The 121,896-nt window shown below is 39.6% G+C and overlaps 1 protein-coding gene across 4 annotated transcripts; it reads right to left on the reverse strand.

The window, feature by feature from the left end:
- Positions 1 to 53,862: 53,862 nt before the first annotated feature.
- Positions 53,863 to 109,634, reverse strand: LOC136874910 (uncharacterized). 4 transcript variants are annotated; one of them, XM_067148617.2, is made up of 5 exons: positions 109,559 to 109,634; positions 109,015 to 109,148; positions 97,621 to 97,869; positions 73,781 to 74,006; positions 53,863 to 54,221 (listed from the first exon to the last, which is right to left on the reverse strand). In XM_067148617.2, exons 2-5 carry the CDS (start codon positions 109,146 to 109,148, stop codon positions 54,045 to 54,047), a joined length of 786 nt encoding a protein of 261 aa, XP_067004718.2. In that variant the 5' UTR covers positions 109,559 to 109,634; the 3' UTR covers positions 53,863 to 54,044. The 4 variants fall into 4 exon arrangements, with proteins under 4 accessions (XP_067004718.2, XP_067004715.2, XP_067004716.2 ...); XM_067148614.2 differs by having other exon boundaries at positions 109,503 to 109,586; XM_067148615.2 differs by having other exon boundaries at positions 109,459 to 109,575.
- Positions 109,635 to 121,896: the final 12,262 nt, after the last annotated feature.

Below are 121,896 nucleotides of genomic sequence, written 5' to 3' on the forward strand. Positions count from 1 at the left end.
GATACAAACACAAACATAAAACACTCTACTTATCTACAGACGAAAAAAAAAGCCGCTGCACCAGTGACCGGAGCGAGACGTGTGCACTGCACAACAGCCGAACACCGAATTTTTTAAACAAACCAATATAAACAAATCACAAATGTGAGTTACCACGGTGCAGGGCTGCCAACATTATTTAAATTGTACATGGTCGTAAAATCAGGGAGTAAAGAATACTCTACTCCCTGCGTAAAGTAGAAAATCAGAGCCATCTACAGTTAAAACATGAAGATAAGGTTGGCAACACTGTATCTATCTGTCAAGCGGCGGTCGAGAGAAAAGGGGGCGTGTCCGATTTTGAATGACTTCGCCCATATTCACTACATTTAGACCAACACGATGATCATGATTAATGCACGCTCTTCGTAAAGTGGTACTATGGAACACACACATCAGTAAATGCATTCACTGAAGTTAGAAATACACATTTTACATGAATAAAAACAAAACACTTTAAGAACACTACTCACAAGCTCAATTATTGTGGAGCGATGACAGCTTTCTCCGCTAGTGTTTTTATCCTCACTGCTGACATAACTCGTGTTGTTCATCTGCTTTCAGCACTTATTTAACACATTGGAAAATGTAGACAATAAAGAGCAATCTATTGCACCATTATTGTCACGCTCACAAAGACGGCGTTAAACCAGAAATGTTGATTGTCATCTCTTCCTAAAGCAGCTCAGGAAAGAGAGAACAGAAATTCTTTATAATTTTCACAATCCAGGTAGTCTTCGTACACCACTGTTCTGCAGACACACACAAAACAATGTGATGGCACCACTCTCTTCCTAAAGCAGCTCAGGAGTGAGAGAACAGAAATTCTTTATAATTTTCACAATCCAGGTAGTCTTCGTATATCACTGTTCTGCAGACATACACAAAACAATGTGATGGCACCACTAACCCACCTCTCAGAAGTACTTCAAAATAGGGATCATCTGTTTCATTACGGTGCAGGAGACCTAAACATGTGTCACAGCTTATCCTTCTGGATATTGTCCTTAGTGTGTACCCAGAAAAGTAGCCTACAGCAAATTACTGACATCTCAAAATGCCCACCAAAAAAAAAAAAAAAAAAAAAAAATCACATGATAAAAGTGAGTCTAACTTCTTTATTACTTCCATATTGAGCCCAATAACATCTGTTTTGATAGAATTAGACATTTCTAATTGCCTAGAGTCAAACGTCACTTTTCCATACCATCACCACCACCACCGCAACCGTACAAAACCCTTAATCCTAATTTTCATCTCACTTTGTAGGACTTGAAGTGCAGTAACATTGTAGTTACAACCAATAAGCTATAAGTACTGACTAATCCTTCTTTCTAAGTTATCACTTTGAAACTTCCTTCACAGTAAATAATTTGCTTACACAGTTCCAAACGAAACTTTTTGATTAGGGCCTAACTCTTAAGCCTTTTAGTGCAAATAATAATAATAATAATAATAATAATAATAATAATAATAATAATAATAATAATAATAATAATAATAATAATGTTATTTGCTTTACGTCCCACTAACTACTTCTACGGATTTTTGAGACGCCGAGATGCCAGAATTTAGTTCGTCAGGAGTTCTTTTCCATGCCAGCAAATCTACCGACACAAGGCTGACGTATTTGAGGACCTTCAAATACTACCGGACTGAGTCAGGATCGAACCTGCCAAGTTGGGGTCAGAAGGCCAGCGCCTCAACCGTCTGAGCCACTCAGCCCGGCCATTTTAGTGCAAAGTTCGAATTGTTCCCCTAAAAAATGAGGCAAGACAAAGAGTGTGCTTTCAATGCTTACCTCACGATACTCTATGAGAATGTGAAGCATTTTAGTAGATTTATTTGTACAAATGTAACACTAACACGACAAGAAGAGGTTCCTATATAGTTTAATAAATATGAATTTAGTTGAGGCTACTTTGATATTTTACCATCTGCTAAATATGTCATTTCTTTTACCAACACCTGACAACTTAACATATACAGTGACATTCATATCTTGGAGAATTTTGAGTAAATGGGTTACATTTGGCATATTATACATCCATCTTCTTGTTTGCCCTACTATATTTTTCCAGCATCTTCTCTTTTAACACTTTTCGATGACAAATATTTTGGCATATTTGAGAAAATAGTTGGACATGCATCAGGGAGAAGCTCATTATATTCATTAGGTTAAGGTGGTTGTAGAGTTACGTTGACTTTGCTATCACAAATTTTATCCCCTGTTGAAAAACTTTCGTGTGTGACATGCATACGACAGAATCCTTCCCAGGTTCCCAATTATCCTGTTTAAAATTGCAAATACATTTTTGTTTTAATTCCTCGTCTGAAAGAAAACTAAACGAGGTAACAAAACCTTTTTTAATGCTATAGTTGTTACGATACATGGTAACACAACATTTTCTGAGCACCTGCCAATACACGAAACATTTTATTAATAACCCAAATTCAGCCCGCACCTTCACAAATAATAACGTCATTGATTTAAGGTCCCACTAACTATTTTTACGGTTTGGGGGGACTCCAAGATGCCGGAATTTTATCCCGGAGGAGTTCTTTAACGTGCCAGTAAATCTACCGACACGACGCTGACGTATTTGAGCACCTTCAAACACCACCGGACTGAGCTGGGCTTAGAAAGCCAGCTCTACTGTAAAGTCCAAGCTACTCAGCCCTGCTTAGCCTTCACACTATGTCGATAATAGGCTCTACGTATGCTTATTCTATCACTTATCTTGTTATATATACTCGAACCTATCCGTGAAAAATTAAACGAAACACGAAACAAAGTTCACTAGACATAAACATTCACGAATAGATCCCGCGCTTTCACCTTGGCCTCCACTGGACGTTGCCAAACTTACATGACTCCGGTTTGTAAATGTAGTCGGCTATGTAGAAAATGTATATAGTTCCTTCATCTTTTCTTCTTGGGGGAGGGGGGAGTGTTGGATTCTATATCACCCAGTCACTATGTCTGTGTATTAAAAACACCTGTCTTGAAAATGTAAGTCTTTTTATACCATCTATTTACAATGTGAGATATGTAGAACATCCAATAGTGCCGAATAATAGAAGTACCGCATACGCAGTTATAGTTCTTGAACTTAGTCACACGTACATAACCGAACACAGTTCACAGTGGAAATGAGAAGCATAGTATAAAGATCCGAAAATATGAACAACTTATCATTACAACTGTAACCTTGAGTCATTAATAAACTTATTTATACGCTTGGCTACGCTGTACCCATCTGTCAAGTGGAGACCGAGAGGAAAGGAGGCGTGTCCTACGTTGAATGACTTCATCCATATTCACTACATTTAGACCAACGCGGTGATTATCATACACTGACTGACAGAGCAAATGCAACACCAAGAAGGAGTGGTCAGAACTTTATGCCAATTGCAGGGTAGACTGACATCACTGAGGTATGCTCATGATGTGAAATGCGCCGCTGTGCTGCGCACGTAGCGAACGATAAATGGGACACGGCGTTGGCGAATAGCCCACTTCGTACCGTGATTTCTCAGCCGACAGTCATTGTAGAACGTGTTGTCGTGTGCCACAGGACACGTGTATAGCAAAGAATGCCAGGCCGCCGTCAACGGAGGCATTTCCAGCAGACAGACGACTTTACGAGGGGTATGGTGATCGGGCTGAGAAGGGCAGGTTGGTCGCTTCGTCAAATCGCAGCCGATACCCATAGGGATGTGTCCACGGTGCAGCGCCTGTGGCGAAGATGGTTGGCGCAGGGACATGTGGCACGTGCGAGGGGTCCAGGCGCAGCCCGAGTGACGTCAGCACGCGAGGATCGGCGCATCCGCCGCCAAGCGGTGGCAGCCCCGCACGCCACGTCAACCGCCATTCTTATTAAAATCTCCGTTAACAATACTACCTGTAATACTCTTACATTTTTGAATTCTAAATTCAATACACTTCTCTGCCAAAGTAGTACTTAGTGTTTATCACCTATATCAAAAATTATTTTGAATATTTGGTCCTTTCGTACTAAAATATTCACTTATTATAAAGATAGAAACCGACCTGGCTTACGCCGGTCTGAACTCAGATTATGTAAGGATTCAAAAGTCGAACAGACTTATTAATTAAACTTCTACACCTAATCATATTCCTTAATCCAACATCGAGGTCGCAATCTTTCTTGTCGATATGAACTCTCAAAAAAAATTACGCTGTTATCCCTAAGGTAACTTTATCTTATAATCGCTAATAACGGATCAAATATTCATAAATCAATGTTTGTAAAACAAAGAGTTATCCTTATCTTTGTGTCACCCCAACAAAATACGGTAAAATATATATTAATAATACCACCAAACAAAATATGTACAATTCCATATAAAGATCTGGCTGTTCCAATATCGACCAGAACAATTTCCCGTCGATTGGTTGAAGGAGGCCTGCACTCCCGGCGTCCGCTCAGAAGACTACCATTGACTCCACAGCATAGACGTGCACGCCTGGCATGGTGCCGGGCTAGAGCGACTTGGATGAGGGAATGGCGGAACGTCGTGTTCTCCGATGAGTCACGCTTCTGTTCTGTCAGTGATAGTCACCGCAGACGAGTGTGGCGTCGGCGTGGAGAAAGGTCAAATCCGGCAGTAACTGTGGAGCGCCCTACCGCTAGACAACGCGGCATCATGGTTTGGGGCGCTATTGCGTATGATTCCACGTCACCTCTAGTGCGTATTCAAGGCACGTTAAATGCCCACCGCTACGTGCAGCATGTGCTGCGGCCGGTGGCACTCCCGTACCTTCAGGGGCTGCCCAATGCTCTGTTTCAGCAGGATAATGCCCGCCCACACACTGCTCGCATCTCCCAACAGGCTCTACGAGGTGTACAGATGCTTCCGTGGCCAGCGTACTCTCCGGATCTCTCACCAATCGAACACGTGTGGGATCTCATTGGACGCCGTTTGCAAACTCTGCCCCAGCCTCGTACGGACGACCAACTGTGGCAAATGGTTGACAGAGAATGGAGAACCATCCCTCAGGACACCATCCGCACTCTTATTGACTCTGTACCTCGACGTGTTTCTGCGTGCATCGCCGCTCGCGGTGGTCCTACATCCTACTGAGTCGATGCCGTGCGCATTGTGTAACCTGCATATCGGTTTGAAATAAACATCAATTATTCTTCCGTGCCGACTCTGTTTTTTCCCCAACTTTCATCCCTTTCGAACCACTCCTCCTTGGCGTTGCATTTGCTCTGTCAGTCAGTGTATATGCAATTCGTAAAATGATACTAAGAAACATACACATAAGTGTGTATTCACTGAACTTAGAAATATACATTTTACATGAATAAAAACGAAACAATTCAAGAACAGTACCCACAAGCTCAATTATTATGGAGCGTTGACACCTTAATCTGCTTAATGTTTTTATACTCACTGCTGACATAGCTCTTGCTCTTAATCTGCTTTCTATAATTATTTAACACCACATATGAAAATGTAGATAATAAACAATTTATCAGACCATTATAGTCACACCCACAATGACCACGTTCAAATCAGAACTGTTGATTTTCATCTCTTTTAAATCAGCTCTGGATAGATACAAGAGGACATCTTTATGATTTTCACTATCCAGGTAATTTTCCTTGCAGTCTTCAAATGCCAACAAGGTAAATATTCCTATCACTGATACGCAAATACACAAAATACAATCCGAAGGCACAAATAACCTACCTTTCTGAAGTTCTTCAAAATAGGAGTAACCTGTTTCATTACTCTGCAGGAGACCTTCTTCTTCTACCCAGTACAGGGCTTGGTTTGGACTCTTTCGATTATCACCCAGTCACTATAACTTTGTTAATAAATACACTCCTGCATATATCATGAGTTGTATTTTGATGAACCCGTGGGGGTTTTCTTGCCTGTTCCCCTATCGGGCGAGTCCCAGATGGCGGATAGGGGGGCCCTCCGGACTTGTCTGGAGGTTCTGAGGGAAATAAAATACCCCCTCGCGGAGCAAAATCAGGTATTGCCAGAAAACGTCTTGAGGCAGTGTGATTGTTACTAAGCCAAGCCAAGGCTTGGAAGTGGAAACTGCGCCCACACATTCTAGAGAGACATCCATGTTACCACCGCATGGGTGATACGGTGGTTCAAGTGAAGTGAGTGCTGGTGATTGAGGTGAAAGGTCATTGCGGTCTGCTAGAACCAACACATAACTTTGCCCTACGTAGCCTGAAAGAGCCGCGGGTTGGGAACGGGGCGAACCCAACCTAGTGGGAACCCATGACAGTAAACTCAGTCATGGGAATGCCAAGTGGGAACCATGTGAGTAGGTCTACTGAAGATGGAACAAACCTGGTCGGGTTCGGGCCAGGGGCGGACTGCTGGATGGACGGCTGAGGGGCGTGGCAACTGCTACGGAGAGCCTGAGTTGTGGGAGGACAATGTCTGGCGGAATGCCTCATCACGGATAGTGAGAACGCCGCTCAGGACACTAGAAGGGGCAAAAACCCACGTCATATGGAACCATGGACATTCAAAATCAACCACCTAAACAAATACCAATGGAAGCTCCAGAAGAACAGGTCCAGCGACAGGTCCAAAAGGAGAATATGGAAACAGAAGTCCCAGTAGGGCAGGCTGAATCCAAATCTGAAGAAGCAACAGGAAAGCAGACTTCTGGACAAAAGGAAACAGGAGAAAAACCTGAAGATATCGACATCGAAACTAAATAGGATGAATATAGATAGACCACCTCGCACAACTGCCTACTACAAGGAAAAGAAGAAGGCGAGGAAAGAAGGCAAGATAGCGGCTGGGACTTGGGTGGAGAAGAAGCAAGGGGGAAAGCACGCCATCAAGTTCGGCTACAAAACCATCCTCCAAGAAACAGAAGGAAGAAAAGTCATGTCCTTTTCGGAAAGACTATCGTCAGTGAAGGTCGCAATAATACCTAAGACCTTTCCAGATGGAAAACTCAACGAGGAAAACGTGACTGAATTGTCACCTGCTCTGATAGCACAAATGAAACCGCTGTCAGACGGATGTCTGCCAGGCTTCCATGAGACACCAAGGCTGGAAAGTGGAGCTATGGTACTGATTTGTGCAAATCCAGATACGAAAAATTGGCTGGAACTGACAGTATCAAATTGTAACCCATGGAAAGGGGAGACCCTAGACGTGGCGGACGCAAGAAAGGTGCTGAACACGACCTAGGTCAACACCAAATTCCCACCTCCTTTTGACAGGATGAAAGTGGAAGATGTTCTTGTCAGAATCAATCAGCACGATACCAAACTTCTAACGCAAGAGTGGAGATTGCTGAATGCCACTTCAATCGACAAGACAGGAAGGACAGTCGTTTTAGCCCTTGGTGAAAGAGACTTTGAAGACCTCACAAAGAGAAGCCTTAAGGCTAAGCTCGGACTTGGGCAGATCAAGTTTCAGGTCATCAGGAGAAAAACGAAACCTAATGTTGATAAAGATGGTGCTGAAGGTCCTTCAGGCCAATCTTAAGCATAAAAAAGGATTTGTGGCCCATTTCTCCAGGAAGTGCAAGTCCGAGGCTATTGACGTAGCCCTTATTCAAGAGCCTTGGGTAGTCAAGCGCAGAGTAGCAGGACTGGCGGAATCTGCAGGTAAGCTGATGTACGATACAACAACGGAAATACCTAGAAAAAGGTCTTCTTGTGAACAGGAAACTAAAATGTCTTAAGTTGCAGGAACACTATTCACGGGACTTAACCGTGGCAAAGATTAAACTTGGAAATTGGGAGGGACCCAGAGAAATAACCATACGCTCTGCATACCACCCATATGACTCAACTAATCTGCCCCCATCAGAAGAAGTTGAGAACCTAATTTACAATGAAAAGAGGAAAGGTGAACACCTAGTCCTTGGAACAGATGCAAATTCAAACCATACGGCATGGGGCAGCACGAACTGCAATGCAAGAGGGGAGTCTTAACTGAAATTTGTTATTGGAACTGATTTGACGGTACTAAACCTAGGAAACAAGCCTATATTTATAAATAAAAATCGTAGGGAGGTAATAGACATTATCCTAAGCACTACGCATATTGCAAACTTTATTAAAGACTGGAAGGTGCTGGAGGAACCATCATTGGAAGACCACCAGCACATCAAATTTGCAATAGATGCGAGACTATGTGGGATTGAGATGTACAGAGACCCAAAAAGAACTAACTGGGAAAAACACAGAGTTCTAGAGAAGGCTGTATAAAAATTCCAACTAACGTGAAAGGACAGAAAGAATTGGATGAGGCAGTGGAACTCATTCCATTACAACTGTTCTATTAAAGAAAAGAAAAACACCAAGAAAATAGCCTAGCCAAAATGAAAAAAGTAGTAGGTATGTTGTATAGAATTCCATCTAGGAATGGTATGTGAGACATATATCACAGGGGCGGTGCGTGGTATTGTTGCAGTGTTGCACAACTTCCAATAATTTTACACTTCATTTATCGTCTTTTCTTCTATTGTTTTAGTTTAATGAACCTAACATATATTCGAAAACATGTTAAATCAACCATCTTTGGTTGTTCGCTGTATTAATGTTTCGTAACGGACCACCAAATGCTGCTGGCTTCGAATCAAACTCAGTGAGGTGGGGAGGGGGGTTCTTTTCTACGGCAAATCCAAAGCGGACAGCGTGGCGCAATGTACCTCAACAGGGAGGAGCCTAAGCCTGTATAACGTCAGGTAGCATGCTTGCCACTATCGGTCTGAGGGAGTTGCACGAGACTAGCAAATCCCCTGTCGAGAAACACTTCCAAATATCCCCGTTAGATAGCGCCACTCTGCGGAGATTACTTCATTCCTACTATCTCTCCTCTCGCAAAGCTAATTTCTTTTACATTGTTTAAATTTACAATTTTTGCTTTAAGTTACACCGACGCAGATAAACCTTACAGCGACGATGGGATGGAAAAGGGCTGGGAGTTGGAAGGAAGCGACCGCGGCTTAATTAAGCCACAGCCACCGCTTTTGCCTGGTGTCAAAATGGGAAACTGCGTAAAACCATCTTCAGGGCTTCCGAAAGTGGTGTTCGAACCCACTGTCCCCCGAATGCAAGCTCAGAGCTACGAGACGCTATACGCGCGACCAACCTGCTGGGTAATTTCTTTTCCACGCCATACCAGGCCACCCACAATATTACCAACATCTTGCTTCAATGAAAAACAGGAGGGCAAATTTTCAATTCAAGTTATGCAAAAGTAACTGTGCGAGGCTAAGTAGCTCAGACGATTGAGGCGCTGGTCTTCTGACCCCACAGTGGCAGGTTCGATCATGGCTCAGTCCGGTGGTATTTGAAGGTGGTACGTCAGCCTCGTGTTGGTAGATTTACTGGCATGTAAAATAACTCCTGCGGGACTAAATTCCAGCTACTCGGCGCCTCCGAAAACCGTTAAAAAGTCGTTAATGGGACGAAAAGCCAAAAGCATTATTATTGAGAGTAACTGTAGTTATAGTGTATATTTAGTCTCTTGTTTCCTGGGTTGAAATTGCCAGATACATTTCAGTTTTTGTAAAGTAAAATAAACTCGTGTCCTCATCCCGAGCTAGAGCAGCTATTTCCAGGCACACCCCCAATGGAGATGAGCTGCATGTACCATTTCAACCACACCCCAGCACTCCTACCATTCTTAAATTTCTAGCAGTACCGGGAATCGAACCAGGGCCCCAGAGGATGGCATCTAATAGCACTAGCCGTTACGGAGACGGACTCAGTTTTAATAGGAATGTAGTTCATTACTTAACGATAATAGAGTCTCTTGTTATTTCTGTAAGCTATAAACATGTGGCACTGAAAATTTTGGTGCAACACCCAGCTTCAGATACCACCAGCCGTCACTGGTATGTCATAGGAAACTCACTGAATATAACCTAGAGATACGGAAAGCAAAACAAAAATCTTCGAGACTGTTCTGTGAGAAAGTGGAATCACACACTGAAACAGCAAGGTTCCAGAAGGTTCTGAAAGCAACCCATATAAATCAATTGGGGACACTGGAGAAACCAGATGGGTCATTTACTCAGGTGGGGAGGAACACGCTGGATATACTAATGGCGTGTCACTTTCCTGAGGCTTAGGAGATGACAGAATAAGAAACGGTTGGAACAGAGACCGGAGCTCGAAGAGCAGACTGGAACTGTACCAACAGAATAAAAAAACATAACCATGTAAACTGGGCAATCGACACGTTTCATCCTATAAAGGCTCCGGGGCCACATGAGATACTTCCAATAATCCTACAGAAAGGACGGGGGACACTCGTCAATGCCCTGATGGACCTTTTCAGAGCGAGTCTAGATTTAGGGTACGTGCCGAAAGCATGGTCTGAAGCTAAAGCAGTATTCATACCTAAACATGGAAGGGTAAACTATGACCAAGCCAAAGCATACCGACCATTACGTTTAACCTATTTTATGCTGAAAGCATTGGAGAAAATTCTGGATAAATATATCAGAAGAATGGTGCAACTGAACTCGACGTCACATGCAAATCAGTTTGCATATAGACCTGGCAGAACCACTGAAGTAGCACTCCACCAGTTGGTTTGTAAACTAGAGGAAAGCCTAGAATAGAAAGAAATCGCATTGGCGGCATTTCTACATATAGAAGGAGCCTTCAGCAATACAACCTATGACTCTATCAACAAAGCATTGGAAAAGAGCAAGGTGAGTAAAACCGTCGTTAAATGGATTAAATCCATGTTAGACGGAAGGAAGATAAAAACAACCCTGTTTGAAGAAACGCTGACGGTTAGGACCACCCAAGGCTGTGCTCAGGGACGACTTCTTTCGCCTCTGCTGTGGAACCTCATGGTGAACAAAATCATAGCTATGCTCAACAAACAGGATTTCTATACCCAAGGATACGCAGATGACCTAGTGGTTGTGGTATGAGGTGAGATGATGGGTGTTATCCAGGACCTCATGCAAAGATACATACAGTACTGCCCCCATTATTGCCTGTCTAAGCCCAGCCAGTGAGCGAGAGATCCCGAGGTGGACCGTTCGTTCATGGCTTCCGTTTTCTAGAGGCATTTAAGTGTAAAGGGGTTGATGACCAAGCAGAAATAAATGAAAGTTTAAAACAAAATTCTTACATTTATTAACATAAGCATTTCACAACAAAAAATATCCTTGCTGGATTTTGTTTTACAATGAACTTTCATAATATTTTATTCTTCAGTAGTATTTGAGAACCACATGTATTTCTCGTCCTCCAGCCTTACTGTTCTGGAATGAAAATTAACAAAGAGAAATTAGGCCTTTACTACCTTTAAAATTAAAATATTTAGCTGAAAGATTTCAAAGTCTTCAACAAATGTTTTTACAACATTATTAGGCAGCTGTCTCGCTTATAGTTCCACAATAAAAGTTGCTAAAGGTTCCATGAATTTACAGTAATCACAACACGTGATCAAAGCTGAATTCTGATAAATCTCAAAATTAAAAGTGTATAATATCTGTCAATTACACCTGTAGAAGCTTTAGTAAAAATCAAAATTAATTTCAAAATTTAATAATTAATTAATGATTATCATTATTATTTTTATTAGTAATAATCTCTAATCTTGTTTGTGTAACATGTTCCTTTGTCATCACACGATCGTGTTTTCTGACTAGTGTATCTCACTGCATTATCCACATGGCAATTATAATTCACATTTGAAAATAATTATTCTTCAATTAATTACTATGACTCATTATTACTAGAATTCAAGTTAATTATGCCGTTTGTGAACACTTAATTCTGACATTTGCATAGCATTCAAATTTCCATATTAATTTAAAATGTTTCGAAATTTGAATATAAATGTATTAGAAATTTTCTTATCCACGTGTGAGCTAATTAAAATATTAATTTACAAATCGTTTGCCTTTGCGGAAAAATAACGAGATGATCTTTCTCTTAAATCATAATAATCAGCAAAATAAAATCCTATTCTAGCCTTCCTCGACATAAAACTAATTAAATTTTCCTTAAGGTACGCGAAAATAAATTCTCAAGGTGGCACACAACGTTGAGCATAATCTGTGTCGCCATAGATGCACGACCAGATTAAATCAAATTGAACAATAAAAAGACATGGAAAATATTCATATTTACACACACACACACACACACACACACACACACACACACACACACACACATCACATTCATGCAAGGTAACACGTATTTTTGTATACATTATTTACAGCGAATCCTGCCCTTATAAGTTTATTCTTTTATTTTAAGCATGGTCACGTCAACATTCTGTAGAGGATAAATTCATGTACGGAAAATACTCTTTCTTCAATAGTGGCTAGTGATCGAAATTAGGGATATCACTTGGGTTGAAAAATTCCTCGCACAACGATGGAAATTCATCTAAATATCTGAGCTATAATGGAAGATTCCAATAAAATTCCATAATCACCTCCATCACGAGGGTTACAAGTCGCAAATATCGCGTTCGTGAGCCTCAATCGCATTATTATTATTCCCTGTCCGTGAAATACATACACAACACGTGCTCCACTTACAATGAATTCCATTGTGCTTTCAAAGACACAAGAACAAGTCAATCATCACAAATAAATTCTCCAATTATTCAATTACTGTACATAATTAACATCCCGCAGGATTGCCGTATTCCAGGCACTTCATGAACAGAGCACATTAAATCTCACATATAAGGAATCTAAGATAAGTTATAGCTCACTGCCGCTTAATTCCATTTTTTACCCGATCTTTATTTGATTTTATTATTACTCAAGTGATTATTATATCTATCAATCCTCATGAAATATCGTAAAATTAGATGACACAATACTAAAGAATACAAGTAATCTTAAAATGACACTAGGTTCGATCCTATCTCACAAATTGTACACGTAAATTCAAATCGGATTAATTTCAACGTCACAGGCAAATAAATAAAGTTTATCGCGTGGTCAGTGATTTTTACATATATCTAACTTACATGCATGGGAACTCACTCAAAGACAGACTACACATCTACTCTAACAGGTTCCAAATTTCAGTCACACACATGAAACTCGACTACCATGACACCTCAAGAAATGGGAAAATGAAATGCTTCTATCTACAATAAAACTAATAGATCTACGATTTAAAGAAGAAAGACCTTCTAGCTTTACAAAGATGAGAAAGAAATAAACTTTTAAATGGTACTCAAGTTTTAGATGAGGTTCGATCCCAGATTGTAGTCAGTTATTCCAGCATTTCCCCGGTCAGTCACCTTCTCTTGACCAGATACGCCTCACATACTTAGAAAGTCGTAGAGACACGGCAGTAGACGTCCCACGATGAAGTTAAGATGTGCGTTGTCGAAGAATTATTCATCTTGATGTGCACTGCGATATTCGGGATGACTTCTGTCGCTTTCCAGACGTGTAAGCTGTAACTGAGACGACAAATATTAAGATATGCACACACACACGCAGAATTACTGAATGTTCTCCTGGATAATTACACTTAACTTGGATTTTCTAGGTTGGAACTTACTCCGTAAGAGTTAGTAAATAATTTCCACTGAATTCAGCAGAACGGATGTCTGCCCGTACGGCATAGTTCTCTCCCACGTGGTCACGATGAACACCAGATTAACGTAGATCAGCGTCGAGTAGAGTAGCGCAGGGTAGAGTAGAGTAGAGAGTGATTTACTTAGAACATGGCTTTTTATATCCTTGGCTTGGAGGCGTGTACTTTTCGAAGACGATGATTGGTTCCCGGGGTCTCTTATAATTGGCTCTGACTGTTCGAGAAGCTCGCTGGCAGTCAGGCCGTTCGCGCGTGGCAGGTTAGCACACGGGCTCGTCACGTGGTTTACCTTGCCCTGATCGAACTTGGATCAATACATCGCCCCTCTGAATGAAGAAAAAACTGGTTCGGAGCTCACTGACTGCTTCCCAAATGACAAATACAGCTCCCAGCGGACAATAAAACTTTTAATATTAACTTCTTGTAAATATTCTCAAGAACGGTAGGGGTAGACCAAGGTATGAATATGACAAGCAGATTAGAACAGATGTAGGATGCAATAGTTACGTAGAAATGAAAAGTTTAGCACAGGATAGGGTGGCATGGAGGGCTGCATCAAACCAGTCTATGGACTGATGACTCAAACACAACACGTGCGTTACATAGGACACTTCGCTGAGATCGTTGTGAATAATATTCATACAATAGCGTCAGCTTGGGGATGAGTGGAGGCTGGGCCAAGGCGAAATGCTAGGATAGATACTTATAAGCGAGAGGTTGTCTACGTATCCATAAAGGATATTCGCCTGCTTCAATCAGTAAAGTATTGGTAGGGGTGATTTTGAGTGCGCCGATAATTACACGTAATGCTTGGAACTGAATAATATTTGAGTGTGCGAGCGTTGTGGAGGGTGGCATATCGATGAAGAACGCACAATAATCCATTATAGATCTGACGATGGCACGATAAAGGGTAATAGCTATTTTGGGATCAGCACCCCAGTTTCGACGTGTAACCGTGCGTAATATTTTGATAGAGCTATCAGTTTTTTGTCAAATCATAGCTGCATGTAGTTTCCACGTCAATTTATGATCCCGTATAATACCAAGATAGAAATGTTGTGAAACGAAAGGTACTGAAAATCCTTCGAAAGTTAGGGGAGAGCTATTTAGGGCACGTTTATGCGTAAAAAGCATAATGGCACATTTAGTGATAGCAAGTGTGAAACCATGACCTTATAACCAGCCTATGACTTCATTCATCACTTGGACCATGATCCTCCTACTTTCAACTATATTTTCATGGGAGACATATAATACAAAAGCATCGGCATAAGCTAATACTCTTGCTCTTGTGTTAACTATTCGCTCTAAGTCACTCATAAAAAGTGCAAAAAGAACGCCGCTTAGTATATCCCCCTTCGGCAAACCCTGCAAACATTGGCGACCTTGAATAGGGGATCTGGATGTTTTAATGAGAAGTGTACGATATGTATATAACTTTTCCAATAATGTGATAAAAGTGTTCGGGAATCCTTTCGAGGCCAGGTGCGTCCAGAAGACGCTCAAGGGTACAGAATCATATGCACCTTTAATATCAAGGAGAAACGTAATTGCACCATGCTTTGTATGCCATGCTAGTAGAAGATCAATTATTAAAATGCTTATAGGCTCTTGCGTGCTTCTACACTTACGGACGGCATATTGAGTTTTTGGAAGCCTGTTATAGAATTCTAATATCCACATCAATCGCTTTAAGAGAATTTCCAAGAAGTTCTGATGCATGAACTTAATACAAAGCAGCGATAGTGTGCTCAGTCGATCGGGGCTTTTCCTGGCTTGAGAATAGGTACTAAATGGAAGATATTCTATTGTGCCGGTATACGTGAAGTGAAAATGCCATTAAAAAGAAAGCAGGACGTGGTGGGTGGAAGTAGGTAGCAATTTCAGCATAGAATATGTAATACTATCAGGCCCTGGAGAAGTACTATTAGTGGAGGCTAATACAGATTGTAATACAGTAAACTGGATTGGGTTTAATAATGTGATGTATTGAGCAGATGGGTTACTGGGGCAATTAAAAGGGCGGGGAACTCTATAGTCCGGTGTAAGGGAGGTAATAAAGGAGAGAAGAATGTCTTGAGGTATAACCGAGCGAGTGTCATTATGTGCAATACGAGTAAGTGTGAGGATAGTGTCCCAGAGACTGGACGCGGATATATGTTGATCTAGCGATGATATGAATAATCGCCAGGCAAGTCGTCTTTTTTCATTAAAAATTTGGTTGATGCGCGGGTTATGTATTTTTAACTCTTAAATAATGTTGTAATATGATAGCCTTTCTATACCGTTGAAATAAGAGTTTCCTCTGAAGTATCATGTTATGACATTCACCATCCCGACAATGTATATACTGAAATGGACGCGAAGATTTAGGAGTAGTTAATTTATATGGATGAAACGTATTGATATAATTATGGAGGATAAGGATGAGGTCTGAATATGCTAGTATATGGTGCCGTCTATTGCTAAGGTGGTCATGGACAACTGTGCAGTACATTTGTCAAACTTACGAAAAGACCTCACATTACTAATGTGTTGGGTGGTATTGTAAGTCAAGCGAGAGGTACATGTACCGTATGGGAAGTATATGAGATAGTGGTCGCTGGAGTGAGTGTCGGCAAGTGTCTACCATGTCGTATTTGGGGTCATATGGGACCTACAAAAAGTTATATCAACTGCACTTGGTGGCACTCCCGGTGGAGATAGTCTCGCTGGCGAAACATCATTTAGAATAATAAAATCATATAATTGAGACTCAAGAAGTAGATGTGTTCATTTTGCCGTGTCCCGCTCACTTCTCCAAAAAGTATGGTGGTGATTTACATCTCCCAATATAATGGCAAACTCTAACGTATCAAACTGACCGTAAAACCTTTACCATTGAGAGGCTGCAATATACACATCTGGTGGACAGTATATTAATCAGATACATTTTTTGTAAATAATTCCAAGGACAAACGTGTTAGGAATGTGATACATAAAATAGAAAAGTTGGCATGGAATTTGATTATGAATGAAGATCGCTACCCCTATACTACCATTATTATCTTGGCGTTCGAGATTGAATCCCGCAATATGAAAACTGATGGCAGAAAAGAACTATGTTTCTTGTATGACAATTATATTAGCAAATTTTTTTATTGTAATTCATATAGACTCCTTGCGTTCCACTGTAAAACGCGTATCATAAAGTGTTAACATATGTGAAATCCTCTCTTGTAGTTGATAAATCACGGGGAAAATTGGGATTCTGCTTCCTAATTTTGAAACAGTAGAAAAAGATTTATTTTTCCTGTCGTAGATGAGTCCTTTGCAATTATAAATGCTGATCTGGCTGCAGGGTCGGTAACAAAGACACGTATTCGGTAGAGTAGAAGCAGCAGAAATAGAAGGTAGAGCGGCGGGCGTGGTGGAGGCCGAACAATTTTTCTTCCAGAGGGGATGTTCTCATGCCGTAGGCGCGCCATATAACCCTCTTTATCAAAGCATGGTGCTGGTATGGGTCTTGAGGTTTTCGTGACTACTTGTGTGAACTTCCTTTTCCGCGTATCCCGTTATAACTGGAAGTACAGCAGATGGAGTATCTTGAGGGAGGGGTGGGAATTCCTGTGGATTTTGTTGTGGGTAATAAACTGGTAGGGCGACTTTTGCTTTAGCCTCAGTAAATGAAATGTGTTCTACACTCATCACTTCTTCGACCTCTTGCTGGTATCTTTCTGCTCCGGACATATCGAAGAACCTGTCAAATGGTTACACTTACAATACGCATATTTGTGATATTGTTCCATGCACTGATCAGTGGTGTGCCCAAGGGTACACTTGCCGCATCGAAAGGCTTGTGCTCTACATTGTTTTAAGGTATGACCATATCGTAAACATTTTACGACATATAATGGGAGAAAAATAAAAGGCTCAACATGTCAATATATATGGAAGAGACACACGTGCTGTGGCAAATGTTGAGTGCGAAATATGACTTTAATAGAACCTGTCGGAACATACTCTTTGCCATCGTTAGTAACTACTTTCCGTTTAAGCCTTTGGAGTTATTTAACTGGAACCGTTGATGTGAGGTGTGTGTAAATGTCCTCTTCAGTTAAGTTTTTATCGACATCGCGAATAAAGCCCACACGTGAGATGATGGATGAAGGAATATATACATTGTGTTTTAGTGTGGCAAGGATAGGATTACTTAAGAAACTCTTAGCCTGCTCGGCATTATTAAATACAACTTGTAATCTATTTCTCCCCTTACGTGCGATTGATTTCACATAGATGTCTCTGTCATAGAAACGACGTCCCAACGCCATAGGATATAACTTACCAAGATTCTTGTTTCCGGCCGATTCTGTAAAGACTACGCATGGTCCCCGATGGGAATGGGAATAATATTGCTTTTCCACTTGGACTTGAGATATGTTACTATCATTACTATTTCACTGTAGCGATGTCGTATCATTCGTAGATTTTTGAGAGGTGGAATTTCCAGAAGGTTCCACATTCATAGGTACTTCATCTTCCCCACTACCTGGTATACAATCCCCTGTAATTTGACCACCTCCTCCAGTGGAGGCGGCGATCCTATACAAGGCTTACTACTAGATAATGAACAAAATATAACCCACAAGTGGACACGAACAAGTAAAATACTGATCACACGCAGCACACGAACTGAAACCACTTGCTCGATTAACTGCTGACACCGAACTCGAGCAGTAGACCTATACATGTGTCACAGTTTATCCTTCTGGATATTCATATCCAGAATTATTATGAATGTTATGAAAGTGAATCCGACTTGTTTAGGCCCATTAATTCCGTACTGGGCCTAATATCACTATTCTTGACGGAATCAGACATTTCTAATTGGTTACAGCCAAACCGCACTTTTCCATACCACAACCATTTTCTAGGATTGAAGTGTAGTAACAGTGTAGTTACAACTACTAAGCTATCGGTACTGAACAAACCTTCTTTCAAAATTATCACTTTGAAACTTCCCTACGGTAAATAATTTGCTCTCACAGTTTCAAGCGAACATGTTTGGGTCATTCTTACTTACTTACTTACTTAATCTGGTCCTCTTGTACCATGAGGTGTCGAGAAAACGAGAGATCTCCATCTACTCCTATCTCCGATAATGGCAACGGCCTCTCGTACAGAGAGTCCCCTCACCTGCAGTGCTTCTCTAATCCCCTCCTCCCATGTCTTCCGTGGTCTTCCGCGATCCTTCCTTCCTTCCTTCCTTCCTTCCTTCCTTCCTTCCTTCCTTCCTTCCACTTTCACCTCCCTCATTAACCTTGGCAAGCGTCTGTCGACATTCGATGGACATGGCCAAACCTTCTCAATTGATATTCTTGGATGGTTTTCTCCAGTGGCTTCATATTCAATACTTTCCGGATGGCTGTACTCCTGATCCTGTCTCTCCTCGTATTGTCCTCTTTTTTCCGGAGGTACCTCATCTCTGCCGCCTGTATTCTGCTCTTGGTTCTTTCTGTTAGCGCCCAGGATTCGCAGCCATAGGTCAATGTGGGTACAAAGGTGGATTTGTAAACGGATAATTCTGTGCCCTTTAAGATCTCCTTCTTGTTGAGGAAGTTTGTTCGGATGGTGTGAAACAAGCGCCCTGCTGTTCCTATTCTTTCTGTTATTTCCTCCTCCATCTTCCCGTCCGAGCTGATGATTGAGCCAAGATATTTTAACTTGGTGACTTGCTCTAATGTTTACTATCGACCATGATACAGTGTCCCTCCTCATTCCTGCTGATAACCTTAGTCTTTGTCTTGTCCACATTCACCTCCATACCTTTTTTATTAAGCTCTACCACCCATACATTGATATTGTGTTGTAGGTTTTGTTCACTGGAGGCAACAACAATCAGGTCATCAGCAAATGCCAGGTCACAAAATCGTCCTGCCGCATGAGGTAATTTCAGACCGTCAATTTCTTGATTCTCTCATGACACAGCTTCATAATTTGATCGAGGTACACGATGAAAAGAAGAGGGCTAAGACTGCAGCTCTGCTGGATTACTTATCTCGTAGTGAACTCCACTGATCTCACATTTCCTGTCCGCACGTAATTCCGACAGTTCTTATACAGACTCGTGATAGAACTGCAAAGTGTCTTGCTAACTCCATACTCCTTTAGGACTTTTCAGAGTTTGGACCTCGGGACTCTGTCATATGCCTGTTTCAGGTCAATAAAGGCAGCATGAAGGGTCTTGCTCTTCTCCAGTAGCTTTTCATTGGCCATTCTAACAGTAAATATGAGATCTTGCGTGCTTCTATTTGGGTGGAAGCCACACTGGGCTTATTCAAGTTTAGCCTCTACCTCCTTTCTCAATCCAGTCTCCAGGATCTTTGAGAAGACCTTCCCAGGCACTGATAACAAGGATATGCCATGAAGATTACTGCACTCTCGATTGTCTCCTTTCTTAAAGATGGGGATTATGACTGCTACCTCCCAATCCCTAGGTACCTTTTTTGTTCTCCAGGCCTCCACCATAATCTTGAATAGAAAGTCTTCTGCTTTCTTTCCCAAGTTCTTAATCATTTCTGGGGCGATTCCATCATGCATTTGGGCCTTCCCATTCTTGAGTTGTTTAATAGCCAACTGCATTTCATTTATCCGTAAGTCCTCTCCTTCTTCTTGTTCCCCTTCTCTCCCCGTCTCCTCTTTCCTCACTTGACCATGGACTGTCTTCATTCTCATTTCCATTTAGTAAATCATTAAATATTCTTTCCATATCTCCATTATTTCTTTATCGTCTGTTAAGATCTTCCCTTCCTTATCTTTTATAAACTTTAGTGGGCATTGCTTCTCCTTTCTCATGTTTTTCAGTGCTCTATAGAACAGCTTCTGGTTCTCTTTATAATTTTTCTCCATTCTTTGTTCGAATTCTTCCCAAGACTGTCTTTTCGCTATTTTCACTAGGTCTTTAACCTTTCTTCTTTATTCCTTATACATCTCATGGTCCTCAACATCCTTTTTCTTAAGTATTTCTCCCATATTTCCTTTTTCTTTCTTACTTCTTCCTTGATGTCATCATTCCACCAGCTTGTTCGTTTCTTGTACTCCCCAACCTTTGTTGTTCCACATACTTTACTTGCCACTTCCAATAGTATTTTCTTGAACATGTTCCACTTTCCCTCCAAGTCCATTTCCTTGATCCTCTCCTCTATCCTCTGATACTCATCCTCCACTTCCTGTGTGAACTGCTCCTGTACCTCCTTGATCTCTCTTAACTTGTACACCTTAATCTTTTCTTGCTTCTTGTTCTTAGGTTGTTTCCTCTTTACCTTTGCTGTTGTTTCCATTGTTGTTATCAAGAGAAAATGGTTACTTCCTATTTCGTAGCCACGGTATACTCGACAATCTGTCACCTTCTGAAGGTGATCTCTCTTCACTAACACATGATCTATGAAGGAGCGCTCATCTTGGCTGGGTTCCTCCCTCGTGTACATATGCATTATCTTACGTGGGAACATTGTGTTCACTGCGACGAGATTATTGGCAGCGCAGAAATCAACAATCCTCTCACCATTGTTTTTAACCACGTGTTCACCATGCCGGCTAACAGTTCCGCCAGTTCCCTCTGGCTGGTTTCCACTCGAGTGTTATCCACCACATTCTGGAGCTCTTCATGGAACTTATCCTTCTCTTCCTTTCTACATTGTCGTTCACTCCGTAAATCACAATAAACGTCATCGGCTCTATCTCAGGATCTAATCGTATGCTGACCGTTAGAATCCTATCCGTGTGGAATTTCCATTCTTGAATCTTGTTTCTGAAGTTCTTGTGGATCAGTAGTGCTACTCCTGATTTGGCCCTTAGTCTGATGCTAACTCCACTATAAATGAGTACATGATTGTTCACCATTGTATCCACCTCTTGACCTTTATTTTTGTCTCTGTCGGTGCTAACACTACAAGTCTTGCTCTCTCGAATTCTGCCACTAGTTCATTCTCCTTTCCAGCTAATCCTCGTATATCCCATATTCCAAATCTCATAATCCCTTTTCCTCGCCATGTTGCCATCGGGTTCAGCAGTCCGATGTATCTCTCGTTTTGACTTTTCATGGAAGTTATTTCGGGCATGTGAGATATGGGCCCACAGTGCCTATCTTTTGCCCTCTGGCCCTGCCATGCTGCGATTTCAGGACTGATGGTACTCTCATTCCCTACTCCCTGAGATAAAGATTTTCCTTCAGGACCTACAGGTGAAGGTCTCTCATTTAGTCTGGCCCCTCACCCTCGACCTTACCGGCAAGGGTTACTCTGCCAGGAGCCGAAGCTCCCGGCATCGCTCTTGGACTCACTGAGGCACGAAAGCCTCCCCACCACGTCAAGGTACCAGACCATGGGGGAGGTGAGTCACTCTTCTTCCTTTTAATGTAAATTTCGAACTGTTCCCTTAAAAATATAAGGTAGGACAAAGAGTCTGTGCTTTCACTGCTTACCTCACGAATTTCTATGAGCTTGTCAAGCATTTTTAATATATCCTTTGTACACATTTAACACTAACACTATGAAAAGTGACTCCTGTATATATGATTTAATAAATATTCATTTAGTTGAGACCACTTGGATATTTTACCATCAGCTAAACATATAATTTCTTTTACCGACACCTGATATCGATTAACATATAAAGAGACATTCATGTGTGTGTATGTTTAGTCATCATCCCGAAGGCTGGTTGGATCCTCAACAGCTCCGCCATCAGCTGTCATAGATGGCCTAGGAATCACTGAAGAGGTGTACTAGGGAAATGAGGCGTGAAGTAGTTTCCCGTTGCTTTTCTCACTGAGCCAGAAGTTGCCATTACAATCAGTCTGCAAAGCCCACTGAACTGCATGCCAAACCGACCCTATGAGCAACAGTTTCACACCATTCATAACAGGGACTAGCTGCAAAATGAATGGCATTACTAGCATCACTCAGTCACTTTCATAGTGTCAAAGCGAAGTATAAGACAGAGACCTGGGAAGGATTCAGTCTTGTTCATAATGCATTTCACAGTCGAAAATTTTTCAACGGGAGATACAATTTGTACCATCCATCAACCCGGTATTTTAAGCATTGGAAGTAACAATATAATAAAAATAAAATAATGTATTTCATGCAATTTACGTCAAAAGACGTGAGTTAATAAATATAATGCTTTAATTTGCTTTTTAAATAAAGAGTTTAGAAACATCTAACGGTTGATTACTAAACGCGGGCACATGCTAGTTATAGATAGAAGACTACAACCGCTAAATACCCGCATAACCATGTGCAGAGATTTGTACCGTACCCTTTACTTTTATCAGACCCTGTAATAATTAAGAGGGGAATTCCTTAGGGCAATATTATTGGACATTTATGTTTTCTTTTATATATATATAAATGATATGAGTAATGAAGTGGAATCAGAGGTAAGGCTTTTTGCAGATGATGTTATTATGTGTAGAGTAATAAATAAGTGACAAGTTTGTGAGCAACTGCAACGTGACCTCGATAATGTTGTGAGATGGACAGCAGGCAACGGTATGTTGATAAACGGGGTTAAAAGTCAGCTTGTGAGTTTCACAAATAATAAAAGTCCTCTCTGTTAATTACTCGAGACCGATCCTGCTGTAGTGCAAGCTGTGCGACGCAGCAGTAACTACGACTGTAAACTTGATAGTATATCATTGGCAGTTATTGCGTGAAATAACGTTCTCATATGAAAACGTGTAAGCCAATACATTTTGTCTAAAGCCTGGAAACGTACTGCATGTTAAACTATGAACCTCTTAATATCATTAACGAAAGTTAAAACCGAATGTCAGTATCTTGAACTGTTCATGGCTTATTTGAGGTGGGCATCTTAGCTGAATAACCCTGCATAATTTGTCAATTTGTGAATAACTGTAGATAGGATGTACACCTACTTGGATACTAGAGGCGTGCATTATTCGAACCTGAGACGGGGAAGATCTGCTTTGCTAGATATGCAACCCCCATTACATATAAGTGGAATGTGTAATCTAAAATGTCCAACTTTGCTCCAATTCTTTCAGCAGGGGTGATGGGCAACGCTCTCGTGACCGATTCTAGTGTGCTTCGAGCTGTGCGACGTCCCAGTAACTACGAGTGTAGGCTTGATAGTTATCATCAGCAGTTCTCATATGGAAACGTGTGTGACGATAAATTTTGTCAAAAGCCTAGGAAAGCACTGCATGTTGAACTATCATCATCGGTTTGCCCTTCCAGCGAGCCGGGTAATGTGTTTGAAAACGTCTTCCAAAGTTGCTTATTCAAAAATATTTTGTTGTCCATGACAGATTCCCTAACAGAGCTCCTTTATACCATTAACGAAAGTGAAGACAGAATGTCAGTATCTTAAACTGTTCACGAGTTATGTCAGATGGACTTCTTAGCTGAATAACTCGTATAATTTGTTAATAACTGTTATAAGAATGTAAAACTACCTGAATGCCTTACAATCGTTGTCGGCAGGGTAGCTTCTTGTGATTCAGACCGGGCCGGAGGTGTTCTGTGACTATTCCTCTTCATTTACATTATGTTTTTAAGTGTCGGATCATCCCAGAGGTATTTCTGCCGACGTATTTCACTTCTTTTGAATAAGCAACAGAGCGGGCTGTACTATGTGACATCTCTTCAAAATAACCGACATCCACGACTTACGTTGCATTTCGGACATCGTCTTCAAGTTGTTGCGTACAACTAGACACAATTTCACATTGCACCGTCATATATCGAAGTGCCGGTACGTAATTATGGCGCGAATACTCTATAACATTGTAAGGAATTACTTCCTTCGTCACCAAAATATCGGTGAATACAAGCAATGGTCATCTGTTATTGAATGTGGGGTCTGATAACGATGTACACCTACCTGTCGAAAGAATTGGAGCAAACTGAAGCATTTTAGATTACACATTCCACTCATGCGTAATGGTGGTTGCATATGCAGCAAGGCACATCTTGCCTCATCTCGAGTTCGAATAATGCACGCCTCTAGCATGCAGGTACATGTACCTACAGTAGTCGTCAGGTTCTTAAACCACTCATTCGTGTGCCTACCAGTGCATACAATGCCAGAATGCGCATCCTTTATAATTATGTTATACTGCGTCAAAACAGATCTCGGTAAAAATGAACGCCCTAGTCACTTGTTGATACGTATTTACGAAATGGAGAAGGTCGTGGTTGGCTATTCGCATACTCGGCACAAACAACCTTCAGCTCCGACTACCTGTAGGCGTACGACACGCTGTTCGCCGTACAATGCGGGAACAACGCTCTCGAGATCTCTCGAAATTTCTCGCGAGAAATAGTACCTGCGCTAGTCTCGAGAAATCTCGAGACCTCGTCTCAGACTGCCCATCACTAATATATACCCTTACTGTCATATTTCAATGAAAACACCCACTTAGACCTAATTACCTTGATATTATCTAGTCTTTTTACAATTTCCCAAACATCCTTCTTTCTCATTCCATTGATTTCCTCTTTCATGGCTTCCATCCTGTTATCAGACTCTTGGCTTGACATAGCCTCCTCAATTGTTCTAGGTTCCACTACACTCCCATGTCTAACTTCCATCCCTGCCTTACAATCTGCACAAGTCTTTCCTTTCCTCTGTCTTATTGATCTTCTCAGATTATTCCCTGGCTCTTGTATTGCTATAGACTCAACCTCTAGTTGTTCCTCCCTGGTCGTAGTCTCAACACCCGATGTTTCCACTCCGCCCTCCCCTGTGTCTATTCCAGTCCCTAATTTTATGTCTGGATCTTAAATGCACAATATGCCAAAGTATGTTTCACCATCCTCTGCCTTTGGTTCATTTATCTTTTCTATAATATCGATTCCAGGGCCTTTCACCTTAAAGGGGAGCATCTGCTCCTCAAATACCACACTTCTTCTCACTATTATTTTTTCCTTTCAAGACGCCATAATCTTTATCCTTCTTTAGTACGTGCCTCGTACCCTATCATAACGCATGACTCTGCCCTGGGATCTAACTTCCTGCTGTCTACTCTCACAGCCCACGCCTGGCATCCAAATACTTTCAATCTACCTATTTCTTCCTCATCCAACTTCCTACTGAACCACAGTTCATACGGTATCTGAAAATTTATTGTTGAGGATGGGCACCTATTTCTTAAAATTCCTTTGGTAACCCAAAATGGATCAATAGACATCTGACAGTATCAAACATTGTTCTATTCTGCCTCTCTGCTAATCCATTTTGTTGTGGAGTGTACGGTACAGACCTCCTATGAGTACTCTGTACTATTGTCCGATTGTACTACCATAATTCTTACACCATGTAACATTTCTGCCTTCGCCTGATACCTATGAAACACCTCCAACACTTCATCCTTATTTTCTCTCTCTCTCTCTCTCTCTCTCTCACACACACACACACACACACACACACACACACACACACACACACACAATATATATATATATATATATATATATATATATATATATATATATATATATATATATATATATATCTGGATTATTCATCAATTATAGTCACAACATATTGAGCTTTCCCAAGCGATGGCGGACTAATTTTTCCGACTACATCAGTGTGCACAACAAAAGTGGTTTTTCTCCATTACACTCACAAGACTTAGGTATTCCCTTGTTACTTAGTTTCCTCCAAAATGCATACAGAACAAGTATTAATATCATTACTTCTTTTCAACTCTAGCATGCCTACATCTCTCAGGCCACAACTTAACCTGCCCAACACATTTAAATGCTACAGTACATTATTATTGCATTCTTGATCTATCATTTGGTCACAATCACTCACAGCTACAATATAATTTCTTCCCTCTACAAAGGGCACTAGGAAAGTTTTGCAATGTGAGTGCACGATTTAGACTTTTTCAAAATAATTTCCACCACACTCAATACACTACTCCATACGTCGAAACCAGTCACTGAACCAATGCTGCCACTTTTCTTTGGTTGCATTTTCACACTCTTGATCCCATGATGCAAGAAGCTCCTTGTCGGATGCAAAACGCCACCCTTTCAGCATAATCTTCACTTCTGGGAAGAGTGCGAAGTCACATGGGGCAAGATCAGGACTGTATGGAGGGTGATCAAGCACAGTCAACCCTGATCTGGCAAGAAAATCTATTGTTACATTAGCACGATATGTTGGAGCATTGTTGTTGATGCAAGAGCCAAGTGTTGAGCCGTGACCTTCGACGGAGCCGCAAGAGAGCCTGAGGCAGACAAGTCTCACTGTACCACTACGCAGTAATTGTCCTTTGTGTTTCTAGCACAACCCGAGTCAGGATGTCCCATTTAGTGAAGAATACTGCAATCATCCTTTTCTTCACTGACCTTGACTTTCGCAGTCACAGGAGTACCGTCATCTTCAAACAGCCACACCTTGTTCTGGGATTTTGTTGGGACATCGTAATAATAAAGCCAAGTTTCGTCACCTGTAATGATGCTATTGAAGTTATGCAAAGTCCTATTTTCAAACTGTTTTAGCATTTTTCGGCACCATTTCACTCGACATGCCCTTTGTTCCTCTGAAAGTGAATGGGGCATCAAAAGGGAACAAACCTTTCTAACATGGAGATGGTCGTGTAGAATTGAATGAATAGCTGGTGCAGGGATATGGAGGGTCTCTTCTACCTGCTGATATGTCAAGCGCCTCTCTTGCTGCAACATTTTCCTCACAGCTTAAATGTTTTCCTCAGTCACTGATTCAGACGGTCACCCAGAACGAGGATCGTCTTCAACCCCAAAATTTCCCCTCTGGAACTCTTTGTACCAGCGGAAAATTGTTGTGCGATGTGAACAGTCTTTCCCCAGCACAGAACTCATTTCCTCCAGGCACTGGTCAACAGTTAATCCACGAGAAAAATTGTAGCGGATAATACCGCGATATTCACCTTTAGCAACTTGTGAAAGTTTGAATTTATAATTCTACCTTTACAATACTGTAATTGTCTTTATTAAAAAGACTACATTAGATTATACTCGTGAAACATGTTTCGTCCTTTAAATAAGGCGAGGACACGTTAAAATAAGTAAATAAAAGTCTTTATATCCTGTGACGCGGTGTGATGGCGTCTTTATGAATCAAATCCTAGCCAAATTAACTTATTTACATAATTCTTTCTGTAACGTGTTCCTTGGTTCAATACCCTCAGGCGTTTTTTATTTTTTGAAAAATGTTCACACCGAATGTACCTATAAGGGCTTAAGTGAAACTCTGCATTTACTCACATTAGCACTCATATGGTGGAGTGTGTCAGGTGGAGGAAGAATGTTACAGAATCAGCATTTTGCTTAGGATACTGATGATGATGATGCTTGTTGTTTAAAGGGGCCTAACATCGAAGGTCATCGGCCTCGCTTAGGATACTATTCTACTGGCAAACAGTAAAGATGAACTTACTAAATTTTTGCAGCGGGTAGAAAATGAAAGACTTCAGCTTGGATTGGAACTAAATTGCAGCAAAATGAAAGTGATGGTTGTTGACAGAGGAAAGTAGCTCCAATTTAGTGTCATCTAGTAGGCCTAGATGTTGTTAATGAATCTCTTTATCTTGGATATTTGCTGATGCAATACTGGCAGCTGTGAGAGAGGAGATGATAGTAATAATAATAATAATAATAATAATAATAATAATAATAATAATAATAATAATAATAATAATAATAATAATAATAATAATAATAATGTGTTAGACCCCTTTAAACAACAAGCAAGCTTAGCCTTTTTTATCAGTGGATGTATCAATATTATCCATTCGTTTGGTCTCCGATTTTTGAGTGGAATCAGGAGAAATTTCTACCAAATAACTAATTCAGCCATGTCTTATAAGCATCCTATCTTGCCAACCAGTACATGGCTGATAAATTCTAGGAAGCAATTTTGCATCGCCATCACTCTCTTTTATGTTATTTTGAAATTTCAGTTAGTGTGAGCGAAATCTTCTACAAAATACTGATACATACACTTCTTGAAGAAATGGAAAGATTAGTTAACTGAATACAACGTTTATCACTTTGGATGGAGAGATGTTTCCAGATGCCTGAGCATACTTGGCTGAAATGGCAGCAAGTCACCAAAGTGTTTTGTGATAAGAAAATACCTGACCTCCTGATAGGGAAAGTATACAAGTCCATGGTTTGCTCGGTGGCCCTGTACAGCTCAGAATGCTGGCCAGCAACAAAGCACGAGCAGACCCATGTAATGGAGATGAAAGATGTTGTGTTGGTCGATGAATGTTACAAAGCTAGACTGCATCAAGAATTATGTTGTAAGAACACTAATCAGAATGACATTCATTGCAAATAAAATGTGGGAAGTGCAGCTTAGGTGGTACAGGAACATCACTAGAAGTGATGACAGCTCCATGACAAACTGCCCTTTGATATGATCCAGGAGGTATCACACACATCGTCACCCAAAGAAACAGTGGCTTGATAGAATAAAAGACAATATGGAAGTGGCTGGCCTCAGACTTGATGGTGTCTCTGATAGAAGGAAGTGGTGAACTGTAACCAGAGACAAGCAGATCATACATGTGAGAGAGAGAGAGTGGTGGTGATATTGTTTTAAGAGGAAGTACAAATATGCAACCATATAACACTAATCAGAGAGAAAAATTGAAGGGATCCAACACTTCATAGATGAAGATATCGACCAAAGAAAGACAAAGGCCATGACGGGCGTGAAAATGAAAAGCTCCCTAGCCCTTGAAAGCTTTACTAGCGTTGGGGTCAAAAGAATAAAAGTTGACCAACGGAAGTTGTTTAAGATAGATGAAAGTGACGAGCTTGGCACAAGTGGAGACATATTCCAGCAATTTCAGTTGTATGGAAGATGGCCAGCACTTAAACAGAGTCTGGATCTTAGTACTTGGAAGCAGGCAGCAGGTCAGCCTCATTATCATTTCCCTAGAATACTCGACTGTGAGATGGGTGCTTGCACCTCCAACTGTACCATATAAGAAAAAAGAGGGCATCTAGACTAGACAAAAGAGTGACTAAATGGGTACCTAAGTTCTAGAAAATAGAACTCAGAGAATTATGGTAGGTGAAGCATTATCTGATCCTGTAATAAGAGGGGAGTTCCTCAAGGCAATATTATTGGATACTTATGTTTCAATAATAATGTTATTTGCTTTACATCCCACTAACTAGATTTTACAGTTTTCAGAGACACTGAAATATCAGAATTTAAACCCGCAGGAGTGCCAGTAAATCTACCGACACGAGCCTGACTTATTTGAGCACCTTCAGATACCACCAGACTGAGCCAGGACTGAACCTGCCAAGTTGGGGTCAGAAAGCCAGTGCCTCAACCGTCTAAGTCACTCAGCCCAGCATATTTACGTTTCCTTATATAAATAAATGATATGAGAAAAGAACTGGAATCATACAGACGACTAGTTGCAGATGATGTCATACTGTATACAGAGTGTATCCATGATGATGTTACAAACTTTCAGGGATGATGGAGGACGGCAAATGGATCAATTTGAGACAAGGAACCGTAGTCGGGAATCATTAGATTCGAAAGTTATTAATAATCCAAGTTGTTTGATGGAGTAGGCCTGTTTCTTCTTCCTTCCAACCTAAATGCAGCAGTGTACATAGTGGTGCTCAGAGATGTACTACCCACATTTCTGGAACACATCCCACTTGGCCTTCGTCAACGGATGTGGTTCCAAAATGATTGATCCCCACCTCAATTTGGACTGAGGGTTCATGAACACCTGGATCATATGTTCCCTGCAAAGTGGATAGGAAGGAGGAGGTCCTGTTTTGTGGCCTGCTAGTTCACCTGATCTCAACCCACTTGATTTCTTCTTGTGGGGCCATGTGAAAAGCCTGTCGACACTGAAGAGGATCTCTTGGAGAGAATTCTCGCTGCCTGAGATGCTGTTCAAACAACACCGGGGATATTCGAATGGGTACAACAGAACTATGTGCGATGATGGCATGCCTGCATCGACGCAGAGACACGCCATTTTGAACATTTGTTGTAAATGGAGCAGCTTGTGAAACTTGTGCAGGTAAACGACTTAAATGAGTAGAATTTTGCTTAACTTTTGACTATCATTTCCAGAGTATGGTTCCTTAACTCAAATTGATCCATTTGCAGTCCTCCATCAGCCCTGAAAGTTTGTTACATCATCACAGGTACACCCTGTAAAGTAATAAATAAATTACAGAATTGTGAGCGACTGCAAAAGGACTAAGGATGTGAAGGAGAGGGCATATAAGACACTGGTAAGACCCTTAATTAGAGTATGGTTCCATTGTATGGGACCCTCACCTGGATTACTTCATTCAGAAACCAGAAAAAGTCCAAAGAAAACCAGCAACAATTTGTACTGGATGATTTCCACAAAAAAAGTAGTGTTATGAAAATGATGCAAACTTTGGGTTGGGAAGACTTGAGAGTGAGGAGACGAGCTGTTTGACTAAGTGTTACATTCCAAGCTGTCAGGGGAGAGAGAAAGCGAGCGTGGAATGACATTATTAGATAAAGAAGGTTGAGTGTTTTTTAAAGATAGGAAAGATCACAGTATGAAGATAAATTGGAATTTAAGAGGGCAAATTGGGGCAAATATTCATTTATAGAAAGAAAAGTTTGGGACTGGAATACTTTTACCATTTGAGATGTTTGATAAATTTTCAATTTCTTTGAAATTATTTAAGAAAAGATCTGGTAAACAACTGATAGGGAACCTGCCACCTTGAGCGACTGCTCTAAACGCAGGTGGGAATTCTTCTCACTCAAAAATCTTGAGAATGGAAGCCAAACTCTTGGGAATCTCATAACATACTCTAAAATGAAAGTGAACAGCAGTGCACTATCTATGCATATGTGACAATTATTATGGGTTTTAAATATTCCTTTGAAACACAGGACTCGAGCTGTTTCAAAGGATTACAGTTTCAATTAATCTAATAAAGCACATGCACAACATCTTTTTTAGAATTTCTTGCCATGAGAGTACTGTATATTGTATATTCTCTTCTGTGTTTACATTAACCAACTGCTAATTTAAAAAAGTTCACTCACTGTAGCACGGCACTTGAACACATGGAAGTGAATTTAAATAATAATGTTACTGTTTTTACGTCCTACTAATTAGTTTGATGGTTTTTCAGAGACTCTGAGGTGCCAGGACTTTGTCCTGCAGGAGTTTTTTCGCGTGCCAGTAAATCTACTGACACATATGAGCAACTTCAAATACCACCGGACTGAACCAAGGTCTAACCTGCCAAGTTGGAGTCAGAATGTCTGAACCACTCAGCCTCGCAAAGTGAATTTAACATCAGAAATGAGATTAATTAATTTTGTGTGGCTACTTCTAGCCAGGTGCAGCCCTTGTAAGGTAGACCCTCCGATGAGGTTGGACGACATCTGCCTTGTGCATATAAGAATAAATTGACAAGAGGGTCCACCCTTTCAATACATCAAGTAAATGACTAATTTCAGCCACTTCGTGGCCATCTTAAGCCAAATAAAAATTAAACAAATCAGGTGATAACTAAAACATATCCAAAGACAATGTTGTAGGAATACATTAAAATATATATAACAAAAATTAAGGTTATGATCTTCTTGTCGCAATATGATATATTTAAGTTGACTTAAGACCTCCAGCAAAGAAGTAAATCTGGAAATGATATCCAGAATTAGGAACAAATAAATATATAGAAAAGAAATTAAAGGAGAAAAATTATTTGAGACTCACCTCTAATGTCAGATGTAGAACAAGCACTGACTTGCTGGAGAAAGCAGGTAGGCCATGTAAACAAAGGAGTGGATAGGGAACCAGCACTGACTTGCTGTAGGAAGCAGGCAATGTGAACAAAGGAGTAGATAGGGAGAGGAGGGGAGGGGGTAAACAAAGCAGGGGAAGTGGGGACGGGAGGAGAGGAGGGGTGTCTAAGGTGGGGCTGAAGGATGACTAAAGAAAGACTGCGACTGAGAGGGGAATTTAAAGAGATTATACTCATAAAAGAAAGAATTATTTTTATCTGAGGCATGATTACTGAAGATAGGAATTAAGAGGTCAAATAAAATGTTTGATCTCTGAAATTTCATTTAGATTGAAGTTAGGATTGAAAACTGCTCGAGATGGATAAAACAATTTTCCACAACATTGAGGAGAGGGCCTTTTTGTATAACTTTAAGAATTTTCATATGTTGGTTGATATTACTGAACTTATGGTTAGTATCACCCATGTGCTGTCCCAGGGCCGAAAATCTGTTATCACCGGCATCAGGCATCCTGGCTGAAATCTATCTGGATCATTTGGAACACACCAAAATTAATAATAACAACATCTTTAGTAACATTATTTTTTGGACAAGGTATGTGGATGACACTCTTGTGATCATGAACGAAAGTGAAACTGATGCCATCACCATTCTATCCAATCTTAATCACATTGACTCGCATATAAAGTTTACACTAGAATCAAGAGATAGATTTTTAAAACTCATTTAGATCTAATGATCATCAGACAACCTGATTCATTGAGCTATAAGATTTTTGGAAAACCACTGCAAACTGCTAACACAATCCATCAAGATTCCATACTCCCACATGCCCATAAATGTGCAGCATGCCATAGTAATCATGCTTCAGATAAAACAAATTCTTTCTTTTATAATCTCTTTAAATTCCCCTCTCAGCAGCAGTCTTTCTTTTGTCATCCTTCAGTCCCACCTTATAAACCCCTCCTCTCCTCCCCCTCTCCCCACCTCTTCCTATCTACTCCTATGTTCCCATTGCCTGCTTCCTACAGCAAGTCAGTGCTGGTTCCCTATCCATTCCTTTGTTTACATGGCCTACCTGCTTTCTCCAGCAAGTCAGTGCTTGTTCTACATCTGACAGAGGTGAGTCTCAAATAATTTTTCTCCTTTAATTTCTTTTCTATGTATGTTATGACCATACACGAATTACATTTATAATTAAGCATGAACACATTGCTTACAAAAATAATTGTATTGAAATTGTCTTATGATACATACGATTAATCAACCTCAACAGATGGGGAGACTAAGAATAAAACAGTCTCTCATATAAATGCTGTGGTCAACATGCGTGCATTCTACTGGAATATAACAGTCTCCCACACTTATTTTGAAGAAGAGCATTTGGTAATCATTTAAGTAACATAGTCCTTAAGGTATTGCGGTGGATGGCATTTCCTATCTGGTCGGCAGGTTAGGTTTGGAGGTTCTTTTTCTTCTGCCTCAAGTCTTCAGTTTCGCACGTCTTGTTTTGCCTCAAGTCCTTGATATCTCCCACGGATTGGTTCATTCATCTGGTCAGTGAAGATGAAAGGTTGTTTATATTCAGGATGTTCTTCTTGTTGACTTGGGGCTAGTTTCTGATCAGTGAATGTTCCCGTTTTCTTTGGAACCTCCGTCCTAAGTATTTGGTCAATTTGTCTTTTGAGGCATTAACCATCGTCTAGCGGAATCTGATAATGTAAATGACCAAAGTTTTCAATGACTCCTCCATACTTCCATGACATTTTATTCCCTTCACAGAATTTCACTTGGACTCAGTCTCCCACACTTAGACTGCGATATCCAGAGTCTCCTCTTGATTTCTTTCCTGTTTGATTGGTCGAATAATGTCTAGTTTGATCCATAATGGTCTGTTCAGGTACAATTCAGCTGGTGATTTTCCACAATCTAGAGGGGTGGCAAGATATTTCAGACGGATCTCTTGCACTTTTCTGGATATAGACAATCGCTCATTCGACATAGCTTTTAGTCAATGTTTTAGCGTTTGGACGTTCCGTTCTGCCATTCCGTTAGTTGCTGGATGTCCAGGAGCTGTGAATTTTTGGAATATACTGTGTTCCCTACAGGAGGATTTGAATAGATCACTTATAAACATTGTAGCGTTATCAGAGACTATTGCTATTGGGAATCCATGCAATGAAAAACATTCTCTCAGTAGCTTAATTGTCTTAGCAGAAGTCAGAGCTTCTCGAATTACTTTGATTTCTGCCCACCTGGATTTTGCATCAACAATTAGAAGTAGAAACCTTGAAATGGACCTGCACAATCCAAGTGGACGCGGCTCCAGTTTTCTGTAGGGTCGTCCCAATGGTGAATCGGTGCCTTCGCTGGAGAGGATCGAATGTCAGCGCATGCCTGACAAGATTTTAGCATTTTCTCAATGTTCTTATTGATATTCTTCCAGTAGCAATACCACCTTGCTAACTGTTTCATTTCTGTAATCCCTATGTGTGTGCTATGTAATCCCTTCAAGACTAATGGCTGGAGCTTTGAAGGAATGATGACTCTTTGACCCTTGAATAAGATTCCATCATCTAGTGTGAATTCTTTGTCTATGGATTCGGATGACATGACCTCTGCTTTGAATTTTGATAACAATTCGTTTTCTGTTGAAATTTGAATACTCTCAGAATTTAATTCCGTGGTTGCTATTTCAGCTGTAGTTGAATAACAGAGTTTATGAACTTCTTCACTGAACACTATATCTTTTGAAATGCGTGACCGATTGATCGCTGCTGCTGACAAGCAGTCGATGTTGGTATGTTCTGAACCTTTCTTATACTCAACTTCATAGTCAAACCCCGAAAGGAATGATGCATATCTTAACAATCTAGCAGAAGTCATAGCTGATAATCTTGAATTCTGACTAAAGACTCTGGTAAGTGTCTGTTATCAACTTAAACTTATGTCCAAATACATACATATAAAAATGGTTGACAGCGAACATAATTGCTAGAGCCTCATGATCCAGCTGGTTGTAGTTACGCTCGGCTGAAGACAAATGCGATAGGCTTTTCTACATCATCAACAATGTGTGACAGGACTCCAGCAATACCTGTTGGACTGGCGTTACAAGCTAGAACCAGTGGTAGATCTGCATTATAAGGTGTCAGTACTCGATCACTTGCAATCTCCTCCTTTAATCTGGCAAATGCTGATTCACATGAATTAGTCCAATGAAACTTTTTATTCTTGCGAAGAAGCAGCCTCAAAGAGTAGGTCATAGTTGAAGTATTTGGAATGAATCTCGAATAATATGTTATCATTCCAAGAAATCTTCGAACATCGTCTGTATTGACCGGACGAGCATTTCAAGTATTGCTTTAACTTCTGCTGGTGACGTCATGCATTTGTTATATTCAATAACATGGCCCAGATATTTGATGCTGGTTTCAAAGAAAGTACACTTCCTTTGATTTAGATGTAAGTAGAACTGTGAACTTGTGAAGCCAGGCAAATAAGTTTTGTTGACATTTTGTTTTTGTAGAGCCATGGATAATAATGTCATCAAAATATGAAGGAGTTTCTGATAGTCCAGATAAAACTTTGTCTACGATTCTATTAAATTCAGACGGAGCTATTTTTATCCCAAAGGAAAGATGATGTATGCGATATGTACCTCGATGTGTTGATATGGTTTGGATCTTGCTGCTCTCTTCATCAATCTGGAGACGAAGATATCCTTTATATATGTCTAGGCGGCAAAAGTACCTTGAGTTTCTGAAGCTATTTAGGATGTCATCCACTTTCCGAATTGGGTAGTTTGCTGCTAGTGTTTTATCATTAACTCCAATTTTGTAATCAATGCAAAGTCTAACTCCACCATCAGACTTTGGAATCACCACTAGTGACAAACCCCAATTACTGTAATCGATTTTTGAGATTATCCCACCTGCTTCTAAATTGTCTAATTCTTTTTTCTACTTTCTCCCTAAGGTATATGGAACGTCGCATTCTTTATGAAATTCTGACTTGGAAACCTTACGGAGCTGAAGAGACACCTTAAAACTTGGCACGCACCCTATCTTTTTTTCGAAAATTTCTGGAAATCTCTTGATTATCTCAGTAATGTTACTGTCTGACTGGATATTGATATGACTAGTATTTGATTCCACTTCACAGTCAATTTCTTGAAGATTAATACCAAGGTGATGGATCCATACATGCCCCAGAAGTGGCTCGAAATCGTTTGGTACTATATATAACTCTTCAGATGAAGTTCTATTCTGATAAGGAACAGTAACGTTAACCTTGCCATAAGGTAAATACACATTCTCAGTATAAGAACGAAATGAAACTTCTGATTTCTGGAGTTGTACACATATATCAAGAACTTTGAAACTAGAACATGATAGCAAGGTAAAACCCACCCTAGAATCTACTTCAAATTTCTGGGGTATTCGTTCTATAAGAACTGTACCTTAAAATTTCTTTGCATGTGGATAATGGTGATATTGAAAAATGTCTATTATATGGCTAACGCCAAATGTTTGAGTAATATCTTCTTCCTGAAGAAAATGAGAGTCAATTTTGGAATTCCTTCTTGTTGCTAACAAAGTATGTATGCTCACTTTCTTAATATGGCAGAATTTTCCACATGAACCTGCATTTCAGATTGTTAAAATCAGTCCTACAGTCCTTCCCTAGATGATTGTTTTTACCACAACGTAAACACACATTTTGAATTCCCAATTGCTTGTAGTCAATTTTTGATCTGGACTTGTTTGCTGGTGTTGTTGGGCATTGATCATTGTGAGATGTGTCCTGCCTTAATTTGTGATTGAATTTTTTGAACGGAATCATTATAAGTACACTTGTATACAGCTGACGGTGAAAGTTCCTTGCAGTCTAACTTACATGCTTCAAGAGCGATAGATTTTGTTACAATTTCGTTAAATTCTTGAACATTTGCCTGGAGTAATTGTTCACAAATTGAACTGTCATAAATTACCCAGATGAATTGTGCTCTTAGAAATACATCAGCAATGCTTACCTTACGTTCACATGCAAAATTTAAGTCGCAGTAAATTGTAGCACGCCTTAATGCAGCTACATAGTCAGCATTAGGTTGGTTTTCAAGCTGGTAAGTGGATAGAATCCTATGTTGGGCTACAAGAACATTCTTCTTAGGGCAAAGGTGTTTTTCTAGGGTTTCAATTAAATTATCATAATCAATATCATTAGGTGTTTTTGGTGCCACTAGTGCAGATAATATGTTATAACTCGCAGATCCAATTGAATTAAGTAGCATCTGAGCAGCATATTTCTTGTTGGTGAACATATTTTTCAATTGTAGATAGTTTTCATAACACTGCCGGTAATTTTGAAAGTTCTCTGCTTGCGGGTTGAAACATTCGAAGGGTGGAATTAGAAATGTATTCAAATTAATAATAGGTTGAACTGATGCTTGACTTTGCAGTTGATCTACGAGTGCCTGTTGATTGGCATTCATTGCCGCCAAAAATTGCCTGAATTGGTCTGCATCCATGTAGGAATGTTTTGAGTTATGTCTCACATAAAATTAATTGATTGGTAGGAATATGACATGTACGTAGTCGAGGTTATATACGTAACACGACAGTTGTATTTCAGTTCAGTCACTAATCGCAGAACACGTTTTTATTCACACACAATATTATCATTTCCCTTTGATGTTGTAAAGTTTTTCTCGTCGCCAATTGTTATGACCATACACGAATTACATTTATAATTAAGCATGAACACATTGCTTACAAAAATAATTGTACTGAAACTGTCTCATGATACATCTGAATAATAAACCTCAACAGATGGGGAGACTAAGAATAAAACAGTCTCTATATAAATGCTGTGGTCGATATGCGCGCATTCTACTGGGATATAACAATATATTTATTCATTTCTAATTCTAGCTATCATTTTCAGATTTATTTCTTTGCCTGAGGTCCTAAGTCAACTTAAAGACATCATATTGTGACAAGAAGATCATAACCTTAATTTTTGTAATTATATATATTATAACCTTCCAATGTATGTCAGGATGAGATTGGTGAACACATTGGAAGTTTATGTCGAGAAATAATGTCAATGAAATCTTATGTCCGATTATCACACCTCCAGATGAATTAGAGGGTAGTTGATTTGTCTAATTACGTGAACGGCATCGCTGAATTGAAGATATCAGCGGATTGATAACAAGCTCTAAACCCCGTGGTATCTCGGAAATGTTGAGACAGTTAAACATCGTGAAACATAGGGCAGGATTAAATGAATAATACGTATTCCTTAAGTAAAGTTTCCGAAATGCATGAACGGCAGAATATCTATGACAGAATGTTACTGAGGGCCATGAAATGTGTAAATAATTAAATTCATATGAGAGGGCCATACCTTGTACATCTAGTCTCGCACGATACAACGATCGAGATGAAGAAAAGAAACTATCGATTACTAACCTAAATACGAGGCGGCAATTATTAAATAAGTTCCTTTGCTAGTACAGCTGATTTGTACGAGATCGTCTTGCATTATGTGTCAAATGTTTCCAATTGTCAGGAACATATGGGAGCTAGAAGCTGAGAAGAATTCTGAAAAGCAAACCGTCTGCAATTATTATGTTGTGGTAGAATCTGTTTTGTCTCTGAAGAAGTTGACACACTCTCAATCTGCATCTCAGAAAGATCGGAAGCAAGAATCCATAGGGAAAAGATCGTATTGAAAGGAAATATTAGAGAGATATTGGCATATTATAAACAGATAATATTGTAAAACAAGATATCTTGTTATTGAATGAAAAAGGCAAGTGTATCATTTGAACTGTAAAAAAAAAATTGTATTAAGGTGTATAACATTGTTCTAATTGATATCTCTGAGTTTCAGGTAATATGGAACCGTCAGTATTTGATTATTCAGATGAAATGAGAGCACGAGTCAACATGAACAACTAAAGTAGAGGGACCTCAAAGGATCTGACCAGAAATGTGAAGGACAATACTTGATAATGTTATTGAGTGAGAGCTGAACTCGGAAGGTGACACCGTCGTGGAGCAACAACCCAGGATGAGTACTTGAATATCTTATATATTCCGCCACGTAATTGCTTATTGTAGTTGTAGAGTAGTATTTATTTTAATGTCGATTTGACATGTATAATTTTAACTTGAAAGCGACCGTTATTTGTTGGACATTGCGTTGTAATATTTATGATCGTTACGTCTAATGTGGTGAGCCAGACTACGTTGTGATAATATGCGATGGTTGTGAAAGATTTCTTTAATGTTTGTTAGCAAGGTTTTACGGAAAGATTTTTCGACATGGATGTTATTGGTATCGTAATGGTGTTATGGTATTGAACGTTAATTTAACTTGTAGCTCAGAATACCTCGGAGGAGCTCGGTATTTTGCGACGTGCGATTCTGTGATCTTCAAAATGTTATGTGCTTGTGTGGAAATGCAGCGTTTTGATAATAGAAGTGTGATACTATTGTGGTGATATGGTGTTAATGCGGCAACGTATTTAGTAATTTTACGTAATTGCCTGAATAGATTGTTCTTTAGTATTGTGAATTCGCTGTGCATGACGAGTTGTGCGATGTAATAGGGTGTTAGTTACGGTAGGATCTTTGAAAGTATTTACGTGGATAGAGAGATGTGATGATTATAGACGTGTCATTAGGATTGCGAATTTTATAATGATGTTATGTGAAGGTCCTGATGATAGTATTGATGGTAGGAAATATGTTGGTCATGCGTGAATTTTGATGTTGTCGTGATGAATAATTTATTTAGGTGCGAGGCCGTATTTTAGAATAATGTTATAGGATGTTGCACTCACGAACACTAGTAGTTGGTCGTCACATTTATCCTATTTAAATACAAGATTGACCAGAGCGCACGATATTAAAGGGATGTTTAGGATCTTCGCAAGATAATCGATAACGTAAAGATATTGAGGTCATGTCGTAAAGGAAATATGATCTTCTATGGTAAGTAAATCATTTCTTTGCTAGTTGGATTTTGTAGATCATTTGAGTTGACGCCTAGTGCTAATGTAGTATTCCAGGTCAAACATCGCAGTGGTATCCGGAGGCGCAGAATCAACGTAGTTAGACAAGGGTATTGTAGACGTTGCAATGTCTTTTGATGTCTTTTATCTAGATGCAGTCACCGATGAATGTACGGGAGGATCGAGTCTGTCTTTTAAATGCATGATTTTGATGGATGTCATATTATGTTACGATCCTGTGTCTTCCAAACATTTCTATTGCATTTATGGTGATTCTTATGAAGTTAGAATAACGGTATTTTTCAAGTTGCTAGATAGACAGATACCGACATATAATGCGGTGATTTTTAAAAGAGAAATGACGGAATATTATGAGATATTTGGGTAGAAAATAGCATTCTGAAGTGGAAGATTCTTTAATTCCCAGTGATTTATTTTGAAAATGCGAGATTGATAACTGATCTTTCACTGTAAGCCTTCAGCAGAGGGACACTTTGTCTCTTTTGTTTTTCGATTTTACAATGTTATAACTTATTTGTAACAAGAGCCTGAAGTTAGGTGTTTATTTTCAAGTTAACATAATATTTCCTTCTTATATTCGTTTGTGTTGCCGATAATTTGCTATTAATGTAATTGATACTTCTGAAGTTATTAAAAATCATTAAACGGAGAATCCTTCCATAAATAAAACATTTTACGGAGTTCTCATTTAAAGTAGCGTAGGAACACTAGATTAGTTATTTAATTTAAGATATGATTTAATGATGGTCAATGTATCTTAACGAATATGCCAATATTCTCGATCTCTTAATACTCTATTGCGGGATATTCACGTAATTTAGGCAGAAATGATGATTACATTCTACGTTAAAAGCCACGATGATAACAGTCCACTTAATTAACCTGTGACCCAACTCGTCGGACTTGCACGTCCCTTGAGTGGAGCCTTCATGGATCTCCGACTGCATTGCTTCGCCGCGGCCTAACCCAACACTGAGATACAGAATTAAGATTTACAAAATGGTCACAGGGATTGCCGTCAGGGCACATATGGTTATTATAATTTTACTTGGCGCCCAACGTGGGGCCAGAGTTGAATTATTTTTATTACCGAATGACTAGAGTCGAATTACTTATCGCTTGGCAGTGGACTTGAGCTGTATACATCATCGTTTAATGCTTATCAGTGGAATTCATGACGAAGAGAACAGAGTAGAGATTATATCATTAAAGAAAGGAAAACTCGTGATGACATTGGTAATCAGAGAACATTGAACCTACAACGTTGTTGGTGAAGGATGTTTGAAATATTTATTTAACCGTGTATTTTATGAGTAATATTGGAAGGATTTGGCCGTTAATCAGTACTACGATTTTACTTAGTTTTATTTTATGACATTATGGAAGGATTTTCCGTAAAGTTTCAGCTCTTGTTAATCGGGATAATGAGTCATTTAACTTTGATAGCGCGATAGGTTGTTCCGTGTCACTTATGGTTGGATGTCCGTCATATTTCGGGTCAGATCCGGAGAGACCCATACGTTCATTTATTGAATCTAATTCGTGAGGTGCTAGGCAGGTATAGGTGTTGTGGAAACACTGGATAAGGACTATAGAGAGATTGAGGGTGATATATTCTTGATAAGGAACGATATAGGAAATTACGATGGCGTCTCTTGCTCAAGTAAAACTGTTATTGGAGGAGCTCGCTGGAAAAATGAATAAAATGCAGGAATCGCAAGAGAGTACAGAAAAGAGAATTCAAGAGGCACAAGAAAATACAGAAAAGAAAATTCAGGAGGCACAGGAAAGTACTGAGAAAAGGATTCAGGAGGTACGTGAGTCGCAAGAGAATACTGAGAAAAAGATTCAGGAGGCACAAGAAAGTACCGAGAAGAGGATTCAGGAAGTACGAGAATCGCAAGAAAATACCGAGAAGAAAATCCAGGAATCACAGGATACTACTAGAGCAGAAATTCACGAATCCCACGAGAAAATGCAAGGAACTTTTGACAGAATCACCGATATGGTGCAAGAAAATATGAAGGTGATGCAAGAAGAGATTGTATCGTTAGGATCGAAAGTCGCTGAGGTACAAGGAGAAGTATTAAATTTAAAAGAAGAAGTGAATGCGGCGATGAATGAGAATAAGAGGAATTTTCAAGAAAAATTCGAAGAATTGAAAGATGATTTTAAGTCAAGCATCCAAGAGTTGCGAGTTCAAGTCGACCATGACCTTAAAGAGCTCAAAGAAGAAGTAGACGTGATGCAGGAGAAGATGAAAGAGTCTGATAATAGTTGGGATGGAAAGCTTAAGAAGGTAACGGATGAAGTCAGTATCACCAATGAGAATATACGGAAAGAGATAACCCAAGCAAGAGAACAGATCAATGACAGATTCAATTTGATAACGGAAGAATCCGAAGAGAATAAAGCTTTGATGAATCAGCAAATAAAAGGATTAAAAGACGACTTAAATGCTATTCAAAAGGACGTACAGAACCTGAGGATTGAAAACGAAACAAATAGGAATTTGGTATCATCGTTGAACGACCGACAGACGATAATTGAGGATGGAAGGAAGACTGAAGTAAACAGTCAATTTGAGATACCTCAGCTTTGCGTTGATATTAATGACAACGGGACAATTCATACAGGAAATGGAACCCAAATTGTTAACATTATACGCACTTATGAAGATAGGCCTAAGAAATTTAACGGAAATATAGGATCCAGTATGACTCCTCGTGGTTTCCTAAGAGAGATAGAGGAATATTTTAGGGAAACAAAGGTAACTACGGAGCGTCAGTTAAAGACAGTGGAGAAACACCTAGAGGGTGCACCACTCATTTGGTTTAAGGCTTTTCGCTACGTTTTTGAAGATTATGCAGGCTTTAAACAAGCTTTCTTGGATAAATTCTGGGGGATCGACGTTCAGCAAGGAATCAGACTCGATCTATACTCAAAGAAATATTCTTTAACAGGACCGAGTAGGTTTGCCGAATACTTCACGATGCAATTTCATCGACTGAAGGAGCTTGATTCTCCACCTACAGAGACAGAAATGGTACGAGCAATAGTCAAACAGTTCCCTGCGGATATACAGAGATTATTGACGGCGGCAAACATTCAATCAGCCGTGCAAGCGGAGTCGATACTTCGGCAAATTGACAGCACGACAACACATACTAATAGCCGCATAGTAAGACACGTCGATCCGACGGTAAATGTTGTAACACCAGCAGGAGATGAAGGTGTAGAAAGAAACCAGGGATACAATAGTCACGGTCAAGGAGATAGACCTAGGACGAATGAAGGCTACAGAAGAGTGGAACATAGGGATGAGAAGAGTGACAAGACGCGCCAGAAGTGGACACCGTTTCGGAACGAAGAGCGGAGATATCCTAGGTATTACAGAAATACAAGGTGGAGTCGGAACAGAGATAAATGGCCGTACCGCAGAAATAGGTATCGGGAAAATTCAAGACAGTCAGATACTCGACAGGACGAGGAGATAAACAAGGAAAGAGAGAGATATCTTAGCGAATTAAGAAAGCAGCAGGAATGCAAGCAATGGGAACGAGCGATATTGAATCAAGATATGAACGCTGATTGCGTGGGCGCGACTAGTCTGTTGTATCAGCAAGAGCAAAGAAAGGAAAGCGCTGATAAAACGTTAAATCCCGCAGCCACACCATTTGACAAGAATAATCAAGGCAATGATGGGGTGAAAAAAAAAACTTCGTTTTGGAATCAGTAACAAATAATAGAATTAGTAAGTTAAATCCAAATTATAGGCAACACGAATGGGTCATAGCAGGAATCGAATCGTGGGAATTTGAACCCGAGGAATTGTTGCACGAAGACGGTCGACCAGAAGGAACGAAATTAAAGAGAGGACTACCCGTTATTTACGTCACAATATTGGGTATTCGAGTATTGTCATTATTGGATACTGGAGCAAGTATAAGTATCATCTCCAAATTATTATTCTCAGAGTTACAAGACAAAGCACACCTGCCTGTAATTCCGATTGCCAACATGAAAATCAAGGGCATAATTCCAGACAAGGTCACGAAATGCAAGATTCAAACTTATTTGCCAATAGAGATTGGAGGAAATTTAATGGAACATCCATTTGTAGTCATGGATAAAATCCAATATAACTTAATTATTGGATCCGATTTTATCAGGGAAAACAACATAGTAATTGATTTAAAGAGAGAAGAAATAAGGATCAGATGTGACGGTGAAAGAGGACAGGACATTACAGCTAGAATAGAAAACAAAGAAACGAGTGAGCTACAGAAAACCATGAACATTTCAATAAATGAAGCTGCACATGTTGCCGAGAAGATAATGGAAAGATATGACACAGAAGATGCTGTATGTGGACAGACAATCGACAGTGGAATAGGAGGAAATCCTGAACAGCAAGGGATAATTGAGAATCTGCTGAAAAGGTATAGCAATGCTTTTAAGAGCCAGCCTGGAGCAATAAAGAACTTTGAGTACAAGTTATTAGTGAAAGATTGGAGGCCGTTTAAGATTAAACCGTACCCTATACCAGATAAATTCATGCCCGAGGCTAGGAAGGTAATACAGGAGATGATTGATAATGGCATAATATCTAAAGCACATACACCATTCGTTAGCCCTCTGGTAGTGGTAAGAAAAAGCAATGGATCGATTCGCGTGTGCATTGATGCGAGACAGGTCAACTCCAAATTAATTCCTGAGTACGATAAAGCCCCAGTAATAAAGGAGATAATAAGAGGATTTCGGAACAAGAGATTTTTCACGATATTAGATTTGACTTCCTCATACTTCCACATAGTCTTGGAGAGTAAATCCAAACTATTTACTGGTTTCATGTTTGATAATCAAACGTATATCTTTGAAAGACTCCCATTCGGCATTTCTAATTCTGCGGCTGCGTTGGTACGAGCTTTAGACAGGAACTTGAAACCGGAAGTAAAAGAATTTATAACCATTTATGTTGATGACATCGTACTGGCGACAGTAACTTTCGAGGAGCATGTAGTCAAGTTGGAACAGCTGCTAAGAAATTTAGATGAGGCTGGATTCAAAATCAATCGGTCCAAGTCAAAGTTCTGCCAATCTGAAATCTTGTTTGTTGGACATGTAATTGATGGAACTGGAATAAGACCAAACCCGGTTAAGATACAGGCCATATGTAACTTTCCGAAGCCCAGAAGGATTAAGCATATCCGACAATTCTTGGGAATGACGAGATTTTTCGCTAGCCACTGTCCAAGGTATACCGAGATATTAGCTCCCCTGCAAGATTTACTGAAGACCAATAATCGTTGGCGATGGAATGAGAGTCATGATCGAGCTTTTGTTAACGCGAAGGAATTACTAGCTAACAGTATAAAACTTGGATATCCGGACTTCGATCGTGAGTTTATTATTCAATCTGATGCCTCAGCAGTTGGAGTTGGAGCTGTACTGTATCAGGAGAGCAATGGGGAGAATAATATAAACTATTTGGCCTTCGTTAGTAGAAAATTAAGAAACCATGAGCTTAAGTATACGACCACTGAGCTTGAGATGTTGGCCATTGTTTACGCATTACAGCAGTGGAGGAAAATCGTGTATGGGTATCCGGTAGTCATTAGGACGGACCATAAGGCGCTAACGTTTGTGTTAAAAACCACATTATCCAGCGAGAGAGTATCACGATGGGCACTTTATGCGCAGCAATTTAATTTAAGAATTGAGTTTTGCCCAGGTAAAAGTAATGTATTGGCAGACAGTCTAAGCCGAAATCCAACAGAAGAGCCTCTGGAGGTCAATGTGATCGAAGTAACTCAAGAGGATGAAGAATGTTTGGAAAGCCTAAAACGATTGCCGGAGTTGCAACTAGAGGATTCATCTCTGAAAGAGATTATTGAGTATTGTCTAAGAAGGTCAGCTAATGATGAATCCGAAGATCAAATAAATGATTATGTGCTGATGAATAACATCTTGTATAAGTACATAGACAAAGATCGGAAGAAATTAAGGGTGGTGGTGCCACGCAAATTAAGATGTAAACTCATATGGTGCATCCATAGAATGATTGGTCATGGTGGACTAGATAAATTAGCGGCTACAATAGGAGAGACTTTCACATGGACTGGGTTCCGGAGAACCATAGGGAGAATAGTAAAAACCTGTGATATATGCCAGAGGGTGAAATACAACTCCGTATTATTGTATCAACCACCGATAGCTGTAATACCAGACCGACCAAGGGAAGTATATGCCATGGATTTGTATGGGAGTTTACCCGTAGGTAAACGTGGAAACCGTTTTGTATTGGTAGTCCTCGATGTGATGTCAAAATATGTGTCACTTCAGCCCATTAGGAAGGCCAACTCTAAGTCCATAATTAGAAGCTTAGAAAGAGTAACGATACCAAAGATGGGTAAACCAAAATGCATAATAACGGACCATGGAACACAGTTTACGTCAAACGAATTTGCAGAAGCTTTAAGGAAAATGAACATTCAACACCGGTTTAGTTCCATAAGGCACCCTGAATCCAATGCAGCTGAGAGGGTCATGAAGGAAATTGCGAAGTATTGTAGGATTTTCTGCCATGAACGTCATTGGACATGGACTTCTTGTTTACCGACAATAGCCGATTGTATAAATTTTACATGGCACGAGTCTATCGGCAATATTCCAAGCATTCTTCACATGAACGAGCAACCAAGACGTCCCTGGAACGAGATCATTGCTAGACCAGTCGAAGAAAGTCCTAGCGTCGAAGAGAACATAAAGCAAGCTCAGGCGTGTATGAAAAGGCAGGCCGAAAAACGTCTAAAGAAGTTAAGGCATAAGAGATTTCGAGAACCTTTGGAGGTTGGAACCTATGTTCTTGTAAGAAAACCAGCCGTGTCTTGTCCTACGGAAAAATTCTATTCCAAGTTTGCACATTTGTACATCGGGCCGTTCAAGGTTATTGAAGCGTTGGGCAATAACGCATATAAAATACAGAGTTTGGAGTCCAACAACATTGCTATTTTCAATGCTTCAAGTCTTAAACAGTACAGTTTCCCGATCGTTGATGAAGAGGAAGTCAATATCATCGTGGAAGACGAAGGAAACGGAGATGCTTGGGATGTTTATTCGCTGACCGACGGATCAGATGATGAATGTTGAAGTCCAGACAAGATTGGAAGGCAGGATATAGTATAACAGTATCTCAAGACCAGAGTTATTTTCGTTCATCTCAGACCTGATACAAGAAGATTTCATTGAAGAAGTGAATTATGATTAGATCTGGCATGAACATGAAATTTCTCCTTTCATACGAAATTTCATTTTCGAGTAGAGGAGGAATATAACCTTCCAATGTATGTCAGGATGAGATTGGTGAACACATTGGAAGTTTATGTCGAGAAATAATGTCAATGAAATCTTATGTCCGATTATCACACCTCCAGATGAATTAGAGGGTAGTTGATTTGTCTAATTACGTGAACGGCATCGCTGAATTGAAGATATCAGCGGATTGATAACAAGCTCTAAACCCCGTGGTATCTCGGAAATGTTGAGACAGTTAAACATCGTGAAACATAGGGCAGGATTAAATGAATAATACGTATTCCTTAAGTAAAGTTTCCGAAATGCATGAACGGCAGAATATCTATGACAGAATGTTACTGAGGGCCATGAAATGTGTAAATAATTAAATTCATATGAGAGGGCCATACCTTGTACATCTAGTCTCGCACGATACAACGATCGAGATGAAGAAAAGAAACTATCGATTACTAACCTAAATACGAGGCGGCAATTATTAAATAAGTTCCTTTGCTAGTACAGCTGATTTGTACGAGATCGTCTTGCATTATGTGTCAAATGTTTCCAATTGTCAGGAACATATGGGAGCTAGAAGCTGAGAAGAATTCTGAAAAGCAAACCGTCTGCAATTATTATGTTGTGGTAGAATCTGTTTTGTCTCTGAAGAAGTTGACACACTCTCAATCTGCATCTCAGAAAGATCGGAAGCAAGAATCCATAGGGAAAAGATCGTATTGAAAGGAAATATTAGAGAGATATTGGCATATTATAAACAGATAATATTGTAAAACAAGATATCTTGTTATTGAATGAAAAAGGCAAGTGTATCATTTGAACTGTAAAAAAAAATTGTATTAAGGTGTATAACATTGTTCTAATTGATATCTCTGAGTTTCAGGTAATATGGAACCGTCAGTATTTGATTATTCAGATGAAATGAGAGCACGAGTCAACATGAACAACTAAAGTAGAGGGACCTCAAAGGATCTGACCAGAAATGTGAAGGACAATACTTGATAATGTTATTGAGTGAGAGCTGAACTCGGAAGGTGACACCGTCGTGGAGCAACAACCCAGGATGAGTACTTGAATATCTTATATATTCCGCCACGTAATTGCTTATTGTAGTTGTAGAGTAGTATTTATTTTAATGTCGATTTGACATGTATAATTTTAACTTGAAAGCGACCGTTATTTGTTGGACATTGCGTTGTAATATTTATGATCGTTACGTCTAATGTGGTGAGCCAGACTACGTTGTGATAATATGCGATGGTTGTGAAAGATTTCTTTAATGTTTGTTAGCAAGGTTTTACGGAAAGATTTTTCGACATGGATGTTATTGGTATCGTAATGGTGTTATGGTATTGAACGTTAATTTAACTTGTAGCTCAGAATACCTCGGAGGAGCTCGGTATTTTGCGACGTGCGATTCTGTGATCTTCAAAATGTTATGTGCTTGTGTGGAAATACAGCGTTTTGATAATAGAAGTGTGATACTATTGTGGTGATATGGTGTTAATGCGGCAACGTATTTAGTAATTTTACGTAATTGCCTGAATAGATTGTTCTTTAGTATTGTGAATTCGCTGTGCATGACGAGTTGTGCGATGTAATAGGGTGTTAGTTACGGTAGGATCTTTGAAAGTATTTACGTGGATAGAGAGATGTGATGATTATAGACGTGTCATTAGGATTGCGAATTTTATAATGATGTTATGTGAAGGTCCTGATGATAGTATTGATGGTAGGAAATATGTTGGTCATGCGTGAATTTTGATGTTGTCGTGATGAATAATTTATTTAGGTGCGAGGCCGTATTTTAGAATAATGTTATAGGATGTTGCACTCACGAACACTAGTAGTTGGTCGTCACATTTATCCTATTTAAATACAAGATTGACCAGAGCGCACGATATTAAAGGGATGTTTAGGATCTTCGCAAGATAATCGATAACGTAAAGATATTGAGGTCATGTCGTAAAGGAAATATGATCTTCTATGGTAAGTAAATCATTTCTTTGCTAGTTGGATTTTGTAGATCATTTGAGTTGACGCCTAGTGCTAATGTAGTATTCCAGGTCAAACATCGCAGTGGTATCCGGAGGCGCAGAATCAACGTAGTTAGACAAGGGTATTGTAGACGTTGCAATGTCTTTTGATGTCTTTTATCTAGATGCAGTCACCGATGAATGTACGGGAGGATCGAGTCTGTCTTTTAAATGCATGATTTTGATGGATGTCATATTATGTTACGATCCTGTGTCTTCCAAACATTTCTATTGCATTTATGGTGATTCTTATGAAGTTAGAATAACGGTATTTTTCAAGTTGCTAGATAGACAGATACCGACATATAATGCGGTGATTTTTAAAAGAGAAATGACGGAATATTATGAGATATTTGGGTAGAAAATAGCATTCTGAAGTGGAAGATTCTTTAATTCCCAGTGATTTATTTTGAAAATGCGAGATTGATAACTGATCTTTCACTGTAAGCCTTCAGCAGAGGGACACTTTGTCTCTTTTGTTTTTCGATTTTACAATGTTATAACTTATTTGTAACAAGAGCCTGAAGTTAGGTGTTTATTTTCAAGTTAACATAATATTTCCTTCTTATATTCGTTTGTGTTGCCGATAATTTGCTATTAATGTAATTGATACTTCTGAAGTTATTAAAAATCATTAAACGGAGAATCCTTCCATAAATAAAACATTTTACGGAGTTCTCATTTAAAGTAGCGTAGGAACACTAGATTAGTTATTTAATTTAAGATATGATTTAATGATGGTCAATGTATCTTAACGAATATGCCAATATTCTCGATCTCTTAATACTCTATTGCGGGATATTCACGTAATTTAGGCAGAAATGATGATTACATTCTACGTTAAAAGCCACGATGATAACAGTCCACTTAATTAACCTGTGACCCAACTCGTCGGACTTGCACGTCCCTTGAGTGGAGCCTTCATGGATCTCCGACTGCATTGCTTCGCCGCGGCCTAACCCAACACTGAGATACAGAATTAAGATTTACAAAATGGTCACAGGGATTGCCGTCAGGGCACAATATTTTAATGTTATAATTATTCCTACATTTTCTTTGTCTGGTTTACATATGTTTTAGTTATCACATGATTCGTTTAATTTTGATTTGGCTGAAGATGGCCACTAAGTGGCTGAAACTAGTCCCAAAACTTATGTAATATCATTTACTTGATATATTGTATTGACCCAGGTGAACCCTCTTGTCAATTTATTCTTATAATTGCACTTCAATACGGAACAAAAAAAAAGTATAGCTTATAACCTGCCATGTGTAGGGAACTGCGTGTTGTTGTGGTGGAGGATAATGTTATGTGTGGTGAGTGAGTTGCACGGATGTTAGGGACAGCACGAACACCCAGCCCCTGAGCCATTAGAATTAACCAATGAAGGTTAAAATCCCTGACCTGGCCGGGAATCAAACCCAGGACCCTCTCAACCGAAGGCCAGTGCACTGACCATTCAGCCAATGAGTTGGACAGAAATGCGATAAATTCATAGCTAATACAGTATACTGTAGAGTGCTATCCTGCCTGCAACGTAAAATGGTGATGAAAATGGAATCATTCTGGGAATAGTATATAACTACCCTTTCAGTAGATGCTCTTATTTCCAGGTGATCAAGCAATAAGAGAGGCGTGACTTCACCATCTTCAAAAAAGGCATCTAATGTGTCCTTACCTAGAAAGTAAAGCTAGAATAGGATTTACTCCAGCAGCTAGGAAACAGCAAATTCATTACCAGGCATTAATCTCTCCCCAGAGATAATTTGAAAGTATAAGGCCCTTGTCTCTGCACAGGTTAGCATTTCTCTGAATTTGGGGATCACAATTACAATTGTGTACACCATTGTTAATCAGGATTTAAACCTAAAACAAACATGGCAAAAACATGCCCCAAAAAGCAGTAATGTACCCTTCCCATAATGGTTCTGTCTTCAGCAGCATTTTACATGGCAGGCATGAGAGCATACTATAGTTCAAAATATATATATCCAGCAACACCTTCACACACAAAATTTCTAACAAGTCTTAACACATATAAGGTCGTCATGACTGCACTTTATCCAGGATGATCAACCAGCTTCATTGCAGAGTCTGCCCAGGTTTCTACATTAGCTTAACCATCAACACACTAGCCAAATGAATATGTGGCCACTGCAGTTAACTGCAAAACCCACGGATCTTCCTGACTGTTTCACAGTTTAAGTCCTTAAATACGATATTATCCCAATCTTCCCACCCTCTTATCCTTAGGAATTCTGCTGGACATCAACTAGTGCTCGGTTCTACGGAAGAACTCGATCTTAACATTATATAACTGCTCCTTTCTTCCATTCACTTGCCTTGTCTATCTGTTCCCCTTTGACTCACAACAGCATCTTAATCAACAATGACCACCACCATTCTTATTCTATCCTTCACTGATGAAGACTGCAGCCAAACAGTTTGGACCCATGTGTTTCTTTTATGTGTGCTCTATTTTCATGTGCTTAAGTGGTAGGTCCCCGGTCTCGAAAGCCAAGAATAACGGCCGAGAGGATTTGTCGTGCTGACCACACGACACCTCGTAATCTGCAGGCCTTCGGCTGAGCAGCGGTCGCTTGGTAGACCAAGGCCCTTCAAGGGCTGTAGTCCCATGGGTTTTCTTTTAAGTGGTAGGTCACTGCTCTCCATCTGTTTCCTACACATACAATAATGGTTGGTGGAAAGAAGAAAATAAATGTCGAAGAGAAAGAGAGGAGCACATAAGAGTACAAACACAATAACAAGTCATATGTAGAAAAATAAGACTACGGATAGGAAAACATAATAGGATAATTATTCTCTCTCCCCTTTTCCTATCTTCTTTCAGCTTTCTTCTTAGCCTATATTTCCTTCATTGAGACTGAAGATCTATCAAGATGACCCCTAAATGAGTTAACGTCTGCTGTTCTAGTGAAGCTAGGAAACAGAAACAAGTCTGTTGGAGGCTGAAAAGAAAATGCATATACAATAACTGGGAATGATGAGGTGGTCTATGAAGATACAAAGATTGTCCTTGTCTTCTTTTTCTCTTTATCCTCCTTCCCACACAGATCAGCCCTTGTGTTTATCTTATTATGTGTTCCTTTCTTTGTATGCATGACTTGATTTGTTATTTGTTTCTCTTCGTTACTTATCTTAAGAAAATCTAAAACTATGTGTAACATGCACATTACACTTTAAAAAAAATATAATTGTGGAATCCCTTCTGTTACCCCATGAGACAAGTTCTACTGAATATAGGTGGGCTAAATTCACAGAAACATAAAACCATAATTCATGCAACCAAAAAATTTGTCATTATGCCCAGTAACTCCTCACTAAAAGTTTCACCGAGAACAAATAAGATTGAATGTAATATTCATTCTGAATAACCTTTACCAGTAGTCCACCTGATGGGCATGATCGTCAAGGTATCAAGTCTTTATGGCCTGACACAGTGATTAGCCAGACCGAGGCCTGTTCGGGGAAAAAAATCTTTACTATTAAAATATTGCCTAGCAGGATAGAAGAGGTGGTAGTATACACTTTCTAAGCACCAAATCACGCGCTAAAAGTCTGGGTTCAATTCCACATCTCTCCACAACATCCATATGACAGCCGACGACACTATTAATGGCGATTCTTCCATTGGATAGGGGCACTAAACCTTGAGCAGACCCCTTGGTGTTATTTGACATGAGTAAGCTATGTGCCGACACCATGTTTCACCCTTTCCTTACCTTGTTTTCATCACACGCTTACACAATATGCACCAGTTGGTCATCACAATGGATACAGAAATACATACACTCATCTTCACCTGAGACAAGGAGTAACCAACTACACGAACAAAGTTGTAGCACACAAATTAATGAAAATTGCAAACCTCCCACCATCATGACCAATGGACTTTTATCAAACTGCCTGGGCTTTAGAACACAGCATACAATCTTAACTAGTATAAACATTATACATATTTAAAACTCTCCTTTCATACTCAATACACATAAATTTGGTGCTTAATCCACACAAATAAAAGTAAAACTATTTTGAAAATTTATAAACATATCTTTTAATAAAGTCATTTTTTAAAGATGTTTCTACAAACATAACACTAGTTGACATCAATAAAATACACAATAATATAAAGAGACACAGCAACTCAGTTCTTTCCACAGTAAAGTTGAACATGCCACACATCATCAGTCTTAAGTCCAGAAAACATACGTAATGATAAATCACAGGATGTCTTTTTCTGGGAAGTGAAATGTAGGAAAGTCTTTAACTTTGCTCCGTACAATGCAAGTGACAATTATCATTGATATCACAGCAACAGTAAGATATTTCTTGTTCCATTTAGACTGCTGTTTTGGGCCAATAAAATCTGCAGGAAATCTCTCTTCAAACCTTGCTTTCTGTAAATAGGGAAAGATTATTATTACACAGAGAATGATACAAATACTGTAATTATGTATCAGACTGACACATGGAGGAAACTCTGGTCTCACACAGGAGAGTATGCCACACCTGCAAAGAACAGAGAACAGTATTTATTCTCTGTGATTAATTCAAATTAGTGAGGAAAGACAGAACAAGATTAATCTGGGGTATGAATAAAGTAAAGCAACCATATCTGTGTGGAATGAGTGAGAAGAAATTTGGGGCAATAGCTCTTGTATACAACTGCTACCACCAACTGTTGAAACAAAGGTTTGAAGCACACATTTAATTTCCCCTTTACTAGTCAAGGGCACATCACACCAGCTGAGCTATGCTAATAGGTGAAGCAAGACAGTATCACAGACAAAAAGTATCCTTTAATGCATATTCTACACTAGCTTGGAAACTTTGCATAATAAGGGTTGCAAAATTGGATATAAAGAATAGAGAACATTAAAAGTTAAATAACATAAAATTAATGCTCTGTACTATCAGATATGTGACATTAAGGGGTCTTAGGATAGGAAGAGTGAAGAAATATCAGGACAATAATTACTCTGAAATTTTTATCTGATATGACATAGGATTTTTTATTTTTTATATATGCTAACGGGAAGGAATGAAAAATACCTCTTGTGAAATAAGTAGATTTAAGAGAACCAGAAGGTCCCATATCACTGTCCACATAAAGATTTATAGCAAGAATTTCTAATTTAACTGTTTTGATTTGGACCTGCAACTTGTGAGTTTTTTGTACTAGGTACATGAATGTATGTTACATGTTATAATTACATGTTATAAACCTCATTTTTGGTCCGTATTGAAAATTTTACAGTTCAACAATAATAAAGGTGTTTTAATTTGTTCCACCTATTCAATACTTATATTTTCACTTATAGTGGTTACATAAACAGATTCTTAGTTACATGGGACATGTTTTGCCCTCAATTAAGGGCATCTTCAGCCTAAACACAATCATCAACAATACAACTAAATTAAAAGTGGAAGTTAAAAGTTTAGTCAGTTATTAAAATTCGGAACATAAAAATGTGAAAAGTGATACAATATATAAAGATGTTAATGGAAAACTGTCTTATGATTAAACTATAATCTTGTCGGAGACTAAACCTTCTTCTTTTCAGATTGAGAAACTTATTTAATCTACATTTTGCCTGGTTGGCTGTCACATTACATGTTATAAATCTCATTTTAGGTCCATATTGAAAATTTTACAGTTCAACAATAATAAAGGTGTTTTAATTTGTTCCACCTATTCAATACTTATATTTTCACTTATAGTGGTTACATAAACAGATTCTTAGTTACATGAGGTTTATAACATGTAATGTGACAGCCAACCAGGCAAAATGTAGATTAAATAAGTTTCTCAATCTGAAAAGAAGAAGTTTTAGTCTCCGACAAGATTATAGTTTAATCATAAGACAGTTTTCCATTAACATCTTTATATATTGTATCACTTTTCACATTTTTATGTTCCGAATTTTAATAACTGACTAAACTTTTAACTTCCACTTTTAATTTAGTTGTACTGTTGATGATTGTGTTTAGGCTGAAGATGCCCTTAACTGAGGGCGAAACATGTCCCATGTAACTAAGAATCTGTTTATGTAACCACTATAAGTGAAAATATAAGTATTGAATAGGTGGAACAAATTAAAACACCTTTATTATTGTTGAACTGACATGAATGTATGTTTATATCTTCTGATAAGTGTTGAATATGCATTAAAGGATACATTTTGTCTGTGATACTGTCTTGCTTCACCATTATTACAGGCCTGTGCTGGCTGTGGGGGAAGGCATTTATCATTTTTCTTGTGGCATTTCATTGCAGGTAACAAAACATAAGCCAGGATTCGAATCCTTGCCCCATGCAGTTGACCTGAAAGTACCTTGATCTTTGGCATCGAACACTAGATGAAGATTGTTCACTTCAGCCCATTCTGCAAGCATACTTCCATTTTCAACATTGTCAGAGTATTTCCAAAATTCATGGCGACTATTGAGATCCCCTATATAAATTGCAGGATATTCTGCAGTTTGTAAGATAAAATCGGGCCAGGGTGTCTTATAAACATTTGTGATAGTGATATCATGCACTTGTATGACAACCGTATGTATATCTTCCTTCACATTAACAGAAATTAGTCAAGCCTCGTTTAAGTTGCTCCAAACGTACATAACAATACCATATACCTCATGATAAGTTGTACCAAGAGCAGTATATCCAGGAATTCGACCTCTGCTTCGGAATGCTTCTTCGCTGGAAACATGAGCTTCCTGAATGGCAACGATGTTGATGTTATTGTCCAGCAGGAATTTCAACAGATAGTCGCACTTTGCCTTGCTAATGCTTTTGACATTCAGTTGTACGAGTCTGACAGATGGACCAATGAGTTTCAAGAAGAACAGTTTCTATTATTTCGTCCATATGTCATTGCCAGGAGATCCTGTGGATAGTCTGGCTACCTGTTTTCGCTGTTGCTCAGTTAGCACCACCCAGAAGGCACGTGTAAGGCAATTAGAGGTTAAACCTACGGACGTGAGCAACTCCACCTCAACCCAGTGTGAGTAAAACAGAAGTGTCTTGCTACCATTTAAATAATCGTTTGGCGAGCGTGAAACTGAATGTTGGTTTCAGAGGGAGAATTCTTTATCATAACTGGAATCCAAAATACCTTGGTGTCATCTTGGACCATACACTATCCTTCAAACAACACTTCCTGAACTTAGCACAAAAGTTGAAGTCTCGAAACAACATCCTCCATAAACTGTGTGGAACTACCTGGGGATATTCAGCCTTGGGTTTAGTGTATTCACGTGCTGAGTACTGTGCACCTGTTTGGTTGAACAGTCATCATATAAGGCTTGATGACTCCCAGCTTAATACCACAATGCGCAAGATATCTGGTGCAATCACATCTACTCCAGTTCATTTTGAAAATCTTCTCAACAAAAAAGATCTTCCTGGTGGTGTCGCGAACAACCGAGCTCATGGGGAGGAAGAAAATTATGTTGGTGAAATTACGCTTAAGGAAGTGGGAAAGATGGTAAATAAACTCCATTGTCATACAGCAGCAGGAATAGATGAAATTAGACCTGAAATGGTGAAGTATAGTGGGAAGGCAGAGATGAAATGGCTTCATAGAGTAATAACATTAGCATGGAGTGTTGGTATGGTACTTTCAGATTGGACAAAAGCAGTAATTGCACCTATCTATAAGCAAGGGAACAGGAAGGAATGCAACAACTATCGAAGTATCTTATGGATTAGTATACCAGGCAAAGTATTCACGGGCATCCTGAAAGGAGGATGCGATCAGTGGTAGAGAGAAAGTTGGATGAACCAGTGTGGTTTCAGACCACAGAGGGGCTGTCAGGATCAGATTTTCAGTATGCACCAGGTCACTGAAAAATGCTATGAGTGGAATAGACAATAATGTTTGTGTTTCGTAGATCTAGAGAAAGCATATGACAGGGTGCCGAGGGAAAAGATGTTCTCCATACTGGGGGACTGGGATTAAGGGTGGATTATTAAAATCAATCAAAGGCATTTATCTTGACAATTGGGCTGCAGTGAGAATTGATGGTAGAATGAGTTCTTGGTTTACGGTACTTACAGGGGTTAGAAAGGGCTGTAATCTTTCACCTTTGTTGTTTGTAGTTTACATGGATCATCTGCTGAAGGGTATAAAGTGACAGCGAGGGATTCAGTTTGGTGGAAATGTAGTAAGCAGGTTGGCCTATACTGACGACTTGGTCTTAATTGCAGATTGTGCCGAAAACCTGCAGTCGAATATCTTGGAACTTGAAAATAGGTGCAATGCGCATGGTATGAAAATCAGCCTTTCCAAGACTAAATTGATGTCAGTAGGTAAGAAAGCCAAGAGAAATGAATGTCAGATTGGTGATACAAAGCTGGAAGAGGTAGATAATTTCAAGTATTTAGGATGTGTGTTCTCACAGGATGGTAATATAGTAAGTGAGATTGAATCAAGGGGCAGTAAAGCTAATGCAGTGAGCTCGCAGTTGCAATCAACAGTATTCTTTAAGAAAGAAGTCAGTTCCTGGACGAAACTATCTTTACAGTGGTCTGTTTTCAGACCAACTTTGCTTTACGGGAGTGAAAGCTGAGTGGACGCAGGATATCTTATTCATAAATTAAAAGTAACAGACATGAAAGTAGCAAGTATGATTGCTGGTACAAACAAGTGGGAGCATTGGCAGGAGGATACTCGGAATGAGGAGATAAAGGCTAAGTTAGGAATGAACTCTATGGATGACACATAAACCAGCTTTGGTGGTGGGGTTATGTGAGGCGAATAGGTTACCTAGGAGAATAATGGACTCTGTTATGGAGGGTAAGAGAAGTAGAGGGAGACCAAGACTACAATGGTTAGACTCAGTTTCTTACAATTTAAATATAAGAGGTATAGAACTAAATCAGGCCACAGCACTAGTTGCAAATAGAGGATTGTGGCGACGTTTAGTAAATTCACACAGGCTTGCAGACTGAATGCTGAAAGGCATAATGGTATATAATGATATATGTATATTTGTATGTATTATATTTACTCTGAGTGAAGTGACTGTTTACTGTTTAAAAAAAAAAAAAATCCACCATCCAAGATGACATGCTCGATTTTTGTGAATAATATTACAGGCTATACTTGCATAAAATACTCTCCCTGCATACCACCTCTTTCTCTACTATCAAAAGACCCTTTCCAATTGACTCCCAAGACATCAAAATGAGAGTTGGTGGACAAGAAGTACATTAAATTACTAAGTTGTATGCAAATTCTCAGCAGCTAATGGTATATTGTTTCAGAGAGGGGAGGAAAAAAAAAAAGTCTTGACTTGGAAGAGTCAAATATACAAATATTCAACTTAATCTCATCTATGCAGAGTTTTGTATAAGAACAATAATAAATTCTTAAGACATAAGCACTTCTTACTGTCAAAATTGAGTGGGTGTTTTCATTATAATGGCAGGGTCCCTTGCCTGCAGCCAGTCACAACTGAATTGCATAGTTGTCATTATAAAGGCAGAACCCCTTGCCTACCACCATTCTAATTATGTTGCTTAAGGTTACTGTTGAAGTCACAATTAAGTTGGGGAGTTTTAATTATAAAAGCTTGCCTATTGCCAGTTGTAATTGATTTGGGGAGTATTATATTTTGTTCCACACGAGTAACGACCGTTTACAACTAGCTATGAACAAATCCTTTTTTTTTTTTACAGATAGGCAAATCTATGCTAGTCTCAGTCACTGAATCATAAACCGATAGAGGTCATAGAGGGCACTCAATCCCTAACATCCTCCCCACCCTGGTCTATCTTCAGGGGGATGACCAGCTGCACTGGACAAGTTATCACAGTCCCCCCTGAGTCCTTAAGAATTACGGTTTTGATCGCTGCGCCTCTCCCAGCTCGGATCTCTGCTATACAGGCCTTCTTCCACATGTGTCGGAGTTGGCTGTCTTCTTGAAGGGGTGCTATGTCTCCATCTCTCAGCTGTGGTCCGTTACCTCGAGAACGTCGGACATCGTGAAAGCTCCTCAGCTCCATGAGGTATTCCTTAGTCCAGCGCTTCCAGAAGTTGTAGGAGATCGTTTGTCGTACTGCTCATTCCTTTGTCAGGTTCGTCCTAAATGCTGGTTCTGGTCCAGTTGGTATGGCGGTTGATCTTTGTCTGGTCAAGAAGTGAGCGGGAGTCAGAGCTGCTGCTTCATCTTCATTCTGAGAGATGGGTCATGCGTTGATGGCGGCCTCAATATTTATTAGGATGGCATTAAACCTATCCTCAGTTGTCAACACCTTCCTCTGGCATAGTTTTGTAGTGCCAACCATCCTCTCCCATCATTCTCCCCACCAAACCGCCTGAGGAGGAATGGACAGCCATTTTGATAGAATGATGTGCTAGGTAATAGTGGACGGAAGTTGCGTTGAGGTATTGCCAGAGTGAAGACAATTCTGTGTTTATAGCGTGGAAAGTCTTAGCAATGTCAGTGTAGATTATATGCGGCAACCCTTGTCTTCCTGCAAACTTTTGTAATGCGAGGATAAATGTTTCAGTGGTCATATCAGAGCTTAATTCCAGGTGTATGGCCCTTGGCCCTTGTTGTGCTGCACATGTGAATAGAGCAATATAGCATTTCTTTGACTCATTCTCCACCTTGATATATAAAGGGCCTGCAAAGTCAATGCCAGTCACTTTGAATGGTAGTAAGGGCATTACACGGTCAGGTGGCAAGGGTGCTCCAGTAGCTTTGCCAAATTTGTTGTGCACCATTTTACAAGGCAGACAAGTGTGCAGAACTTTCTTTATGGCTTGCCTGGCTTGAAGAATTGAATATTCTGATCGTAGCTCCGTCAGCATTATCCGGACATCTAAACGGAGAAGCCTGATGATGTGTGTCTGCCTTATCGGAAGTCTGGTGAAAGTGTGGGATTCATCGAAAAGTATTGGATGCCTTTCTGTATGCGTCAGGTCTGCATATTAAAGTCTACCACCAAGTCGAATGATGTCGTCTTGGATGTATGAATTGAATCTTGCAATCTTGGACCTAATACGTTGAAAGTCTGTTTCGATTACAATGTGGCCATGAAAATTCAATATTCATTGGAATGTTTCCCTTCAAGGCTCTGATTTCTATACCGAAATATTCTTCTCGAATCTGACGTATCCAGTCAAGTTGAGCATTATTTATTTCTATTTCTGTGAGATACTTGGGGTATCATACTCCTTCCTCCATTACTCTGATAAAACATAGAACCCAACAAGTAACATATATCAGTTTCCGGTATGAACTGAATTGTGATGTGTCTAGCAGTGATTCAGAGAAGTGATAAGTAGAATTTTCTTAGTTGGTTTCTTCACATCTGGTAGGGATGTTCCATCTGACGGGTTTTCCAAGGCCATTATGTGTGTTCAACAAGCCAAGAAGGACTATGCCACCAAGTATCATTTGAGCGTAAATCATTTGTTGAGAGTTCCCGCGAGAGGTAGTCTGCCGGATTAGTGTCACTGGGGCAATGTCGCCATTGACTATGGGCTGTGTAGCTTAAGATTTCATTAACCCTGTTAGCAACAAAGGGTTTCATCCATTTGGGTCACTGCAATCCAACCAAGTGTTTTTTTACTGTCGCTCCATAGCGTGGCCTTGTTTGTGCTGAGATCGGTCTCTGTAGAGAAGTAGTAGAGGAGGTGTGTACTTGTTACAGCAGCAAGCAATTCTAATCTGGGAATTATTACTTTCCTCACAGGTGCTAGTCGTGCCTTGCTGCAAACAACGCAAACTGTACTCATCATGGGTAGTCCTCCTCCTGTAATGCCTGGACTTTCTGCAGATGGTATGGACGGAGCTTCTGTTCATGGACAACATGCAACACGGTACTTTTACCTGTGTGCAGCGCCCGTGCCAATGGCCAAGTGCTCTTCAAACACTGTCAGACATCCTCCTCAACTGTAGTGTTCGAGCCGAGTGTGGACAACCCGCATCATGTTTTGGCACCTAAACGAGGACAAACAGTAGAAAGGGGATTGTGCTTGTAACTTGTGAATACGTACTAAGTGCTACTACTTTACTGTACAATGGACACACCTCAGGCAGAAAGTACCTACGTGGAATTGTCCAGCTTCTCTTAGTCGTTTCTCGATTGCCGCGACCATGGAATGATGTGGGGTATGTTTGGAAAATGTTCCGCATACAATCTTGCAGAAGCTCTACCATAGCAATCCACTTTGCCGTATGCAAGCACCATGTCGGTCATTTCCGCAGCTGTATACCGGTACATGTTGCACTGCTGTTAACGTTACTGCACTGGCAGACTACAGTAATGCAGTAGGATGTGCATCAAGGACTGTGTGGAGGAATGTAGCGCAAGCGCAGGAATGTTATTAGGCTGAGGTCGTCCATTCACAGTCCACAGATGGCTAAATGGGTACATACTTTGCGTATTAAGACACCAAATTGGAACCAATTGTCACAACCGTTCTCAGACTTCGAAGCTCTCCAGCGTCCAAACGGTGCATTTCCAGACAGGAACTCCCTTCTTGAAAAATGATCAGTCCGCCATCCTGCACAACATACTAAGCCCTGTCTGTGTTTTTTGGGGACAACCTGTATAATATGAATTTCATGCAATAATAAACATAACTGTCTATTGCTCTCGTAGAATTTTTCAGTTAGCTGGTGCATACTGAAAATCTGATCCTGACAGCTCCTCTGTGGCATGAAACAATGGTTTTCATCCAACTTCCTCTCAATCACTGATTGCACCCTATCTTCCAAAGTCCCAGTGAACACCTTGCCTGGTATACTGATCAATGAGATACCTCGATAGATGTTGCAATCCTTCCTGTTCCCTTGTTTATAGATAGGTACAAGTACTGCTTTTGTCCTATCAGAAGGTACATTACTAACACTCCATGCCAATCTTATTACTCTATGAAAGCCATTTCATCCCTGCCTTCCCACTATATTTCACCATTTCAGGTCTAATTCATCCATTCCTGCTGCTTTATGACAATGAAATTTATTTACCATCCTTTCCACTTCCTCAAGTGTCATTTCACCAACGTCAATGTCCTCCTCCCCATGAGCTCTGTTGTTCGCAACATCACTAGGAAGATTTTCTTTTGAGAAGATTCTCAAAATATTACTTCTACCTGTCCAGTGATTTCCTGGGATCTATTATGAATTCACCTGATTTACCCAAAACACCATTCATTTTCTTTTTCCCTCCTTTTCTAAGATTCTTTACTATAATCCAAAATAAGTTTTCCTGTTGCTTGACATAGCCTTTCCAGGTTATCACCAAAATCTTCCCATGACTGCTTCTTGGATTCAATAACTATTCCTTTCATTCCCTTACTTTCATCTACATAGAAGTCTTTGCTCGCATTAGTCCGTGAGAGGATGGTTGCCTAGTTGTACTTCCTCTTAAAACAATAATCACCACCACCACCACCTCAGTCCGTGATTGGAGCCATTTCGGATATGCCTTTCTTATAAGTTTATAAGCTGCTCTTACTTCATCACACCACCAAGATGTTTTTTTCCCATCTTTACATACAGTTGTTCCTAGGCATTCCCTTGCCGTTTCTATTACAGCATCTGTGTATGCCACCCATTCTATTTCTATATCCTGAACCTGCTTACCGTCCACTGTTTGGAACTTTTCACTAATCGTATCCATGTACTGAAACCAAATGGTTCATATCATTGGCATATAATATTTATAAAGGTATAAAGTTAATAGAATATGAAGTAGAGTTACGTGAGTAGACAGATATATGTTGTAATCCCGCTTGCTCAAGTTATTAGTCCGATAGTACACGTGTCAGGGTCATTGGATATTGCACAAGAGAGAAGCAATGGAGTCTTCCACTCTAGAGAGAGAAGTGTGCGACAGAGCTACCAAAAAATTAAGTTGGCAGGACTTCTGAACAGCAAATCACAGTATAGCGCACAAGAAGCTGAGCAAGACAGAAGTATGGACACCAACATGAAAGCGCTACGATACTAGTATAAATTCACAAGGAGATATTGTAAAAGACGATTTAGACTTCTATATAGTTGGAAAAATTGAGATGGAATATCCTGGTAAATTATTGTGATGTAAAAATGTAGCTATTAAAGGCAGGATGTTGTGCAACTGATCAGGGGATTTCCCAAATGCTATGCCACGAGGCAAGCATAAGGAGGACGCCACGCAGTCATTGAGACACTCGCTCTGCTATTTGATTCAGAACGGTTCGGATGTGCATGTATGGTCGCAGTTGCAGAACATGGATATGAGCATTTCTCAACCTAATACAACACTAACTTGCTAACGCATAACTGAATCCACGGGATTTATTATCGTCAGGGAGTTTGGATTATAAATTGCTAAAATTGTGAGACATCATGTATCACGTGTATATAAACCTGTTTCTTGAGCAGTAATAACTGTGTGAAGTCGCGGGATGCTTTGTAGTGCCACGTGTCAGGAAATCGTGAAGCTTGCAGAGATGCAGTAGCTATTAAACTGTTAAGGGAATTGTGCGCGAGTGCCAAGATTGTAAATGTGTACAATTTATGTATATTCTTTGTGTATTTTTAGTGTTAAACGTGTGCGGATAACGTGTGCGAAGCCGTACGTAAAATATGTCAAGACAATGGACTTCAAGAAAAGCATTTATGTACACAGCAATGCTACCGTTATGATCTGTGTACACCACCCATTCTATTTCTATATCCCGAACCTGCTCACTGTCCACTGTTTGGAAATTTTCACTAAACATATCCATGTACTTTTGTGTAATTTCCTCGTCCTGGAGATTTTCTATTCTTATTCGTCTGCAGACAGATTTCACTTTCTCTATCCCAGGCCTACCGATTAGAGTGTGGTCCATATCATCGAAATATCCCCGAGAAACCCACACATTCCTAACAGATAACCTGAATTCAAAGTCAGTTAATATGGATCAGGTGCTCCTACCCTCCCATCTGTAGCAGTGAATAGCCTTATGCTTGAAGAATGTACAGTATTTGCAACTGCTAATCCCATACTAGCACAGAAGTCCAGCAAACCCCTTCCCATTCCTATTAGCTTCTATATCCCGAACCTGCTTACTGTCCACTGTTTGGAACTTTTCACTAATCATATCCATGTACTTTCGTGTAATTTTCTCGTCCTGGGGATTTTCTACCCTTATTCGTCTGCAGACAGATTTCACTTTTCACATTTACCATTTACCCTTTCATATCCTTCAGTTTTATTTCCAACCCTCTCAGCAAAATCACCCATTAGGACTATCCTATTCTTGCTGTTGATCTTGACTAAAATATTACTCTCAATGCTTCATAACACTTGTCAACTTCATCCTCATCTGTACCCTCACATAGTGAATACACCGAGACAATTCTCATTCTAATTCCTCTAACTGCCAAATCTACCCACATCATTCACTCATTTACGTGCCTAACAGAAATGTGTAATAGTATTTCTGATGAACAGTCCTACCCCACGCTCCACCCTTATCTTTTAATAATAATAATGTTATTTGTTTTACGTCCCACTAACTACTTTTTGAGGTCTTCGGAGACGCCGAGGTGCCGGAATTTGGTCCCGCAGGAGTTCTTTTACGTGCCAGTAAATCTACCGACACAGGGCTGTCGTATTTGAGCACCTTCAAATACCACCGGACTGAACCAGGATCGAACCTGCCAAGTTGGGGTTAGAAGGCCAGCGCCTTAACCGTCTGAGCCATTCAGCCCGGCCCCTTCTCTTTTAACACCCGTGAAGTACATTTTATAATCTCCTTATCACTTCCTCATCTCCCCTTACTTGAATAGCACTAACTCCTAACACATCCAGACACATCATCTTTCCTGACTCAGCCAGTTCTACTTTCTTTCTTCGAAAGCCCCATTAACTCAAATGGGACTCTGTTATTCCCATAGGTCCGAGGCTTGCTTAAAACGTTCTGTGTGCTCTGAAAATTCTGTGAAGCAGGATGTTACTCTCACTTACACATAGTCCCAGTGAGGATCTCTCCTCTAACGGGTTAGGGACCGTCGGTGGATTGTACAGTCCTAGCTGCCCGAGCACAAGGAGGGCCATGACTCAGAATATGTCCGAGACGTCCACTCCCATTCCATAGCAACAGGTATCCCGACTCTCAGGATCACTTACTAGGCCACTCAGCCATTGCCTATAGTTCAGGAACAAGGACGTAACTACAGTAACATTTTCATACAACTTTTTAAAGCAAATACAATATACAGAAGAACCTTGATAATTCGAAATCAGTTGATTCAAAATCGCACCTAATTCGAAGAAGCTCTAGTTCCTGGAAATATGAAGTACAGTTTTGCACGTTATTTAAATTGTTTAATTTGAAATGGGGATAATTCTTAATTCGAAGAACAATGTCTGCCTCATTACTGAAATTCAGACTTTTAATTCAAAACTGCCTTTACAATTTAAAAATTAAATAGAATTTTACAGAGTAATTTAAATTCAAAATGTATCCACGTCATGATAGAACTCATCTTCTGGAATGTACAGGTGTAGCTTTTCTCATTCATTCACTTCGGTGTCTCTGCACTGTGCTTCATATTTGCTAAATTTGAGTTAAATCATAATTCTTCTGTATTCAGCATTTTAAGGAATGCCACGAGATCACGTAGCAAGTAGTATGTGGAGAAGCAAAATCTGTGAATACTGGTGATGCCAACAGTTGGCGAAAAAGCGTAGCTCATATCAGCAATTCGTACGCACCAAACAATACTGTCGATGCCGATGAAACTGCATTGTTTTTTTTTAATGCGGAGACAAAACAAACTTTTGGTTTTAAAGGAGAGAAGAGCCAGCTGGGAAATCGTACAAGGGTGGGGGTCCATTGTACAGTGTTGCAATGCACATGGAAGCGACAGACTTTCTCCCCTCATCATAGGAAAGTTCGATAAGCCATGATGTTTTACAGGCTTCTAATACTTTCCATGCAAGTACAAGGCATCTAAAAAACGCAAACAGTACAGTAATCCAACAAATAAAGCATTTGCACAGGGGAGTTAGCATAATTTGTCCTCTTCTTTGAATGTGTGGGTTTTTTTTCTTTCGTTACATGAGGTTATGTTTGCCAGTGATTTATCCAAGTGCATTATTTGAATAATATAAATGCACCTTGTTGGATACATTTCAGAAATAATTTTTTCCATGGCATTTGAAAGGCTTAAACTGTGAATGCAGGTGATTGCATGCATTAATGGGCCTTAGAATACGTTGTGATGCAGCAAGGGTTGGCATTTCTGAATTATGATGTAGACGGAAGCGAGAGACTTTCTTTCCTCATCATAGGAAAGTTCGATAAGCCACGATGTTGTAAGGGCATCGGGTACATTAATTCAATGAATAAAGAACTTACACAGGGGAGCCAGCGTAGATTTATCCTCGTCTTTGAATCATATTTTCTTTTTTTTCCTTTTCGTTGCGTGATGTTATGTTTGTCAGCGAGTTATCCAAGTGCATTATTTGGATAATGTAAATACACCTTGTTGGATACATTATGGAAATAGCTTTTTTCCATGGCATTTGAAAAGTTTAAACAGTGAATCAAAGTTGATTGCATGCAGTAACAGGTCTTGGAATATTGTTGGACGCGGCAAGGATTGGCATTTCTGAATTACGAGTTGACGGTTAATTCAAAATCATGTAATTCGAAGTCCGATTTTTGCATCCCAACAACTTTGAATTAACAAGGTTTTACTGTAAGTAATTACAATTAAATTTCAATGTGATTTCTTTTCCCCTTTCAGGAAAGTCTGTGGCTTTCTCTTGAAAGTCCATCTTCTCCAGTACTTGTATAAGAAAACAAGCAACATTAAGAAAGGATAGCGGTGAAAGCATCAAAGGCAAGCAACATTAAGTTTATTAATCACCATTCCTGTACCCGAGAGCTGCTCCCATACACATATTTTTATAACTATCCCTTCGAAATGACATGACTGCACTTAGGTTCCTCACTAATTTGATCAATAAAAGATAAATTGCACATATCAATAAGGTATCATAGGATAAGTAAAGTGAAAACAAAACCTTTATTATATAATGTTTAACAATGGTCTACAGTATATATTAAAATTAGCCAATAAGCAATTAAAATTAATTTAGAATTCTAAATGACTCAAAGTAACATACCATATACAGTATTACCCCGCATTCACATTCCCAGCTTTTACGTTTTCCCATCTTTTAGAACACTTTTAGTTGGTCCCCTGAGATTTTATATGCTCACAATGTATCAAAATACTCAAATTTACGTTTATGACATTTTATGCTTCCCGCCATTTATGCCACGACAGGCCGTTTGAGAGGAAAAAATTCGAGGTAAAATGGTGTCGTAACTAACCTAAAACGCTTTTGAGTAACCATGGCATAACGACCAAATCACAACTGGTCTGTAATAACTCTTAGAAATCTCAGTATTGAACTTCCGCATTCTCTGATATCAGGTGTTTTCCACAATGTCCTAAACCTTATTTTCAAATTCGACAACGAGTTGAATAAAAAATCTCACATACACACAAACTTTCCACCATAATTCTATGACTTTTGAATGCAAGTAAACAAACACCCAACAGAAATCAAAAACATGTCCTATAATACCGCATATACAGTATCTGAGTAATGGCAAAATGCAGAGCACAACAAAACCGTAAAGAAGAAGAAATCAGCTGTTTGCTTTATTGCCAAGTACAGTATAAGCCACAAGAAGGAGACGTTATCAAGTGATTCAGTGTTTGTCTTGCCCGAGTTCGTTATTTCATGGTTAGGAAAGAAAACTTTAACTACGGATGAGAAAGTTCAAATATTAGAAGAGGTTGATTCCTACCGTGGAACACGTGTTTCATTAGCACGCAAATTGCAGCTTCCTGTATCCACGCTGATTACAACTGTGAAAAACAGAGGAAGCATTACATCAAGTGCTTCAGAATGTGGACCAAACTCCAAGAAAAGAAAGTATGCATCATACTGCAAATACAAGAAAATGGAAAAAATTGTAAAAAGTTGGTTTGAAACTTCAAGAGCTGCAGGCATTCCAATTGATCGTTTGCTCTTAAGGGAAAAGGCATTTAAAGTGGCAAACATTCTTGACATTGAAAATTTCAGCGCGTTCAATGGCTGGATTGACCCCGATTTAGGAAAAGGTATAACCTAACCTATAAAACTGTTTCTGGGGAATCTAATGCAGTTACTGATGAAACTGTGGAAGGATGGATCGATAGAAGATTGGAGGAGCTAACCAAGGATTACGAACCCAGGAACATTTTTAACCTAGATGAAATTGGACTGTTTTTTCAGTGTGTTGTCCTGCAAGACTTTGGAATTAAAAGGAAATAAATGCCATGGTGGAAAACACAGCAAGATGAGGCTCACAGTGATGTTGGGAGCCAATGCTGATGGATCTGAAAAACTCCAACCGTATGCGATAGGAAAACCTAAAAAGCCTCGTTGCTTCAAGAATGTGCGAACATTACCTACTGCCTATGATGCCAACCATAAAGCTTGTATGACCTCAGATCTTTTCCAACAGCAGTTAATTGCTCTGTATTCAAACATGGGTGCGCAAAATAGGAAGATCCTTCTTTTCATCGACCGTTGTCCTGCACATCCCGTGGATGTTAATTTGAGGAATGTGCAGTTAGAATTTCTGCCTGCTAATTGTACAAGCAAGCTATAATCTATGGATTTAGTGGTTATTCACTCCTTTAAGTCACTTTATAGGAAGAAACTGGTGCAGCAAATTTTATTTCTTATGAATGCTGGACCCATCATTTAAAGTTTCAATCCTGGATGTGCTTCACTTCATTGCAAAGTCTTGGAAAGCCGTGAAGCAGACTACCATCTTAAATTGTTTCTTGAAAGCAGGGTTTTTCAAGAATCATCCCGAATCTCAGCTGCAAGAAGAAGGCCTGCTACCAGATGTATAGAGAACGTTGCAGTCAGACTGCACTACTGAAGATTTTCTTCGGGTAGATAATTCTGTGATCACTGCAGAGGAAGGAAGTGGGGAAGGAGTTGGTTGCTGAGCAAACAGCAGCCTAGTATCCCACCAGTGACAGTGATGAAGCAGAGGAAGACAGTGAAGTGATGCCTACCAGTGCTGATGCAAGTGCAGCAGTGGATATTTTACGCAGGTATCTGTCATCTGTAGAGGGGGTAAAAATAATTTTCATAACCTTTATGAGCTTGAAAAAAAAAAATAGAGGTCATAAGAAATAAGTGTAAACAGAGATCGATTCTGGACTATTTTGGTAGGAAGGTGTAGTTTCCCATCTGGAATCATTTGTGTTAATGTTGTAAATACAGGTACAATAGAAGCAATTAAAATGTTTCATTCAGAGAAAATATTGCATCTTAGATAATTCTATAGCCATTCTAAGAAAGTAACTACTGTATATTAAAAGAATATATTACACAAATTTTTAACCACCTACCAGTAACCTTCTCCTGGGAAAGGATGAGCAGAATTAAAGGCAGTGCAATCAACAGTTAATACAGTACAGAAATTAACTTACATGGACCTTTATTTGAGGCAAGTACAGTAAATCGATTGAGACTGAAATACTATATAAATTAATAATATGCATTTGTGTAACATTTACCTCCTTTTACAGAGCATATTTATATATACCTGTACAAGTTGTTTCCCACAATTTACATATTCCCCCCTTTTACACCAGTATTCCTTGGTACCTTTGAAAGTGTAAAAGAGGGGTAATACTGTAATCCCGAATACCACCCACACTTTTTTCCCCAAAATATTGGTTCTAAATCTTGGGTGCGGATTGTATTCAAGCCGTTCATTCTCATAAATATTTATGTTTACATGGAGTACTGAAATAGATTTGACTACAGTTACCGTACTCAATATACCACATGTAAACAGGCATTCAGGTCTTAATGTGTGTTAGTTGCGTTCTAGAAAACAAGATAGATTTTTCTCAGTACGGTTACAGTGGAATGTAAACGCGAAATGTAAGGTAATGAAATATAGTAAATCAAAGAATATGGGTAAATATGTGGTAAATATGAAAGCCACTGCTGCAGGTGTTCGATCGTCATTCGTTTCACAAATGTTGCTGGCATGCTGGGTGCACGAATAGCTGATCTCGTGGGATATCATACTGTGCGAGAGTCGAGACTGTTGGTTACGGAATTCTGCCTCACTCATATTCAAGTTCCATATCTGTCCCGTGAAAGTGCTGTCTCGATAGTAAGCGACGGATTCAAAATGGCATCTGCGTGAGAAACTTGTTGTAAGCGAAGCTGAAATACACGGAAATTGCACCGTTGGCAGAAAGTACAATATTGATGAATCGTGTATTCGTGATTGGCAGAAGAGGGAAAACTTCTAAAAAGTAACTGCGATCGCAGAGCGTTCCGCGGGCGGAGTGCAGTTTTTCGGAAATTGAAGAACGACTCCACAAATTTCTGATAGAAAAACGTGAGTTAGGATATGGTGTTCCTAGTGAAATGTGTCAATGAAAGCACTAGAGATCTCAAATTAACTCAAAACACAGGGTTTTACTGCAAGTCGCGGATAGATCCGAATATTTTATTGGAGAAAGGGATTGTGCATTTGGAGACATACGTCTATTTCACGTCTCCCCGGGACGTATGAAGAAAAATTAACAGCCTTTCAGTGTCACATTATTCATGTGAGGAAGCAAAATTCTTATTTGCTGTCGCAGATTGGGAATGCTGACCAGACACCTGTCAATTTTGAAATGCCGTTGGAAAATACAGTGGATATGAAGGGTTATAAAAGTGTAAACATCAGAACAGATGGGAATGAAAAGCAGCGATGCACAGTAACGTTGTGCATATTAGCGGATGGAGCCAAACTCCCTCCGTATGTGGTTCTGAAAAGGAAAACACTTCTGAAAGGAAACTTGCCATCCGGTGTTATTGTTAGAACACATAAGTCCGGCTGGATGGACAGTGCGTTACTTGAGGACTGGGTGAAGTGCATTTGGCAACGTCGCCCGGGAGCTTTGTTACAAAAACAAAACATGCTTGTGCTGGACAGTTACCGAGGACATACAACTGACGCCGTAAAAGATATGATGAGGAAAGGAAAAACTGATCTTGAGATAATTCCCGGAGGACTCTCTTCTATTCTACAGCTGTTGGATGTGTGCGTGAACCGCCCTTTCAAAACTGCAATGAAACAGCTGTACACCGCCGTCTTACTAATAAACTGTGTATAACTTTTATGATACAGATGTTATACACCGTTTATGTCAAATTCGTTACTAATAAAGTGTGTATAAGCCTCCTGCGTATACATCTGTTATAGTTATTTACTGAATTGCTTACACAGACCAGCACCCTTGTATAGGCGTTGTAAAGCAGCGAGTAACAGAAAAAGAAACGAGTGAGCAGTTTATTTTCGTGGTATTTACTATCTGCAGTAATATAATCGTGGTGAAATATTCGACTTATCCATTTAACAATAGACACGCATTGAAAGAATGGACGATAACGTTGATGATCTTCACAATATTTAAAACATAGAAGACATACACCATTCAGAGGTTTGCAAAGTAAAACACTTTAAAGAGACGGAATGATAATGAATAACTATAAAAGAAAATAATGATGGTTGTGCGTATTTTTGTGCAATATGATGTTACTTCTTAATAGACTTTTGAAATTGCGAGTTTATTATACATTATCTGTCTCTACAAAGATCTTTCTCAAATTTGAGTATAAAAAGGGACATATTCCTTGACATAAAAAATTGTATAACTTGAAAATCATACGTAATATGATTTCCATATTTTGTACTTGAATACGCAGATACATGATGTATAAATGCCTAATAGAAACTTTTTTGATCCAACCTTTCTTTTAGCTACAAAACAGTTTTTCCTTTCTCCTGAAAAGTAAGGATTTTGGAATGTGTACCCTTTTCAACTCACCGATTCAATTACAATTGGTTACGTTTTCTGTAGTATCCCAGTTAGGAGCTCTTGATCTTTCCTTAAGCTTTTCCATTTCTTTTGTGGCGTTCATTACACAAGCAAGATGAAGAAATATTGATATCAATATAAGCCAATTTCCAGCTGTCTCACTTTGTGTTGCCACTGCCTTTTCGATATGCCGTGCTACCGCGCGACTTTCTGGAAAGTTTTGCTCATAGATAACCAGCGGAAGCGATCATAAAGGCGGTGAACGTGCGAAATACGTTAGTGAACTGGAGGAAGAGATTCCTATGACTTGGAAAGAGTGTATACCGTACGTGCTGTATAGTAATACAATGCGTATACCACGTTTATTAGTAAGAAAAATATAAAATACTTATACAGGGATTATTCACTGTAGCCTATAACTCTACAAGCGTTAAACAACTGTATAAGGACTTTTTATTAGTAAGATGGCGAATGGATGTCCGATGGTGATCACGTGAACACCAGCCGGACGAGTGAAGAGGCCTGAAGTGGGACTAATATGCAGCTGGATCAAGACTGCATGGGCGTGCATTCCCAACGATCTAGTGTCCAAAAGCTTTAAGGAATTTCAAATTCAGTGGACGGTAGTGAGGACGACTATTTGTGGAAAGATGCCAGCGATGAAAGTTCCTATAGTGAAACTTCAGATGACTGTGAACTGTGAATGATCTGAATATTGGATCAATTTTATTTACGATTTTTGTGATGATTTTATTAATTGTAAGCTGTTTAAATTTATATTTGTGGTATATCTGAAAAAATTAAATAGATATGCAAGTTTTTTTCCCCCCATATTTTGCCGTCTCAAATTTAGGGTGCAGGTCTTATTCGGTGGCAGGTGGTATTTGGGATTATACAGTATAAATAAAGTACAATTAGAATTTTAAATTTGAGTAGTATTTTTAATTACTTCACTCACTGATACAAACACAAAATGAATTTCTTACTTTGATGTTTAAGTCATGTCATGTAATATATGGATATACAACTATACACTCACCTCTCTCACTTCATCAGCCAAAGCTTTCATTTGAATTTTCAAACTCTCTATCATCCCTTGAGCTTGAACAATATTAGTTTCAAGAGCATCAAGGAAAGCACTCTTCTCCTTCGGAGTAAGTCTTTGTACAACATCTTCAAACCTTGATCTCAAATATGCAAGAGTAGCACATTCAATGTAGAAATGCTGAGTGAGACGGGACATTATGTCAAGTCCATCTGTAGCTCTACAAATACATTTTAAAAAATAAATTAAAATCTTATGAAACAGGAAGAAATTTAAATTCTTGTCTCAATATTAGCACTAAGACTGACTGCAAAGACTCATCATGGTTTTTTTTTATGGCAACACAGACCTTTTCTTTTACTTCCACTCTTCTAGAATTTATTCAAAAACACACATTTTTAGTAATAACTAATCATGCAGTCCTGCACATCTGTATAAATAATAGAGCAAATGGCTTTCAGCATTCTTCCACCACAAAAAAAGACTTCATTTCTTGAAAGACATGACTTTAACAAACAAGATGTGACTTTCTGGAATCAACTTTTTTTTTTTGCCTAACAAATGCTATCATGCTTAAATCAGTATTAAAGGCCTTATAACAATAAATAAACTACTACAACTTCTGCTTTTCCCACATTTGTGGGGTCATGGGTGCGAACTGTGTTGTATATATATGTATGTGTATAAGTATGTGTATTTGGCCATATTTTACGGCAGGATGCCGTTCCTGACAGCAACCCTATATGAAACGATGTAATTGCTATTTCTGTGTTTCTATGATAGTAGTGTACTGTGTTGTCTGAATATGAAGAGGAAAATGTTGGGACAAACACAAACACCCAGTCCCCGAGCCACAAGAATTAATCAGATGCGATTAAAATCCTCGAAACGGCCGGGAATTTAACCCGGGACCCTCTGAACCGAAGGCCTCAATGCTAACCATTCAGCCAATGAGTCGGGCTCATAACAATAAATAAATTACGGAACATTATTAAAAACTATAGACAAAGATCTTGAAGTACCAGAGAGAGCGGGAGAGAGTAAATTGAGGAGGCACACTTCTAAAACATGCATTATCTACTTTAAAGGAGAACACAACACAAAACCACATATTTTGTTATTCATTGCTAAATATGTAATATGGGAAGTTAATAACAATCCCATTAATCTGGTGCCTCTACATCCAAATATTTTCAAGTTATGTGGGGAAGTAGTAACTGCTTGTAATGTCACTGCGATGTCGAGTCCACCTGGCAGCCTTGACGCTGTTCAAAACTGCTGCAACTGGTGCCGAAGCATGTCATTGCTCCTACAGCAACCAAACATTCCTAAGTCGCTCTGGGAGTTGGCATTCCCCATCTGTGTAGTCGAGCCACTTAATGTGTCATTTGGTTTCAATTTTAGATTTTAAACTGAGACATACCATATTGGTTTTTTTTAATTACTGGTGGTATGTGAACGTATGTTTTCCAATTGGATCGTGGCTGAAGATGACCCAATGTATGTGGGGTCGAAACTAGTACCAGTTATATAGGACACTACATTAAGCTAATGGTACTGAATCGGTGGACCCTTTTATACCCTTTGATAGTGACCAATTGTCAATATGGACCATAATGAAATTCATAACTTATGGGGATACATACATACATACATACATACATTATCATTATAGATTGTTATGCCTCTCAGCGTTCAGTCTGCAAGCCTCTGAGAATTTACTAAACGTCGCCACAATCCTCGATTTGCAATTAGTGTTGCGGCCTCATTTAGTTCCATACCTCTTATCTTTAAATCGTCAGAAACCGAGTCTAACCATAGTCGTCTTGGTCTACCTCTACTTCTCTTACACTCCATAACAGAGTCCATTATTCTCCTAGGTAACCTATCCTCCTCCATTCGCCTCACATGACCCCATCACCGAAGCCAGTTTATGCGTACAGCTTCATCCATCAAGTTCATTCCTAAATTAGCCTTTATCTCCTCATTCTGAGTACCCTCCTGCCATTGTTCCCACCTGTTTGTACCACCAATCATTCTTGCTACTTTCATGTCTGTTACTTCTAACTTATGAATAAGATATCCTGAGTCCACCCAGCTTTCGCTCCCGTAAAGCAAAGTTGATCTGAAAACAGACCGATGTAAAGATAGTTTCGTCTGGGAGCTGACTTCCTTCTTACAGAATACTGCTGATTGCAACTGCGAGCTTACTGCATTAGCTTTACTACACCTTGATTCAATCTCACTTACTATATTACCATCCTGGGAGAACACACAACCTAAATACTTGAAATTATCGACCTGTTCTAGCTTTGTATCACCAATCTGACATTCAATTCTGTTGAATTTCTTACCTACTGAAATCAATTTAGTCTTCGAGAGGCTAATTTTCATACCATACTCTTTGCACCTATATTCAAGTTCCAAGATATTAGACTGCAGGCTTTCGGCACAGTCTGCCATTAAGACCAAGTCGTCAGCATAGGCCAAACTGCTTACTACATTTCCACCTAACTGAATCCCTCCCTGCCATTTTATACCTTTCAGCAGATGATCCATGTAAACTACGAACAGCAAAGGTGAAAGATAACAGCCTTGTCTAACTCCTGTAAGTACCCTGAACCAAGAACTCGTTCTACCATCAATTCTCACTGAAGCCCAATTGTCAACGTAAATGCCTTTGATTGATTTTAATAATCTACCTTTAATTCCATAGGCCCCCAGTATGGCGAACAACTTTTCCCTCGGTACCCTGTCATATGCTTTCTCTAGATCTACGAAACATAAACACAACTGCCTATTCCTCCCGTATCATTTTTCAATTACCTGGCGCATACTGAAAATCTGATCCTGGCAGCCTCTCTGTGGTCTGAAACCACACTGGTTTTCATCCAACTTCCTCTCAACAACTGATCGCACCCTACCTTCCAAGATGCCAGTGAATACTTTGCCTGGTATACTAATCAATGAGATACCTCGATAGTTGTTGCAATCCTTCCTGTTCCCTTGCTTATAGATAGGTGCAATTACTGCTTTTGTCCAACTGAAGGTACCTTACCAACACTCCACGCTAATTTTACTACTCTATGAAGCCATTTCATCCCTGTCTTCCCACTATACTTCACCATTTCAGGTCTAATTTCATCTATTCCTGCTGCCTTATGACAATGGAGTTTATTTACTATCCTTTCCACTTCCTCAAGCATAATTTCACCAACATCATTTTCCTCCTCCCCCCGAGCTTGGCTGTTTGCAACACCACCATGATGATTTCCTTTTACATTCAGAAGATGTTCAAAATATTCCCTACACCTCTCCAGTGATTCCCTGGGATCTATTATGAGTTCACCTGAATTACTCAAAACACTGTTCATTTCCTTCTTCCCTCCCTTCCTAAGATTATTTATTACTGTCTAGAAAGGTTTCCCTGCTGCTTGACCTAGCCTTTCCAGGTTATTACCAAAATCTTCCCATGACTTTATTTATTTATTTATTTATTTATTTATTTATTTATTTATTTATTCACGAAGCACAAGATACATCTACACTGAGCAAATTTCACTTGCACTGTCAACAGACTATTTAACAAACGTAAAATTTCATAATAAAACATAAGAAACATAACAAATTATAACAAGATCAGGTACAAAGGCTACTAATAACAACTCTTCAAATCGAAAACCGTGAGAATGTCCATGTTCATAGCCAAGTCGTCGTGGGTCAAGATGGCGGTATAATCCCTTCGCATCAACTTATCTTTAAGATATTATTTACACACCTCTCGAATACACTTTTATTTGATGCTAGATCAAGCTCTTGTCTCTTATTAATAGTGTTGGGAGGCGGATTAGGAAAGATCGTTGAAGTATTGAGTGCTGAGTGTGGGGAATGTGGAGAAGGTCTTTGGTTCTGGTGGAGCGGGAAGGAACACAGAGAGAGAAGAGTGAGACAAGATGTTCCGAGCGGTAATGTCCATTTAAGATCCTGTGAAGGAATCTCAGGTCAGCTACCTGTCGCCTGATATGCAGCGGTGACATATTAATTGCCATTAATACCTGCTGCGTAGACAGATTTCTGAGCTTGGGGTTTCTGTTCCTTACAACTGCAGCAAAGAAGGACACTGCTCTGTCTAACTGCTTAGTATTGGAGGGGGAGGCTGTTGTCCAAATCGGAGAGCAGTAGTTTAAGAGAGGTTGAATGATCATGAGGAAGAAGTGACGAAGAGCAATGGGGTCAGAAATTTTTGTGAAGCGATAGAGAATGCCTAGTAATTTCATAGCCTTGGTTGTATATGTTTCTATATGGGTCTTAAATTGTAATTTTGTATCGAATATTACACCTAGGTCACGCTGTTGCGTAACTACGGTGATGGGCTTGTCGAGTAGGTAATATGATGTCAGTAGAGGAGATTTACGTAGTGTTATGGTCATGTGGCTGCATTTTTGTGGATTGGGGATAAGTTTCCAAGTACGGCACCAGTTCGAGAGGGCGTTAAGTGAGGACTGTAGCAGAGCTGCATCTGCTGGATTCCTGATCTCCCTAAATATCTTGCAGTCGTCAGCAAAGAGTAGGGTATTCGCTGTTTCGTTGAGTTCGGACGGCAGATCGTCCATAAACAAAGAAAACAGCAAGGGGCCAAGAATACTGCCTTGTGGAACACCGGAGGTGACTGGTAACCATGAGGATGAAGTGCCTGATATTACCACTCTCTGCCAACGGTTATGTAGGAAGCCAGCAAGAAGGGTCAGAAGACTGCCATGTATATTAAATCGTTCGGAGATTTTATGGAGCAACAGAGTATGGTCTACAGAATCGAAAGCCTTCGAAATGTCTACGTAGCAGATATCCAGCTGTGATTTAGCTGCAATGGCGAGTGAAGCAAAGCTATGCAGAGTGGCCAGGTTTGTTAGACAAGAGCCACCTGGTAGAAAACCATGCTGCTTGGTTGAGATATACGGCAAAGTGAATGCGAGAAGACGCTGGTGTATAATTTTTTCAAAGATAAAGGTTAGTGTGGGGAGAATAGAAATTGGTCGGTAAGATGAAACATTAAATTTGTTGCCTGATTTGAGAAGTGGGACAATATTTGCCTGTTTCCAGGTAATAGGAAAATAGGCCGCGGCGAAACATCTGTTAAATAATTTAGAGAGAGGGACGCAAAGAGTGTTGGCAGTATTTTTTAGGAAAAGAGGACCTATAGTGTCGGCACTGGTAGCTGGTGTATAATTTTTTCAAAGATAAAGGATAGTGTGGGGAGAATAGAAATTGGTCGGTAAGATGAAACATTAAATTTGTTGCCTGATTTGAGAAGTGGGACAATATTTGCCTGTTTCCAGGTAATAGGAAAATAGGCCGCGGCGAAACATCTGTTAAATAATTTAGAGAGAGGGACGCAAAGAGTGTTGGCAGTATTTTTTAGGAAAAGAGGACCTATAGTGTCGGCACCGGTAGCTTTGTTGGTACGAAGAGTTTGAAGAAGGTTATGAACTTCACTTGGTGTGGTAGTTATGCTTGATAGGGTTCTGTTTGAAGCTTTTTGGATTCAACAACTATTTGTTTCGCTCTGTTTCTTTCATCTACGTACCAATCCCTGTCTGCCTCGGCCCTTGTTTGGAGCTATTTCTGATAAGCTTTCTTTTTACGTTTACAGGCTGCTCTCACTTCATCATTCCACCAAGATGTTCGCCTTTTCCCATCTTTACACACAGTTGTTCCTAGGCATTCCCTTGTTGTTTCTACTACAGCATTCCTGTATGCCACCCATTCACTTTCTATATCCTGAACCTGCTTACTGTCTACTGTTCGAAACTTCTCACTTATCATATCCATGTACTTCTGTCTAATTTCCTCGTCCTGGAGATTTACTACCCTTATTCGTTTGCAGACAGATTTCACTTTCTCTACCCTAGGCCTAGAGATACTTAGTTCACTACAGATCAGATAGTGGTCTGTATCATCGAAAAATCCGCGAAAAACTTGTACATTCCTAACAGATTTCCTGAATTCAAAGTCTGTTAAGATATAGTCTATTATGGATCTGGTACCCCTAGCCTCCCATGTGTAGCGGTGAATAGCCTTATGCTTGAAGAATGTATTCGTAATAGCTAAACCCATACTAGCACAGAAGTCCAGCAAACGCTTCCCATTCCCATTAGCTTCCATATCTTCCCCACATTTACCAATCACCCTTTCGTATCCTTCAGTTCTATTCCTGACTCTCGCATTGAAATCGCCCATTAGCACTATTCTATCCTAGCTGTTGACCCTGACCACGATGTCACTCAATGCTTCATAAAACTTGTCAACTTCATCCTCATCTGCACCCTCAAATGGTGAATACACGGACACAATTCTTGTCCTAATTCCTCCCACTGACAAATCTACCCACATCATTCGCTCATTTACGTGCCTAACAGAAACTATGTTGCGTGCATTGGTATTCCTGATAAAGAGCTTTACCCCAGACTCTGCCCTTCCCTTTCTAACGCCCGTCAAGTACACTTTATAATCTCCTATCTCTTCCTCATTATCTCCCCTTACCCGAATATCACTTACTCCTAGCACATCCAGATGCATCCTCTTTGCTGACTCAGCCAGTTCTACCTTCTTTCTTCCATAAGCCCGATTAATATTGATAGCTTCCTATCGAATTCCATTTTGTTGGCCAAGTTGTTTCCAAGGAGTCCCTCGCCTGTCAAATGGGAGTGGGACTCCATTACTCCCATAGGTCCGAGGCTTGTTTAAAGTGTTCTGAGCTCGGTAAATTCATGAAGCAGGATGCTGCCCTACTTGCACATAGTCCAAGTGAGGATCTCTCCTCTAACGGGTTATGGACCGTTGGTGAATTGTATAGTCCTAGCCGCCTGAGCACAAGGAGGGCCATGACTCAGAATATGTCCGAGATGCCCACTCCCATTCCATAGCAACTGGTATCCCGACTCTCAGGACCACTTACTAGGCCACTCAGCCATTGCCCATGGTTCAAGAACTAGGACGTGACTACAGTAACCCACAAACATGAACCATGACATAAAAATAATGGAAAATAACCAATATTAATGTTGAATCCGTTGTTTATGTGTCGCTGAGATGAATTGTGATGCTCTAGATACAGTTTAAACCCACACTCAGCCTCCATTAGGATGGGGGGAGCTCATCTCAACGCCTTCGGTGACTGATAGAGTAGCCACTATAGCTGCTGCCATCAACAGTTCTGCCAGTCCTATTCTTTTATTAACTCCTATTTTGCACTCCGTCTTGATCAACTTGACCCCACTGTGCCATCGTCCTATCGTACTCCTATACTGCTGCACTGTTACACCCATACTGCTTTCTCTGCACATCTGCTCACTAGCTCAGCTCAGCAAAGACTGCGCACACGATTTATTAAAAGTTTCTTTGTAATATTTTAAACAGGTTTATTAACAGTTTCTTCGGAATATTTTAAACAATCTTGTTCTGAGCATATGTCACTGAAGTAATCTTTGACAAGGTTGTCCATAGCCACCATGTTTGTACAGACTTACACTTACCCCACCTTCTTAATCTGCGAAAGTCCTTTATCCTTCTTGTAGACAATCTTAAATTGAGAGGTTTGACTGATAACAATTTTACTCCCATATATATACTAGCTGATGTACCCGTGCTTCGCTACAGGATTCTCAGAAAGACTAACTTGGTGGTTTTCCTAACTGAATTCAACATAGGTCATTACAAAAATATCAGTAGGAATATAGCGATTGAAAGCAATGTTATATAAAATACTCGATCAAATTAAAAACCATACACTTTCTCACTTTCGTCCGACTCGTTGGCTGAATGGTCAGCGTACTGGCCTTCGGTTCAGAGGGTCCCGGGTTCGATTCCCGGCCGGGTCGGGGATTTTAATCGCTTATGATTAATTCTTCTGGCTCGGGGACTGGGTGTATATGTCCGTCCCAACACTCTCCTCATCATAGTCAGACAACACACTACACTACCAACCACCACAGAAACACGCAATAGTGCTTACATCCCTCCATAGAGGGTTGGCGTCAGGAAGGGCATCCGGCCGTAAAAACAGGGCCAAATCCACATGTGTGACGCAGTTCGCACCCGCGACCCCACAGGTGTGGGAAAAAGCTGCAGGAAAAGAAGAAGAAGAAGAAGACACTTTCTCACTTTCAACGAACAGTACTACGGTGCCGATCTAATAGTCCAAAGTTCCAGAGCTGGAATAACCAGGTCGCAGACTGCCGTGAACACTCCTCTGTCATTATTCCGTTAAATATGCACACTACTCATTCCAATCAGTTCCTCAGAGTAGGGATTGAATAGCTTGAATGCTATGATGAACCAGTGTGTTACGTACCAGTAATATCAGAAAATGTATGAACCAGAGGAATGGCATTCTAAAGAAGAAAGTTATCTAACTCTCCAGCTACTTCCCGCCAATATACAGGCAGGCTGTTACACTCTGTACGACCAGGGGAGTTGCCCGTGTGGTTAGGGGCGCGCAGCTGTGAGCTTGCATCTGGGAGATAGTGGTTTCGAACCCCACTGCCGGCATCCTTGAAGATGGTATTCCGTGTTTTCCCATTTTTACACCAGTCAGTACCTTAATTAAAGCCAAGGCCGCTTTCTTCACACTCCTATTCCTTTCCTATTTCATCGTCGCCATAAGACCTACCTGTGTTGGTGCGACGTAAAGCAAATTTCAAAAAACCTTGGTACTCTGCAGTAATCCTATCTATCGAGGATGAGTGGAAACAGAAGATAAAAAACACATCACAACAAACAATGGTCAATGTAATGTTATTGTTGATAAAGTTTATGAGCTTTCTATATTGCAGGCCTCCACATAAGTTTTTTCGACTGTGATATCAGGGTGTCTTACAAATTATTTATATCGTAGACTGTAGTTCCTTATTCTCAGACTTTACATACCGATTTTCACTAAATTCGGTTTAGCCATTTTCTCGTGACTCGGCGCTGATATGACTTAGTAACAAAAATCCAAATTCATGAATATCTCTCCGATTATATGCGGTATGGTAACAATGTATAAGACATAAGTGATCGGAAATTTAATTTACTTCTTACATAACTACTAACTTACGACATAACTAAAGTTATGTTTGTTAAGTAGTATTTATCGATACGACCACTAATTACATACATAACTTATTTGAGAATTACATTTCAGGCCTTCCCCTAAACTACCATTTCACTCAGCGTGAATAAAAATTTCTAGCCCAGATTGTAGTGGTTCATTACCCGACTTTACATACCGATTTTCATTAAATTCTCTTCAGCCGTTTTCTCGTGATGCGTGTACATACATACATATAAACAGACAGAAATTACGGAAGAGTAAAAAATGCATTTCCTTGTTACTGTGGACATGACCAATACAGAAATACCATTCTTTTCCAGTTCTGAGCAATGTACAGAGAAACCTCTTATTTTATATATATATATAGATATATTTACAATATGCTTTATTCCAAACAGACAGACAGGTCTTAAGGTGACGATTTGTTAGAACAGGGCTACTAGGAGTGGGAAGGAAGTGACCGTGGCCTTAATTAACGTACAGCCCTGTCATTTGGGTGGTGTGAAAATGGGAAACCACGGAAAACCGTCTTTAGGGCTGCCAACAGTGGGGTTTGAACCCAGTATCTTCAAGCTAATAGCTGCATTACCAAGACCGCGCAGCCACTTGCTCAGTAATTTCACTTCTGATGGTAATATTAATAATTGGAAGCTCAACTTTTCAAGCAAAGTCTTTAGCAAGGAAGCTTTCTGGTTGTCTCAGGTTTTCAAATACAGCTGATTTCCAGTCTTCAATGTGAACTCCTTTATCAAATTTATGAACAGTACCATATTGACAGAATACATCAGTATACAATGAAGGGTGATGATGATGTCCCTTTTAAGACTTTTTGTCATCATCATCATCATCCTCTATTTCTCTTGTCCAGCTCCTTGACAGGTTAGGATGTTTGTGACAACTTTCCACCTTCCTCTATCCAATCACCACAGTTTCTCCTTAAATGTGTTCCAGTCCAGCTTTCTTCTAATTATACTATTCTTGATCATTTTCAGCCACCTTAATCTGAGCCCACCTCCTATCTCAGTCTCCATCATCCGCTTCAGCATCCTTCCCTCTTCCATTCTCTTAACACATTCGCTCCCTTATCCGACCAGATTCAGTTTAGGTTTCATGTGTGTAAAATATCGCATCTGACCTTCGTCAGATCTGAATTCACGCCGACATTTTACATTCAAATGGATGATAGTTGACACAGTGTATCAGTTTGCTGGTAGTACAGTTTCGGGTAATTTCCCGCATTGTAGGTTGTGTGATCTAAATAGTCACGTGCCAGTGATGCTGAGTGATATAATAAATAGTAGTAAAAAAAATTCATACTAGAACATTTTGTGAGAGCATGAACAAATTTTCAGATTTTTGGGGTTTATATTATAAGAGTGGCACAAAGTTGTATACGTGTGTTACATGTTACCTAGTGAGTCAGAGAGGCATTTTAAAATAGTTAGGCTGCTGGGAGTGAATGTGTTAACATATCCAAACCATCAAGCTTATCCCTCTTCATTCTGTCATAAAACTTTTCCACTCTCATTTCCTTACTGACATCATTTCTTACTCTGTTCTTTCTTCCCTATCATCATCATCATCAACATTTTCCAACTCCAACCGGGGTGTGGTGTACAAGCGCTTTCCCTCTCTCCCTGCCTGCACACATCTTCTGATCCAGGACATCTTCCCATTTGAGACCTCTCTCATCCACATCTGATTGCACTGTGTCTATCCAGCATTTCCATGGTCGAAGTATTTTCTGGCAAGTCTCTCGCTCTAAATTCTCATAATGGTTTTACATCCCACTAACCAATTTCTTTTGTGGTTTTCAGAGATGTCAGCGGAGAGATGGCGTGGAATGACATTAGTAGACGAATAAGTTTGAATGGCATTTATAAAAGTAGGAAAGATCACAATATGAAGATCAAGTTGGAATTCAAGAGGACAAAATGGGGTAAATATTCATTTATAGGAAGGGGAGTTAGGGATTGGAATAACTTACCAAGGGAGATGTTCAATAAATTTCCAATTTCTTTGAAATCATTTAGGAAAAGGCTAGGAAAGCAACAGATAGGGAATCTGCCACCTGAGCGACTGTCCTAAATGCAGATCAGTATTGATTGAGTATTGATTGATTGATGCCAAGGTGCCGGAATTTAGTTCCGCAGGAGTTCTTTTATGTGCCAGGCCAGCGCCTCAACCGTCTGAGCCACTACTCAGCCCAGCAGACTTCAAATCATAGAAGGCTTCTACTTGTTTATTACCCCAAATGAACTTGGCATCTTTCTTTCGTAAAGCATTTAAGCGTGCAGCTCTTTCAGAAAAATTGAGATAAATTTACTGAGGAAGTTGACCACGCCAATGAATGTGGCTACAGCTTTGACATCTTAAGGGGTGGGGAAGGCTTGAATTGCAGAAGTGTGGGATTGGTCAATTAGACACCTTTGACACAATGTGCCCAAGGAAGGACATATGTGGCTGAGCAAAACTAAATTTTAGAAGGTTTAACAGTCAGACCTGCTTTGTGCAGTCATTCCAATACTTCATTAAGATACAGGAAGTGATCAACGAAAGATTCACTAAACATAACCAAATCGTCCAAATAATGGAACACAAACTTAAATTGGACGTCTCACAAAATGCCGTCTATTTAATATGTTTAAACAATCTGACTATTTTTTCCACCGGGCTGAGTGGCTCAGACGGTTGAGGCTCTGGCCTTCTGACCCCAAATGGTAGCTTTGACCATAGCTCAGTCTGGTGGTATTTGAAGGTGCTCAAATACGTCATCCTCATGTCAGTAGATTTATTGGCACGTAAAAGGACTCCTGTGGGACTAAATTCCAGCACCTTGGCATCTCCAAAAACTGTAAAAGTAGTTGCTGGGATGTAAAACCAATAACTTTATAATAATAATAATAATAATAATAATAATAATAATAATAATAATTAAGAGCAGGCATCGCTGGATCTACATCAAAAGAAAGTTGAAGAAACCTTCCACTTCTCCCTCTACCAACCCAATCAATGAAGACGAGACTGTGGCTGTACAGTTGCTGAGGCTTCAAATAGTTTGACAGAAGAAAATTTAAAAATAAATGGAACAATTTGCAGCCTGAAGGTATAGAAGCAGGAGAAAATGAGGAAAGGGAATGTGAGCAAGCTGAAGATTTAACTAAAGTTACAACACTCTTTAATGCTTTGAAAATGGTGACAAGTATGATGCTAACGAATGGATGAATACTGACCAAATTTACTTCGGATACCAAATTTTGAATGTTGATAAAATTCTAACTGGTAAAACAGATAGTGAAGCACATGTACATTATGATGACGGTATAGCTGAAGAGCAGAATGAAGAAAGCCCTAGGCTGAAGCTTTGAATGCTCTAGAGATGGCTATAAATTGATTAAATAAAATGCTCGAATGAATAACACAGCTTGCCAGTCTACGACAGGTTAGAAACTTGGTTGCAAAGAAACAAAGTTCAATAACAATTCATAAAAGATCAAAGACCAGTAACAATTCAACAAAGGTCAAAGAGGTTTTTAAATCACTCTAGTATTGTTCAAAGTACATCATGTAGGCATATTGAAACTTTTTTTTTTGCTATTTGCTTTAAGTGCACTGACACAGATAGGTCGTATGGCGACAATGGGACAGGAAAGGCCTAGGAATGGGAAGGAAGCGGCCGTGGCCTTAATTAATGTACAGCCCCAGCATTTGCCTGGTGTGAAAATGGGAAACCACGGAAAACCATCTTCAGGGCTGCTGACAGTTTGAACCCACTATCTCCTGGATGTGAGCTCACAGCTGTGCACTCCTAACCACACAGCCAACTCACCCGGTAATCTTTAAAGTTAATACAGTATGTAGTTAAAATTATTTTTTGTGTCTTTTTTGTTTATTCTATCTTTGAAAATCTGAACAAACAGATACTCCAAAACAGGAGGAATATGATACATTGTTGCAGTTTAGTGTAAGAGAAGGCCCGATGGGCTTAACTATGCCAGTAAAGACTTATCTATCTATACTCCGAATAGGGTTGAACATAAATTAGTTTGGATTATCAATGCTCTACTATACTTGATGGACTCTTACATACTTCATTAATTAAATAATTACCTGAATCCGACCAAGACTGCAGACAGGAACTAAGTCCATTACTTCAAAGTTAATAAGTTGACATTAGTAAACTTCATTTTTATGGCAGTTCAGTCAATGCAGTTTTAAACAGGCTTTTGAAGTCATCATTATCTTCATCATTTTACAGTTCCAGTTTCTTGGGTACTGTTGGGGAGCCTTTAACATTCTGTTAATGACATCCTCCAGTGTCCTTCCCCAATCTGCAATGTCCATCTTTACGATGGGTTTTTGGTCTTCCCACCATCAGTTTTCCAGCCACATGTGTCTCCAAGTTATGCTGTTCTTGTTGGTTCCATCCTCATCACATGTTCAAACCACCTTTAATCTGGACATGCTGATCCGATCTAACAATGATGTAACAATCCCAGCTTCCTTCCTAACCACATTATTCTATAACTTGTCCAGTCTGATTTTTCTGAATTGTGGACCTAAGAAACTTCATCTCAGATGTCTGCAACTTTGATGAGTCTTTCTTGGTGAGGATGCAGGTTTCAATGCCATAGTTTAAGATAGGTATGAAGTACTGATTGAACATCACCAGCTTTGATTTTGTTGGTACTTTGGGATTGCAGAAGAGTGTTCATATTTGCTGGTAAAAGAGAGATCTCTTCTGAACTCTATTTGCCACCTCCTTTGTGGCTAGTGTATCTCGAGATATTACACTGCCAAGGTATGTAAAGCTTTCCACAGTTACTAGTGGATGGTTTCCCAGCATGATGTTCGCTTGTTGCCCCTCTCTGTTTATTACCATCACTACTGTTTTGAGTTTGTTTATCTTGAGATCGAACTCCTGGAACTTAACCTTCCATTCATTGAGTGTCGACTGTACTTGTTCCTCAGTTTCTCGCCAGATCATAACATCAGTGAAAGCCATTGCATTTAATTCACCAGAGGTTTTCTTGATGTTCTTCATTATGTCATCCATGATGGTGATAAACAACAATGGGGATAGTGCACTGCCTGGCTGGACTCCACTTTTGGTCTTGAACAAGGATGAATGTCAGTCACCCAATAGCACTCAGCTGGTACAGTTCTCATACAGCATCTGAACTTTCATCACCAGTCCCTCTAGCATATTCCTTTTTCTCAGCATTCCCATATCTTCTCTCTTGCAATGCTGTCATATGCCTCCTCAATATCAAGGAAAACCATAAACAGATCTGCCCTTTTCCCAATATTTTTCCATTAACGTACAGACACTGAAGATTAGGTCTGTTGTGGACTTGTTAGGCCTGATGCCATACTGTTTCTCTTCAAACTGTGGCTCTAAGATGATTCGCAATCTGCTCTCTAAGATTTTCTCAAGAATCTTAAGCCCATGAGAAAGGAGTGTTATTCCCCGGTAGTTGGAGATTTAATACAGATAGAATTTATAAAATCATCAACAAAACCAAATTAAAACTCGTTACAAATTTAACTCCATTAAAACCTGTCAAACCAAAATATACTAAATTCACGTTCACTAACCATAGTATTCATCCGATAACCAATTGCTTAATGAAGCACGAAGTAAAAATAGCCTATACAACAAAAAACATTAATCGTAACTTATTCTTTCATCATAACTATTAACGTCACAGACAATCTCTACTCTGGATCAGGTATATACAGATTAAAATGCTCTACATGTAATTTTTCTTATGTTGGCCAAACTGGTCGCAGCTTTTCAACCAGATACGCAGAACATTTCAATACACAAAGACACAATAAATTCTCTGCAATGGCCAACTACATGAGGGAAAAAGGGCATAAATTCACTACAACAGAACAGGACCTTCATATCCTCAAAAGAATAAAAAAAAGTTAACTCATGACAGAATACGAAAATTTAATCATATTCCTCGATCAGCAGTTTAACATAGATAAGAATTTGAAAGATATCATTGATTTTAAAAAAAGCCCACTTGTAAGAACAGATTTTACTATTACAAGAATCAATTCCCCTCACCAATATATTCTTAAAAATTGTCAACCTTAAATTAATAAGCACTCCCACATCCTCTATAACCAACAGACTCCCCTCCCTCCCCCCCCCCCCCCACCGCTAATACCTCCCATTCAAATACAACCAATAAAACCATAGCCACACCCACACTAATATCGCTCCCTCCAACGGCATTCCACCGCTACAATACGCGCAGCAATACACATTCCTCTTTCTCTCCCACCGATAGTAGCTCCCCTCCAAGTACTACAAACAAGCCCATAGTCATGCCTTCGCAAACAGATCCCCCTCCAATACAAACCTACAGCTGTAACACTTGCAGTAAGAGCTCGACAGTCGTCAATAATTTTTAGCTCATAACATAACAAGTTACCCTCACCATCATCAAATGGTAAGTGTACACGATTTTCACCTATTAAAGTTTATTACAATTTTTTCATACAATTAACACCACGCTTCTGGTTTCATTTTACAGATTCTCCTTCTGATCCAACATTTAACACGTTAGCTACATTCAAGTGTCACATTGCCTTTTCGACCAGCATTCAATAAACGCATATTTTTAACAACGTTATAGCATCGTATCAAATGAGATGGTCCATAGGAGTCCAATATAAACATCGCATATTAACCTTCAACTACAACCTCGTACTTCTTCATCAAAGTGAACCACAACTTCACCAGATGCTACTGACTTTTGACTTTTATTTTATGTAAACAAATAATTACAGGTCACTTGACCATCTGTCAACATTATGTTTTTAAAAGTATGATTTTGATCGTCATTATTGTCATTATCTAATTCTAACCGTTAGTCGGTCAACATCATTTTTTAGCAATTTTACCACTTGTCTATAACAACTGTTGCTTTATTCATTTTACTTACAAGGGAACATCCATAATGGTGAAGTCGCCGATCGCGATGAAACTTAGAAAACACATTGAGGTACATGTAAAAACAATGCCAGCATCAAATTTAGACGCCAACATTCATTAGCGCGTTAACTAAGGGGCCTAAAAGTTGCGACATTTCAAGTCCCGCGCGATCAGCGATGAATACCTGCTGGCCAATGCTAAGCCGGCACACACACTTCCCGTCTGGAGACACACCCTCTGCACCGCCTTTTACCCTCCAAGTGGTTCTCCCCGGCACGTTCCCCTCCCTTCTCGCACGTGCCGGCTGCTTGGCTGTGGAACGAGACCGGCGCTATATTTTGCTTCTTTACGTACTATAATTATTGAAATCCTTTAAATCACGTTCCGTTTCACACATAATGATAATAAATAACCTAAACGTATTTACTCATATTTTATGCAAATGTTATATTTTCATTCCTGCTAATTCCGGTGGGTTGTCAATTCGTGGGTACAACCCCGAGTTAAGCACCATCCGGCGTGGACAAACGTGGTATAAGGTACCGCGTCCGACCTAGGCTTAAATTATTATTTACGTCTGAAACACCTTAAAGCTGTCGGTAGTGTCATTTAGAGTGGACATACATATGAAATGTATTAAAATAAATCACCCACCTTGAAACAACGTTAAATATCCTTTTACTTAAAGAAATTACGTGCCCTGGTAGAGGATCTCAATGAATGTAATGAGATGTTGTACCTCGGGATATCAAAATAAGGTTAGAGGTCCAGACCTTCTTTTCATGTCCACTCCCCTACCCCCATTTTGTGTACACTATCAGTTGTGTCATAACGAAACGAAATCGCGAACAACAGCAATTATAAACTCCGAGTTAGAAACTGCTGGTATTTCCCGTATTACGTACTCTGGTATAAGGAATCTAGATATAATGTTTTTATTTGTGCTTGTATTGAACGATGTATTTATGTTTTGCAGTGGAAGTCACAACACATTTCAATTGCAGCCATGGTTGTCGAACATAAATCAATTAACTGCATAGACAACTTTGATATGAGTATGACATGGAATGATTGACGTAATAAGCAAAGTCTTTAAAAAGAAATAAAGATGTGCATTTATATATGCAGTAGATATACCGTAATCACAGGCAGAGCTGTAGTCCTACTTACTCGTACTTTTGCGCTATAGCTGACAGAGGTCTATGTATTCAACAAGTAGCCATATTAAAGTATCACACTACAGTCTTCTGGGTACAATGGCAGTTACATACCTAAAAGTGTACATGGCTATTGTACGAACTGGTACAACAATATAAACTGCCTATACAATGTGGAAATTCCAAGGGAGAGCTATGGGGAAGGCTGATAGCGTACGCAGTGTAGCACGCGTTCTGTTCGACAGCTAAGCAGACGGCAGCGCGGGAGAGGGAAACGAGTGTAGCTGAACCAGGCGGGGCGGAGGGGAGGAGGAGCAGAGGTGTGGCACAAAGCAGTGTTCCGGCTAAGCATTGGTCAGGAGGAATTCATCGCTGTTCGCGCGGAACTTTAAATGTCGCAAATTTTAGGCCCCTTAGTTAACGCGCTAATGAATGTTGGCGCCTAAAATTGATGCTGGCATTGTTTTTACATGTACCTCAATGTGTTTGCTAAGTTTCATCGTGATCGGCGACTTCACCATTGTGAATGTTCCCTTGTTAGAATAGTAGTCTTCCAATGTCAATATTGCAAATAATTTCACCAATTCTCAACTTCTCACTCATAAAAATGTCCTTAAAACCAAACTAGTCTTTAGCATTATGTTAATTTTTTTCCAAGTCTCAAGGTTTTTTTATAAATTAGTTTTATTTTATTTATATGTAAATCAGGTGCCTGATTTTATTTCAAGGTTAAACCCATGGCTGATAATGCCTGTATGTAAAGCGAAACATGTACCATTTTTTTTAACATGTCAATGTAATTCAACAAAGACAAATTGTATTGATTAGGTGGTCAAATTAATAAATTAACTTATTGTTATTATTTCAATCAAATATCATCAATACGGATCAAAAATGATATTTATCACATGTAAAGTTGGAGCATCTTTGGTGAATTCCTTTCTTAAACAGGGGGACACTGACACCATTGCTCCAATCAGCGGGTATCTTGTCATCTCTCCAAACTGCATTGAGCATTCTGTGCAGCCACTGAAAACACTGGACTCCTGCTGCTTTAATCATGTCCGTGCTGATTTCATCGATTCCTGGGGATTTCCCTTGCAACACCTTCTTAAGGGCTGCTTCTGTTTCTGCCCATGTAATGTGAGGTTCCTCTGTGCAGGTTTCAAAAGCTGGTTCTTTTGCTCTCTGATCTGCTTCTGTCCTCTTCTTTCCTGGCCAGTTTCTATTAGGATTCTCAATTGCTTTGATGCTTTCAACTGAATTCCTTTTGTTCTTGATCATTCTGAACAAGAGTTTCATATTGCCTCTGCTGTCTTCCTCCAGTTTTTGAGTAAATTTTTCCAAGCACTTTATCTTCTCCTCTTCTACTACACTTTTAACTCTCAATTTCTTGTTCCGGTAAACTAGCTCGAGGTCTCTGATTTCTCCCCCCTTGTCCTTTAACTGCTCTGGCTTGGATTTCTCTCTACCTCGTTCTTTTTGTGCTATGTTCCTTTCTTTTATTGAGGATCTTAATCTTTCATTCCACCATGGTGTCTCTGTTCCCTTACTCTCGCACTTGTCTTCCTGCAAACCTCTACTGCTTCTTTTATGAAGGTGTTTTTAAATCTTGTCCACTCTACATCACCACTCTCCATTTTTTTCTGTAGGCAGTTGACCTCTTATATGGTCTTGGTATGGCAGTCGGTTCTATTTCCAATCTGTTATAGTTCCCACACTTTAATCTTAGGTAATTTCCTAGTTGTTATCTTTGGTACATGAATGTCAGATCTGCTACTAATAACCAGTGGTCACTGTTAGGTCCTCACTTAGAATCACCTTGACATCAGTCACAAGTCAACTTCTTTCTTTATCAGTAATGACGTAGTCAATGACCATCTTGCTCTTTCCAACCCAGTTGTCGGGTAATCTTGTGACTGACTCTTTTGTTGAAACAACTGTTTTTTACTACCAAACAGTATCTAGGAGATATTCCCCTTCTGAATTTCTTGCCCCATAGCCATGTGGCCCCCATCACCTTCTCATAGCCATTCCTGTCCCGAGCTGTGCGTTGAGGTCTCCGATTATGAATGCCCACTCTTCACTAATGTTCTTTTCTAGGTCTTCGAGAAACTTGTTCTTTTCATCTTGATTGCAACCCGTCTGAGAGACATACACTTGCACCAGTGTCAGCTTCTCTTTCCCAAGGTGTACTGTTGCCTTTATAAATCCTCGCCAGGCCTATCATCACGCTATAAGCCATCATACCCAGTGTGGGTCTGCGAGTGCTCTTGTCTACTCCAAGTTCTATGTTTGCATCCGAGGCTCGTATAAGTGTTGAAAGCAATTGCAGTTACTCTCCAGTTGGATTTATGTGTCATTTCCTACACAATGCTTTCAGCAAGCCCCCTAAGGGTGAACTCCTCTGCCCACAGCCATTGGTTCTCCCTTAGTTTGTCAGGTTTGGTCGCCCAACTCTCGGCCAGACAGTCGCAGGTAGTACCATCTACTGTCGTATACAGTAGCAGGATGTACCTGACCTGACAAGAGCTTTTAAAGTAATGACTTATTTCCTTTAATTCCATGTGGAACACAGGGCCTCGATGAAATTTCTCCAGCTTGTTCTATCTGCCGCCAATGCTTTCACCTCCCTCCATGTCTTGTTAACTCCAGCAATCTCCTTATCTATGGTTCTCTTCCAGGTAATCCTCGGTCTGCCTTGCCTGCGACTGCCTTGTGGATTCCAACTCAATGCCTGCCTTGTGATACTCTCTTGTGGTCTTCTCAGGGTGTGCCCAATCCATCTCCATTTTCTTCTCATTATCTGTTTCTGTACGGGACTTTGACTTGTGGCCTCCCAAAGGTCTTTGTTTGAGATAGTTTTTGGCCACCACATTCTCATAATGTACCTCAAACACCGATTTATAAAAGTCTGTAACCTTGTGGTAATGTCTTTGGTCACTTTCCAGGTCTCACTTCCATACAGTAACACAGATTTAACATTTGAGTTTAATATCCTTAGCTTCGTTTTTATACGAATGTGAGGGGATCTCCATATTGGTCGTAACTGTGCAAAAGCTCCTTTGGCTTTATTACGACTCACCACATCTCTAAAAGCACCTCCATCCTGGCTTACCATGCTTCCTAAGTAGCAAAATTCCTCGACCCTTTCTATATCCATTCCATCTAGAGTCAAGTTGCAATTGTTACGATGGTTTATGCGCATTTCTTTAGTCTTTTTGTTATTAATCTTTAAGCCTACTTCTTTAGCTTCTATTTTTAAGTCATTCAGTTTGATTTCCATGTCCCGAAAACATTCTGCAAGAAGACAGAGATCATCCGCATAATCCAGTTCTTCCAATTGGTTATTTAATCCCCACTGAATGCCACGCTTTCTATTCGTTGCCTCTCTCAGCATACAATCCAGTGTCATGATAAACAAGATTGGCGACAGCAGACATCCTTGCCTTACTCCAGATTTTACAGCAAAAGGTTCAGACAGCTTCCCTTTATGTTCTACTTCACAAGTATATCCATCATACTTTGCCTGTGTAAGACGGACTATCTTTTGTGGAATTCCAAACTTTTCCATAGCCTTCCACATTTTCCTCCGGTTGATAGAGTCAAAGGCCTCTTCAAAATCAATGAAAAGTATATACAGAGATGTCTGATACTCAGCAAATTGTTCAATGATTAGCCTTAGTGTGTTAATCTGATCAACAGTAGACCGACCTTCTCTGAAACCTGCCTGTTCTTGACGTAGTCTCCTGTCAACGGCTATGCTTATTCTGTTCAGTATGACTCTTGACATCACTTTTCCCCCATATGAGAGCAACGTTATTCCCCTCCAGTTATTGCAATCTGAGAGGTCACCCTTCTTCCACTCCTCAGGAAGGTGTTCTTCGTTCCATATTAGTGTTAGAAGTGGCTCCATGATTTCTGCTGTTAAATCTGGATCTACCTTTAGGGCTTCTGGGATAACGATATCTACACCGGGTGCTTTGCCACTCTTCATTTGTTTCACTGCTTGTGCAATCTCTTGTCGTGTTGGTGGTTCTACCGAGATGTCTGGATCCTCCAAAATGGTTTCAACTTCTTCAGTTCTCGATTCCACACCAAGATTATTGAGTACTTCCATGAAGTGATGTCTCCATCTTTCCAATTGCTGTGTCTCAGATGTCAAGGCTACTCTGTTTGCATCTCTGACTGGTTTCTGCCCCGAAAAGTTCCTCCTCGAAAGCTTTCTCGTAATGGCACATACTTCTTTGCTGTTGCCGACTCTTGCTGCTTCTTCTGTTTGTGTTGCCAGTTAGTCTGTAAACACTTGTTTATCTCTCCTCACTTTCTTCTTAACCTCCTTGTTGGCCTCCCTGTATTTTTCCATTGCTACTGCTTTCTGGTTTCTTGTTCTACTGGAGTTGACAAGTGCCTTGCACTCTCTTCGCTTTTGAATTGATTCCCAAGTGTCATTTGATATCCATTCTTTCCTCCCTGGCTCTTTGTAGCCCACTATTTCTTCACATGTGTCATGAAAGAGTTCCTTGACTGTGTTCCATTTGGTATTTACATCTTCATCTGGTTGTTCGGCAAGGGCTTCAAACCTGTTCTTCAAATGTACCTTAAATTCATTTTGCACTTCAGGTTTTCCAAATTTCCCAGAGTTGAAACGTTTAATTTGTACTGGTGCCTGTTTTACTGGTGCTGCCACCTTCAATCTAACATCAGCAATCATAAGGTGATGGTCGCTGCCTACATCTGCTCCACGTTTATTCCTCACATCTAAGAGTGAATGTCTCCAGCTTTTACTTATCGCCAAGTGATCAATTTGGTTTTCTGTGTGGAGATCAGGTGACACCCATGAGATCTTGTGGCAGTTCTTATGTGGAAACAATCATCCACCTATAACCAATCCAAAATTACTGCATAGATCTATGAATCTCTGGCCATTATTATTTTCTTCTCCTATTCCATGTCTACCCATGATGATTTCTCTTCCTTCATTTTCATTACCGATTTTTGCATTTAGATCTCCCATCAACACCACAATGTCCTTCTTTATCCCTGCCAGTGTTGATGTCAGCCTATCAAAAACTCCTCCTCCTCTTCCTCTTCTGCTACCTCTGTTGGCGCATATCACTGTATTATGGTCACAGGTCTAACTTTGGTTCTTATTCGTACAGTAATTATCCTGTGTGATACAGGGGTCCATTCCATTATGCTATTTTTTGCTTTCTTTGTGAGTTAGACACCCACTCCACTTGAATGCTGATCATTTTCTTCTCTTCCAGAGTAAATGAAGGCACCCCCCTCTTCTGTCCTCACTTCTCCGTAGCCTGTCCATCTTGTTTCACTCAACCCAAGTATCTCCAGTTTATACCTTTTCATTTCTGCCATTACTTCTCTCAGTCTGCCAGTTTCATACATAGTTTTAACATTCCAGAATCCGATTCGTGTTCTGTATTTCATTGCAAAAGTCATCTCCATAAAATCCGGCCGGTATAAATTTCGTCTGGTTTCTGTAATAAGTTTAATTCATGTGTGCGAGTTATTAGCCCACAGCACTCTAAGTCCAGTGGAGGGGCTGCCTCCTGTCTGCACTAGACCGCAGGATTTTTCTGTAGGGGTTATCTCCCTTAGCCTTAAAAGATCCCTGTTTACCACAAGGCAGTGGTTTCTTCTTTATTTATCCCCAAGAAGAAGGGTTGCCTCATCCGCCAGCTTCGCTGTACCAAAGGACCCCTTCTCCGCCGTTGAGGTCTTCACCAGAACCCCGTTAGCCATCACTTTTCAGGGTTCCTGTAGGGCCTTCACAGCTACCGTAGCAGTCATGGGGCACACACAGTCCCCACTGGTGCATCACCCCTACAGGCATCCCCTACTTCATGCCGTTGCCCACCTCCCATGACGTGGACGAGGGGTTGGCCTTGCGAGAGGCTTTTAAAGTAATAATGAAAAATTTTAGTGTGACTTGGGAAAGGCAAAACTTTTTTTTTCTAGTTTTCTCAAAATTAGATTTTATGGACTTAATTCCTTTCTTCAAACAACAATTCAAACGAAGCGAGAGGCTGAGGAAGACTCAGCTGCCAATGGATGGGCAGGGTTAAGACAACATTATGTAATGTAATGGCGTATGGCATTTAGTGCCGGGAGTGTCCGAGGACATGTTCGGCTCGCCATGTGCAGGTCTTTCGACTTTACGCCCGTAGGCAAACTGCACGTCGTGATGAGAATGAAATGATGATGAAGACAACACATACACCCAGCCCCCGTGCCAGTGAAATTAACCAATGATGGTTAAAATTCCCGACCCTGCCGGGAATCGAACCCGGGACCCCTGTGACCAAAGGCCAGCGTGCTAACCATTTAGCCATGGAGCCGGACGACAACATTATTGAAGAGGGTGATGAAAAAAAAAATGCAGAGGAAACTTCAGTATTTTCTCACACTCAGATGGATCACAAAAACAGGTAAAAGTAACAGTACACATAAAGTAACAGTTATAAAGTTATTACAATCAAACATAAAATACAAATACAATGTGTTTAATACTGTACACAAAACTTTATAAGTAGGCCTAATAGTTATTTATACTTGCAAATTTGATAGCATTCTATGCTATGATTGAAAAAGATAATTGTGCTCTACTTACACAAAGCGAACTTTTTTTGGTTTCATAACAAAGGTGGCCAGTGTCTGCCATTTGCACATGTGGAACTTCTTTATCACATCAAGGATGTCCTTTCTATCAGATGTAAAGTTGACTCCAAGAGCCCGAATATCAGGATCCTTTAATGTTAAGAACTCGTACAGACTGACACTATGCTGTTTGAAGCAGGGTACAATTACATCCAGTCCCCAGTCATTAAGTAAATCCAAGACTTCTCCATTAAAACCAGACCTTCAAAAGAATAAAATGCTATGATTATGAGTACGGTAAATACACTCCAGACAAAGTATCCCCTACAGCTTAACCTGGTTGAAAATAGTAGACTTCCTATGAACTCGAACCTGAATCACCTGGTTATTAATTATGCATCCTAATATTTGCACCAGTAAGATCAGGGACATAGATGGTGCTGAGTAACCTGCCATCAACAAAGGAGACATAAGTTAGCTAAACCATGAAAGACACTAAAAATTTTAACCAACTAAAAATTTGATACTTTGATAGGCAACCAAGGAATCTGGGAAGTGTAGGGAGAATAAAATCTAGTTATAAAATATGAAGATGTAACAAGCAATTTGATCTTCAATCAACAATAAGCATTACCTCTATTTAAATGTCTATGAAAACATATTAAAAAATGTCTAAATGACGCTGCCTTAAACAACGTTAAGGATTCTCTAAAAATTCTCCATTTCCATTCGTATTTCACATGATAGGGAATCAATCCTATTACTCAACTATGCATACTGATACTCAATAATGCAAGAAATTGTGTTCTCGTTTCAGGACCTCCATGGTCCCTTAGTATTTATAAGCTGATATCTCTCTAGGAGAATAAATAAATACGCAAGATCCTTGTTTGTAGACTTTCTGACAATTTGTTAGCATGTCTGGCAAATAAGAGGGTACATTTAGTTTGTATTATAACAATGCCCACCGTTGGGTGTCCAAAATAGATAACAACATTATATACGGTCATGGAACTGCCCCGAAGTTGGGCAACCAAAATATGCAACAACGCTGCCCCTTAAATGTAACAAATGTGGTGATTGAAATTGGGCATCGAAATATAACAATGTGCAACCGATATTACTTGTACAATGGCATCCTAGCAAACCTATTTTCATCACAATAAATATGTACATCTTAAATATAATCAAATCTGAATTATTATTAAAATAGGATGTCACCAATCAGTTTTCATTACAGAGATACGGTTGGCGTATGAACATGTAAATATCATATCATATATAGCTTAGCTCCGGCAAAACATAAGATTCATATCTCGTAAGGGTAGGTTCTCACGACAGATAATCACCACTAAATCAGAATAATACCTGAGACAGACAGGCATCTCGTGCAATGGTAGAGATTTAATCTAAATGAAGGGATATGAAAGGATTTCCTATCTACAAATGATAAAATTAAATACGGGATGGCTGGTTTATTTACATTCTTATGCATTGCTGTGGAGCCGCAACATTACATTGTTGCGGAGAAAGAGATTGACTATAATGGCGGTATTAATCTTTAACAATGGCAAACTTTAAATATGATAACCACATGACCGTGAAACACAACTGAATTTACAAATAATTCCTAATGTTAGTCCATGTGAAATTTTAAATAAATCTTTACATTGTTAAATTGATGAATTATGACAATCTTAAATTAAATATTTAAAAATCTTTAAGAAAGACTTGAAATGCCATCAGAAATCGTGGCTTACATGTCTATATATACACGACTTGAAACATAATATACAGGTAGACCTCGTTATACGCGATAGTTATGTTCTGCGGAATTGCCGCGCATACCGAATTGGCGTAAATCGAGTGTCATTTTATATGTAAAATATAGGGTTAGGTTTCTGTTTACTTACATATTAAGTTTAAAATAGCAGAGATTTTTAGTATTTTTACAAAAACAGAGTGTCATTCTGAAACGCATTTCAATGCAACACACTTAAAAATTTAACACTGAAACACATAGTAATAAACTAAACTCTGCATACCTCTTGGCTTTAACTTGAATAGCAGCTCCAGATAAAGACATGCGTTGTGATGCTCAATTCAATCCATTCTTTCCATTGCTTCCAAATGAGATTTGGCCACTTTAGTCATACTTAATTAGTAGAAGATTGAGCAGTTTTTTGAATTGATTCTGGTCATGAATAGTTCTCACAGTGGATTCACTAAGTCTCAAAGCACGCTGAATATCAACAATCTGCTCACCTCTCTCATAACGATCCAAAACTTCTTTATTTCTAATGAATACGATTTTGGTACACGCTTCTTTCCTTCGATAGGCACACTTTATTTCCTTTTACGCTGCATTTTAAATACGAAGCCTGTCAAGTGCAACTTCACAGCTCTAATGACCGGAACTGATGATTCACGTCTCGACAAACATGACAGAATATGCGTGTCTAGAAGCGCTTGCCCCGTTCAACCTTGGCGCCAATGTAGTGTACGTTATAGAGTTCGGAACGCATGTTTGTACCCGCCTTAGGGCATTACAGCTTCCACGTACTGTTAACAGATAGCAGCACTAGACTTAAAACCAAAATCACGTATGTGTGAAATCGCCGATAACAAATCCACGTATAATGGGGTTTGCCTGTATATGAGTTGTATGATTTAGTCATTGTTCTTTCACCCATGGTTCTAAGAGAAATCCTCACGTCAATATTAGTACACGCCTTCAGGTTGTTCAATTAAAATCAAAGATAAAGTTACATTACATTAATGGCAGCAACCTACAGACATTCTTAAAATATGAGATTTTTCCCGTATATCAAATCACATAATTAATGAAATATAGATTTCAGGAAATTGAAAGAATTCATTTTGAAGATATGATATGCTAATAACATCATCTCAAAGTAACATAAGAATTATCCACCAACATGTGAATAGAAATAACAATAACGTGGCGCTGGCTCGTTCCTAGAATGGATAAATTACATTCCCAAAATACATCTCAGTTGCATAGCCACACTGGATTGATGATTCTGGATCACTCCCACACGAATAGCTGTAAGATTGTTAGCAGTGTTATGAGTGGAATACTGTGTAGGAGGGATACTTTTTTTTTTTTGCCAGTTGCTTTACGTTGCACTAACACAGATACGTCTTATGGCGACGATGGGACAGAAAGGGCTAGGAGTGGGAAGGAAGCAGCCGTGGCCTTAAGGTACAGTCCCAGCATTTGCCTGGTGTGAAAATGGGAAACCACGGAAAACCATTTTCAGGGCTACCGACAGTGGGGTTTGAACCTACTATCTCCCGAATACTGGATACTGGCCGCACTTAAGCGACTGCAGCTATCGAGCTCAGTAGGAAGGATACTGACTGGGGATTTAAATGAGACTATGGAGTGGGTATGTGGGAAACTGGGAGTGAAATTTCTAGATCCTAATGGGCGGGTAGGAGATAGGGATCTGCGCTCAGATGGCATTCACTTAAACTGCAGTGGTGCAAGTTACAAAATTTGTTTAGAAGGGTTATAGGAAGGTACATACAGGGAAACGGGGTGGCCTAGAGAGCGGCGATAAGGAAACAGGGAACTGAAAATCAAGTAGGGATGACATAAAAATGTTAGCGCTCAACTGTAGAAGTGTTGTAAAGAAAGGAATAGAATTAAGTAATTTAATATATATATTTACACACATATATATACAGTATATACTTACCAGATATTATAATAGGAGTTGAATCATGGCTGAGAATTGATATAATGGATGCAGAAATGTTATTACGGAACTGGAGTGTGTATGGTAGAGATAGGATAGGAATGGTAGGAGAGGGGGGGGGGGTTCATTCTGGTGAAAGAAGAATTTGTAATCTACGAAAAAGTTAACGACAAACATGAAATTCTAGGTGTAAGGCTCATCTCTAAAGATAATTGGCAACTTGATGTCTTTGGAGTGTATAGACCGGGAAAGTGTAGCACAGACACTGATTCAGAATTATTTGATAAGATATTCGGCTATGTGGTAAACAATAAGGAAAGGAACGTGATTGCAGTGGGTGATCTCAATTTACCAAATGTCAAATACGTTAATATGGGAAGGGCATCTGATTCAGAAGGTGATGGAACCAGCTACAGCGAAGAATATTCTGGATGTGATGCTGGTAAAACCAGATGAGCTCTATAGAGAAACCGAAGTTATAGATGGCATTAGTGATCATGAAGCTGTTTTTGTGGAAGTTAAAAAAAATGTGAAAGAAAGGAATATATTTAAATTAGAACTATTAGGCAGTACCATATGGCTGATAAAACAGGTATGAGGGAGTTTAAAAAAAGTAACTATGATTGGTGGAAAATGGTAAATAAAAATGTAAACAGACTCTGGGATGAGTTTAAAGAAATTGTTGAAGAATGCAAAAACAGGTTTGTACCTTTAAGGGTGGTAAGGAATGGTAAAGACCCACTTTATTATAATAGAGAAATAAAGAGACTAAGAAGGAGGTGCAGGTTGGAAAGAAATACAGTTTTTTCTTTTTTGCAATTTGCTTTACGTCGCACTGACACAGATAGGTCTTTTTTTTCCTATTTGCTTTACGTCGCACCGACAGGGATAGGTCTTATTGCGACGATGGGATAGGAAAGGCCCAGGAAGTGGAAGGAAGCGGCCGTGGCCTTAATTAAGGTACAGCTCCGGCATTTGCCTGGTGTGAAAATGGGAAACCACGGAAAACCACCTTCAGGGCTGCTGACAGTGGGGCTTGAACCCAATATCTCCCGATTACTGGATACTGTTACAAGTGATGAAAATCATTTTTCGTCCGTATTGAAAGTTTCATAAACTGTATATAGGATAATATCTTTTGTTTATTTCCACCTATTCAATACATTACAAGAAGTTGGCATTTACTTTAAAACATTGTTCAGATGAGACATGTTTCGCCTCTCACTGTGAGGCATCTTCAGCCATTATGAAAAACCTTATTATTTTACCAGGCATCTGGTTAAAGATATTCAAAAATGTGTTTGATGATTATAAGAGAGGTAAGATTTACGTTAGTTATAAACATGTTCATGAAGTAACTAAAAATCAAATATATTGATAAAAACATATGTAGTTCTTTGTTGAATAGGACTTGTTTGATTCTACTATAGTAAGAGAAGGTGGCTTGAAGCCGTAGTCGTTAATAGATGTCTAATAGATAGTGGATGGCATAAAACATCAGTTCTATGAGAATATACATTACATTCAAATGATACTAAAAACTAGTGGATTCAAAGGTAGTACATATAAAATGTTCAATGAAATAACTATAGATCTAATAAAATGGTAAACATATATGTAGTTCTTTGTTAATTAGGACGTCGTAAGATTGTACGGCTTAAAGCTGTAGTCATTAATAGATGTCTAATACATAGTGGAAGGCATATGAAATCAGTTCAATGAGAATATATGTATCAATTGTTTGTATTATATATTCTAAAGTACCGGTACTTATTTGATTATTGTTTGGCTGGAGGAGCTATACCAAATGAATGGAGAGTTGCTATAGTAGCCCCTGTGTATAAAGGAAAAGGTAATAGACATAAAGCTGAAAATTTACAGGCCAGTCAGTTTGACATGCATTGCATGCAAGCTTTGGGAAAGCATTCTTTCTGATTATATAAGACATGTTTGAAAAATTAATAACTGGTCTGATAGAAGGCAGTTTGGGTTTAGGAAATGTTATTCCACTGACACTCAACTTATAGGATTCCAGCAAGATATAGCAGACATCCTGGATTCAGGAGGTCAATTGGACTGTATCACGATTGACCTATAAGGCATCTGATAGGGTAGATCATGGGAGACTACTGGCAACATTAGTGCAATTGGACTTGCCAAAAGAGTGACTGAATGGGTGGCTATGTTTCTAGAAAATAGATCTCGGAGAATTAGAATAGGCAAAGCATTATCTGTGCCGGTAATAATTAAGAGGGGAATTCCTCAAGGCAGTATTATTGGACCTTTGTGTTATATATATCAATGATATGTGTAAAAAAAGTGGAATCAATAAAAAGGCTTTTTGCAGATGACGTTATTCTGTACAGGGTATTAATTAAGTTACAAGATTGTGAGCAACTGCAAAAAGACCTCAATAATGTTGTGAGATGGACAGTAGGCAATGGTATGATGAGAAATGGGTTAAAAGTCAGGTTGCGAGTTTCACAAATAGGAAAAGTCCTCTTAGTTTTAATTACTGCATTGATGGGGTGAATGCTCCCTTTGGGGATCACTGTAAGTACCTAGGTCTTAATATACGGAAAGATCTTCTTTGGGGTAATCACATAAATATGATTGTAAATAAATGGTACAGATCTCTGCACATGGTTATGAGGATATTTAGGGGTTGTAGTAAGGATGTAAAGGAGAGGGCATATAAGTCTCTGGTGAGACCCTTACTAGAGTACAGTTCCAGTGTATGGGTCCCTCACCAGGATTACTTAATTCAACAACTGGAGGAAAAAAAAAAACCACCAGCTCGATTTGTTCTGGGTGATTTCTGAGAAAAGAGGTGCGTTACAGAAATGTTGCAAAGTTTGGGCTGGGAAGACTTGGGAGAAAGGAGGTGTGCTGCTCGCCCAAGTGGTATGTAATACCAATAGTTGATCCGTTATTGGAAATTATAAATTTTCCAGCGAACTCATTCCTGGTTGCCAGCGTTTCGCGCCAGTGTGCTAAGTTGGGGTCATCAGTTGGTAAATAGCACACCCACCAAGACGCATGTCTAGTGCATACCATGAAGGCCACTGCGTAGGCTACGTGGAGCCACCAGCATTGCCAATGCACTATGAGAGACAGTCTCATATTCAAAAAAATTGATGCCTTCCTGGCCATCAGATGATAAAGATGTTGATTCCCACAGGGAATCTGAAATAATTGTTCCGAAAGAGTAAATTTATAATAACAATATAGTTGGTCAGTTATATGATATTATAATTTTTTCAACTAACTCTTTCCTGGTTGCCAGCAATTCGCCCCAGTGTGTTCATCAGTTGGTAAATAGCACACCCACCAACACACATGGCTAGTGCATACCGTGGAGGCCACTGCGTAGGCTATGTGGAGCCACCGGCAGTGCCAATGCACTATGAAAGTGTCTCATTTTCAAAAATTGATGTTTTTACTTCATTTTTATGAAATTGTCATGTTGACATGTTGTTGTTACGTCGCATTCAAGGATTATTACTACTATAACTTATGTTCTCTATGACTCAAAGATTACTTATTTAAAATCCATATGAGCAAAATGTCACAGTATTCTTGCAAGAGTTTGACATTTCCAACCTAGCCAATTTGTCAAATATGAAGCCGATGAGAGATGTGGTATTTCTTAACACAGTAAACTCAATTAATAAAGATCAAGGTAATTTGGATATTCATTTTATCTGGACTGATTATGTAGGGAATGTCTCTGCAAGTCGCTCTAAAAAATGCTTTCAATCTAAGATTAATAATATTGTACCATGAGTTTCTATCCCTCCCTTTATAATGTTACTGTGAGATTTGTAGCATCCTGGTAAATTATCAATGCTACTCCTATTTTTAATATCTTGAGGTAATGCCTCTCAACTGATGTCTTAGTTGGTGTGAAATTTAAATTTGGAATTGTATGTTCCTCTCTCCTGTCATCCTCAAGAGACGGGATTTTTGTATGCTATGTATGTCTTCAATTGTGAGGTGTGCATCGCAAAGCTTGGCCTTCATGACGCACTCACTGCCTGCCTCCATGGCGACGTGCACCGCCTTCCTTGCTGACCAATCAGGGCAGACCTTCCCTCCTATATATGTTGTGCCCCTCGCCTCGTCAGATGTCTTTGGATCGACGGTACTTACTTGTAGCAATTTACTCTGATCTACTACGGGCTCGCCTGCCTGAGGCTCGAACTCCTCACCGCCGGGGCATGGAGGTAAGGTAACCTTTCTGATGATAAGGGGACAAAGGGAGGATTACTCTGACTTATGTGAAGTTCTTAATTGCAGTACACGAGTACCCTTGGTAAACACCTTCTTGCTTAAGTAGTCATTATCTTTCAAATTGGATATCGCCCTCTTGGCAAATTAACTCTTTAACTGGCCTTCGGCCGCGAAGGTCATACTCTGCCAAATTTTATTGGGTAGCCGCGTTGTGGCAGTATCTGAGCTTTTATCAATAGTTGGGTTATATAACTCTGTTTGATTCTAGACAACTTAGAGTCGGTAAGCAAACTTGTAAAAATCAAAATGTATCATCTTTGGCCATGACCAGCCTCACTGATGTAAAGACCCAGTGCATTCTGGATCCCCCTTTTGCTAATTTTCTTAGGTGGTTTTACACGTTTGGGAGCCTTGTGCTTTAGATCGTTTTCCTCTTTTATATTTTTCTTGTGCTTTAAAATATTGTAAGTGTAAATTCCTATTGCCTAGGTTATTTGAGATACATGTTACGAGTTTTCCAGAATTAGCTGGTTCTAAACAAATTACGTATATGTCAGAGACGCATCTCATGTTATTAACAGCAAGTTTCATCTATTAAGAGCTTTAAACAGAAGACGTAAGCTTCATTAATCTCTTTTGGTTTACTCCCAGTCCTATGTTACATATAGCTGAAAAGTTACTCTTTAAATAATGCGTTCAATATTTTTCCTCAATGTTGCACTTTCAACTATTTTGAAAGAAAAGGGAAGGCCCCAAAGGGTAAGTAGCTTGAAAGTGGCTTGAAATAAAGTTAATGTACTACCCCTATGTTGTGCTCTCTCTGACCAGAACCCGGCCTGCACACTTCTTTCCTCCTCTATCCAGATAGCACGGTACAATATTATAGATTTAAAGGGGATTTTATTGACAAAACAAAAATTCATTAAAAAAAAAAAAATTCTTAAATTATTCCCATAATAATAATAATAATAATAATAATAATAATAATAATAGCTTTACATCCCACTACTTTTCCAAAGTGCCGGAATTTAGTCCTGCTGGAGTTATTTTACACGCCAGTAAATTTACTGACATGAGGCTGACGCACTTGAGCCCCTTCAAATACCACTGGAATGAGCCAGAATTGAACCTGCCAAGTAGGGGTGAGGAAGGCCAGCGCCTCAACCATCTGAGCCACTCTGCCTGGCTCGTTGTAGAATTACACAATTTTGTTATAAATAAATAAATAAATAAATAAATAAATAAATAAATAAATAAATAAATAAATAAATAAATGACGTTCAGTGTTCAGTCTGCAAGCCTCTGTGAATTAACTAAGCACTTTCTTCTATTTGCAACTAGCTCTGTGGCCTCATTTACCAACACACCTCTTACCTCTAAATCATTACAAACCAAGTCTAACCATTGCTGTCTTGGTCTTCTCTTAACCTCCAAGGTCAAGTTCATTATTCTCCTAGGAATCCTATCCTCCTCCATTCGCCACACATGACTCCACCACCAAAGCCGGTTTATATGTACAGCTTCATCCATCTTCATACATCTCCTGATAGTAAAACTGCAATTCATTTATTATAATGTGTAATTACCTAAGGATGGCCTAATGGGCTGAAATACGTCCTGTGTAATAATATTTGCAATTTAAAAAAATTGTAGGCTACATTAATGTAACTGTATTGACTAAGTGGACAAATATACTAGCTATTTCTATACTATTATAAATGTCAATATGGAATTACAATGAATTTTATTGTATGTAATACTCTATCAATCCACCAACTGGCCACACCTAGGATTTACCTGAACAGCGGTAGCACTGTCCGAGCAAGAGCGCTGTTCTCCAATACAATTACACGTAGCCCTACTTACAATTATGTAACTTAATATAGTACAGATCTTTTAATATTCAAAAGACTATGGATCCAAATTAAACATTCAATTGTTTTTAGAGCATAATATTATGATTTGAGACCCTAGGCTCAGTATTAAGAGATGGGGAATACCAGATATATCACAATTCAGAGCTCTACTCCCAGACAAGAAGGTAGTAGAATGCACTCTGGAGTGGTACTAGATGGGAAGATGCTCTAGTTCTGGCCCAAATCAAACCCAACTTGTCAGAGAAAGCTGCCCTCTCTGCAAGAGTTAACAAGCTGGAATTGGCCTATCGACTGACTCAGAACACCTACAAGTGATGCCTGTCACGAAACTTGAAGGTGAAACACTAACAACAGTCATCTGCCAGGAAACCCTATATGCCATGGAGTGTTTGTCACTAAGTAGAAAAAGCCTGGTTGAAAAACTGGAAGTCAGAGAGAGAAAAATTCTCAGAAATAACTTTTTTTTTTTGCTAGGGGCTTTACGTCGCACCGACACAGATAGGTCTTATGGCGACGATGGGATAGGAAAGGCCTAGGAGTTGGAAGGAAGCGGCCATGGCCTTAATTAAGGTACAGCCCCAGCATCTGCCTGGTGTGAAAATGGGAAACCACGGAAAACCATCTTCAGGGCTGCCGATAATGGGATTCGAACCTACTATCTCCCGGATGCAAGCTCACAGCCGCGCGCCTCTACGCGCACGGCCAACTCGCCCGGTAGAAAGAACCTAGACCCTGTATTGACAGATGGGGAATACTGGATATATCACAATTCAGGGCTCTACTCCCAGACAGCGAGTATATCTGACAGACAGGAAAATGAGGGTAGCTCTCTATGGTCATGTGGCAAGATGGTCTCCCAACAGACTGACCAGCTGCCGTTTACCTTCTGACAAAACAAAGTCTGTACCGCCATGGCTGACGGAGTGTGAAAAGGATATTAAAAAAATAAAAGAACTGGCGATGATACACTTATAAAACATACAGCTTGTGAGACAGATCCTGCAGAAAGTCGGTGTTTTTCGGCAAAAAAAACAGAAGATAGGTACCCCTTCATCAGAGGAAAGAAGAGAGCTACACCAAGAGATGATGCGGCAATTCTGGACAAAGATCACAGCAAACAGTTGAACAAGCGAGGTTCCAAGTAGATCTATTCAAAAGAATAAAACCCTCAGAGGAGGCTTGTTCATTCCTACACACAGCCTACTGGAGAATGGATGATAATGCTGAGCATAGTGAGCCATAAACAAAAACATTTCATTCACACCTGGGACTCTGGAACATGATTATGATGATGATGGTGATTTCATTCAGGTAATTGTGTATTCATTTATCACCATTCACTCGGCAAAAGAGGCTCCAGTGGCAAATACTGTTCCAGAGATTTAGCAGCCACAGTTTAGAATTATTCTGATAGTGGGGCAATAAGCTCCATGCAACTGCCTTGTTATTGCCAACAATTACAGGAAAATTATTGCAAAATTCAATAGTATTATGGAGCATTTATATATCAACACAACTCATTAGTAGAATTAAACTATTTTAAATAAATAATAATAAATTATATTATCTCACCCAGTTTCGTTGTTGCTACTTGGCATTTCCGACATAGTAGCATGGTAACCAGGAACAGTTCTATCTTCGGATAGAATTCCTACCGTTTCCTCCTCTTGAAATTTGTAGTGCAATGCTTCTGGAATGCCGGACATCTATCAAAAGGAGCGATAAATTACAAGTAAGGCAAGGGAACATAACCTTGTGCAAAAATTTCTCTAATTTATAGCGGATTTAACTACATCAATAAATAAAAATCTCTCTCACTGATTAATCAGTAGAAAAGAAAATTGTGTATCTACAACAGCATACGCGTTAATGTTTAACTGCAGAGAATACCGCTAATCGGTAGCCCTGCTACACTCGCGTCGTAATGACACGACCCGCTTTGACACGATGTCAAGCGCATAAAACAACGACAACAGCGAATAAAACCAATACAGACACAAGGGCAACCAAACATACATTCACAATGAGTCAACTTCTTAATAGGAAGCAACGCTATATACTTTTAACCCCATTAATTCAAAACAGGTGCCAAAAAATGTCAAATTGAAAAATTTACACTAATGCCAACTTTTCAAGTGTTCGGCAATGAAAACAGCAGAAGAACGGAGAAGTTTCTAGCGACAATTTCGGAAGTCTTCTTCTTCTGCTATTTAAAATTGAATATGGGCTCGTTATGTCGCCAGATACAATACTTATACAAGCTTCTTAAACACTACTAAAGGTTGGGTCCAACGCGAGACGAGATGCTATTGGTTAACGAAATGACGTCACCGTAGGAGCAAAGCAGCCGAACCCAGAGCGCGCAACACGCAAATCAGTAGGAATCTCATAATACCAGCAAACTTTACAGTTTCTCAGAACTAACTGTAGACCAGACACAAATATTACTGCTGTTATAAGATTGAAAAAGAGTACAGCATAGTAAGTTTTCATTATTTATATTACGAATAAGGCGTAAATATAATATGTGAATAGGTGAGGGCACACTGATCAACGCTTGAAATGTATGAACGTTTCCAAATTCCTCTATTTAGTTCGAGGAAGGTTACGCGCTCTCAAATCTGCAGACATAAATATTTAGAGATATTAAATGTTGAAAACAGAACTTCCGTAATGGAACTATCGTGTCTTAACATACGATATACTGACTCACTTCGGCAGGTATCGAGTTTAAAGCGTAACACATATTATAACAACAGCGGAAGTAAGTTCATATTCGAAGCCATGCATAGATATTCCTTCTTCTTCTTCTTCTTCTTCTTCTTCTTCTTCTTCTTCTTCTTCTTCACCTTCTACTTATTCTTATTCTTAATCTGCTTACCCTCCAAGGTTGCTACTTTTTGCTATTGGCTTTACGTCGCACCGACACAGATAGGTCTTACGGCAACGATGGGACAAGAAAGGACTAGGACAGGGAAGGAAGCGGCCGTGGCCTTAATTAAGGCACAGCCCCAGCATTTTCCTGGTGTGAAAATGGGAAGCCACGGAAAACCATCTTCAGGGCTGCCGACAGTGGGGTTCGAACCCACTATCTCCCGAATACTGGATACTGGCTGCACTTAAGCGATTGCAGATATTGAGCTCGGTCCTCCAGGGTTGGTTTTTCCCTCGGACTTAGCGAGGGATCCCACCTCTACCACCTCAAGGGTAGTGTCCTGGAGCGTGAGACAATGGGTCGGGGTATATAACTGGGGAGGATGACCAGAACCTCACCAAGCTGGCCTCACCTGTTATGCTGAGCAGGGGCCTTGGTGGGGGATGGGAAGATTGGAAGGGATAGACAAGGGAGAGGGGAGGAAGCGGCCGTGGCCTTAAGTTAAGTATCATCCCGGCATTTGCCTGGAGGAGAAGTGGAAAACCACTTCCAAGATGGCTGAGGTGGGAATCGAACCCTTCTCTACTCAGTTGACTTCCCGAGGCTGAATGGACCCCGTTCCAGCCCTCGAACCACTTCTCAAATTTCGTGGCATAGCCGGGAGTAGAACCCAGGCCTCTGGGGGTGGCAGCTAATCACACTAACCACTACACCACAGAGGCGGACATAGATATTCCTACTGTTTAAAATTAAAGAATAAGAAAGAACAGGAAAACACTTAAGTAGAATACAGTCCCACCTGTGAGATCAGAGTCATGAAGTGAGTGCTTTTGAAGATGAAATCCACTGTCGTGCCTTTCGCCGATGAGCCGCAATGGATTTTTCAGTCCTTGCCCGAATGTTCATTTGTCGCATGCGTATACATGTTATTTCTGGTGGCACAGCGGGGAATTCACTGCTAATTATTTGACACTCTTTGGGTGGCGTGCACCATCTTGGAGTAAATTACTACGGAAGTAGCGTTTACTAAAGAAGTCCATACTACAGAAGTAAAATACTACGGGAGTTATTTACTCCGGAAGTAACGTCGGAGAGTTGAAGTACAATTTACTCTTTTAGTTACTACTACAGAAGTAGCGTTCGTTACTCGCGGAGTAGTGGTGTGTTCGTGTATCTTCTTTAAAGAAATCCAAATAGATAAGGTTATGTGCGATAGGAAACGGGGGAAAAACGTAAGCGAAAAAGATAAATGCTTGTTAATAGAGATAATGACGATCTATGCAAAGGATATAAGGTGTAAGAAACACGACATAAAGATGCTGGATAAGAAAGGAAATTCATGGAAAGTCGTGGCGAAAGAATTCAATGCTTCGAGTGACGGAAAACGCAGTGAAAAGCAAGTTAAGATTCTGTAGAAGGACTTAAAAGCAAAGCAGAAAGTCATGGACACGCGGGAAAAATTAAAACTGATGGCGGTTTCTTCATACAGATGGCCTACATCCACAGCGAAATTTTCCCATTTTCACACCAGGCAAATGCTGGGTCTGTAGGCCCTACCTTAAGGCCACGGTCGCTTCCCAATCCCTAGGCCTTTCCTGCCCTATCGTTGCCATAAGACCTATCTGTGCTGGTGCGACGTTAAGCAAATTGAAAAAAAAAAAAAAACTCTTCCGATTTCTGAAAAGTTCACCGTTGTCTCCGAGAGGGCAATAAATGGGAATATGCGCGCAGTCACAGTCAATTGTACCCACGACGTGTGGAAACCTGCCAACGTGAAGAATATCCTTTTATTTTCCGAAAGATCATCATCATTTGCAGGCGTACCTCCCTCTTAGCCTCAACTACTGCTTTAACTACGCGATGAAAGATACGGCTAGCAGTTGTGCGGTAAACGTTAATTAGATCACCGGCAACTGTACCGTTCCGGTACGAAACTCTCGTAGGGCACACAGCAACTCTAATTTTAGAGATACAACAAAATTAAGACAAGAATTCAGCTGTAAGTGATCTCCAAGTAGATTTAGAAGGAAAGTAAAGGATTCCTTCCTAAGACCAAAAACGTTCCTGAAACTCGCCGTGTTCACATTACACGGCTATCGCCTTTCACGCACTGTAGGCCTACGCACTATTACATTTCCCATCGTTTACTGCGTCGAGATCGTCAATATAATCTAAGTAATCCATAAACACGTTTGAAACGTCTTTCCTCTCATACACGGCACGATATTATCATTAGTCAACAAGTCTAAACTTAGCTTACTCCATGCACGACGTGAGAGTAAATTCTAACCTATATTCGTACGTTATTTACTTCTTTAGTAATATACTACAAGATGGTGCTCTTCAACATTTTACTCTTGTAGTAATTTAGTCCAGGAGTATCTGAAAGGACTAAAATACTTCGGAAGTAATTTACTCTCGTATTGAAGTCACCGAATGCTGACTTCAAGAGTACTTTACTACGGAAGTAGAACTTACTCTTGGTTGGTGCACGCCACCCTTTGTGTATAATATGAGGTATGCGTGACAGTTCAGCACGTCCGTAAGTGTCCGTGCACATCAGAACGAATTTCTATTTTGCTTTTCCAGTGCCTTCACTGTCTTTAAAAGGAACTCTTCTTCCTCTGAGGTAATATCTTCAGTAGCCGGGGACTGATCAATTTTTCTTTTCTTCACAGATACATTCTCAAGAGTCTCTATAGTTTTCTTCTTAGTTTCTCTGGCTATCTGCCTCTCCGATCTGTTCTTCTCCATTTTATGCTCGCTTAAGTGCGGCCAGTATCCAGTGTTCTGGAGATAGTAGGTTCGAACCCCACTGTCGGCAGCCCTGAAGATGGTTTTCCTTGGATTCCCATTTTCACACCAGGCAAATGCTGGGGCTGTACCTTAATTAAGGCCACGGCCGCTTCCTTCCCACTCCTAGCCTCTTTCTGTCCTATCGTCGCCATAATACCTATCTGTATCAGTGCGACGTAAAGGAACTAGCAATCCAATTTTTTGTTCCGAAGACTGGAACTGGGCTACTATTGTAAGTGCTGCCGGGAAGGTTCTCTGTAGGTACTGCATCTTTTTTCAAGATCTTCTTGGCAGGTAAATGCAGTAATTCTGCTCTTAAATCGCGAACATAACTTGGCTTCAGTAAAATGCCTCGAGCACACGGTAGAAGTAGCTACATTGAAGACATCATTCCTTTCACATTTTTGTATCCAAACTTTGTGCAGGTCTGAAGCTTTAAGAAATGAATAATACACGATATCTGTTCCTTTCGTCTTTCTGGTGTGTGACAGCTGTATTGTCAGTTATTTCGAACAGCTATCATCTGTTTTAGCCTAATGTATTTAAGAAATTTTATTCACGCTCAAAATTCTGCGAAATGACACGCAAATATATACACTACAATGATGCTATGAACACACAGAAATTTCACACGCAAATATATACACTACAGTGATACTATGAACACACAGAAATTTCACACGCAAATATGTACACTACAGTGATACTATGAACATAGAAATTTCACTCCAGCTACTATTACACTGTATACGCAACTACCGAAAAGAAAATAAGTGCATCTCGCTGCACGAAACAACAACTTAACAGAGATCTCACAGAAACGAACTACGACACACACGCTATGCAAGAAATACAGTAGGCCGCTATGTAAACCAATTGCAATATACGGAAATAAATAACGCATATATATTACGTGGAAATCCTTTCTTTATAAGACAGACAGCGGTAAAAAACGAAATAAGATACGCGTGCGGTTGTATGCTACACAGTCACGGTGTTCCTGTGATGACGACACGCGCAGGACGAGAGAAAACTAACATATTCTGCGCAACCAATCTGGGCCAACCGTGATACTTATAAATAATACCGGAAGAACAGTTCGGATTTAGAAGAGGCAGATCAACAATCCAGGCAATCAATTGCTTGCTTGAAGATATACAAGATATACAAGAAGCACTCAGGTTGCAGAAAGGAAAGCTCTATGCCTGATCCTTCGGAAACTGGAAGAGATAACAGGAAAAAAACTGTTACACAAAGCTAATTAAAAATATATTATCAGAAAACTATGTGAGAATATGCGATGATTTAGCACAGTCAAAACCAATCCTTCAAACGGTAGGGGTCCTTCAAGGGGATCCTCTGAGTCCACTTCTTTTTAATGTAATAACACGTGATGTTACAGAAGCAATTGCTACGATTCGTGCAAAAATGTATCTATACGCTGATGACATGGTAATTGTATTGCCATATCGAGATGAACTTCAAAAAGCAGCCACCAACCTGACAAATTGGTCAAAAGAAAACAATTTAGAAATTAATGATCAGAAGACAGTAATCATGGTTTTCAGAAGGGGAGGAAGAAGAGCAGCATCAGACATAATACGCTACGAAGGTTCACCTGTAGGGATCGTCAATACATTCAAGTATCTCGGAATGACTTTTCAGACAACTGGAACCATATTTACAGCTCACATAAAGGAAAGGACTCTGGCTGCAACCATAGCAATAAATGACAGAGATCACCTTAGTCGACTGTCAATCAAAACGGCCTTCAAACTCTTCCTCCTCAAAGTTACTCCAACTGTCACTTACGGCATTGAAACAATTTGGACCTTCCTGAAAAAGAAAGATCTAAAAGGGATAGAAAGGGTGAAAGCAATTTTCCTTAAAAGAGCCCTATGTGTATCTAAATACACACCCTCTAGACTTGTGTATGAACTCACCCGAGAACCTTTCTTCATTGAGGACGTGCGACATACAATGACTCTACAATCAACAAAGGCATATCAAGAGCTCTTACATGAATTAAAATTAAATAAGACAAACATTTGGAATGATTTCTATATAACGGATGCAATGACGACAGTCAATTGGTGTCAGAGTTGCTTCGACCTCAGACATACAGTGACCCGTGCAGCTGTCCATGGCTTCTATCACAAGGCATGTGTTGTACCTAGATTCCACGATCCGAACCATGACTGTGTATGTCGATGGTGTGAGAAGTTCTGTGGTCGTTACCACGCACTGGAGTGCCCGAAGAGACCATGTTCTCTGTTAAAACTTTGTAGTGATTAAGCTTATACCCCTGCACATGGTGCGCTTTTCTATGTAAATAAAATAAATAATTGTACCATTTCTGCACTCGCACAAAATTCCTATAAATTAGGACACCAATGCTGTTCTCAAGATTATCTGATTGACAAGAACTTGCAGATTGATTTGAGCAAATATTGCAGTTGACACACAGAATGTTTCCAAAGCACATAAAATAGTTCACTATCATTAGAAAACGTAGCACATATACAACTGATGGTGTAGAATTACTTATATAATGCTTAGAATATATAGCAAACACACAAGGACACAAGGTATACTAGTCTTCACGCTAGAGTAATCCACCTCAGCGACTTTTTACAAGACGAACAGGACCGGGTCAATATTTAAGGTATAATTAGGAAAGGGAGGTGTAACTACTGAGGGGTGAAACATGAAGGAATGTGGGACGCTGGACAAATAATATTGAGGACATAGAATCAGGATGGTTGCCTAGTTGTACTTCCTCTTAAATCAATAATCACCACCACCACCACGACCAATCAGGAAAGGGTTGTTGATGTCGGAAACAACTATCAAATTCTCGTAACGCTGTGATGGTATGACGTCAATGAAAGTGTAACGGCGACTGGGGAAGGGGACAACAGACAGTAGCTCTGTGGAGTAGGTTAAAAGCGGGCGTAAGAGGGGAGGTAAGTCAACAGATAGATTCACAATATGAAGTATACGAAGTGTTAGAGAAAATATTAAGAAACAATTGAAATGATGTCAAGTAATGTTTCTAATGAATGATTAGAGGTGTATATTAGAGTCATCTAAGAACTGATTTAATATAAAGAGTATCGTGTGAGAGTGATTGTACTCGTAGATCAGACATACAGTGGACGTTGGTAGAAGGTAACTTAAAGTTAGTAGGCTCGAATACAGGCGGCGTCGAGAGGAGTTATACAAAGGACAGTGAAAGATGAGATGATTAATATCGGCAGCTGCTGAGCCACGATCAATCAATCAATCAATCAATCAATCAATCAATCAATCAATCAATCAATCAATCAATCAATCAATCAATCAATCAATCAATCAATCAATACTGATCTGCATTTAGGGCAGTCGCCCGGGTGGCAGATTCCTTATCTGTTGCTTTCCTAGCCTTTTCCTAAACGATTTCAAAGAAATTGGAAATTTATTGAACGTCTCCCCTGGTAAGTTATTCCAATCCCTAACTCCTCTTCCTATAAATGAATGCCCCAGTTTGCCCTCTTGAATTCCAACTTTATCTTCATATTGTGATCTTTCCTATTTTTATAAACGCCACTCAAACTTATTCGTCTACTAATGTCACTCCACGCCATCTCTCCGCCGACAGCTCGGAACATACCACTTAGTCGAGCAGCTCTTCTTATTTCTCTCAATTCTTCCCAACCCAAACTTTGCAACATTTTTGTAACGCTACTCTTTTGTCGGAAATCACCCAGAACAAATCGAGCTGCTTTTCTTTGGTTTTTTCCAGTTCATGAATCAGGTAATCTTGGTGAGGGTCACATACACTGGAACCATACTCTAGTTGGGGACTTACCAGAGACTTATATGAACTCTCCTTTACATTCTTACTACAACCCCTAAACACACTCATAACCATGTGCAGAGATCTGTACCCTATATTTGCAATCCCATTTATGTGATTACCCCAATGAAGATCGTTCCTTATAATAACACCTAGATACTTACAATGATCCCTAAAAGGAATTTTCACCCCCATCAACGCAGTAATTAAAACTGAGAGGACTTTTCCTATTTGTGAATCTCACAACCTGACTTTTAACCCCGTTTATCAACACACCATTGCCTATTGTCCATCTCACAACATTTTCGAAGTCACGTTGCAGTTGTTCACAATCTTGTAACTTATTTATCACTCTATAGAGTATAACATCATACGCAAAAAGCCTTACCTCGGATTCCACTCCTTTACTCATATCATTTATATATATAAGTAATACTGCCTTGAGGAATTCCTCTCTTAATTATTACAGGGTCAGATAAAGATTGACTTACTCTAATTCTCTGAGATCTATTTTCTAGAAATATAGTAACCCAATCAGTCACTATTTCGTCTAGTCCAATTGCACTCATTTTTGCCAGTAGTCTCCTATGATCTACCCTATCAAATGCTTTAGACAGGTCAATCGCGATACAGTCCATTTGACCTCCAGAATCCAAGATATCTGCTATATCTTGCTGGAATCCTACAAGTTGAACTTCAGTGGAATAACCTTCCCTAAAACCGAATTGCATTCTATCGAACCAGTTATTAATTTCACAAACATGTCTAATATAATCAGAAAGAATGCCTTCCCAAAGCTTACATACAATACATGTCAAACTTACTGGCCAGTAATTTTCAGCTTTATGTCTATCACCCTTTCCTTTATACACAGGGGCTACAATAGCAACTCTCCATTCATCTGGTATAGCTCCTTCGACCAAACAATAATCAAATAAGTGCTTCAAATATGGTACTATATTCCAACCCATTGTCTTTAGTATATCCCCAGAAATCTGATCAATTCCAGCCGCTTTTCTAGTTTTCAACTTTTGTATCTTATTGTAAATGTCATTGTTATCATATGTAAATTTTATTACTTCTTTGGCCTTAGTCTCCTCCTCTATCTCGACATTATCCTTGTAACCAACAATCTTTACATACGGCTGACTGAATACGTACGCCTTTTGAAGATCCTCACATACACACTCCCCTTGTTCATTAATTATTTCTGGAATGTCCTTCTTGGAACCTGTTTCTGCCTTAAAATACCTAAACATACCCTTCCATTTTTCACTAAAATTTATATGACTGCCAATTATGCTTGCCATCATGTTATCCTTAGCTGCCTTCTTTGCTAGATTCAATTTTCTAGTAAGTTCCTTCAGTTTCTCCTTACTTCCACAGCCATTTCTAACTCTATTTCTTTCCAGTCAGCACCTCCTTCTTAGTCTCTTTATTTCTCTATTATAATAAGGTGGGTCTTTAGCATTCCTTACCACCCTTAAAGGTACAAACCTGTTTTCGCATTCTTCAACAATTTCTTTAAACCCATCCCAGAGTCTGTTTACATTGTTTTTTACCGTTTTTCACCGATCATAGTTACTTTTTAGAAACTGCCTCATGCCTGCTTTATCAGCCATATGGTACTGTCTAATAGTCCTACTGTTAAGACCTTCCTTTCCATCACATTTATTTTTAACTACCACAAAACAGCATCACGATCACTAATACCATCTATTACTTCAGTTTCCCTATAGAGCTCATCTGGTTTTATCAGCACCACATCCAGGATATTTTTCCCTCTGGTTGGTTCCATCACTTTCTGAATCAGCTGCCCTTCCCATATTAACTTATTTGCCATTTGTTGGTCATGCTTCCTGTCGTTCGTGTTTCCTTCCCAATTGACATCTGGCAAATTCAGATCTCCCGCTACAATCACATTTCTTTCCATGTCGTTTCCCACATAGCTGACTATCCTATCAAATAATTCCGAATCCACGTCAGTGCTACCCTTTCCCGATCTGTACACTCCAAATATATCAAGTTGCCTATTATCTTTAGAAATGAGCCTTACACCTAGAATTTCATGTCTCTCATCTTTAACTTTTTCGTTGCTTACAAATTTTTCTTTCACCAGATTGAACACTTCCCCTCCCACCATTCCTATCCTATCTCTACGATACACACTCCAGTGCCGTGAGAAAATTTCTGCATCCATTATATCATTTCTGAGCCATGATTCAACTCCTATTACAATATCTGGTAAATATATATCTATTAAATTACTTAATTCTATTCCTTTCTTTACAATACTTCTACTGTTCAACACTAACAATTTTATGTCATCCCTACTTGATATCCAGTTCCTTGTTCCCTTATCACCGCTTCCTAGGCCATCCCGTTTCCCTGAATGTACCTCTCTATTACCCTTCCAAACAAATTTCCTAACTTATACGTACCACTGCGGTTTAAATGAAGGCCATCTGAGCGCAGATCCCTATCTCCGACCCACCCATTAGGATCTAGAAATTTCACTCCCAGTTTCCCACATAACCACTCCATAGTCTCATTTAAATCCCCAATCACCCTCCAGTCAGTATCCCTTCTACACAGTATTCCACTAATAACAATTTCCGCTTTCTTAAACTTCACCCGTGCTGCATTTACCAGATCCCACACATCTCCAACTATGTTGATACTTATATCAGCTTGCCTTACGTTGTTGGTATCTACGTGAAACACTACCACCTTCTCCTTCCCCTCCTCCCTCTCTTCTACTTTCCTCAACATCTGCCTCAAACTAATTCCTGGATAACATACCCTGGTACCCTTTCCTCCACACACTTTTCCCACGTGTCTAACGATGGAATCCCCCATGATCAGAGCCTCAACCCTACCCACCTCATTTCATCCCCTTCCCTCCTGGTCAGCCCTATCTTTCCTGATAGCTGCAGGAGCTACTTCCTCCTCCCTTTTCCCCTTCCCATGAGCCTGTTCCACCTGTCTTTTCCTATCCTCTACTCTACAGTTCCCTTTCCTACCTTTTCCCTTCCTCCTACTTCCACACATCTCACCAACAGTTCACTGTCCCTCATCTTCCCTCCGTTGTTCTACCTGGAGTGACTCGTACCGATTTCACACAGACGCCTGTCCTGAATTCTGATCCTGAATGGAGCTCTTAGCCTGCAATCTCCTTCCTCTTAGAACATTAGACCACCTGTGTTCTACAATTCTCCCCCTTTCTTTCCCCTCCCTCTTGTACACCTACTGTAACCTGTTCATTGTTTGAGGGAGTCCTATCTTCCTTCCTGTCTTCTGTGAGAATCCTAATTATCTCCCTCAAACTTTCCAACTCCTCCCTCATACCCCTCAATGCCTCGCCACACCCACAGTTCGTACACTCGCGCTCCTTAGCCAGTCTTTACGGGGTGGACTTATTTGCAAAAAAAAATGAACGGAGGGATATATTGTCTGGGATAGTACTCATAGTTCACACGACTACGGTATGTACTATGTACCCATTTAACCTCCCAGGCTCAATCCTCAAAAAGTGGCAATAATATTGGTAACCTTCAGCCTATGGCTCTTGGTCGTTTACTGCATGACGAAACTTTCCTGTCAAATCAATTCATTATAAAGGTCGTAATAGGATTCAGGTAAACTTTGACTCTGCAAATCATGCTAATGCCTTTTTGAAGAATCAGTTTCTTGATACGCACAAGTACAGTTCTATAGTTACTGAAAAATGAAACTAATTAGTTAAGTACAAAGTTCTAATTGGTGTATGGTTGGCAGTTCAGCAGCTCAACCGTTGAGCCAAACAGGCAGTCAAATAAAACCTACAGTATTAAACATTATTTTTAGTTATCCTACAATAACTAACAATATCTTTGTGCAATTTGAAATTATTGTAGACAACCTCGTATTTTTTCAGTAGGCCTAATTAAGGACACTTTTATTCTCCGTCCCGTGGAGTAGGGAAAATAATAGTAATCCACCAGCTGTAATAATCACATAACCACATTTCAGTAGAATTGTAGTGAAGATAAGGTATAATATATTAGATACCGTAGTATCTTGCCAGTTATATTCGTGTTTTTCCTCGTGTACGGCAATCCTTTCGATACTTAGGCCTAAGCATTTAACCAAACGCAGTGTAGTGTTGATACATTGTAGTATAGATACAGTACACTTAGATAGTGCCGTATCTTGCCTGCTATATTCGCGTTATCTTTCGTGTGTATCTATTAGACCGTAATACTAATAATAATTTGTCTAAGTATTTATGTGGCCATGCAAGTGGGCTGATAAGAAATTGTGTATTGAGACAATTAGACTCGATATTGGATACCTAGTTAGTAAAGTAAAGCTACATGCCTTTATACCTCACTCAAACTTCTTCCGAATCGGTATTATCCGAGGTGTAGATAAAGAGTTATCTGAAGTAGAAATTCTTACTTTACTTAACAGCGACATGAAAGTTCACCCTGTTCAAAGATTAAGTCGCAAAACCCATCAGGATAGTCAGGTATTTTATCTACCTACTGGTTCAGTAAAGATTGTCTTTGCAGAGTACAGCCCAACGTAATGCTAACCTTCCAGCACCTGCTCAACCTCCTAACAATGTTGCCTGTACTATGTACCCATTTAATCTCCCAGGCTCAATCCTCAAAAAGTGGCAATAATATTGGTAACCTTCACCCTGTGGCTCTTGGTCGTTTACTGCATGACGAAACTTTCCTGTCAAATCAATTCATTATAAAGGTCGTAATACGATTCAGGTAAACTTTAACTCAGCAAATCATGCTAATGCCTTTTTGAAGAATCAGTTTCTTGACACACACAAGCTACATGCCTTTATATCTCATTCAAACTTCTTCCGAGTCGGTATTATCGTTGGTAATCTTTGAGTACAGTAGAAATTTATTGTCTACAAACTTTCGTTGTCGCAACTGTGCCATAA

The sequence above is a fragment of the Anabrus simplex genome, chromosome 5, assembly GCF_040414725.1.
Source record: "Anabrus simplex isolate iqAnaSimp1 chromosome 5, ASM4041472v1, whole genome shotgun sequence".
In the NCBI taxonomy this organism is placed as follows: domain Eukaryota; kingdom Metazoa; phylum Arthropoda; class Insecta; order Orthoptera; family Tettigoniidae; genus Anabrus; species Anabrus simplex.

Bases quoted from the DNA above. Each gene is read 5' to 3' on its own strand.
- LOC136874910 (XM_067148614.2), bottom strand. The intron at 74,007-97,620 runs GTAAGTAGAGCA...ATGTATTTGTAG, and splicing joins CCAAAAAAAGTTCGCTTTGT to AGCTACAGATGGACTTGACA. The intron at 54,222-73,780 runs GTGAGTGTATAG...CCCTATTTACAG, and splicing joins TGGCTGATGAAGTGAGAGAG to AAAGCAAGGTTTGAAGAGAG.